The 144,179-nt window shown below is 34.4% G+C and overlaps 7 protein-coding genes and 1 long non-coding RNA gene across 8 annotated transcripts; 2 read left to right on the top strand and 6 right to left on the bottom strand.

The window, feature by feature from the left end:
- Positions 1-27,384: 27,384 nt before the first annotated feature.
- LOC145563588 (photosystem I assembly factor PSA3, chloroplastic-like) lies at positions 27,385-30,730 on the bottom strand. Its single transcript, XM_081624038.1, has 3 exons — positions 30,266-30,730; positions 29,678-29,842; positions 27,385-27,937 (listed from the first exon to the last, which is right to left on the bottom strand). The coding sequence occupies exons 1-3, from the start codon at positions 30,647-30,649 to the stop codon at positions 27,608-27,610; spliced, it is 879 nt and encodes a 292-aa protein (XP_081480164.1). The 5' UTR covers positions 30,650-30,730; the 3' UTR covers positions 27,385-27,607.
- Positions 30,731-33,624: 2,894 nt separating this feature from the next.
- LOC145564824 (uncharacterized) lies at positions 33,625-34,538 on the top strand. Its single transcript, XM_081625011.1, has 2 exons — positions 33,625-33,856; positions 33,952-34,538. Exons 1-2 carry the CDS (start codon positions 33,625-33,627, stop codon positions 34,536-34,538), a joined length of 819 nt encoding a protein of 272 aa, XP_081481137.1.
- An 18,491-nt stretch (positions 34,539-53,029) lies between these two features.
- On the bottom strand, positions 53,030-54,705 carry LOC145564825 (protein FAR-RED IMPAIRED RESPONSE 1-like). The gene is made up of 4 exons (XM_081625012.1): positions 53,820-54,705; positions 53,495-53,709; positions 53,338-53,386; positions 53,030-53,193 (listed from the first exon to the last, which is right to left on the bottom strand). Exons 1-4 carry the CDS (start codon positions 54,703-54,705, stop codon positions 53,030-53,032), a joined length of 1,314 nt encoding a protein of 437 aa, XP_081481138.1.
- Positions 54,706-61,571: 6,866 nt separating this feature from the next.
- On the bottom strand, positions 61,572-85,309 carry LOC145562261 (protein PHYLLO, chloroplastic-like). Its single transcript, XM_081622481.1, has 28 exons — positions 85,083-85,309; positions 84,807-85,010; positions 83,887-84,101; positions 79,529-79,646; positions 79,249-79,365; positions 78,081-78,182; positions 77,932-77,991; positions 77,744-77,812; positions 76,011-76,115; positions 75,751-75,945; positions 75,394-75,492; positions 73,488-74,054; positions 72,677-72,901; positions 70,677-70,967; positions 69,497-69,564; positions 67,981-68,139; positions 67,482-67,607; positions 67,267-67,395; positions 67,073-67,184; positions 66,782-66,937; positions 66,427-66,672; positions 65,985-66,152; positions 65,193-65,336; positions 64,211-64,672; positions 63,678-63,980; positions 63,443-63,600; positions 63,213-63,320; positions 61,572-62,327 (listed from the first exon to the last, which is right to left on the bottom strand). Exons 1-28 carry the CDS (start codon positions 85,305-85,307, stop codon positions 62,105-62,107), a joined length of 5,154 nt encoding a protein of 1,717 aa, XP_081478607.1. The 5' UTR covers positions 85,308-85,309; the 3' UTR covers positions 61,572-62,104.
- A 6,758-nt stretch (positions 85,310-92,067) lies between these two features.
- LOC145563589 (uncharacterized) lies at positions 92,068-93,752 on the top strand. Its single transcript, XR_014094561.1, has 3 exons — positions 92,068-92,328; positions 92,449-92,547; positions 93,488-93,752. It is a non-coding gene; the product is annotated as an uncharacterized LOC145563589 (long non-coding RNA).
- A 2,296-nt stretch (positions 93,753-96,048) lies between these two features.
- Positions 96,049-104,410, bottom strand: LOC145563590 (uncharacterized). The gene is made up of 13 exons (XM_081624039.1): positions 104,288-104,410; positions 103,621-103,950; positions 103,024-103,152; positions 101,903-101,995; positions 101,709-101,788; positions 100,821-100,934; positions 100,330-100,403; positions 97,716-97,792; positions 97,311-97,394; positions 97,140-97,232; positions 96,940-97,047; positions 96,759-96,833; positions 96,049-96,598 (listed from the first exon to the last, which is right to left on the bottom strand). Exons 2-13 carry the CDS (start codon positions 103,942-103,944, stop codon positions 96,188-96,190), a joined length of 1,662 nt encoding a protein of 553 aa, XP_081480165.1. The 5' UTR covers positions 103,945-103,950; positions 104,288-104,410; the 3' UTR covers positions 96,049-96,187.
- A 2,610-nt stretch (positions 104,411-107,020) lies between these two features.
- LOC145564826 (uncharacterized) lies at positions 107,021-110,646 on the bottom strand. Its single transcript, XM_081625013.1, has 2 exons — positions 110,278-110,646; positions 107,021-107,125 (listed from the first exon to the last, which is right to left on the bottom strand). The coding sequence occupies exons 1-2, from the start codon at positions 110,644-110,646 to the stop codon at positions 107,021-107,023; spliced, it is 474 nt and encodes a 157-aa protein (XP_081481139.1).
- A 57-nt stretch (positions 110,647-110,703) lies between these two features.
- LOC145564828 (uncharacterized) lies at positions 110,704-117,488 on the bottom strand. Its single transcript, XM_081625014.1, has 9 exons — positions 117,057-117,488; positions 115,843-116,325; positions 113,875-113,969; positions 113,574-113,764; positions 112,904-113,519; positions 112,611-112,769; positions 111,475-112,451; positions 110,899-111,216; positions 110,704-110,831 (listed from the first exon to the last, which is right to left on the bottom strand). The coding sequence occupies exons 1-9, from the start codon at positions 117,486-117,488 to the stop codon at positions 110,704-110,706; spliced, it is 3,399 nt and encodes a 1,132-aa protein (XP_081481140.1).
- Positions 117,489-144,179: the final 26,691 nt, after the last annotated feature.

Consider the following 144,179-nt stretch of genomic DNA (forward strand, 5'->3'; position numbering starts at 1 on the left):
CTCTAACTTTTGATCTTTTGTTAATATGATATGATATGCTCGTCACCTGTACTGTACTGCTTATGGCAGATATCAGAATAACAAATGAAACACTCCACGTGTGGAACAACAGAAGACAATCATATTTTCATCATAACTTCGTAAGCTATATATTGTGTCAGTAAATTGCCAATAAATTACGAGTATAAATCAAAGATCATACTTACAAAGTTACAAGTTAAAGGACTTACGTGTTGAAATATAATCTCGTGTATTATTTTTGGCTTTGTTCTCGCTATTAATAGGAGATTAGGAGCTATATATCATGCCATGAAAGAGATTGATCGTTGCTTTCTCATTCATTAGCTTGAGTATAAATATACAAAATACACAAGATAAACTCGGCAACTGAGTAGCTACAAATTAGGCTAGGATATATACAATTACTAAACTACTTATATACAAAGTCAAAGAATATATTTCCATATATTCTAACAAAGATGCAACACAATTATTCAAGGAGAAAAAGTTTTTACTCCCTCCATCCTTTAATTATATGTCTATTTTTAGAGCCGTCTCAGACATTTTTGAGGCCCAGAGCGAAAACTAATAAAAGACCCCTAAGAGAAAAATATTTTTAATTTTCATATTGTTGAATTATTTATTCAAATTCTTTGATTAATTTTATGGCCATAGGCCACCATATCGAAATTTTGTCAAGAGCCACAATATTTAAGAAGAGATAATGAGAAGAGGGCAAGATAAAAAGTACAAAATACATAGTTTTGGCAATTTGGCATGTTATGGATATAATTTGAATGAATAAGGGTTTGTTCTCTTCAGTTTAATTTTATTTTAGTTCAGTTCAGTTCCTAATTTCCTTTTCTCATAAGCTTTTCAGTTCAACTCAGTTCAGTTCATTTCAATTCACTTTAGTTTAGTTCAACTCAGTTCAGTTTAATTCAGTTCAGTTCAATTTAGTAAATGAGAATAGGCCCTAAATAGGGAAAATTGAAAACCATGGTTAAATATTTCTCATATTTAAATATTTTTAAAAAATCAAATTTATTAGTTTTTAATATTTGAAGAAAAAAAAAAACTCAAATTATATAAAGACGCGTGTTGATGATACTACTATTACACAAGTTAGAAAATCTTCTATTAACCTATACTAAAAGCGAACCTATAATGACACTTGGCATAATGTCATTCATTTTTTTCCCGCCAATTTCATTATTTCCTTAATTATTATATTATATTTTAATTTTATTATATAATTATTTCCTCATTTAATTATTATATTTTATTATATTCTTATAATATAATATTTATGTATACATAGTAAATATATACATCGTATCAACCATATCGTTCAAAACATAAATAATATGAAAAGCAGTATAAAATCTTTTCAAATTTCCAATATTATTTTTATACTCCACAATACTATCTACATATAGTTTTAATTTACCATTAAATATCAAATTTATGCATGATTGACAATATATACGAGTAAAAAAATTTAATTTTACATATTTACATAAAAAAAATTCCCCAACTTTTATCATGTGATAAAAAAATTTATTTTAATTAAAAAAGAAAATTCATTTTGGTAGCATATACTCTTTGTATAAATTTTAAAATTATACATAACGTTTATAAAAACAAAATCATTTTGTTATAGTATGCTTCGTACAAACGTACATAACAGATATTGGAAAATTAAATCTAATTATTTGATAGAGTATAAAACATAATTTTTTGGGCCTCAACCAAAACCTTAAATTGATGGTTGAGGCCAGGAATATGTTTTATACTCTATCACTATCATTATTCTAAACATTTATGTGATTATTTAAAAAATAAAAACCCCTACTCCTCACTAAAAATATATTTAAAAAGTTAAATACGGAATAATAATCAATTAATTATCCTAAACTAAAATGAACTCAACTAAATTCTCATGTTATGTCGGTCAAAGTGTGTCAACAATTTAAGGACAAATGTACATGAGTTCGTATATGGATACTAAATTAAACTAATATTTTAATTTTCATATATAAAACCTTATAGCTTCTAAGTTTCTATTACTATATTTATTTTTTTAATACAATTCAATTCAATAACCTTTACATATTTGGTATTGGTTAATTGGTTTAAACTAAAATTCAAGTTATTTTGTTACAAATATTTTTTTTGGATAAATTATTGTTGAATTAACACCACTATTTATTATTTATTTGTTCTAAAATTTAATCATGATCGTGCATGGCACGGGATTTAACCTAGTTAATACAATATTGATGAATTCTTACTGAATAGATAGTTATATACTGTACAATATTATGTTATGAACTACTTTAATGAATTACTCCCTCCGTCCCCGATTGATAGTGACTTATGCCATTTTTGGGCACCCAAAATGTTAGTCACAATTGCTTTTTTCAAGTACCATTAATATTATTTTTTTACCAAAATTCTCTAATATTTGCAAAAACATTTGTGCAAATTTAACTTTTCAATGTAAATTTTACTTTCACATGTACTTTAATTACTTTCTCTCTACTTTTTTGCATACCCAATATAAATTTATTTTTTTTCAATATACTTTCTTTAATTCTCTCTAATTCCCGTGATTTTTCTTCAAAAGTGACTATCAAGCGGGGAGGGAGGGAGTATGATACAGTAAACATATCCCACACCTTTCTATGTTTTTTTTTTTTATATTTGGTAATCTTTGGGATTGTCTTTCAATGGGCCCCGCATTGAGTTCTCAATTCTCAACTCAGTATTTTGGTGGAACAATGGGCCCCACATTTATTTTTTTTCAATTTATTTTACTTTTCTTTATTCTCTTCTTAAAAACAAGCTCCATTTTTAGCTCTAATGGAGTTCAGATCATTCGATCGCTTCAGCCTACCTCTGTTATCAACGCTGGCTCATCAAAAGGGGGGCCCTGAGCCGTCACTCACTCTGCTCCCCCTTATAGCCGACCCTGCCTATTTTTCTCTATTATGTAAGTAATAAATAAAAGAAATAGACATATAATTGAGGGACGGAGAGAGTAACTTATTTCGTATAATAGAGGTGTGAAATAATCAAATCATAATCTTACGACAATCACAGCAAAAATTGTGCAAAATACAACAATGACGCTTATTTGATCATAAATCAAAGGATCTTGAACGTTCTTGGGGCGTTGGATAAGCATTTAAAATATTGCTTAAATGGTATTAATTTGGGAAAGCATGACAAAATCACGAATCAATCGGTGTAATTAATGTTCATTTTAATTTAATCTTTCTACTTTTAACTAGTTTATCCAACGCCCTCAGGCGTTCGTTAGCTTTTGCCTAAATTAAATTGCTATACAATGTCATTTATTACAAGTGTCACACATATGGAGAGCAAAGTAACGATTAATATTGAGCATCACTTATATTTGACTAACACATGGTGTTTGGATTAAGAAACTAGTTAGTGACTCGGGCGATGGCCCGGGTTTATTTCTCTCCTTTTTTTTTGGTGTGGAAGAGTGTGGATATCACTTAAATATTTTTTTTGTTGGTATAATATTTTTTCGCATCTGAAAAATATTTTACTTTGATAGGAAAACTTTCAATAGATAAATCACATTAAATACATATCAGTTACAATGCAAATTAAATGAGTCAAAGCAATTTAAAAACATTGTAATTATTCATCGTTCTAATTGAGCCCAAAATAAAAACAATCGGTTACAAAACTTAAGTTGGGTGATGAAAATTAATTTATTAATTTTTGTAACAACTGATTTAATTGAATTATTATACAATCAATACTATAATACAATTAAATTATCATATAATTTATTGTACACATATTTAATATGTACATGCAATTTGATCGCTTATGTGGCAATTTGATGATGTGGCTAAATAAGAAGAAGAAGAAAAAAAGTGACACGTGATGATATGACACTCCTTACCTTTAAATTTTAATAACAATATATTGATGGGAAGGAAATGAAGGGGAGGAAAGGTACATTAAAGGAAGTAATGATGAGTTTTCATTCGTTCCAAATCTCTTTATTGTTAAAGAGATCAATTTTTACAATTTAATCCTCCATTTCTCTTCCTTATAATTCTCTTCTATCCAAACAAAGGGTAACAATATGTGATCAACGAGTGATCTGATTAAATTTGTTAAACATATATAAAAAGCATTATCAATTTTAAACAGGAAAAAACTAATATCAGTTTCCCCGAGACATTAAATAAGAGAACTAAGGGCATGTTCTATTCAGCTTAATTTCAGTTCAGTTCAATTCAGTTTAGTTCAGCTCAATTCAGTAAATCAGAACAGGCCCTAAAAGTGGAAATATTAAGGCTTGCATTGTTTAATTCATTTAATTTTGCTTATCTGATCTGATCTAGTCTGATTTGATTTGTTATGATCTGATTTGATATAATCTAATGTAATTGTCTAATTTGACCTTATATGTACATGTACCATTACCATCACCTATACTTTGTATTTACATTAGATACAAGCTAGTCGTTGGTAAATTTTTTTTTTTTTAAATAAAGGAAAGATACAAGTAGTTAGGCTAGTCTTCTTTCAAAACTGTAACCTAACCTATCTGAAGCAATAAAAAAAGAAAATGTACTATCTAAAAAAGGATCAATATCCTGGTGCGTTTGCATGAAGTAACCTAAATAAGTAACATAATCAGCTGCTCTATTGTCCTCTCTATAGATGTGCCTGGACTCGATAGAAGAGAAAAGACGAAGGAGCTCCCTAATATCTTCCAGTAGTAACTAAATCTTCCACGGACATTGAGCTTTACCCTGCAAAATATTAATTATAAGTAGGTTATCCCTTTCAATAAAAATATGGGAAAAACTGTGGGACCGTGCAAGTAGAAGGCTATTACAAAGGACAGTAGCCTCAACAATAAGAGGCGTACTTGTGCCAATATTATAAGACCGACTACAAATATGATTACCCAAGTGGTCTCTGATAACTACACCTGCAGCAAATGAGGCACCACCTACAGAGCCGTCAAAATTTATCTTAACAACACCGTGACGAGGAGGATACCAGGAAATCCGAATGGTCCGAGAATTAACATAAGAAGCAGAAGGAGCTAACTGATTATCCATAGAATCCAAACAAGAGCGCAACTTCCATTCATGAAAGATTTTTTGGGCACGGGATAAGATGGCCATAGAAGAGAAATTCATGTTCTGAAAGACAATTGAGTTTCTAGTTTTCCAAATACTCCACATAGAAGTAATAATCTTAATCACAGAAAAAGAAAAATTCCCACGTAAAATTCTGAAAAGATGATAAAATTTATTATGAAGAGGAACATGACCTAGCCAATTAGTAGTAGGGTTAGCAGTCCAAAAACGTTTCGTAAACAAACATGAAAGGAATAAATGATCCCGCGTTTCAACATGGAAATTGCATAAAGGACATGTACTAGGAATGTCTAACTGACGATGAGCAAGATTAGTTCTAGTAGGAAGAGCGTTATGAAGAAGCTGCCAAACAAAAATTTTCAATTTTGGAGAGATCTAATTTCCAAATCCAAGCAAATTCCCACTTAGTGTGGGAAGATATGTTATGGGCTAACCAAGTAGCAGATTTTACAGTAAAATCGCTAGTGTTAGACAATCCCCGACAAGGTTCATCTTGGATAGACGAGGAAGGAATAGGGATACCTTGAATAATTTGGACTAAATTAATAGGAACAAGAGAGACAGGGTCGTAAGATCTCACTCATTAGAGTCTGTAATAAAATGATCCACAGTAAGATCTAGATTATGAATATCTGAAATATCTAAATTTAACATAGAAATAATATTTTCAGAAGAGCACCAATTATCCAACCAGAAAAGAACACTAGCGCCATTACCAATTTTCCAACGAATTCCTTTAAGAAGAAGAGGGCGGATTTGGAGAATCTTTCTCCAAATCCAAGAGTCCTTCGGTTGAGGCTTATACTCAAAAAAGGTTTGTTTACTGAGATACTTTGCGGTCACCGAACGTACCCAGAGGTTATTTGGGTTTGAGATAATTTTCCATCCTAACTTGGCTAAAAACGCCGAATTCACAGCTTATGTCTTACGCAAGCCTAAACCACCATAACTTTTGGGTTGACAAATTTTATCCCAAGAAATCAAGGGGATTCCATTTTTTTGTGGAGACTGTTTCAAAAAAAAAATTCTATTAATTTGATCCAATGAGGTAGTAATACTTTTAGGAAGGCGGGATGTGGACATTGAAAGGAAAGTAAAGCTTCCAAATTAGTTTGTATGAGAACAGTCTTCCCAGCTTTGGAAACTGTATTAGAAGACCAGTTGTTCAATTTCTGTTCTGCTTTAGTTACTAAATGCTGGAAATTTTATTTCGTAAAAGATCGGGTTGTTAATAAAAACACCCAGATATCTACCCAAAAAAGACTTTGGAGTCATATTAAAATAACTAGCCAAATTTCTTTTTTTCGAGGAAGGGACTAATTTAGAAAAAACAATAGAGGACTTGTGGAAATTTATCAGTTGACCAGACATGGCCGAAAATTCACTAAGTATGTTTCGGATGTGAGAACAAGACGCTGGAGTAGCACGACAAAATAATAAATTGTCGTCTGCAAATAAAAGGCAAGGGATAATAGGAGTAGATGAGACAATTTTAAAACTTATACCAGATTTACGATCTAAATAATCTGAAAGAAACTTTTTTGAGAGCACTTCCATACATATAACAAATAAGACGGGTGATAAAGGATCTCCTTGACGTAATCCTCTGGAAGGGATAATCATATTTGAAGTACTATTATTTACTATTGGAGAATAGGAGACAGTGGTAACACATCCTTTTATCCAACGGATCCAAATATCGTTAAAACCAAAAGCCAATAGAGTTGCCCTAAAGCAAATCCCATTCAACTTGGTAAAATAATTTGAATGAATATCCACAACTAACAAAAATGTTGGTAGGTGAAGATAGATTATTAAGAATAACATAGGTGAAAGGTGATACTGTGGCAAAAATTAATTAGGGTATTAATTACAGTATCTTAATAATGAAAATACGGCTTGTGACTCAGTTGTGAGTAGTGAGTTTAATGAGTAATATCCGAGTTATGTGTCGCTGAAGAGAGGTGTGGGAGGAGTGAGAAATACTCATCTTCCAGCATTGAATTGAGGGCAGATTCTCAATAAAAACCAAACCGTCTTATTTATTGCTTTTCTATTTTACTCGCATTTTGTACGGTACTTGCCTCTTCCCCGTATTTCATCCACCTTCTCTATCTTGTTTACGTTATCACTTCGTTTTAGATTTTCTCGTTATTTTGTTAGTGTTACGGAGTATAAAAGTGTTATAGGGGTTATTCAGTTAGTATATATAGAGAATACTCGGTCAATATTTTAGGGGTTATTCGATTAGTGTTATATATTAAGGTTACTCGGTCAATGTAGTGTTACTAAATTCTTTTAAAAGCCAACACAAAACGCGCTTATTTTTTTTTCACAAATTAAATTACGAGTAGAAAATAAAGCTAATATTTGGAAAATTTTAGTGTATATATACTACGACAACGTTAATATTAGGTAGAAAAGAATGCATGATGAAGAACTTTAAGGATGACTACATGAGATAAAATCTTGATTCATGTTACCAAAAACCGACTATATGTCTTTGGTACATCATATTGATAAGAAGGTATGTTATACGAGTAAAAAAGATTTTTTTATTATTTTTTTTTAATCTTATTTCAATTTAATATGGTGTAATGTGTAACAAATAAAAAAAAAATTGGGAAATAGTACTTGTACTATAAATAACTTAGTGCATTTACATTCATTTATAACATAGGGGGCAACGCATTAATAAGAAATGAATTGATTGATAAGGAAGAGTACCGAAATTAGTTTTCCCATTTTTATAGATCCTTTTTACAAGGGAGCATTGCTTCAACGTAATTCTTGCCGAATTGGACACATGATTTTTTTTTTTTTAAAGAATAGTAGTACATGGTGATATTATTTGTTAAGCTGGATATATTATAGGCTACAAAACAAAAACTATTTCCAAAGGGATCAAATTTTATATACCCATGGTGGAAGACCGTTTTTTCTTTTTTTTTTTTTTTTTTTTTTTGTTACGAGTAGTAGAGGAAGACAATAAGGTTTGAGGAGAACAAGATTACACATTATATGGTTTAGATGTATATACTCGTAATAATTAATTTTTATAGTCAAAGATATAAAAAGTTAACCATTAAACTCCCGTTATATAAAGATATTATCACTTGTTGTTCTGTTCTTGGTCAACCTCAAATTTTAGGAATTATATCAAGTGGTTAGAACTTTCCTCCCAATTTCTTAAGCTTTTGAAATTGATTTTCAACACCTTTGTCCTTGTGGTTCTCTAAATACTAAAAAAGAAAAATTATTAAAGAGTTGATTTACTACAGTATTAATTATAAAATACTCCATAGTTGATTTCAATGACGAACTCTCTCCGTGATATTTTAAAATTATACACTAAGACGAATATAACAATATCCCCCACTCTTTTTTTTTTTTTTTTTTTTTTTTGGTATATGTTAATAAGAATTTTCGATTAAATAGTTTAATTAAGTATGAAAAACTAAAATAGGCATTACTCCCTCCGTGTTTTTTTTAAGTGTTACAGTTTGACCGACACATAGTTTTAGGCAATTTAATTGACTTAAATAAATAAGAGTTAAGTGGGATAGTTAGAGTATTAAAAAATTGTAAAAAAAAAATAGTGGGGTTAATAGTTTATTGAAAAGTAATGAATGTGAGAGGAGAAATATAATAAAAAAAGTACTAGTGGGTTTGGGTGGGGATCATGAGAGGAGAGATATATAATATTTCAATGTAGCTTTTTACCAAAATAGGAAGTGTAACACTTATTAAAACACGGCCGGATTTAGTAATTGTAACACTGAAAAAAACACGGAAGGAGTATATTAATGAGATAGAAGTAGGAGTAGTATCTATGGAGTATTTTTCCTCCATCACAAATGTATCGCGTACATTAGCACATACTGTATATTGTACTACCTCCGTTCCCAAAAGTTTGACCCTTTTGGCCTAATTTTAGTCCCAAAATAATCGACTTATTTGCATTAAAATATTCTCCACTTTGCAACAATACTTGTGCAAAGTTAGCTTTTCTATGTAAATTTTGTTTTTTCAGATACTTTTATTACTTCATCTCTTTACTTTTTGCAAACCCCAAGTGAATTTCACTTTCCAATGCACTTTTACTATTATCTTTTTTATTTTCTTAATACCCGCAAAATCAACCTAAAAGGATCGTTCTTTCGGAGTTGGAGGGAGTATTAATCCTAGTGGGAAAAGAGGGGTGAGGCATTATAAAAGGGGCAATAAAACATATCTTACAATTCCACACTTGTGCAGAACTTCATCAAATACAAAGCCAGCAATAACACTATGGTGGTGTCGGTGTCTTCAAACAGTTATTACACTCTCAAAACTACACTTCCAACTTCCCTCTTCTACTTCACTCTCATAATCTCAACAACATCTCTAGTTTCATGCCAAGCTAGATTATTCTTGCACCTTAACAATGAACTAGACTCATACAACAATCTTGATACGTCGTCGAATAGTCACAGTAAAATGGCTACAATTTCTTCGTTGCCGTGTGAAAATGATGATTTATTTGCTTGCGAAGCGAGGTGTGTAGCGTTATCAGATAAAGGGTGTCAATTTACTTGCATTGACGATGTTGGCTTCTATTGTCTTTGCCATTGCGACAAACAATCGGAGCGCTTCGACGAAACGCTCGTCTCATCGTTGGCGTTGCCGCTTCGATGAGACAATGACTAGTGATTAATGTGGCGGATGAGGTGCCCGGGTCCAAGGGGCAAGAGATGAGCAGAGTAGATTTGGTATTAGGAACTCGATCTCTTCTAGTCAAGTTTTTAATTGGCTTAATCGTTACGGGTTTAACAACCAAAGGTGCTCTTTTAAAATTTAGTTGGCACATTACTGATTAAAATTAAATTATTAGTGTGATAGATAATTTTAGCAAGATGAGGAGGAATTTATTGTCTTTTGTGTAGATATGTATATATAAATCTGCTTATGCTATCTAAATAAGATTATTTTCTTGTTAATTCAAATTAACACCATCAGCGTGATAAATAATTTTAGTCGCAATAATTTGTTTTCTTGTGTGTAGATATGTTTGTGTAAATCAGATTTTCATGTTTGGATTTGATTAGACAAGAATTATTTTAAGTATTGACAAATTAGAGAAGACTCTTTGGGTAATTTTAAATTATTAATAGAGTATGTTATATATAACCCTTAGAGTTAGGCTTATATATAAGCATTTAATACACTTTTGAAAATGATATAAAATTAAGAATTCATAAAAAAACACGCGTAAATCAGTGTAATTAGTGTTTATATTTTTATAATTTCCTAATTTTACACAATTTTCTAATGTGTATTTAATGTTTATATGTAGTCCTAAGTGGTATGTATAACATTTTCCTTAATAATATAGTATTATTAGTAGTAATAATTTAGTTCTACCATATTTTCTGTTGTGTTAATTACTGGTCAATAAGAAGATCTTTGGAAAATTGGAATAGGCTACGTAGTTAAGTAAAGTGGTTGAAATAATTGATTATCAGCATTTACTTTGGGACAGCATCCCAAGAGCAATGCCCCACAATAAGCGTCAGAAGATAACTCGGTTGTCTCATCAATTTATTATTGGGTTCTTTCAATATTTGTTATTTATGTTAAGAGTTAATTAATTTAGTCAAGGTGTGAATGTCCACACTCCAATTTCTTCATTACATTTAATGTAGTAGTCAACCCTAATTGCCACCCTCTAAGGTTATAGCCCACAATGTAATAGTGGTTTTTACTACTATAAATAGCCATGTAATTTCACTTGTATGATACACAAAAATATTACTAAGAGTAATACATAAAAGTAGTAATACTTCTCTTATTACCTTCTTCTCTTAATCCTCTAATTTCTATATATTTCATAACACGTTATCAGCACCATCTTCAATCAGGTATACTTATACCGATTATCCAATTTTTACAAAGATTCAATTTCTTTCACAAAATATATTTTGAGGAGTATGCTCTATAGTTGCCCATATGGGATCCTCTATACCAGAAACTCACAATATATTTCTCCACAAAATTACTCCACATAATTAGCCATGTTGATTAAAAATGAGGATATCAATACATACCTTATTTATGATATTTAGTTTGGTAACTCTCATGCATGGTTATAGAAAGTAATATATAATTACTTTTGCATGTGGAAATATTTGTTGTATGCATGTTAATAGAGTAAATTTCATGGTCACACAAATCATGTTTATACTTACTTACTTGTGCATAATTACTGAAATGAAAAAATGATGCAGCCTTTATATTTATTTAATTTTTAGATTACACACTTTTATGTTTCTTTCAGTTTTCGAACCCTTGACCTCATGAATAGATTAGGGTTCTCGGACCACTACGGCTTGCATCCCAGTGTGATACTTATTTACGTTTGTAAATATTTATAGTTTGATTACGATTATTTTACCAGTCTACTAGAACATTGTATGATATTTTTACAGTAGTGTAAAGCTGAAACGGATAATTTACCCCCCTATAAAAGGCGGATTACACCCCCTTATTTCACCATACAAACCTTATCCCCTCCTTAAACTTTACCCAAATTATCTCCTCTTCTTCTTCCTCCATCTACACCGGTCACACACCATGTTCCCCGTCGACAACCGACAACCACCACACCCCTTTACCTTTGAAGAAGATTTAAGGAAATTAAAACTATATTTAGTTTTAATTATGGCCCTAGTAGTTTTATTAATGGCAATGATGATTTTCATCATTTTACATAAGTAGCGCTCGGTTTTTCGACAAAGGGAATTCATGCATGTAATCTCCGTAGTACTTCAAGTTTTTTTGTCTTCTAGGTAGATTATAAGTGCATTTTGTTATAATAAATGTTCCTTTTGTCTTATCATTAATGTATGTCATTAATATTAATATTATTATTGTTGTTGTTGTTGTCGGTGATATAGTAATAGTAGTAGTATTTATTGTTATTGTTATTATTATCATTGTTATTGTTATATTTGTTGTTGTCGTTGTTTAACTAAAGTAATTATCATGTTTAATTTTAGCTTAACTTTATGTAAATCATAATAATAACCCAAGGGGGAGAAGCAAATATGTTTTAAATGGATTATTATTATGATTACAATTTGATTACTTTAATTATCACTTGCTTAATTGGCTTAATAATAATTACCTATTTGATTGTAGTTAAAATGGGAGACTTGATGAAAAGACAATTTGACGTATTAGACTTGTCCGGACATAATTATCTTGAATGGACAGTTGATGCCCAAATGAATTTGAAGGCTCAGGGATTGGAACATACAATCAAAGAAATTACTATCCCAGGAAACGAAAAAGATGCTCCTGCTCAAATTAAAGTTCCTACTGATCAAGAGAAAGCAAAAGCTATAGTTCTCTTAAGGCATCATTTACATAACAGTTTGAAAACTGAGTATTTAATGGTGGAAAATCCCAGAGAACTATGGGATAGCTTGAAAGGAAGATATGACCACCATAAAAGGGTACTCCTTCCTTCAGCACAATTTGAGTGGACAAACCTGAGATTTCAGGACTTTAAATCTGTCAGTGATTATAATTCATCACTATATAAAATCGTATCAATATTGAGATATTGTGATCAACCAGTCACTGAAGTGCAAATGATAGAGAAAACACTCTCTACATTCCATGCTAACAACATTGTATTGCAACAACAATACCGTGAAAGAGGCTTTGCAAAATATTCTGAGCTTATTTCTACATTATTGGTTGCTGAAAAGAATAATGATCTTCTGTTGAAGAATCACAACCTAAGACCAACTGGGTCTCAAGCATTCAATGAAACAAATGCTGTAGAAAGCTCAAATCCACCTGAGACAAATGTTGCTCATAGAGGTGGACGTGGAAAATATAATAATCGTGGCAGAGGTCGTGGAAATTTCCGCGGACGTGGCCATGGACGTGGTTATGGCCGTGGTAGAGGCCAATTTCCCCCTAGAAACAACACTCAAAGGGGGCATCAACAAGGAAACAAAAATCAAGCCACCACAAAAGGAAAAGACACATGTTATAGATGTGGCATGACTGGACATTGGGGACGTACTTGTCGTACGGCCAAACATCTGATAGAACTATACCAGGCTTCCATTAAAGGGAAAGAAAAACATGCCGAAACAAATTATGTTAATGAAGAAAATGTCCCTGGAATTAGCCTTGATGTGTCTGATTTCCACATAGACAATGGTGAAGTTGGTGGTGAATTTATCTTTGGAGAGAATAATCATGTTTAGATAATTCATCAATTACTATGATACGTATTATGTTTTCATTATGTACTTTTCTTGTATGTTTTTTTTTTTCATGTTCAAGTTATGTACTTTTAATTTTTCATCATTAATAAAGTAAGTCCAGTTTAATTATCTTAAACTAATCTTATACTTATTATTTTATGAAGATATGGATCTGCCCGAAGTTGGTTCCAAATTTCAATGCCTTTTGGACAGTGGAACAACACACACTATTCTGAAGGATAGAAAATATTTTTTAAAGTTAAGATTGTTTCAAGCAAATGTTAATACCATTTCTGGGTCAGCCAAGCTAATAGAAGGTTCTGGAAAAGCTTGCATAATACTCCCAAATGGAACAAAATTAATCATTAATGACGCTTTATATTCGAGTAAATCTCGAAGAAATCTTATAAGTTTTAAAGATGTGCGTCAAAATGGTTTTCATTTAGAAACAATGATAGTGGATCAAAAGGAATATTTATGCTTCACGGCAGAAAAACATGGCAAGAAACATGTGTATGAGAAATTGCCAGCATATTCTTCAGGGTTATATCATATAGATATACGACCAGTTGAAATAAATTCGATATCTAACCAGAAGTTAGATAATAAGAATCTGCTAAATTTATGGCATGATCGTTTGGGTCATCCTGGTACAGGAATGATGCACAAGATTATAGCAAATTCAGTAGGACATTCAATTAGGAATGTCAAAATCCCTCGATCAGATGAATTAACATGCTCTGCATGTTCACTTGGCAAATTAATAATAAGGCCATCTATGAACAAAATTGCTACTGAATCTCCAACATTTTTAGAGAGGATTCAAGGAGACATTTGTGGACCAATTAATCCTGCATGTGGACCATTCCGATATTTTATGGTATTAATTGATGCCTCAACTCGATGGTCACATGTAAGTCTCTTATCCAGTAGAAATGTTGCTTTTGCAAAACTCCTTGCTCAAATTATTAAACTAAGAGCACAATTTCCAGACCATACAATAAAAGGAATAAGGCTTGACAATGCTGGGGAATTTACATCCCAAACATTTAATGATTATTGTATGTCGATTGGAATTGTTGTAGAACATCCAGTAGCTCATGTTCATACACAAAATGGACTTGCTGAGTCATTAATTAAGAGACTACAATTGATTGCAAGGCCATTATTGATGAGATCAAAATTGCCTTCATCTGCTTGGGGTCATGCCATAATACATGCGGCAACTCTAATTAGATTGAGACCAACTGCTTATCATAAGTTCTCACCACTACAATTAGTTTTTGGTCGAGAACCTAATGTCTCACATCTAAAAATTTTTGGTTGTGCGGTGTATGTTCCTATTGCTCCACCCCAACGAACAAAGATGGGTCCACAAAGAAGGCTGGGAATTTATGTTGGATTTGAATCACCCTCCATAATTAAATATCTTGAACCAATGACCGGTGATTTATTTACGGCCAGATTTGCCGACTGCCATTTCAATGAGACAGTATTCCCAACCTTAGGGGGAGAGAAAGTGGACCCACGAAAAAAAAGAAATAGAAATCATTTGGAATGCAACACAATTGTCAATGTTTGATCCACGAACAAATATGTGTGAACAAGAAGTTCAGAAAATTGTTCATTTACAAAGCATTGCAAATCAGCTGCCTGATGCATTTATAGATGCGAAGAAAGTGACAAAATCACATATACCAGCTGAAAATGCCCCTGCACGAATTGAAATTCCATCTGGTGATAAGATCATTGAAAATGAATCTCTAGCACGCCGAAAGCGTGGAAGACCACTTGGTTCAAAAGACTCTAAACCAAGAAAATTAAAAAGACCTGATGAGATCGACAATATTCCCCTTACAGAAGGTCAAGAAAGACAAAGTACAGATAAGAATAGAGAAAAAGATGATAATCCGAAAGGGGATGAACAAGATGACCATAACATCGATAACAATGAAACTTCAATAAATTTTGTTTCTACCAGGAATTATTGGAATAGAAATGATGTTATCGTAAATGAAATATTTGCATATTCCATTGCAATTGAAATGGCATCTGACGAAAATGATAGTGAACCAAGAACAGTGGAAGAATGTCGTTGCAGGCATGATTGGCCAAAATGGAAAGAGGCAATGCAGACAGAGTTAAAGTCACTCGAAAAACGAGAAGTGTTTGGAAAAATAACCCTTCCACCAGAAGGTGTAAAGCCAGTTGGATACAAGTGGGTATTTGTGAGAAAACGAAATGAGAAAAATGAAATTGTAAGATACAAGGCAAGACTTGTAGCCCAAGGTTTTTCTCAAATTCCAGGGATTGATTATGAGGAGACATATTCTCCCGTAGTTGATGCAACTACGTTAAGATTTCTGGTAAGCTTGACAGTCTCAGAAGGACTAAAGATGCGATTGATGGATGTAGTGACCGCATATTTATATGGGTCACTCGATACAGATATTTATATGAAAGTCCCAGATGGATTAAAATTACCAGAAAACCACAAGCCTAGACATTTACTTTCCATAAAATTAAAAAGGTCACTTTATGGATTAAAACAGTCTGGGAGGATGTGGTATAATCGTCTTAGTGAATACCTTATGAAAGAAGGGTTCAAGAATAATCAAATCAGTCCTTGTGTTTTCATTAAGAGATCACAATCAGGGTTTGCAATTGTTGCAGTTTATGTTGATGACTTGAATATCATTGGAACCCCAAATGAACTTGAAAGAACTGCAAAATACTTGATGAAAGAATTTGAGATGAAAGACCTTGGACAAACTAAATTTTTCCTTGGATTGCAAATTGAGCACTTAAATAATGGTATTTTCGTCCATCAGTCCAACTACACCGAAAGAGTGTTAAAACGTTTTTTCATGGACAAAGCGACCCCAACAAACACCCCGATGATTGTTCGGTCTTTGACTATGAAATATGATCCATTTAGACCTCGAGAGGAAAACGAGGATGTCCTTGGTCCTGAAGTACCATATCTAAGTGCAATTGGGGCTCTAATGTATCTAGCTAACAATACTAGACCAGACATAGCTTTTTCTGTGAATTTGTTAGCCAGGTTTAGCAACGCACCAACGAAGAGACACTGGAAAGGAGTAAGACACTTACTACGATATCTACGAGGAACAAAAGATCTTGGTTTGTTTTATCAATCAAGGAAAGATGCCACCCTCATCGGATATGCAGATGCTGGATATCTATCAGACCCACAAAACGCCAAGTCACAAACTGGATATCTGTTCACCTATGGTGGAACTGCAATTTCTTGGAAATCAACAAAGCAAACCTTAACTGCGACATCATCAAATCATGCTGAGTTGATTGCCCTTTATGAAGCAGGACGTGAGTGTGTATGGCTAAGGTCAATGATCGGCAATATCCAAGAAGAATGTGGGATGAAAGAAGTAACTGAAAGTCCAACCATCATTTATGAAGATAATACTGCATGTATCGCACAAGTAACTGAAGGATATATTAAAGGTGATAGGACTAAACATATATCCCCAAAACTGTTCTTTACACACGATTTGCAGAAGGAAGGGAAGATAAATGTCCAACAGATCCAATCATCTGATAATCTTGCAGACTTGTTTACAAAGTCCCTACCTTCGAAGAGTGTTGAGCGGTTGGTCCACAAGATTGGGATGCGTTGTCTTCATAAACTATGTTAAAATCAGGGGGAGCATTATATGCACTGCACTCTTTTTCCCTTCGATCAGGTTTTTATCCCAATGGGTTTTTCCGGACAAGGTTTTTAATGAGGCAGTACACTAAAGCATATAGTAATATATTGTTGTACTCTTTTCCCTTAGCTATGGCTTTTATCCTAAAGGGTTTTACCTAGCAAGGTTTTAACGAGGCAACATATACCCTATTCTGTATGGACATTCAAGGGGGAGTGTTAAGAGTTAATTAATTTAGTCAAGGTGTGAATGTCCACACTCCAATTTCTTCATTACATTTAATGTAGTAGCCAACCCTAATTGCCACCCTCTAAGGTTATAGCCCACAATGTAATAGTGGTTTTTACTACTATAAATAGCCATGTAATTTCACTTGTATGATACACAAAAATATTACCAAGAGTAATACATAAAAGTAGTAATACTTCTCTTATTACCTTCTTCTCTTAATCCTCTAATTTCTATATATTTCATAACAATTTACTCGTTTTTAAGAAAGGGGTCATTTTTATTTTTCTAACTCAAAAGTGACCAACTTTACCTTTTTTTTTTTTTTGAAATTTTTATGCCCATATTGTTAACCTATCTTTGAATACCTGGCCAATAATGAAACTCGTTCCTATTCAACAAAACTCAGGACAAACGACGAACTTTTTTGGTATATAGGTAGCTCAAAAAGGAAAATAATATTGACGGAGCTTAGTGTTTGTTTGTTGGTGAAAGTGTGAAACCTATTATTGGTAGAAGAGGAGAGATCATTTCTATTTTATAATATAGAGGAGTTATTTTTATTAAAATCAGTTGATTTTAATCTGAAATTTTTTTGGGCTTATGAACAGGCTGAACTCTCTTTCTTACTATTGTTTGAGCACTTGTTTAGTTGACAAATAAATTCACGGGATGTTTAGTTTTTTAGAAAATAAATGTATCTATATTTGTTTGGTTGACATTCTTGTCAATAATGTAGGAATTGGGACTTCCTAAGAAGTTTTACTTCCTACAAAATGGAGGAATTAACTTACCTAGCTAGTCCTCCATAGATAAGGCCTTACTTAGTTCACCTTATTTTTACTTATTTCATAAAAAATAAGTTCAGATCAGGTCAGAAAAAATAAGTTCAGATCATATCAGAAAAAATAAGTTTAAATCAGATCATTGTTTTATGTGCAGTTTTTTACCACTAAATATTTTTAATTTCGTAATTAAATTTTTTTTGAAAATCACATATTAATAAAATACATATTATTACAAATCTAACAATACCCCACTTGATATATATTTTCCTTATAGATTATCGTATATTTAAGGTCAAAGTTTGGTCAAATTTGACATTCAAATCAGATCAGATCATACCAGATCAGATCATACCAGACCAGATCAGATCAGATTATACCAGACCAGATAAGTTCAGATAAGCAAATATAAGGCAAATTAAATAGGGCCTAAGTGAAACTTCTCATGAGAAGTAGAAATTTCTACATCCAACCAAACAATTTTCGGGAATTCCGATAAATTACAATTTCATAGGAATTGAGATTTCATGGAAATTTCTGCATTCGACCAAACAAAGCCTGAGTTTTGCTTTTCCTGTTTTATTTTATCTTAAAATTTAACGAGTTCATGACTAATTTATGATAAAATAAGCTTTGGTAAGGTAAAATTTTGACTAACAAACTAATTCGTCTAAGTTTAGATAATACTGCATCCGTTCCATAATATAATTATTGTTTTTGTTTTTTCACGATATTTGAGGAAAGAGGAAGAGAAAATGGATAAAGTACATCAATAAAAATGAAAAGGACAATCATAAACAAAAGTTAGAGAGAGAAAGTTGGAAAAAGTACGAAGCATGTGCAAAATTCAAGGGTAAATTAAAAAGTACAATAAATACAATTAAAAAAAGTGAGGGTATAATGATCTTTACATACTATTCAAAAGTAGAAACATGAACAATATTTTGACTCTCCAAAAAAAAAAGAAATTAGGAACTATATTATGGGAGGGAGGGAGTACTAGATAGTTCCTATTAAAAAATTACAAAATAGTTACAAATACACGGTTCTTATTTTTAGCCGTATAGGCTACACAATACACAAAATTATTTGTTGAATAATATGCTTTCCAAGCATCACTACATGTAAATGTCATACATTGTTTGAAAAAAAGAAAGGTAATAATTTTATAAGGGGCTACTCCTCCTATTGCCTTATGGTTTTGGGATGAAACCTTGTTTTATCTTGCAAAATGGACTCTCTCTTCTGATTTGCGGATGCGGCTCAGACTTGTATTTAACATTATCCTTAATTGCAAGAAATTTGATTCACCATTAAGAAATTGTTAGTGTGATCTTCACACAGGTTTTACTGTAGACTTTATAACCCCACTTCTTCAATATAATCCGTACATAAAATGATCATTAATTCACTATAGACTTTATAATCCCACTTCTTAAAGAAATGTGTTTATTAAAATAAAAAGGTAAAAACTTCAAACACCAAACTGACCAAAGCTTACAGACTCATACTACACTTAGCTTACAGACTTCCTAGAAAATGCTCTAGGAAATTGTTTGGTTCACTTCAACAAATTCATGAGAATTATTTCCTTTTTAGCTTGTCACAAAAAAATCAATAATTATTATTTGTAAGAAATCCAAAGTACTCGTACTGTTACCAAAAAATACCAATCGCATTTTCTTTTTCTAAAGGATTTTTTATAAAAAAACTTCATATCTAATAGAAATACTTTACATTAAAATTTTTGCTTGTAAGTAAATTGGCGATAATTATAGAAAGAAGCTCAATTCATAAAAGAAAGGAAAAAAAAAAAAGAAAGAAAAGAAATAACCAATGAAAAGGAAAAATACCCATTGATTAAATTCACTGGAAGTTGCACAAACTAAAAAAGGGAACACATTCCTTGCTTAGATTTATTTCAATCAATCAACCCAAAAATAAAAAATTTTGACGATCTTTGGCTTTACTATCACTTTAACAATTTATGATATGCAAACCCAAATTTCTGCAAGCCTTTGTGTCAAAAAAAAAATTGCTGCAAGCCTTGCCAATTGCAAATTTAAATAATCAAAACATCTATAATTGAATCCAAATAAAAACAGAGTTTTTTTTTTATTTTTTTTTATTTTATAAAGATTAGTAAAATTTCATACTACCTGTGTTATATATTATTTGCAACGATTAGACATTTTTCTTCTCTACTTTATGTCAAATCGTTGCAAATTATATATAACGGAGGTAGTAGTAAGGGAAAGAAGATACACTTCTGATCTTGATTGCAACTGAGGAGAGAGAGAAACGACCTTTTTCCAGCCAAAAAAAGAAGCGAGGACAATTTGGTATTTTCACCTCAAAATTCACAAGGGAAATTTGACTTCCCGAGGGGGGTTTTGGTAAGTCAATTTCTGCACTAATTTTTACGGAGTATTTCGTAGTGAATTATCATTGCCCTCGTTTTCTCCATTGTTAACCAAACAAGAGACTAAACATGCATTTCTTAGGATTTGAAACTTCCTGCACATTTTCTAGTTAAGTTGGTTTTACTATAGACTCATACACCGCTTCAGGGCTCAATCACCGCTTCAGGGCTCAATTGAACAAAAATGGAATACCGTTTCTAAGCCTTTTTGAGGTCCGACTCGAATTCACACCCAAGCTCTACTTGGGTGTCAATTCGACCAGGCCTCAAAACCGAGATCTAAGACTTAGAAATTGAAATCCCATCAACATTATCCCCACCTTTGTTTGATTGAGTCTTAATTTGAGCAACAATTTTAACTTACTACCTTGATTTGAACTCATTTTTCTTGCTTAATAAAATTGAGATTGACAAAAAAAAACAAATCTTGTAAAAAAAATTGAGATTAACGAAAAAATGAGTTCAGAAAGAGAGTAAAAATTCAAGTTTTTAACCTTGATAAGCATAGGGGCATAAACGTACTTTCAATGTATTTATTAGGGTAAAATCTTTATGGCATAGACTACTACGGGGCGTTTGGTTGGAGGGATATGAATAAGAGGGATAAGGAGGGAGGATAAAGATAGGGAATTGATAGGTGGGATAAGGATAAATAATTCTTATCTCATGTTTGGTAAGTAAGGAAAATAAATTAAAGATAAGTAGTAAAATTATAAAAATACCCTTACTAACTTCTACCATATCCCTTATGTTTTCAATTTCATTAAGGGTAATTTGGTATTTTTAGTCTATTTCTTATCCCTTCCTCTTATACCACCCCCTAGTTATAGAAATGAAGGGATAAGGAGGAGTTTTAATCCCTATCCTCAACCCTCTTTTATTCCCCATCCTCTAAAGTCTAAACAAACACTACTTTTTTTTCTATCCTCATCTTTTATCCTTGTCCCTCTCTTTGTATTCCTCCTAAACAAACACCCTCCTAGTGTTAACTTTTATATTGACGACGTTAGTGAGTGTTGACGACGTAACGCCGGTTTGATAGTGCTGCCCATTCTCTCTCTTTCCCCTTCCTCTCACCCCCTCTTACAAGATCTGATATTATTGTTGAGACAAACTAGCTATTATTAAGTAACCATTGAAGTTGTCTAATTAGGTTCTCCAGTGTCATTACCATTGAGGATTGGTGGAATAATATCATATTCATCCAATTTTGATTTATGATTTTGTTTGTTTCTTCTAGTTTCATATATATACAATTTATTTAATCCCATTTAAATTTGGGTTTGACAATTTGTTAATTTTATAGTTTGATATTTCAGTTCAAGTACATTATGGATTTATGGTGTATAACTGGATTAAGTGATGGATGTAGATGAGCACGACACAATTTATTCTCACGCTAACACCGTCAAAACTCAAAACGAAGTTATAAGTCATCCATCAATGACAGGCAGCAGAGAAGGAAATATTTTTTTTTTATTTTTTTATTTACACAACACACTATTCAAGGCCAAATATTTACTAAAATGCCATTTGATAAACATTGATCAACTTAGGTTGGCTCAAAGAAGAGTGAGATCTCCATATTTTATTATTTGTTTTGTTAGTAGTTTTTTGTACTATTTTAACTTATTCTGATTAATGTTTGTGATTTATAATAAGAAAAAATATAGTACAGTATTGTAAATACTTGTTGGAATCATCTCAATAACAGATTATTAATTTTATACTCCCTCCGTTTTTAAATACTTGCTCTATTTTTTATTTTTGACTATTTTTAAATACTTGCTCCATTTTCTTATTTGAAAAACTTTTACAACATTTAATTTATTTCTTTCAACTAGTGGATCCAACGTAAATCATAGTTTATCAATTTCATATTCTTTCTCCTCTAATTTTCTCCATTACTTTTATTTTTTTTCTTATTATAAATGAATTAATTTTTGTTAGTAAAATTGATTTAATTTTATTAAAATTAATTTAAGTTCATTAGATAGAGAGAACTGAGTAAATAAGACACGTCTTAAATTCTCATGATATTAATTTGTTAGTTGTTACATATAATTTATTTTCAGTTATATTTTCACCTATATCATTTATCATTGATGTTAGATATTTTTACTAATTCACTATTAAATTTGTCCTTCAGTTTTTTTTTTTTTTTTTTTTTTTTTTTTTTTTTTTTTTTGAAAGAATGGGTAACGAGTTAATAAATTTTAGATTTAGGACTTGTTCTCTTCGACTTATATTCAGTTCAGTTCAGTAAATCATAACAGACTCTTAGATGATACGGAATATAAAAAATTACTCCTAATCTATACTTATTATATATTAAAAAGCGTTCCTAAGTCACGTCACCACTAGGGATGTCAGTGGGGCGGGTCAAGTAGGAGACCCGCCCCATCCCCGCCCCAATGGGGCGGGGATGGGTCTTGGTTTGGCGGGTGGTGGGGCGGGGATGGGGATGAAAACGATACCCGCCATGGGTGATGGGGCGGGGGTGGATTTTAAGTTGTACCCACCCCATCCCCGCCCGCCCCACCCGCCCCACTTCGTACCCGCCCCATCCCCACCTCATACCCACATCTATATACTTTTATATTATTTTATAAAATAATTACGTGAAATAAATATTAATTATAATATTTTGTACTACACTTATATTATAAACAAAAATGTGTGTAATATTAAGAATTTTTTTTTTAATATTATAATCCGTATTAATTATGTAGGATTGTGTATTTAAGACACGGAAATTTGGTGGGTCTTAGGTGGGGATTAGGCGGGTATTTGGTGGGGATTAGGCGGGGATGGATATCCAAGTGGGGGGTGGGGCGGGGATGGTTTTGGAGTTGTACCCGCCGAGGTGGGGATGGGGATGAATATTAGACCCGCCGCGGGGATGGGGATGGGGATGGGGATAAAAATGTTAGGTGGGGATGGGGATGGGAAGGCCAACATCCGCCCCGCCCCGCCCCATTGACATCCCTAGTCACCACTAGCATTGTAGCAATGATTTCATGTCACTATTGAGAAAAAAACATCCCACAAGTTTCAAACATGTGACCTCATGTATATGAGATCACATTCTTACCATCTTAGCCAATAGTAACTCATGTCATTTATACACACATAAATTACTATATGTTTAAGTAAACACATAAAAAGGATTAAAAAAAAAAATTATATAGCATAGAGAAAAATTAATAAAAACGAATAGATTCAACAAAATTAAGACAATGTTAAGTCTTTTTTTACCAACATTATGTCATTATATATATTTAAAAGTAGTAATCCGATGTAAAATCCGGACTGCGCACTAGTTTTAATCATTAAAAATTAATTTGATCGATACATGTAATTCACCAAAAATATAAATCAATAACCACAAATACAAAAATGAATTTCTTTAATACAGTATTATGGCTTTTAAAAGCATCCCCACCCTAATAATTGACAGAAAAAGTAGGTCTACTCTCATCATTTTGCTTGAATTAATATCGCAATATCACTTACAAACTCATACTTTAACACATAATATACCCTTGTAATAGTGTTAAATTCTCATCCTTAAAATCAAATGGGATGAACGTGCAATGCTACCGAAATATTCCAAAGGGTGACGGCCCTACCCGACTACCTTATCACCAATATCCCTATCTACTTCTTGACCTTAGGAGTTAGGATATTAAGAGAGATTTTATGTAGTCCAGGTCTTTATACTATACGTATCTAAGTGGCCCTTTCTTACGCAAACAACGTGAGCCATGCTAGATTTTTGTCAATTGCAATCCCTTACATTATTTGTTGTTGTAACGTTGAATTGATTGGGAACCACAATGGACACACCAAGACTTTTGATCCCGGTTTTGAGTGTCACTAGAAAAACTTGAACCTATTATAATTAGTTTTTTCTCGACTTGTAGAATAAGATTCTATTGAAGAGAAGCAAATGCGTGAAATAAACAAAAATTCATTAAGAATATGACATTATCATCAATTGATATCTACAATCATCATCATGTGAAGGGAAATTATTAGATAAGATAGTGTTGTACACCCTCTGTTACCAAATAATCGAACCATTTCTCTTTTGAGGTCTAACCTCAAAAACTTTTGACATTTAAAATAGTATATTGGAGACCATAAAATAGCAAATGGTGCAATTATTTACTTTGAAGTATTTCCCAATAAACTTGTCATGCATATCCGATCCAAAAAATAAAATAAAATACAATGAGTGTGAAAACAACATGCACAGTTATTATTATCATAACTAGTGTTCAACCCAGGTGATGCCCCGGGTCTAACATTAAATATTCTTTAGTTTGTATTATAGTTTTCATTTTTATTTTTGAGGAATCATGTATTATAATGATCCTAAATACTTTTATATAGATTTAGTTGAAGAAAATAATTTGTAAGGAAAAAAAAAAAAAACCATGGCCTACAACCCTACATTAACTATATTTTTATAAGAATAAATAAGCAAAAGTATTAGATAGCAAAGATGGTATGACTTTTTATTCATTTACTAATGGACCCGGATTCAATTCTTGACATAAACATTTTTAATTTCACATGTACCGTTGATATATGATTCTCCTTTGTGATGTGGCATCTTCTTGGTAGAAGATGGAGATAGGTAACACGTGGTGTGTATCCTTGATTAGGAACGCCTTTTAATATATAACTAGTGTGCGGCCCGAGCATTGCACCGAGTTACCACTTTGATTAAATTGTTTCTTTATGAAATATATTATCATCTATTATGTATGTTATGCATAAATGTTAAACATAATGTTACTAATTAAAAAAAGAGTATAGAAAGCAATTTTTAATACTCTATTGTTTGAGAAATGTTGATTTTATTCCTCTTAATTTTTTTTCAAACTGCTTATCTCGTTTTCTTGTTAATTGATGCGTGTAATTTATAGTTATATTTATTTGTATAAATGACATGAATTATTATTAGCTAGGATGGTAAAGAGTTAGATATTGTATCCTCAAGGTCAAGTGTTCGAGACCCATCAAATGCTTTTTAATATTAATCTACCAATAATAGTTGGAATGATTTGTTAATTGGTAATGACATGTCATCAGTAATTTTTTTTTGACTGAAAATATAGATTAATATTAGATTGAAATTTTATTTATTCATTATTTTGGTATTTTGAGGGATTTTTTTTTTTTTTTGGTTTTTGGAATTTGAAGAAGTAGTTTGATTAAAATTTTAATAAAATTCCAAAAAATTATTTTGATTAGTACTGTTTAAAATTTTAATGGATATTATTCCATGGGTCTTCATCAGTAATCATATATGTGAAGTATATATGATTACCGATGAAGACCCATGTGCAATACTGATTCGTTTACAATCCAAGAAGCAGTCCCCTAAAACTCCAAAACATACTTACGACTCGTAGGACAGTAGGACATGATGATATCAAATTCAAGAGTTAGTTTTGTACAACCAGTACTAGTAATGTAGACAGGAAACTTCAATTCTGTGACATATAATCATATATTTGTGATATGTCCCTTTAGAAGTGTATTTTTATAGAGGAATTATTATTGCTAAATCAAAGAGCAAACAAAAAGTATAAAGAATATAACGAACTAAGGTAATTTAACCCCATCTAGACACTATTTAATTTGGAAGAATTGACTTATATGAAACCGACTATAGATAAAGTGCCGAGTTTTTATAGAGCAACACCAATTAAAACAGGTGTAGAATGAAACATCAATTATAATGTTGGGTGCATCTAATGACATAAGTGTCACATAACCACATAAATTTAGCCGAATTTTGGTGAATCTTTGTAGGTTTTGGCAGTGGCAATGCAATGGTGTGAGTATGAAGGGAAGGGAAGATTTTTTTAAGATGATTAATTGTATAAGTAGTGATATTGCAAAGTTTACAGTGATATGTGATTGTGCGCTTTCAAATTAAAGTTTATGCTTTCTTGTACACTCCTACATTATATATAGTTGGTGTTGCTATCTTGGATTGATATATACAAAGGCAATCAAATTATCGAAATCACTACATAAAGCTAAAGCAGCTTCTAGCCATTATAGTGTATGCTTTCTTGTACAATGAAGATGAATAATGCAATATTCATCTTGTAAACCTGGCAATTGCAAAAGACTAAGGGCCTGTTCATATTTACTTAATTTCAGTTCAGTTCAGCTCCAATCAGTTCAGTTCAGTTCAGTTCAGTTCAGCTCTTAATTTCCTTCTCACATAAAATATTCATTTCAGCTTAATTCAGTTCAGTTCAGTTCAGTTCCAATCAGTTCAGTTCAGTTCAGTTCAGTTCCAATCAGTTCAGTTCAGTTCAGCTCAGTTCAGTAAATATGAACAGGCCCTAATTGTTACATACTTCGTATAAATATACCTCAATATTTTATCATCAAACACTTCTTACGTCTTGACATATCCATTACATTTTTGGTTGCATAAAACCCTTCTGTATTATCCAATTCTATCTGGTGACCAAAAATAAATAATGTACACATAATATCCTTCAAATTTATCCAACATCTCAGTAATCTCATGCTTGTGAGCTCGTTTCACACTTTTTTGACAGCACCTTGCGTATAGGGGACTAATTTAAGGACTTAAGTTCTTGAACTTTAAACTATAACAGGAGTGTATATTCATCATGTGTCACACCTTTATTCTAGTAATGCAGTCGACCCTGTCCGCGAATCTATACAAGTTCCTGTCCTCCATACGTTTCTCAGCCGAGCAGTCAATACTCAACACCCTATGTTTCAACTGTGCCAAAGAATCAAACAGGCTATAGGATTCTGAATATCTGATTAAGAAATGGAAACATCAGGCCAGAAAAGGATTCAAAAGATAACGGGCTAAATATGTTTACAATTGATTTATATAGCCATTTATATCTCATTTTCAACCCTTTCCATTTAATCTGTCAACTCGTTACATAATTCTCCCCGAAAGTTTTTACAAATCAGCTCCAATTCAGACTATCATTGGCACCAAAGAGAGTAGGAGGAAAGATTACTCTCACTGTTCTGTTCAAGTGCCTTCGTTGCTGTTCTGCTTCAGGAATTGGAGATCCTTCATCTGTAATTGTATTGCTTCTTTGGACAATGGTTTAGGCTCTTCAGGAAATTCTCCCTCTTCACCACCTTCGGCTACTTTTCTGGCTTTATCTTTGACAATTCTTTCAATCTCCAGTTGTTGAACACTGGGAAAGACAGCTCTAAGAATAGTAATTAATAACCTTTGATCTTCTTCTTCTATCAAGTCCTTCCCAAAGCAACAAACATATATAGCATCAAGCGCTTTCTCAGCTCTTAATGCCATTGGGATTGTAGGAGCTGCAGCATTCAGTTTAGCTCTTCTCTGCAGTATCACTCCCACAATGTCATTGGCACGAATACATTATATGCAGCAGGTACATACTTTATCACATGGTCATATGGTCTACAAATGAAGTGAATTTTCAACTTCCTACAGGCATAGTACTTATCTTGAAGTTGGGCTAGAATCTGAAAATTTTCTACAAATTCTGCTAAGCTAATGATTTAGCTCATTCAGGTTTCCCCATGAAAGAATAGTTGAGGAAGTACATCTTAGCAAGTTCCGCTAACATTGAATGAATTACAAACTAATAATCAACAATTGGATTCTATCACCCCTCAAGTAGACTTAAAAGATGAACTGTTATATCAACATGCATGAAAATGACATGGATTGCTACTTGTTAATCACAAATGACTCAGTTTCCTCTTTTCATATTGCAATGACAATTTTTTTTGGCAAAATTGGCCGCAACACCGTGTATTATGGGTTAGGTGCACTAAGCACCTTGAACTTAGCGTAGTAGCCAAAACACCACCAACAATAATGTTAGGTGCGACGAGTGCCTTAAATGAAAATCTCCAGCCACTTATTTAACCGGAGGAGGTGAATCTTCACTCTCGAAAACAATTTAAAGTAATGGTGAACAATTCCCATCCACTTGGCGCGCGGATTCACCTCCTCCGGTGAAACAAGTGGCCGGAATTTTTCATTTAAGGCACGCGTCGCTCTTAACACCATAGGTGGTGGTGTTTTGGCTACAACGCAAAGTTCGGGGTGCTCGGTGCACCTAAGCCATATTTCAGGGTGTTGTGGCCAATTTTGCCTTTTTTTTTGGTGAAAAGAACAAAAAATTTACTTTCCATTGTTTTGTATTCATGCTTGAACACTGTGGTCTAGCATTGAAAAAGCAGGGTAACTACACAAGTTTGGTAAGTCTTTCGGGTATCATAAACAAGGCTAGACACCTATGATATGAAACGGAGAAGGAAAGTGGATCCTTCCATTTCCTTATCCTTCTCTTGCCCTATCCTATCCTAATAAGGGAAAATGTAGTTCTTGCTTTCCCTTCCCTCTCTGTCCCTCCAAATTTTCCTATTCTAAACATGAAGTGAAGCAGCTAGACAAGTTTGATGAGTTTGAGGGTATAGTTAAGCACGTATTGGCAATGGTACAAGGCTGCAAACAAGACTCATCCATACAGAGCTTGCTGGTATCCATCACCAACAATGATATGACTATAATTTACAAAACAAAGATATCAACATTCATCCGCGTACATCATCCTTCATCCATCACATGCCAAATTTCATTTATTTTATGACACGTAGATTGTATAAAAGTACAGTTCATCAACTATGAGTGACTAAAAGCAAAATTGTTGTTGGAAACCTAAAGAAATAAACTTCTCATTGTATGTCAAGAAACAAAGCCAAATGATGTTTGTGTCATAGTTAATTTAAGCACTGTTTAATTCACAAAGTCTCAACTTATCAACATTAAGGATAAGGCCGGATAATGGGTATAAATTTTTAAGGACCCTTTACTACACAGTTGAGTCCTGACTCATTTCCATCTTCACCCCATCATCTAATTCAACTTGTACAATGTTGGGAGACATAATTATAAACACTTACAATTACAATATCATGAAAGGGAACAACTTCATTATTTTTTTCGGACTTCCTAAACCAGTATATGTGAATGTGATTATTGATTACGGATAAATGGAATAGTTGATATTGAACACATAGGAAACAAAAGATAATGATATTGACTTGCCTCTTTTGCTTCAGTCATCTTAGCAATAAAAGTCTGCTCTTCAAACTCGATATCATTCGAAAGACGAAGGCGTGCAACTCCCTCCAGAATTTCTTCAGATTTAAGTAGACCTGCACCAATTGCTGCTAACCAACAGCACAGTAGAACGTATAACGGTTCCCCTGTCTATCCAAACCAAACCACAATTACCACCCAAAATTACAATATAACCACATAAATAACATCAAATGACATTGAAATGTAGAAATTAATAACCAAAATCACCAAACATTCAACAATAACAATATTTAAGTACAACTTTTATCCGGAGTTAGTGGTCACGTCATTACTAGTTCAAATTACACTATCAACACCCTATATAATCAATATGCTAGTTCAAATTACACTATCGGCACCCTGTTAATTACTAGTTTAAGTTACACTATCGTCATCCAATTATAACACTTGTTCAAATTACACTATCGACTTACTAGTTCAAATGACACAACATCCTATTGTATCCTAGTTCAAATTACACCATCAGCATTCTACTACGGAGTAAAAAAATTAATTCCGGACAAAGAGAGTATAAAAGGAAAAAGAAATTACCCGGCCGCGACGTTCTTGGAACTCATAGAAAGCTCTAGAATCATTAACAGAACACTTATTACCAACTCTTCTTCGAAATTCAGCAAAATCAATGATATCCCCAGCAAGACCACCTTCATCATTAACAATTCTAGCAATGAGACCAACAATGGGTAATGAACCAATAACTTTGTTTGCAAAGCTAGAAATTGGGTTGGTGTTTTCAATATATGCTTTAATTACTGAGAAATTATTTCTTCCATTTGAAGTTGGGTGTATTCTGAGTTTTCTGGGGTTTATAGAATTGTTGATAATTTGATGGAAAGTTCGATTATTTTGGGTGGTGATGGTGGTGGTGTAGGAGTGTTTTGCTGAGACTTGGGTAGGAGATAGAGTCACTGCCATGGTTTTTGATCTTTCGAGAGGTTCAGATTTCTCCAATTATATGGTACTAGGATAGCAAGATACTTCATAACATTAGTACTACGATTAGTGCTGGGAAAATCCTTGTTTATAATCCATATAAACAATCTACGTTTATACGGGGTTACGTTTGTCATTTCGCCAGGAGAAGTAAGGGTAAAATGGGCAAACATGATAAAGGGGTGTTAACTGGGGGAAACCGCCGTTAGTCTTTGAAATTTAACGTCAACAGTACTACAAACTTGACCCCGTTGTTATAATTTTGACCACGTTTTACAGGCCAAGAATAAAGCGTGAATGGGGGGACTTTCTGAGGGAATGTGCCCGATATCAGTGTTGAAGTTTCCGATGAAAAAGAGTTGAGCAGCTCGGGGTGGAGGCGGCGATTAAGCGTCTACAATCCGGTGAATAGTACAAGTTAAGTCGGTCTGTACAGCTAGGGTTTCGAGAAAAGGTATGTGTCGTGTCGCTACTCGCTATCCAATCCGGTGAATATAAAAATGCTGGTTATGGATAATTGCAGTTGTAATTAATAAATTGCCTAACAAAGTTTCATCTTCCTGTATAGGATGACTTGCTAAGTGTTGGTGGGGAGGTGAAAAGGAATGGTGAAGTGTTGGGGCAACATTTGAAGGCGCGATGTAGGGTAAGTGCTTAATTGCATAAGTTTTGTGATTACTAGTGTATATGTACGTGTGAATAGAAGTTTTTTTTATCTGTGTATCTTAAAAGTGATGATTATGTTTGGCTTATCAAGTGTTGGGTAATTATTACAGCCAGCTAATACAAGTTGTCGGATAGAGTCGTTTGGGAGAATATGCAACAAGTTTGATGATCAACGTAGGCGATGGGTTGGAGAGATGGGGTTTGGTCAGTTATTAAAAATTGGGGGTGGTATGAACCTGCCTAGACAGTTGGCATATTGGTTGATGACTCGAATTGATCCCTTTAAATGTACTCTAAGTAGCTTAGATGGAAGAGTTTTTAGGCAGTCGCAAAACCAGGTTCATTGGGTTTTAGGTATTCCTAATGGCGGTCTGCCTGTCCCGACAAACAATTCCACATACAAGTCCATGGATAAGGAAATGTCTGAAAAGGTTAAAAGGATAATGGAGACTTATGGTAAATCTTGGAATAATAAGTCAACAAAAACAGGTCGGGAGTACATATTTGAGGGTATTCCAGTCAATAGTAACCTTATTAGTCGTTTGGAGGGAAAATGGGAGGAAGAGCAAGCGGAAGAGTTCAAGACAATTTTCTTATTGTTGTCACTTGAGATGTTGTTATGCCCTAATCAGTCGTCGAGGTTGGCAGCTAACTTGGTGCCATCATTAACGTGTGCTTCAAGAGCTGCTGAATATGATTGGTGTTCCCTTATGTTAAAGAAACTCATGGATAACTCATGGATAGTGTAGCGATGTTTGCGCGGCGGTTTTACGCATCTGGCTATGCTAGTGGATGTGCTGGTTGCCTCATTTTTATAGTGGTAATGTGATTAATTTTAATTTGTGTATACATATATTCTATACATTTTTATATTGCACTTAGTACAAGTTTATGGTTATACACAGGTTATGTATTTAGACCGACTAAATAGACCTCCTGTACGGTGGGGCTTTTTCCCTAGGATGGAGGTTTGGAACATGGAGGAGAGACGAATGGCAATAAGAGAAGATCGTATCCCAAATGGGGGTGACTTTGGAAAGCTTGGGGTAAGAATGTATAAAATGTTGATTGATAATTTTATTATTATATATATAAAGTGTTTGTTGTGATGTTTTGCTTATTACTCCCTCTGTTCCTTTTTTATTGCCCCATCCCACAAATCTGCTTTATCAAGAATTGGTAAGGAAAGAAAAGTAAGTGTGGTCCCAAGTCAATATTAGTGGGTTTAATTAAATAAATTGGAGAGAGAGGGAAGTACTTAAAATTAGATTAACTCTTCACGTGGGAGGAGAGGTTGACAGTAAAGCAACTCATTTCCCACCAACTTTACAACTTTACAAGGTCACCCAATATTCTGAAATTTTTAAAATTTCAACACTTTTTAAATTTAGTACCCAAATTTTTGGAGGGAATATTTAAGCTCCCTTTTCACAAACACAAGGAGGCAGTATAAATACAAACACCAGTCCCCTTAAGTTGTCTTTATTTCTTCTTTGTTCTCTTTCCAATTTATAGTAACCTGAAAAATACACAAAATCAGATAAATTAGTAATTGTTCTTTTCGGGGGGGAGGGGGTCAAGAGGGGATTACTCTCAGTTTTTACATCATCGAGTAATTAGGCAACCGTTTTTTTTCCCCGTCCAGTGTAAACATGGAGACTTTTGATTTCATCAGCTTAGTTGGTTTACATGATGGTGGACCACCATTGTTAAACACGAATACAAATCATCATTCAACCAACATTCCTGAGGTAGTAGCTCAAGAATTAACAAGTCAGGCAGGAAGGCAACCATGTTCTCAGGCAACATTCTCAGAGTTCGAGGCAGGAAGGCAACCATTTTCTCAAGCAACAGACAACAATATTCAAGCTACACCTCAGGATTTTACTGAGCTTGTTTTCCAATTAGGAAATCAAGGTGTACCAGATGCAACCAACTATCCAAAGTCACACCAGGAAAGACATGACAGATTTGGAAAGGAAGGCCTGCATAGAGGGCCTCTTGCATGCAGCAAAACAATTCAAGCTACTTGTAGGGGCCATTTCTTCGTTTTCTCGCCTTTATGGTGTTAGTAGGTGGACAATCCAAAGGATTTGGAAGCATGTTAAGAAAAGTGTCACCCTGAAGCAAAGCATAAAAATCAGTAAGAATTATAAGGGTAATGTGGGCAGAAAAACAATCCAACTGATTGCTTCACAACTGATGGCAGTCCCTTTGAAAAAAAGGGGGACCATTAGGTCTGTGGCAGCATCAATGCATATAAACAAGTCAACAATTGGAAGATTCGTAAAATGGGCAAAATCAAGAGACATAGCAATGCTATCAAACCGACATTCACTGCCGTAAACAAGATTCAAGGGCTACGATGGTGCATACAACAAGTAATTCCAAGCACAATAAATACCATCCCTCGGTTCAAAGAAATGTACAATATTGTACACATTGACGAGAAATGGTTTTTTATGTCAAAAAATACACAAACCTTTTATTTAGCACCAAATGAAGCTCATCCTTACAGGAATTGTAAGTCCAAAAGGTTTGATGTAAAAGTCATGTTTGAGGCAGCACTATCACGGGCATTTCATGATCAAGATGGCAATTGTTTGTTTGATGGAAAGTTAGGAATTTTCCCACTAATGGAAGTTATTCCAGCACAACGGTCAAGCAACATAGACAAGCAGGCACTTTGGAAACAAAACCAATTAAAAGAATCACTCAATCTGTGATAAGGAAGTTATTCATTGAGCAATTGCTTCCATCAATAAAAGCAAAGTGGCCAATCGATGCATGTGGAACTATTTGGATACAACAAGACAATGCTACACCACATATGCAACTAGATGACATCGAATTCAACATGGCAGCCAACACAGAAGGTTTCAACATACATCTAAGTTCACAACCCCCAAATAGTCCAGACTTAAATGTTCTCGACTTAGGTTTCTTTCGAGCTATTCAAGCAATTCAACACCAACAATCCCCAAGATCAGTTGATGTGTTAGTAAGTGCTGTGAAGTATGCTTATGATATTTTTGAGCCTCGTAAAGTGAATTTTGTTTTCCTAAGTCTTCAATATTGCATGCTTGAGATAATGAATGTGCATGGTTCAAATAATTATGCACTACCACACCATGCAAAGGAAAAGATGGAAAGACAAGGCATTCTACCAAAATCTGTTGAAGTGCCAACTCAATTGTTACAATAGAGTATGAGTTCTTTGCTACAACAACACATGACCTTACATGGAATATCAGCAGCCACTGAGAACACAGAAGTGACAACAGATGCAGAAACTGACCACATTTCAGTGCAAAGTTACATTTCGGTTGCAGAGGATACATCTATGCAAATGGAAGACTTATAAGTAATGTTTAAGGAGATGTGCATATCTAGCAGCTACTAAACATCGGCAAGCTAAGGTATTTTGGCATGTTTATAGGTGGAAAAAAGTGCAAAATCATCACACATGTCATATGGTTTTTTTTGTGTACAAAACAGTAGTATGTTCTATGGTTAATTATTGTTATGTTGGTGTTTAGATGCTTTGCTGAAGATAGTAAGTCAGAAAAGTATCCTTTTGTCTAATTGATAGAAAGTCAGAAAAGCATGTAATTGATTAACTAACCTTTTGTGTATGGCATTTCTTGTAAGTATTAATGATATCAATTACAAAGTTTATTACCTGCTTTTGTTTATTATATCTTCACAACATTGCAAGGAGAAGAAAAAAAAAACAACCCTCAGTTAAGTTTATTAACATCATAGAGTTGAACCATCATAGGGATTATAAGAATCATTTTCAGATCATGGCATTCCATTGCCTCATCAAACATCATATAGATGGAGGGGCACTAAGAAACCAAGTAAATGAAAATGAGAAAAAGCCCTCAGGTTATAGCTTATGCGTGCCTCGTCAAACATCAAAAAGATGGAGTGGCATCACATAAGGTTTTTACCCTTCATAGTAGTTATGTAACTACTCATCACAGAACCAAATTATCGCATGACAATCTATAGGGACATCCGTCTATGGCAAAAAGAGCTCAAAAAAGGGATAGAAAGAGTACAAAGTACTTATGCAAAGCAACAACATACATCATCATAAAATTGTAATTAATCCTCCACCTTATCATGGTTTGGATGGCAAAACAATACATGCCTCACATAAAGCCACTTACAACCACCTGCAGTTATTGACATTGAATAAATCATGTCACAAAACAAAGCACTATAACTGGTAAATATGAGCACCAATTTATTCTAAGCAAATTATGTCTCAAGTATCCTCAGTAATATTTCTATATCAAATCTTCCTGACACTTAGAAAGATAAAATTGTGACAGAAGTATTTGCTACTTCAACTCAGTTGATGGATGAACACTAGTGGGTATCTTAACTATCTCACCATTAAAAGCATTAATTAAGTTAAGAACAAATTATGAACACCCACATAATTTTTTTTTACCATTAATTAAGCACATGCTAATTCATGTAGCAATTAAATCAAACTTCACATATACTCCCATTACATATGACATCATTTGTTTTTGCTAATAAACTGAAATTACATGCATTAAACATACGCTTACACCTAGTACAACAAAATTACACATAGACATACTACTCTACCTTCATTACACATACAGGTACTACTCCATCAAAATTACAAACACACCTATATTAGTCCCATACTCCTATAGAAATAAGTAGATAACCATAACACCAAAAGATTTATATAATCTGATAAGAAAGTAGTAGTCAAAGTTTCTTATCTGGATTTCTTCGGACGAGTGAAATACAGGGGACATAAGAGTAGAAGCATTTCATCTCCCATGGATGGTTCCCGGTACAGAATTTCCCTCTCTCGCCCTTGAGTAACATCATTGGCGTCCATAGGTTCCCCAATGGTAACCTTTCCAAAGTTAAGAGCCTTTGGCCGACACACATCCCTAGACCGCATCACCCCAATCCTCCTGGAACTGTTGCCTCCTTGAGCTGGTGGTCGGGTATAAATCATGCATACCGTCTCCGGCGTGTCAGGCGCCTGAAGTGGGGCTAGAGGAGGTGTCGTACACACAACAACCGAGTGGGTGTTGGGGATGAACTCCTCTTCATCATCATCGGAGTTAATTGGGGATGGGTTATGATAAAATTGAAGTTTATCCTTCAAAAATTCATAATACTCACTAGTTAGCTCTGAATCAAACCCACCCTTACCATAGATTTGTGGATCAATTTTTTTTTGAAAATTATTAAAATTAAAATTCATGGTAATCAGGTCTAGAAATAAACTATCAAAAACATACAAATACCCACACTACGAAGGAGAATTACACAAGGATAGATCTTAAGAAAGAGATTTCGAAAAATAAAAAATAAAATTATGGAATTGTAGAACCGAATTTAAGGTTCATCAACGGATGGGAGAGAAAATACCAAATGAGTAAAAAAAAAAAAGTAGAGTTTTTACTTTTAAAAGGGTGGTGAGAAAATAGAGGTAGTTGGGGGAGATAAGAGTGAAATTAATGGTGGAAGATAATTACAGAAGAAGGTAGATGGAGAGGAGTAGAGGACATTGTTTTGAATGAGGAGAGAGAAAAAGTGAAGTGAATGAGGAGAGAGAGTAATTAGTGGGTTGGAGGGGGTTCTTAGGAGAACTAATACGTGACATGGCTGGGTTATAAAAATTAAGTAGAAGTTAAGAAGATGGGGACCATGGCCCAAAATGGAATGGGGCAATTAATAAGGGACATCCATTTATGGCAAATGGGGCAATAAAAAAGGGACAGAGGGAGTACTCTTCGGCTTGCTTATTAGACTTTGGATGTGGCATACGGTGAAATGCATCCTAAGGAGGCAAGGGATACTAATGGGCCTGAGGGGACAACGAAGGTGGTGTGATTGGTGATGAAAATTAAAATATAGAATTGTTTTAATAAGGAATACTGACACAAGTACAATTGGACAGGTTGAGAGAATAGGCAGCGATAGTGTTTGTTATAGGAGTAAGGGTGCACGAAAACGGATCCCCAAACGAAATAGTGGTGGTGACAAGACAATCATAACATCTATTGACCCATCATGCTTCAAAATGGATGACTTGAAGAGGTTTGTGTAAGGAACGGGTTGTCAGGAATCAATTGGAATACTTGTTTTCTGTTTTATGTTAACATGACTTGACATATGTGGTCTATGTAGGTGGATATCGGCTGAAGCCGTGTGCAGACTACAAACAATTTTGTCATGGGTAAGTGGGCAGTTTGTAATCAGTTTGATGAATTATGGATAACATAGGCTAAATTATTATGGTATGATGTAGGTTATTAGGTCTGTCAAAGCGACGGGATTTCCTTGTGCAACAGGTCCATCATTCTTTTATACATTGACGGTTAGTTACATGTTATGTTGAATTTATTCATTGCGGAGCTTATATGTCATCAATGGTGGATGTTGAATTTATAAACAATAATGTCTCACCCCTCCTTTACCAATCCACCTGAACAGGGTGAGGTTGAAATGTTTTCGGGCCAAATAGGTGCTGAATCAAAGTCGAAAGGAACAATTAACCGATTTCTATGAAGTAACTGTTGTGCTTACTGTGTATCCGAGGTAAGTATATAGAACAACAATGTTCTAAAGGCATAGTTTTTTGTATTTAAGTAATCGGTTTGACAATATTGGGCATCTTCATTCATATGAATAGGTATTGCCTGCATCAAATATTTCATCACCAGTGTTGTCTCGCGTATGTGCTGTAGTCAAATCTGGAAGTGTGGAAGACTTGTTTGTAATACACTCCAACTCAATGCCATCAAATATAAAAGTTACAAAGAAGCGAGTAAGTTGTACGTGCAAATGGTGTGTTTTCCATATAAATGCTTATTGAAGTTAATCAATCAAATTACTTATACATTCAGGTTGGAACAGTTGATGAGATGATTACAGAAATTGACACTATCTTTCATGGCGTATCGTTCGATAATAACACCACCAATGTCATCATAAGTAAAGACATGAGGTGCAGCCAAACCTGAATACGTGATAGTGTGTCAGCTCCATTTGTTTGTAATTGGTTTTAACATGAATAAACCTGTCAATTAGTTGTTTTAGTTGGGCTTAATTTTTTTAGTTAGGCTATCTGTCACTTGATATTGTAAAGTATTGGACTGAATTGTAAAGTATTGGGCTGAATTGCAAAGTACTGTGAGCTAATTTATTTTAGTTGTTTGCTACCTGTAAAATTGTTTAAGTTGGGCTAACAATTTATTTCAGTAGTTGGGCTAATAATTTGTTTAAGATAAGATTTATTTGGGGCACCTATTTTCTATAATGCGTTGGGCCAAATGTAACTATATATGTAGGTTGGAGGCTATATTATTCGGCAAATGGAAACAACGAATATATACTGGGCCCGACCTTGTAAATTAGCAAACATACCGAACCAATAATGATATCTATTATTTGACCCATTGTCAAGTGAGTTTTGTTGTTTACATTGAAATTTATTTATAACTTTCAACTGTTAAAAAAGAACTGAAGATAAAATGTGGTACATTTGTAAAAAGCAATGGGAACAAAGTCAAAATACATAAACTTCGTATTTCATATAAATCAAAAGGTTAGAAACATATTTCACATAACTGTGTACGTGAACTAGTGGACATCTAAGGCCTAACAGTAACTACTGGACATTGCTTGGAGATCTACTAGACATCTACGGCCATCTACTGGACATCTAAGGCTCAACAGTGATCATTGGGAAAAGAACTTATCAACTTCATTTTCATATGCTTGGAGAAGGTAAGTATGGCAAAACCGTCCTCGCTTTCCGTTTGTGATATTCCATACACAGCAAAAGGTTTCAAATAAGCATAAATAAGTCGTGCCATATGAATAGAAACTCGTGTTTCAGTTAAAATTATAAAATGAGGCATATGCATCTCTATTGCCGACCTCATTGATGGTAGAAATGTTTCCCTAGCCAAATTACGGCAATTCCAAACTAGGCATCGTAAGCCTTTTTCGCCAATTCCATTCCAAAAACCTACATGTTCATTTGACAACACTTGGATATTTACCACAATTTCTCTTCCATCTAGTATGGTTAAGGAGGTGGTTGTACTCTGCGTTGATATTTTAGACACAAACATAGGAAATGGTATAGTAAAATATTTAAAATCATTCCGATAACTAGGGATTTTTAAGTGATGATCCCCAGTTGAGAAGTTACAACATTCCACAACAGCTGGTATTTCCGAAGGTGGATCTACCATGGTCATCACAAAATTTGGTAACACATGTTCGGCACCACATCCTTCCTTACCACCATGGGTAGAGATCACCCACCTTACAAAATACTTCACTGCTTTTAGTACCAAAGCCATATCATATAAGTCCGGCAAGTGTGTAGGTCTTACCTTATTACTCGGAATAATGAGTACGAGGTCTCCTTTTAGCTTCCTACTTCCTGTGATAATTTGTGCCACTGAGGCAGCTTCAAGGAAAGATATAGTGATCTTACCATCAATTGAAACCACAGGGGACTCAATAATTCCTAGCACACCCTTTCGTTTCTTTGTTTGATTGGAAGACTTGGAAGTACAAGATCGCACCATTTTCAAGCCCTTGGTTTTCACAATTTGTGAACAAGGCCGGAGTAATAAATCGTTGGAAGAGGGTTTTTGGTTGTATGGTGTAATCATACTAGCATGGATGGTTACTTTTTTCTTTGCCATTGTATATGGGATGAAGAGGGATGAAGATAAAAGTTGATTGAAGGCTTTATATACAAAGTAAAATTATCTTAACCTGATGGAGGGAAAAGAAATTTTTTGGCGGGGAACTGAGACGAAATAAGGGGGAAAATTGAGGAAATTTGGAGGGTCATGAAATCAAGTGATTTTTTTGTCAATTATCCACTTCCATGTAAAGCTGAAAATGAATTGTAAAAAGGGGGTGTTTGGAAATTGAAATCATGTCGACCAATTCAAAAAAAGGGGTGTATATCTCACAGTTTGATGAAGTACATCTCGTGAGTTATTGTTTTGTGAAACTGAATCGTAAAGGGTTGATATTCAGCAGGTTACGTGATTTCCAGGTAATTTATGAAAAATATTTAAGCAGTACCTCTGTAAATTTATAAAAACAAAAAGAAGATATTTGTAAGATGGGGAGATATGTAAGATTAAAATGGACAGAAGTTAATGGTTGATTTTTTAAACATAATCGCAAAATATCATAATCACAAAATGGACAGAAGTTAATGGTTGTACATTAAGTTACGCTAAATTTACGCAACCAAAAAGCACGACATATAATTATTGATTTTTTAAACATAATCGCAAAATATCATTTAATTTAAGTTTAAATATAATTAGTCAACCAGTGTCTTTAGTGACTTTTAAGTATAATTTTGTAGGGTCTGAATTTAACACGTACTAAATAAAGGGCAATCTGTAAAACACGAATAGAATATAAATACGTAGCATAATTCATCAACCTTCTAAGTAGAGAAACTTTGTAAACATAAATAGTCTCCATGATACCCGGACACGACCCTACTACGTTAATTACTACAGTTAAAGTTCAGAATTAATAAGGACAAACAATCACCAAATACATCATAGCATAACAAGTTCAGTTACAGAGAATAGTAGTTCAAACGGTTATCGCTTTGCTGCCAAAGATCACTTTCAGCACCACCCTTCATCATGGATTGATGGATCCATGTCAAGCCCTGAATCAGATAACCAAGCTCCTATGTAATTGTAATCATCGTCGAAATCCTCCACTTCGATACCTTCCCATATGGGGGGTTGGGGGTTAATGTCAGGCTGTGATTAATAAATATAAACAGCATTAAACTATAGATAAATATTTGCATAATGATTTAATGATTTATTTAAGGGAAAAATAAGAAATTTACGTACATAACCAATAAATCATATAATGAAGGGCAAAATTGCACAATTAAGCGTATAATTAACCAAACTTCATAAACTAAACCAACACATGAGTACAACGATTTAAAATTGTATAATAATCGTTAAGACATGTCAAACATAACAATAATCAAACCAAAATAAAATTCAAATAATTAACCAAAAACAATGTAATGAAATAAAAAATGACATAATTAATGATTTATTTATGGAAAACAATAAGAAAATTACGTACATAACCAATAAATCATATAATAAAGGGAAAAATCACATAATTAAGCGTTATGAGTTCAACGATTTAAAATTGTATAATAATCATTAAGACATGTCAAACATAACAATAATCAAACCAAAATAAAATTCAAATAATTAACCAAAAACAATGTAATGAAATAAAAAATGACATAATTAATGATTTATTTATGGAAAACAATAAGAAAATTACGTACATAACCAATAAATCATATAATAAAGGGAAAAATCACATAATTAAGCGTTATGAGTTCAACGATTTAAAATTGTATAATAATCATTAAGACATGTCAAACATAACAATAATCAAACCAAAATAAAATTCAAATAATTAACCAAAAACAATGTAATGAAATAAAAAATGACATAATTAATGATTTATTTATGGAAAACAATAAGAAAATTAAATACATAACCAATAAATCATATAATAAAGGGAAAAATCACATAATTAAGCGTTATGAGTTCAACGATTTAAAATTGTATAATAATCATTAAGACATGTCAAACATTACAATAATCAAACCAAAATAAAATTCAAATAATTAACCAAAAACAATGTAATGAAATAAAAAATGACATAATTAATGATTTATTTATGGAAAACAATAAGAAAATTACGTACATAACCAATAAATCATATAATAAAGGGAAAAATAACGTAATTAAGCGTTATGAGTTCAACGATTTAAAATTGTATAATAATCATTAAGACATTTCATTGTTTTATTGTTTATGATTATATAACATGATGTCCTATCTAAGGTTTTTGGTTTTGTGCTGGAGATAGCCATGGATGTCTGAAAGAAGAGGCAAGTAAGCTGCCTTATGGTCGCCGTTGGGTAGCTTCATCACCCTTGAAACCCTTTTTGCACCAAGCCTGTGGACATCATCCATCACTAGCTCTACGCGGATAACTTTGGGGTCAACTTTCTTGTCTTCAGTATAATCTTTCTGGCTGTCGTAGTAAGTGATGGTGTTGAAATCAAGTTCGGGCATAGAGGTTGGAATGCAAGGGGTGAAGTACATAAGGGGATGGCCAGGGTGAAGGCAGGTAGTGTCCCGAACTCGCCGTCGAGCATCCATTGCAATAGATAAAACCTCTGGACGGTCATCGCCGTGGTCCATGATACAAGGTTAGGGTTTTTCTGGTAGGTGAAACAGGGTTTTGAGAAAGACAAATGAGAGAGAAAGAGGCACATGATACACAAATGGGTGTTATATTTAATATATGGAAAGTATTCTGACAAAAGTGTTGTACTATTACAACCACTTACAACCCCTTAAGGGAAAACATTGGGATAACATATATTTTATTTAGGTTTTGCACACTTTTCTGGGAATGAGTAAATAAAAAAATAAGAATCCAAATACAAACAAGAAATGTAAAAAATAAAAAATTTGAAACAATTTAAGCATTGTCTTGAATGTTTTTCATGTTTCAAAATAAATAAATAATTTTAAAAATAAAGCGTCAAAGAAACAATTTTAACATTATAAAATTAATATATTTTAATACATTTGATTGAAATAAATTTGGATTATTTTTTGAGTAACATGAAACTTGTTAACTAAACAACTATCATACAAGGCAAAATACATATTTAATCAGCATCATAGTGTTAAGTTTATATTCAACATAACTTAATTATGAAAATTAGTAATTATTCATTCGAGTTCGGAATCATAGTGTTGTTCATTATAGTTCAGTTTTGTTTCCTATATCCCGATCCGATTACATGTATTATGTCACGATCCGATCTTTGAGGGTTGAGTTACCATGAAGGAATACCGATTATAATAATTCACTTCATCCAAACTCAATATTCAATCGAGTTCGGAATCATATTGTAGTTCATTATAGTACAGTAATTTTTCCCGATAGGATTACATTTATTGAGTTAGAGTTCTTTCATGAATTTATGTCAATGTAGTTTGGAATAAGAAGGAAACGACTTTCACCCATAACCCTCCATGAACCTAAGCCTTAAACCCTAAACCCTAAACCTATAACCCTCGATGAACGTAAACCCTAAACCCTCGATAACCTAAATCCTCGGAATAACCCTCGATAACCCTAAACCCTCAATAACCCTCGATAACCCTAACCCCTCAATAACCCTCGATAACCCTAACCCCTCAATAACCCTCGATAAACCTAAACCCTTGATAACCCTACACCGTCAATAACCTAAACCCTAAACCCTCGATAAACCTAAACCCTCGATAACCCTAAACCCTTAATAACCCTCGAAAACCCTAAACCCTCAACAACCATACACCCTCAATAACCCTCGATAACACTAACCCCTCAATAACCCTCGATAACCCTAACCCCTCAATAACCCTCGATAACCCTAAACCCTCAATAACCCTCAAAAACCTAAACCCTCGATAACCATACACTGTCAATAACCCTCGATAACCCTAACCCCTCAATAACCCTCAATAACCCTAAACCCTCGATAACTAACCATCCCTCGAGAACCAACCATTGATAACCCTAAAGCCTCAATAACCATCGATAACCTTAAACCCGAAACCCCTTTAACCCTGAACTTAACCCTAACGGCTTCAAATCCCTAAACTATACCCTAAACCCTCAGCCATCTTTCAAATAATTAAAAATAAAAAACATAAGTAATGGTGAGACCTTCATAAGGTAGGAGTTGACAAAAGACAAAATAACATTAACAGATCCTGAATAATGTAGAAGAGGAATTATGTAGTAGTTGATGACGGGCTAAAGTCGTAATCACCTAATAAAAAATAATACCTAAATCCACTAACTATGTAGATAGGGAAGAAGGGTCGAATCCACAGGGAAACGAGTCTTTCTATTCCTAATTAATTATTATAATCTAAATTATCAAGTAACCAATTTGTTATTATAAAAGGGAACTAAACTACTAAGAGTGAAAGTGGGAAGGAATAAAAGTAGGAGGAAATCAAATAATAAAAGACCTAGGGCATAGGTTCACCAATAAATAATATTCCAGGGTAAAACATAATAACCAATCACCAATGCATCAATTAATCAGATCATAAAGGGCTTTCGCTACGTATTACAATCACATAATTAATCTACCGGTATTAAATCTCATCTCTCGAATCTCGACTTAACTATTTATAAATTAACCTACCTATTGAAACTAGACCTAAACATCAATTCTCATCTCTCGAATCTCGAATCAATATTGTCAAACTCATGCATAAAAGATCAGGCCTAATCTAGTCACAGAGCATTAAATCAATCAATAGGAAATTAATCAAGCTTTGACAATCAACAACAATAAATTACCCCTTCATATTATTTATGGATCCCCATAAACCTTAGAAAGAAAACTACTCAGACATAATCGAACATAAACTAAACAAAGCAATTAAACAAGTCATGATGGAAGAAATAAAGTAAATAGCTGAGATTAAAGAAGAAGAAATCGTTACCAAAGTAATCGGAATTAAAGAGTTGAATTAAGAACAAAGTTGTAGAGAGAGAAAATAATCTAAGTAGAGAGAGAAAGTCTTAAGGAGAAGGTAAAAAAAGAGTCTAAAAAAAAGATACTAAACTTGCTTAACGGAAAAGTATTTATATTAAGCAAGAATCCTAAACTAAACAAACTTAAACGACGATTAAAAATCTACTAATGCCAACACGCGCCCGATCGGGCGAGGCACCACCCGATCGGGCCCGCCTTTTTACTCCCAATGAATGTTTCTCTTCTCGCGCCCGATCGGGCGCGGCACCGCCTGATCGGGCGCGCCATCGGGCGGAGACCCTTTGGGCTACTTGGACTCCTTGTTTAGGCTTGTACCTCGGCCCAAACCAAATATCCACCTTGGGGCTTTAATCATTCGGTCCAATGCCTCATCTTCTCATAAGTCGAGCCCTTAATCACCGGTTCGATGACTCTAACCGATCTTGGGCTATGAAAGATGGTCGTGCTCCTCCAATGCTTGTAGTCGCTCCATAAAATCCCGGGAAAATGCTCCAAGAGTGTAATTCCCTATAAAACTCAACCAAAACTACAAAAACACTAGAAAACACATATTAGTAATAAAAGTGGCTCTAAAGAGCCAAAAACACTACCAATTTTGCCCAAGGGACGGGGGTAAAATACTATATAAATTGGACACATCAGTTGACATAAGACAAAAACAAAAGTACAGAGCTAGATAATCATTTATACAACCCAATGTTGGCAAAAGTGTATAACAAAATCACATACACATATTGATGTGACAAGTCATTACAAGAGTGACAAACCACCCCATCTGAATATTTTGTTTTTACTGTTTACATATTGCGAGAATTATTTCATAATTCGGTCAACATTCAGCAAAAGTCGTGCTTCATGCTGAGGAGGTGAAATTATGATATGTATATATGAATCTAAAACTTATATATGTAGGAGCTACATAGTTAAAATCTAAATTATAATTAATTAGTGTAATTGTATGTCCTGGATCGTTAGATTGTTAGCAAATCATAGGCTGTTCACTACTCCATGGTTATTTCTAAATATTATTTCAAAAAATTATTTCTAATTCAATTCACTTATATATTTATTATTTCAAATATATAGAAAAAAAAATTTCCCAAAAAAATATATCCTACATATCGTACAGAAACAATAGTAAATTGTCCTTCTAATCTTTCCAGATAATTTATCAAAACGTAGGAAAACTAAAAATTGTTATTCACTATTATCAAATTAGAAGATAATAAATGTTAATGTGATAAACGATTATTTGGCTCACTACATCTTAAATTGATAACGACGAGAGAAGAACACATTTATGTTAAATAATTAAATTGATAACGACATATTGTTTAAGTGAAGGGAGTACATTAGAACTTGAGCAACATAATGTAAAACTATATATCTTATAAATGTCGACCCTCTCAACACCCCTAACAATACGTATGCCTAGGTATAAAAAGCTGATTTAATTTCACATATTCTCCCTACAAAAAAAGATTTTCTTCGATTTCCTAAGTGAAGGAAGGTCAGCAGAGGTAACATGTCATTGCTTTTCAATTTGTTGTTGACAACTCAATAAAGGAGTTATGCTTAAAAGGTGACCATTTAGACTGCACTTGTATCATTGATAAAATATTTTGGAAAGTACTAATACTAATTAATCGAGCAATAATATTAATCATGACAAAATAATAATAATAATAATATCACATAGTAAATAATCTTTTAAAGCAAGACAAAAATGTTGTGCCTAAAGTTACCTAATGCTATGGTGGAAGATATGAGATTTCCGGAACTACGTAATTTAAACTTGCCTACTTTTTACAAGCATTGATAAAATATTTTGAAAAGTACTAATACTAATTAATCGAGCAATTAATATTAATCATGACAAAATAATAATAATAATATCACATAGACAAAAAATAGTACTACACACATCTGCCCAAAAACCTCCGTACACCTAATGTAAAAGCGAAGCCACATGATGGTATGTTAACAAGGTTTCAATGTTAGTGATAAAATTGAAGGTATGCTGTCGTACATATAAAAGCAAGTTGCTTTCATTCACGAAAATAACAACGTTGTTTTCGCAGTCCCATCAGTCCCAGTCCGTCAGTCCTTAACCATGTTTTGAACGGGTGGACATCCTTAAAACAAGGGCACGCCTCCTCTCTGCAGCCGTGACAGACAGCTACACAGAAGAAACCTTGCTCAGTCAAGCAAAGCAACACCACCCTACAGTCTAAAGTGGACTGTATACGTTTGTTATCAAGTCACATGTTATCTTGTTCACAACAAAACAAAATATATTATTATTACAATTGATGCGTTTTTTAGTTTGAAAAATGTTATTATTTATTTTTTCATATAGATGAAACTACATAGTGGATAACAATGAAACTCAATAGTGGATAACAAAGTATCAGGGATTAGACTACAAGCCTTGTGTTGAAGTCAATATTATCAATGTTGTTAATGACATCATTATTGAAATGTAACAAAAAAAATTAGGTGAAAATTAGGTGATTAGTCCCTTTAATAACCCTAATAGTATATTTGATAATGACATAATTGGATTATTTTAATATAGTAATAGTATATTTGATCATAATGACATAATTGGAGTATTTTAATATAGTAATAGTATAATTGATCATAATAAACTACGTATTAAAAAATACACCTATTTATTTATGTAAAATTTATTATCAAGAAATGAGTAAACATGTACCCTAAACCATAACAACCCTAAATCCCTCTAAACCCTAAACCCAAAACCCTCATAAACCCTCACCGCTATAAACCCTAAACCCTATAACCCTTCTAAACCCTATAAACTAAACCCTCCAAATCCCTCCAAAACCCTAAACCCTGTAAACCCTCAACCCTATACCCTCATAAACCCGAAACACTAAACCCTCCAAATCCGTAAACACTAAAACCTCTAAATTTGTAAACTGGAAATATGAAACCCTAAACCCTAAACCCTCAACCCTATAACCATTCTAAACCCTCCAAATCACTTTAAACATTAAAACCTAGACCCTAACCCCTAAACCCTAAACCCCTAAACCCTCATAAACCCTCAACCTTATAACGCTCATAAACCCGAAACACTAAACCCCCCAAATCCGTATACACTAAACCGTAAACCCTAAACCCTACACCCTCCAAATATCTAAACCCTCCAAATATCTAAACCGTAAACCCTAAACCCTCCAAATATCTAAACCCTAAACCCTCATAAACCCTCAACCCTATAACCCTCATAAACTCGAAACACTAAACTCTCCAAATCCGTAAACACTAAAACCTCCAAATCTCTAAACTTTAGATTAGTAAAATGTCACTTAAGTTTAGTGCAGTTGCCAAATTTAGGGCCTGTTCTCAGACGTTTATTTTCAGTTCAGTTCAGTTAAGTTCAGCTCAGTTCATTTCAGTTAATTTAAGTTAAGTTAAGTTCAGATCCTAATTTCTTTCTCTTATAAAATATTCAGTTCAGTTCAGTTCAGCTCAGTGCAGTTGACAAGTTTATTTACTTGTAGTTGATTTCAATTCAGTTAACCTCAAATTGACTTCTGTATAGTTGCGTATATTCAGGTAATCTCAAATTAATGGAGGAGGTTTTGAATTTGTAACCGAAATATAAAAATTACAATTGAATTACATATTATGTAAACAACTTTAATATTTACAATACTTTAATATTTACGATAGCTTCTATATCTGCTTTACAATAAATGGGTTATTGTATTAAAAAAATTGTACATTAATTTAAAGTCCGTAATAAACATTTATCACTAATTTAGGATAATTGTTTAGCACTATTTTAGAATTAAATAATCATTATTACATTATTTGGAATTACAGCTCCACCAAAAATGGAAATTACCATTGATGTGTTACAAAAATAATTAACATCATCAAAGATATCCGCTTTTACACTACGCAAAGGAACCTCTCTTAACTGTAATTACTACATTTACCAAATTATTAAGGAAGTTGATGTGCATTAGTTGATACTATATAAGACCTCCTGACTTCACTTTACTCCAACCCTAAACCCTAAACAACAGAAAACCAAACACCCTTCAGTGATGTAAACCCATCTCAATCCTCAAAAATCCAATGCCGGAGATGGCAACGACCCACCACGCAGGGGTGGTCGTCGCCGTCAGGGTATCCCACAGCCCAAAAAAAAGGAACTTTCCATAATGAGGCGTCAAAGTGCCTTAATAGCCAAGATACTTGCGAGTATCCCCTTTCAAGTTGTCAACCCACCAGTCGCACCTGTTGAGGTGGCTTCAGTGCCCACAGTGGAGGACATGCGACCTCCACCTCCTCGCGCGCCTAAGAAGACACGTCTTGAAACTCCATCGGTCATTCCTTGTAGGATGGCTTGTATGGGGCTCCCTAAAGTGGAAGCCATTGACGCTCCAGTGCACCCACTTGTGTCGACTGTGGTGTCCACTGTGGCACCTGCTTCGACGACTGCGGCTGATACCAAGCATGCCCCAAGATATTGTTTTAAGCATTTGCGGATGTTTGCACCCTGACTTTTGCAGTTGTTAGTTTAAGATGTACCTTCCAACTGTGTGCATGAATGTGATTGCGTGAGTAAGTGTACATTATACAGTTGGTATGGGGGCTATAGTTGCTAAATTATCAAGTGTTGCAGGCTGGCGTGGTGAATACTTGCACCAGTTTCAAGAGGTTCTTCCTTAAGAACATGGGAAAACGCAAGAAGACGAAGCTCCGAGTGCAGGGAAAGTTGGACACCCCGCTGTGCCGGCTTTTCCACATATGGGGAGATAAGTTTAATCTTGACCCAACAAACTTGGTGTTCTACTACGAGGACAACATGTTGTGCACTCTGGAGACCATAAGGGAAGCTGGTATTAAGAACGGAGACAAAGTGGTCGTAGCCCCAAATGTGATCGACTGATGTTCTTTTGTTGGAAGAAAAGTTGCTTTTGGATGCAAGTATGTGGTCATAACTTTTATCAAGCTTTTCCATAATTTCCACCACCCCTTTTGATGTTATTATTATGCACTTATGCAATTAAAATTTCTCGTGGATGGACAATTAAATCGCACAAAGTTCCTGTAATATATCGTCCCTATGTACTTGCAAAAAAAAAAAACTTGGTGTTGTCTTTTGTTGGTATTTGATACCTAACCTTTGATTTTCGGGTTTGACCATGGTAGTTGCTTGAAAATGGTGTTTACTTCCGTAGTATTTTTATTTATCATCTTGCCTTTTACTTAACATAGATAATTTTTATGCTATGTACTTATCTTAAACATTCAATTACATAGAATTTTGATATAAATGGGAAACAAAACCAATTACTTGATACACCCACAGTTACCACAAAAACAAGTAAAATCCAACCGACAAAGTAAAGATACAGTCATAGCAAATCAACTCACTATTTTTTCGGTACCGTAACTTATAACATGGCTATCAGGAGAAAATGATGATGCATGGATCTATCGAGGCTCATCAAATCCAAATAAGAACCATGTCAAGCAATATTGAAAGCAAATTAGAACCATGTCAAGCAAAATTGAAAGCAAATTAGAACCATGTCAGGCATAATTCAGCCACAGAACATCAATATGCATGTACATAAAAGGGGAATTAAGTCAAAGAACATTAAGCATGTACATATAAGTGAGGTAAAATGCTAGAACTTCAAGGTCGATGTGATAAGTACCTGATCGGAGTTGATGTAGTGCGAGTTCTTAAACTTAGCAACACAGTTGGTTCGCCGGTAACTACAAAGGGAATGTGTTTGAATCTGACGACAAGTGAGGTCAATGTGGTAGGGTTTAGAAGAAAGTGAGAATTTATTTGATAAAATCCCTTATCACGTGATATACTGGGTGGATAGGGGGATATGATTGACATTTTAGTCAAACCTTACTGTAAATGAGTGATTTGCAATGCTCAAATGACCATATTATTTTACTTTAAAAATTTTCATTACAAGGGTTAATATTAATGATCATTGTACCAATTTTGATTGATATGAAATTTTATGTTAATTGTTAACATAAAAATTAAGCATAATACAGTCATGTGGTTATGGAAATTTTGTTAACAATTTTGATTAAAATTCATATGTTTATGGAAATTTTGTTAACAATTTTGATTAAATTTGGGCCATGTGAGTGGAGTATAATATTTGAGCCTAGTGTCTAGAGATAAATTGGGCTCCGAGTCCTGCACATACAAAGTCATATCACATATTCATCTCTTTAGGCCCAGTCCACAACTTACTCCAATTACAACACTAAACAAGTGATTCTTTGGTTTGTTCAAGTCATTACATGAGAAAGGAAAGTTTCCAATAGCATCCAGTAACACAAATTGCAATACAAAATGGTCTCATTCCAGAAGTTTGTCCATGCATTGACAAAAGTTGGCAACCTATCAGATATTCAAATCTTCCAAGTACTATGAGTTGTACAAGCTTGCAAAAGACCTCAGAAGGCTTTAGATGGAGCTGACCAATCCACCCCATTTCTATGCAGGATGTCATCCACCGCTCCTGCATCTGCAACGAAATCATAATAGTCCTCAATGGTGTTCTGGTTCTGCGGAACCTGTGTTTTTTTCCGCTTCGCCTAGCATGGTTTCAACAATGTATTAATAGAGATCCAAACTTAATATGAAAAATAAAACCAAAACTTAATATGAAAAATAAAAATGTGTACTTTGCAGATGATACACCAAAAAGGGTCACCACAGTCAGACTATAACCAGTAGATCAGCTGGACAAATCAAAACCAAAGGTTGAAACACAACCATATACGTGCACTTATCAAATACACTGGGAGGGGGGTTGATTGTATTAGTAAATACAATGAAGGGGGGTGATTATCAAATCCAAAGGGAAGGGGGGGGGGGAGGGGAAAGAGTAACAACAATTGAAAATAAACTTATAGGTAGCTTTGTAGTCACAGGTTGCTGTACAGCTGTCTGCTCAGGCATATCAGTTCCAGCACCATTGTCTATGTTGTTCTCCCCCTTTTTTTTCCATTCTTCTTCTTGTACCCAGTCTCTGCCAGGGATTTATGCCTACTCCCCTTGGGACGTCCTTGAGGTTTCTTCCGAGACACCGGATCCTTAACCTCCACAGGCTTGGAAATAGAGGTGGGAGTTGGGCATGCCATAGGATTGTTTGATCCTATTTCTGAGGGGGGTAATATTGTCCTTGGGAGGGTTGGAAGATCGGGTTGATTTTCAAGGAACTTCTCCCTGCTTTTTTGTACTTCCAAACGGAGAGATTTCAAAGAATTTACAACAAGATCAAATGTTACCTTGTCCTCAACTCCTGATGCTACTTCACATATGGGATCAAACTCCGCCATCAATCTGTTGTAACTCTGATATGCCGCATTGTCAGTAGGGTCGTGATAGGCAACCTTTACCCGGGTATGTTTCCAAACTACATCTTTGTGCCACCTTTGCAGCACATACTTTGATGGAATATCAAATACCAAAATTTGATCATACACTCTAATTACATGCCTGCATAGAATCCCAAAAGTTTCAAACTTGCGGCAATCACAAGACACATCCTTCGTAACGGTGTTATAAATAACACAATAGAATCGCCTCCTATCAGTAATCACTTCTTCACTCTCCTCTTCTGGGATGATCCATACCCTATCTTCAAGGAGGTATTGTATCAAGTTCCCGTCCAACACACGCTCGTCCCTCCCAGAGCAATGCATAAGTCGAGTACACTTTGTTTGAATCTCTTGGAACTTGGTGTCAGTGTAGATTTCATGGAAGAATTTCTCAATGTGAAATCCACTTACAAGACGCCTCCTATATTTGCGACACCTCGCATCAGCAACTTTTTCAGCTTTAACACGCCTCTCCATTGCCCTTTTGTACTTATCCGAGAATTCATATAGCTTTGTTTTCCTATTACAAAGCCATCGAAGAAACTATTTATGCTTTCCACTCTTTGCGTAGTCTTCATACCGGCCCAAAAGTGCTATTTCATAAAGGCTGGAACCCACATATGTCGTTCCTCAAACAATTCAGATAACCACTCATTATCATGCAAGTTATACTGCGTCATTAACTCTGACCATCTACGCTCAAACTCCCCAACTGTGAAGCTCTCATATATAAGAGTCTTAAGAGGGCTCTTAAAATCTTAATATCTGAAACATGTACATATGTAATTACATGACATAATGCTTGCTGACAATATGGAATTTATAATCACATTCAGTCATGAACATAGCATAACATAGCATAACACAATTGCATGTCAAAATTTAATATTCTGCTACTTACACAGAATTACAGAAGCACTTGCATGTACATAAGCAATTGCATGTACATACTGTAATGTACCTCATACTAATCAATTTTCATATATTGCATATTATTATTTCACTTACTACTGTACTGTACATGCAAATCTCAGATATAATATCCATTTACCTCATACAAATTGAAGTTCTATATGCCCCCTATAATGATATAATATTGACAGATATGCATATTGTGCCATGTAACAGGACAATATAGGTGCCATAGAAAGCAAGAAAGTATGCATATTGGGCCAGTATGGTGCAACAATGTATGCATATTGTGCCAGTATAGGTGCCATATAAAGAAACAAAGTATGCTTATTGTTACATATAACAGTACAGTATATGTGACCTAAAATGATATAAACTTTAAGCTGTATTAAAATTCAGTCCTAAAAACAAGTAATATGTACCATACCATAATTAACTACATAACACAAACATCTACTACTTACCCTTCACATTTTCCGAGCTTATCTGGGATTTTCTTGAGTATGTGCCAAATGCACCAACGATGACGAGCATTAGGCATCACTTGTGCCACAGGCTTCTGCATTGCAGCCGCTTGGTCAGTCAAAACAGCCCCGGGTTGTTTATTGCCCATACATGACAACCATTGCCTAAATATCCAAGCAAATGTGTCCGAATCCTCATGTGAAACAAGTGCGCAACCCAACAATATCGATTGCCCGTGATGGTTTACCCCTACGAAGTTGGCAAACGGGAGCTCGTACTCATTAGTGAGGTATGTGGCATCAAAACAAACCACATCGCCGAATTCTTCATAGGCAACCCTACTACGTGCATCAACCCACATTACATCCTTCAAAAGGCCCTCTTCATCTAGACGGTGTGCTTGATAGAAATTCTGATTATCCTCTTGCATACGGTCAAAGTACACCATCATTGCAGCCGCATCGCCCCCTTCCATTTTCAATCGCTTTACCTTGTACACTTCGTGTTCAAGGTCCTTAACACTAGGGAGGTTGTCGACCCCGGTCTCAGTACCGATACACCCATGTATTTTCCTTATAGGGACACCTTCTTCATAGTAATTCAGAAGTTTCTTCCTAACATTGGACATGTAATTCTTCATCCGATATTCCTTGACCAACTTAGCATCACTAGGTTTAGCGGCATGGTTATCATGCTCATTATTCAATTTCCTTATAACCCACAATCCATCATTGTTAACCCCAGCATATAACATGGCACCACACTCACATTTCTTAGAGGTCCTTTTTGCCCGCTTCAATATATCTTCCCCAATTTCACCATTAACCGAACCACCTGTACCACATATCTCCATTGCCTTGGCCCTTTTCTTAGCCTCCCTCCTTGCCCTCATATCGGGTGGACCCCAACACTCACACCTCCACGTTGCCCCTTCTGCTCTTCCTTATCCTTCTTAGAAAACGAGGATGCTACTCTGGTTACCCCAAAACCTTTCTGCTCGGCATACTCTTTGTAGTAGCTTTCTACACCTTCAAAGGATTTGAATACCATGCCCTAACCTAGGAGATTCCACATAACAGTACATTCTCACCTTGTTTGTGGAGACAATGGTATCAACCGTTTCAATAGTTTTAATAGGAGACATAGCAGCTAGTCTGTCAGCAGAGTTTGGAACATTCAATGGCACACAGTCAAGACATAGATCATCAGCAGGACCACCACCATCAGTTATCACTTGTCCCCCCTCCTCACCATCAATAGCAGAACCCCCAACAAGCTCCCCCATTTCCTCAAAATCACTTTCCATAGCCCAAATTGCAGCAAATCTGAGATCAGAATTTTCGGATGCCAACTACTATAACAGAACACACTGAAATCACACTTATTACAAACACCACACTTCCATCACCCCTATTTCAAATACCACACTGACTCACACAACACATTAAAATCACTTGATCTAAAATGCAGTGAACTCCGCATATCACAAATATATATACCTTCAACATAATTCAATGAAATTAATAACACACTGAAATTGACAAATACAACACCCTTTTTTCAGCAATGACAGAGAATGATTTTCATATTTTACAACTTATTAACCAGCTTTTCACTTTAGTCACTCCTATTTCAATTCAACTACACCATTGCTGTGGGGAATTGCCCCCCAACAAACAACAGTAACATTCACTTGAACAAACAACACAAACATTCACTCGACATTGAAATAACTATTACAAATGTTGAACTCAAGCAATTACACATAAATCACACCCATTTCATTCATTCCATTCCAATTCAATTTCATTTTTGCTTACTGCCGGTTCTTTGGATAATATATCAATAATTTCTACCTCAAATAACACCGAACAAGCATATAATGAAATATTGCAACATACGACATCAACAATTCACACCATTCATAATAATTAAAGCATTTGCAAAAACTAGGGTTTTCCAATTAAGAAAATTGAGAATATTTACCAATTAGCTGAGTTTCAAATCTACAACAAAGCTCACGACACCAAGTAGATCAAATTCGTATCTCGTTATCGAACAATCTGACAGCAACGGAGAGTAAAATGGAAGATGGACAGCTGGTTGAGCTTCTTCTCCCCCAGTTCTCCACTACGGGGTGACGACCATTTTCTGATTGCCAAAGAACAGATAGAACGGGATTGCAATGGATGATCGTTAACCTTGCTCTAACGTCTAAAGTTAAGCTCCATGTCATCACAAAAGCACTAAATGAATAAAATATTCAAAGTTCCTTACATAATAACAAAATTGCCATCATATAAACGTTTTTCGTTTATATGACATATTAACTGGGGGAGTCTCATTAGTGCTTAAGGTCATATTTATGTAACTTATGTTTACTTATTTCAGAAAAAATAAGTTCAGATTAGAAAAAGTAAGTTTAAATACACTTTATTATCTTATGTGCGTTTTTTATCGCTAAATATCTTTAATTTTTTAATGAACAATATTATGAAAATTACATATTAATAAAATAAACATCATTACGAATCTAACAATACCTTACTTGATATAGTAGTATTTATTTCTTTATAGATTATCGTACGCATAAAGTCAATGTTTGGTTAAATCAGATTATTAGATTAGACCAGACCATGCCAAATCAGTTTCCACCTTAGTTGTTTATCAAATATCAAATAAAACAATTTACATGAACCCGATCGACATAAAATTACAGTGGACTGAGCCCATCACAAGCCTTTCACCAAAAAAAAAAAAAATCCCATATGGTACAATCACCTTTTATTTGTTTTTAATCATCTTTAATTTGATATAATCACTTTTAGAACTCTTACCATGCTTATATTATATAATCTGCTTAATTAATAACTTGTGTTTTATTAGAGGTGGACAACGTGCCGTGCTGGGCCGCTGCGAGCCGTGCTTCGCTGTGTCTGGTGGTGGCTCGTGCCTTGCTTGCATCTTAGCGTGTCGTACCGTGTCGGGCCACCATTTAGTACACCCCAACCCACAGCACGGCCCACGTGCCTGCCGTGGCGTGTCAACACCAGGTCGCCCATAACATTTTTAATTTTTTTTGAAGAACTTTTAAAATAGATACTATTTAAATAATTTTATTAATTTATGTTTATGTTTTTTTTATTATTATATTATTTTTGTTCTTTTTATTATTATTATTTATGTTATTTTGTGGCCGTACCTGGTGGGTCAAACTATCGTCACCATGCTGCAGGGAGGCCAATCCTCGGTCACCGTGCCTCAAGCAAGCCAATCTCGTGCTAGGCCCGTGTCGCTAGCGGACCGGCACAACCCATGCCCACCTCTATATTTTATATACAACTATTTATTCTCTCCACTACCAGCAGTAGTTGTTACCTACACCCCCCTTTAGGCATCATTGCCTACACCTCCCACCCCCACCCCACCCCCACCCCCACTAAATTACCATAATATCTATAACCCTTCTCCTTTAGTTTCCTACATTTTCTCTCTCATCTTATAAATCAGTTTTCTTCATAATTTTACTAATATTTGAAATTTCTCCCTCCTCATAATTTTACCAATTTCTCTCTCCTCATAATTTTAATTACCACTTTCTCTCTCCTAAACTACCACAATCTTCTAAATATTTCTTGAAAAATAAATCGAAATACTCTTAGATCTCTACTTGTAAAAGAAAAAATCAAGAAATCAAAGAAAATTTCTACAAAAGAATGACCATCAATCAAATTGTAAGTTGACAGTGCCGGTCCTGTGATTTTATAGGCCCTAGGCAAAACATTGGATAAGGGGCCCTTATTAAAAAAAAATACTCCTAGTTAAAACTATGGAGTATTTCCGTCATCTTTTTTCATTTGCATATAATTGATCAACATTTTTGTTTTGATCAATCAATCAATTATTTTTTCATTTGCATATAATTGATCCAACATTAATATTATACTGTTAAATTAATTTACATATAGGTCATGTTTATTATCTATAAATTCTTCTCACTTATTCATTTTCAAATAAGATTATTTTAGGTGATATTATCTTATGATAGCAAAAAGCAAAATCCATGATAAAAGAGGAGAAAAATACATAATCTAATAACCAATTAACATTTTACAGGTTTCAAACATGGTTTCTTTACAAAGCAACCATAACATAATATCACCATCAAAACATTGTACTACGTAAATTATAATCCTCTAATTAGTACAATATGATAATAGAGGAGAGAGAGATTATTTGAAACCTTGAATTACTTACTACTTAGCTTCCGTTTTTGGTGTTTATCAATAACTCAAAATTGTGGAGTTAGTGCCTTAGTGGACCATGTGAGTTGTGAGACTTGTGACTATACCAAACTTGGTGAGAAAGTTTGATATGAAATAATGGAAGCAGCCGTTCAAGTTCTAATTCTTTTTTGTCAAAAAAAGGTTCTAAGTCTTAAATTGTACGGAGTACTCACTAGTAATAGTTTTGATGGGCGTGCAATTGGGTTTATTGGTTTTATTTTTGCATTGGAATTTGTTATCAGCTTTAAATCTTGTTGGAAACTAATACAAGTAAAAAACATTGAAAGCAAACCAGTATAATACGGAGTACATGATAATATTCTTGGAAATTATAAGAATTAAATGCTCTTTTAATTTGCCCTTAAACACTGGAGGATGGAGAGGTTTTTTGGGCCCCTTCAATCGATGGGCCATAGGCCGTCGCACCCCCGGCCTACCCTCGGGCCGGGCCTGTAAGTTGATAATTTTACTTATTTTTCGAAAAAAAATTCAAACCCTAACTTTTTATTTGCCTTATTCTTCAATAATATTAAATTTCAATAGTAGTAGTTCATGATTTCTTATTATTTTATTTGGTAATAATGATTTTTTAATATTATAGTATAATGATGTTTTATATACTCTATTTGAAGTTGATTTAACTTGTTGTGTGTGTTATTAGCCTATACAATTACTGGACAAAAAATTAAAAATAGAGTTCAATTGCCCTAATATATATATAATGAATAATTTGATTTATTTCGTAGAATTATAGAAATGTAAATTTAGTTTATAATTGACTTTTTTTTAATTTTTTTTTAATTTTTTATTTTGGTAAATGTTCATTTATATACTAGTATGTGGTCATTTACTTATTAATAAATAATCATTAGAATTCTTCACATATCTAATAAGAATTTCAATTAGACTTTGTAGTTTTTAATGGAAGTGATTCTTATTATAATAATTATATTATGTTACAAGAATTTTCCATAATTATATTATAATTTAATTAAAATTGTTATTCGGTGAATTTTGGCTAGCACATTTATTCTATCGTAAATGTTCATTTTAGATGGATTGTATGTTCATTTGTAAAGGATTAATGTTCATTTAGATAATATATTTGTTCATTTTCTAGCAATATGTTCAAATTTGGTTTGTGAATGATTATTGTCATATTTTGTTTAATGGAAGTGATTTAAATGTTCATTTAGAATAAAATACATGTTCATTTAGATTTTATACATTTTCATTCTCATATATTGAAAGATTTTTATATCTTTATAGTGTGTTCATTTTTGAATTCTAATTATTATTCATGCATAAATGTTCAATAATTTTGAATCCTTAGATTTCACATACTTTTGCTTGAAAAAAAAAAAAAAAAAACTTGATCGGTCTCTCATTGTATAGGATAATCAAGTAAGGAACTTGAAGCAACATATATATTGTGCTCAGTTTATATTTTTCATGGAAAACACACAAGTATATGATTAGTGTTGCAACAAGGAGGATATATATATACAAACACTTTAATATATCAAATGTAACAAATAATGTTCATTTAGCAAGACACATATGTACATTTGGTTCGGTTTCATGTTTATGGAACAATTACATGTAACAGTATAGCTGTCAAAAATGCGTTATCATTGTAATTAAATTAAATTTATATTATATTAGAAATTATTTGCTAACAACGTTTTATTTAAATAAATAGAAATTTAAGACGTATGTATTTGCATTCATCTTACTATGAAACTTATACATAACTCTTGAAATGAACATTTGATGATACAAAAATGAACATATGTTGGAACATGGATAAACAAAAATGAACATTGGATGATGCAATACTTCTTATAATAAAATGATTTGAATGTAGTAATCCTTATAAAAAATTTGCTCTCGGTTTTATTTATAGAAATTCTTAAAATTCAAATCAAAACATTTAATTTGAACAAAAAACTCCTTGTTATAAAAATGAACATCTTATGATACATAAATGAACATTTACCAATACATAAATGAACATTTTTATAAAAATTTGCAGAAAATTCGTAAATAAAAGGGGCGGGGGCTGAACACGCGCGGATGGTGGGGAGGTGCAGGCAGTGTTCCCTGCCGTGGGGTGTAGGTAAAAATTTGTACCACCTGCAGTATCACTCGGGTTGATAGAAAGCCCACTTACAAGCTACAACACATGTGGATAGCAAATTCCCTTCGAATACCATCGACGCCATCCGTAAAAATACAAAAGGCTACTCCCAGTTAACAGATTATGAGGCACATCGAACTGCTTAAGATTACCAATCTTAATTTGGAATCGAACTGTCAATTGATTAATCGAAGAAAGATTCTCAGAAACATTGTTTGGCATTCGACCTATTAATCTAACCTTAGGAAAGTTGGTATAATGAATTGTTCTCTTCACCTGAAACAAGTACATCGGGTTTGATTTTATTAAGGTCTGGTCTAGTCTAATCTGAATTTTTCTAATCTGGTCTGACCTAATCTGATTCAATAATTTGACTAAACTTTGACCGCATTTTAATACTAATCTAGAAAGAAAAACATTATTAAAATAGATCTTGTTAGATTTATCTCATTATAAACTTTTCAAATATATAATTTTCATAAATTTTTTAATACGCAATTAACGATATTTAGGAATAAGTAAATGATAATTAAAAGTTCAGTTCTGATTTGATATGAATTTATTAAGGTATAACGAATAAGTACTTGAAATAATAAGTTGATGAAGAGAACAAGTCCTTAATTTGGTAAAATCACTTTTTGTAAGGTGCTATAATCATATTCTACCTAATCAGATTTCTCGGTGTACACCAGACATTTAATTAAAAGTTGTTTTATTTACAATTTTGTAATCAACATAATAAACTTGCATTTTTTCCCCACTCTCTTTCCTTTCAAAACAATCAACCATGAGAGGAGCCAACCATTAACTCTCTCCAAGTTCCAGCTTGCTCGGCTACCCATCACCTATAGAGAATCCATTTCACAAGTTCAAGGAGGTTGCTTAGCAGTATTAGTAGTGTTTTTAACACTTTAATCTAATATCTAATTTATCACTGTGATCATGTATTGTTGCAAAGCCTATATACTACAACATATGAGGCTTTGCCGCAGATATGATTGTGGAGGCTTGGCTTTATCAATTTTCACATCCTTGTCTTATTTCGGATGAAAATGTCTTTTACCCAGTTGATCCTGATTGTACACAACCAGTCATGCAAGTATTAAATTTGTAAAACATTTGTTATAATGATCCGACTCTAGACTCTTAAATGGCTATGCGACCATGGATGGATGATATTATTGCCAATTGAGGACACTAGAGCGTATGGCGCAGCAGTGGATGGCTATTTAAGAACGGAACAATTACTGTAAATGATTTGTAGTTCTATTCATTTTTTCTGTTAATGTACTTGAGGATGACTCATATGAAATTTAAATTGCTGTTTGGTTATGTACCCGATTCGTATTCTTGTACAAGCTGCAACTGAACAAAATGTATTTTTCCATATTCTGTTCCATAGTGTCCATATCAGCCTTGTAATAATACAAGAATTCACTTGCATTTAAACATTACCAACACAAATATACTAAAAGTACAGTACTTCAGAGTACATTTCTCAGTTGGCTAAAGTGAGAACAGCCAACAAGAACTGTAGTTTCCCTCCCTATTTGGGATTGTCGAGCTAAAAACATTATGGCATACCCAGAAAAGGTCTCTGCCCAAAGTAGATTGAATTAAGGATTGCTCATCACAGTTTACTGAGACAGCTATAATCAAACTGTAGTTGTACTACACGAGTTAATTCAGATAGCAATTCCAAAATTCAACCTGTCCTTTTATTTTATTAACATGTTATCTTCGATCTTTTGAGAGATCTTTATGGAGCACCTTCACATGGATGGATTGGGATGCGGGCAAATAATTAGATGGCTAGAATGAGCTTACTTATAAATTGATAATCCAGCAGATTTCAACGTTCCTTGCTAGCTTGTTTTTGTCAAAAATTGTCTCAGCAGTCTAACAAGAGCTAGAGGATTTTCCAAGTGAACAGCATGTCCACAATCAGGAACTTCAACTGCTTCATAAATTGTTGTCTGACCCATTACACGGCTGATATTCTGACTGATACTCTTGAATTTCTCATCTTTTTCTCCAACAACAAACATAAGAGGTATTTTGCAGTGTTTCAAGTCTTCCCAGAGTGGCCTGTTAACAAATGAAGGTAAATGTTCAAGCAATGTGGTAACAATTTTATTTTTTTAGGGGTAAGGGGTGGGCCCCACCTTAATTTCCTATCACAGGAATATCAAGGGGGTATTACCCACAGGGGAGGGGGGATATGAGCCTCGAACCCGGGTCACTACCACGGGAACTGAAGCTTAGCTCCACTGAGCTATAGGCTTCTTGCTCAACAATGTGGTAACAATAGTGGTAAGAATTTGATATCATTTGAAAGTGCAGCTAACATGTATGGCTTTATGCCCACTAAATGTAGCAACTCTGGCATCTACTTTGGCAGCCATAGAAGTATGTAGTTTACAAATGAAAACATAGATGCAAAAGACAGACTATTTAATTCATACAAGATAGGTGCTATGTGCTTCTATGCAACGAAAAAGGCAAGTGCTTTTACAGACAAACACTAAAACTTCTTACATGTATACCGTATACGTCAGTGCGTATAAACTTAGCAAGTCCTTTGAAAGATCAAAGGACAGTTTTATTTATTTATTTTATTTATTTTTTTTTTTTTAAAATAAAGCGGAAAATGGATGAACTAAACTTTATATTCAACAGCAAAAGATCTAAGCAATTATACTTGCTGGCTTGTGGGTTTTTCTTACAGGACAGTTGATCATATGACAACAGTTAACTCCAAACCTTTAAGAGGTCATTATATTTTTCAATGAAACATGGTAAATTAAACAAACACGAATAGAAAGGCTCTAAAGACATCTAATATCTTAATAGGGTTTATAGTAAATAGTTTGCAAGACCATGAAACAACACAAAAAAGAAAGATGTGTATAGTGGCCATGAGAGGGGAGGAGGGGGAAGGGGAGGCAGGCTCATAGAAGAGTAAAAGCTTACATCTGCCTTCCAATACTCAAACCAGACAAAGCTTTTGCTAGACCATGAATATCATGATGCTCCAAGCGACTTGCTACAATCTTATCATAACTTGGGTGTTCCCTGAAACTGTAAAGCAAACTATGTAAGAGATTCTGGAGTTGCTAATTTGCTATTAGCAGCATCCTTTGTACAGTAGGATACAAGAACAGATCCTAAGTTCGGAATCCATAAAGAGAGCAGTAGATTACCTATTCCACAAATCACTGCTGTACCAATTTTCCAGAAAAGGCACCAAACCAAAGGAGATAATTGACTGTGCGCGAGAATCATCTTTTGCAGCACGAATCCTTCTCTCGATTTCATCTCTTAAACCAGGACTTCCAGAAATCATTACAGCTCCATCAATCTACAAAAATATTTGTTACTTGTTACCAAAAAAAATAAACATATCTATATGATTACAAATAACATCTATGGTGATACCTGGCCGCTGAATCTCAATGCCATGTACAATGCTATCCTGGCTCCCATAGAGTACCCAATAAGAGTGACTTTCCCTGTGCTAATTTTATTTATCAACTGGCTCAACACTGCAGCAACTACTTCAATTGATAAACTTTGCCCTTCAGTTGGATTGCCACTACCATCAAGTGATTGTAATTTTGACCTTCCATGGCCAGGAAGATCAACAGACAGGCATTTTGCAGATCCTGAAAGGGCTGTCATGATTGGGGTCCAGTCTTCACCAGTTCCCAGGAAACCATGAAGAAATAGAAGTGTATTTCCCTGCACGAAATCTTAATTATGTCAGAGAGAATGGTTGTACAATGAGTATGGATTTGAAAATTTGAAAACAACGGTTAGATTTCCTGAGAGGAAAATGATGAGTAGCATAATTTGCGACTACTATGCACTAAATTTGAAGATCAGAAAATCAGAATAAAAGCACAACCAGATGCAAGAAAAAGCACCAAGTACATCTCTAGAAATTAAGAGAACATAAAACCAGTACATACATCTCTCCTTTCTCCCATCTCTTGCACCTTGATCACATAAGAACAATCATCTACTTTCACGCCAAGCTGATAAGTAGATATGTTATCTTCAACAGACCTTCTTGAGATAGCATTGCAGTTAACTTGAAAATTGCGGAGGACTCGATCAGCATCGTCGATAGATGCTCCTACAAATCTACTCTTTGGCTGTCGGCAAATAACAAGTGGATCAAGCGTTAAATCTTCTTTCAGCCATTTGTATGTTCCAAGACCATGAGCTACACATATTCTCGGTTTCTTATCTACTGCTTGGGATATTTCTGAACTTCTCATCTCAAGATAATATGCAAACTGAACATAGGAAGACAATCCGAGACTAGTTTCAAAGGTTGCACTCACAACAGCCAATTTTCCCTTAATATGAGCCCACCGTGCAATTACTGCTGCATTTTCAAACCCACCAACAACACTTGGCTTAATCACCTAACAGAAGAAAAACAGCAATCTTAGTAGAGAATTGATAGTAAAGAACAATCGTATCAGTGTGTTCAGTAACATCTTTTACATGCTAAAAGCAAAAACTCATTATTGTAAACTTTAGCGCTTCTTTATTTTCAGACAAGGAGAAAGAAAACAACTAAGCTACAAGTAGAATCATACAAGTAGAATAATGCCCAAAATGTACAAAGAGCAAGGGAAAGGGAAAATTTCGGGGCCAAGATACAGCGACAAATCAAGAATCCTGTATCAATTATCAAGAACCACTGCCATTTAACCACAAACATGATATCGACAAAGATTTGAAAATTCATGTCCCTAGATCTAACAAAAAATGGTGTTCTATTGAGCTTAAAATTTGCCTATAAGAAGCTAGGTATTATAAAGATAAATATGCTGATAGCTTATTATGAACTAATTTAGTAGAGAGGAAACAACCACTAAATCACAAGCAAGTTTGTAAAGTAATGTGAACAAGAAATTAGTACAATTTGCCTGAACGTACAAGAGCCACCACTCCTGGATGCGTGAATCTGGCCAAAGAATCAGATATATTTCCTCGAATATTGTCAATTGTTTCATCTAATGCAACAGGCAAGCCAGTATCTTCACAGAACCTCACAATATCTTCTTCACACTGTACAGGTTCCTGAAAAACAATGAAGATCTAATGTTAAACAACAATAAATTCCAACCCAGGGTAGATTTAACTTTTAGTTCTATAACTACAATGTAGAAATCTATGTTCATATCATCCAACCAAAATCACAATCAAGTTAAGTGCAATAAAGTTCCTTGATCTTCAATTTTAAAACATTAGACTTCTTCCGTTCCTAAAAGTTATACACACTTACTTTTCATGTGGTCAAAATAAAATTTGACCGTAGTGTATGATTGATATACAAGGAAAAAAAATAGCATGTAGGATCTTGTTAGAGTCATGTGAATGTAATTATCAAAATTTGAACTTCTCATAGTTTCTAGTTTCTATAGATAAATAATTGAAGACATTAATGGTCAAAGAAGCGTATTGGAATTTGGAAAAGTTAGACAAGCTGAACTTTCAGAAATGGAATGCTATATTGGGGCTGGGCCAGCAAAGATATCAGTTGAGAAAGATTATAGGTTAATAAAGCAACAAAAAAAATATGTCTCTTCCACCTTTCAGCATATAAAAAATATAAAAATTTATGCTTTATGGAAGAGACACTGGAAAACACAGTGCTTAAAATAACCCATAAACAAGCATCAATTTTTTTTATAACAAGAAACAGAAGTAGAAACCTATGAGGCATACCTCAATATATTGTAAGCCACAATCCTTGACAAGAGATCCAAATATGATAGCCTTTTCATAGGTCCATTTACGGTTAGCATCCACACGAAGTTCAATCTCAGCACCAATCTTTCTTCTTATTTCCTTAATCACAGCACCATCTTCCCTCGGATCATCTCTGCGACCTACCTGTGAGAATACACAGCAGTCTTATAGCAGGATTTAGAAAATGCAGTTCAATCTGCAAGTCACAGCTTAGAGCCAACATAGGTAGGATAAAAGAAATTACGAGAAACAAAACACTTATTTTCTTTGATGTTTAACTCCTTCAAAATTATCAAAAACTCCTCCAAACAATATTTGCATCAAAATTGTCTCTCTTAAGTTTTAAGGCACCCAAATACCATCAAACTCATTTGTCACTCCAAAATTAGGAACAAAAATCTAAATTTCATTGTATTACCTTTACTTTAATAGCACGAAACCCTTCTTCAACAAGAGCAGATACAGTACTTGCAACTTCATATGGACTCCCTTCAGCATCAACAAGGGCACAGATATCAATGCTTGCTGGCTGCTGGTTTTTGACATTGATTTGAACTGGTTGAGGCCAGAGTACACTAAGCAAAGTGCACTTTTGTCTTGCAGCTATAGCATTCAAAGTTGCCATCTCTAGGCCACATCGAACACTTGGGAATAGAGATCCTGGCTGCAGAAAAAGATCACAAAGAAACAGTACAGTAAGGTATGAAGGGAAGGTTGACAGCACACAGGAATGGTGCCACTTATTCCGCAAAAATGCTTACTGGATATCTTACCGGAACTCCAGTTACTCTCCATATCCACACAGAAAAAGACTCTCTCAACAGGGGAAGCTGATAGCTAATAGTAGCTCCTTTTAGGGCATGGAGAAGGAAGCGCAGCTGTTCTTCCACATCTTGCAAATTTTCTTCATGAATTTCAAGAGGTGCAATCTGTTACTAAAATCTATTAGACTTATTTTATGATTTACCCATGGCTTGCATATTCTGAAGAACACAACTTTCAATTCTATCACTTGGAAAACAATGGATCACCATATATAAATCAAGTACAATCATATAGCTCACCTCACCAAACCCAGTACTTCCATCATCAAGAGTCAAAGCTAAAATGAAGCCTTGTCTAACATAATTTGACAGAATTCTGTCAGCTGAAGTTGGTGGAGCAGCAAGGCTGACTCTGCAACCATAGATGAGATTTACATCAACTACTGAAAATATACACGGTGTGAAAACCCTTACAATGATAAGTATAAACTCACCCATACAACGAGTACTCCAATTTGGCAACTTTAAATAAGAAATCATTTGCAGAAGATTCTGGAGGAGAAAATTGTGATAGAGTTGTGAAAGCATGAGATGCCGCTTGGGCAGCATAATTTTTCAAGAGACTATAAGAAAGAGGTGATTGTCAAATAACTTTTGCTTCAGTGAAAGGCAATCAGTTAAACACAGAATGAGATGCCATGAAAATAACCTATGAAATGCTGCATTAGTGTTGATCGCGCCTGAAACTTCTATGACACAATCAGCATCAGCCTGTTGGGATGTTAATAAAGCTTCATGAAGTTCCAGTTTTGTCTCTGCCAGCAGATGCTTTACACTGCAATTCCACCAGTCTTGTGAATCATACAGTCAAAATATAAAATAAAACCTAAAAAGAGAGGAATAGTCAAATATGAAGCAAGCAATTGTAACTCTAAAACGAAAGTACAGGTTAGCATACATCCAAATAGTCACATCACTCTAATACACACAATTAACGATCAGAATATAATGAATTCCCAGCATTCAGTTTACTTTGAACAACAAGGCTTTCAATTAGACATCTATCGTAGAAATTTCCATTATTCAAGAGATGATAAAGATGTATGAAACAAATGAGATTATTGACCTTCCACTATAGCATCATTGGGAAAAAAAAAATGGAAGTCCTAGATTGAAGGAAATTATAAAGGATATAGAACTACCATTACCCGTGTGCAGCACATAGCTCGTTGACTGAAATGCGATGATTATAATAGAAATACTTCCCCAATATTTCAGAGTCAATTTTTTCTGCAATTGGAAGGAAACTGAAGATCCCACCACCACGATTGTTGATAACAAGTATTGTCATAGGCTTCCGCCCCATCCTACAAGCACAAGTTAGCAAACAACAAATTGTTAAATTTTGGAATCCTTAAGCATGACAACATTGTCAGCAACTTGTCAGCATAAATGCCAGATATAAATTACAATATTAGCACCAATAACAATACTAAATAATTCTACAACTTAAATCCCGTCACCGGCAAGATATAAACCAAGATGAAGAGAATACTAAAAGATGCGGAATAAGAAAGGTTACTGTAGTATAATATCACGACTTTTTGGTGGGGCTGGTATAGGACCTCAGCTTGCAGGACATACATTAGCAGACTGGATTTAAAATACAACCCAAACAAAAAAGGAAAAATAAAATAATGCCCTGCATCACCTTTCTGGTCTCAACCACGCCCTATTAATAGTCAAGGCTATACCAAAGTTTATCAGGCCTTTAACAGACTAGTTTTGTGGAAATATCTTCCATATTGTTTGGACTTTGGGGTAGCTTACATTTCCCCCTATTGGCAGAACAGGCTATGCTATTCCTCTGTCGGTTCAGTCAGATAAATCACTATTTTTTAGAGACAGTGGGCATTTATAGAGGTGAAAATGATACCTTTTCTAACTTGGCATACAGTGGGTTCATTTAACAGGAAGCTGACTGAGACGAGGAGAATAATCTTGCTAATCAGCAATATAGAATCATAGTTTTCATGTGCAGTTCCCATACAGTAAGTACAGGCACTTCAACAAACGTAAGTTTTTGCATCCTTCAGACCTCCATATTCATGCAGTCTTACGAACTAAGAATAGTGAACGGGTCATGACTCATGAGCAATCTATTATGCAGAGCCCAACAATACATTTTATTTGACAAACAAGCATGAGCGTCTCAATCATGCTGTTTTCCTTCTAAACAGGATATCCTACAAGATACAAGTTTGTGACAGTCATAGAACCAAATAATAACACTCATGTAGGCATGCCACAGATTTAGGACACAAATTAGAATAATAGGAGAGCACTATGAGATTGCTTCTACATCTCGGCCATTTTGGAGCTTCAAGATCAGGGAATATTGTTCATAAGCTAAAATATTGAATGCTTAATACATAATCTCCAGCATCTATAGCAGGCAATATGTAAGATTTATGCTGTGCGTTTTGAGAACGAATTCTTTAAGGCTATAATAAGTGAGATGCCCATTCTGACTACCACCTATACATATTTCCTGATTGGCAGACAGCTAGCTAGCACAGCGAATATGTTTTCCCAACTTTTTTTCCTGACATATTGTATCCTACCAGGCATTCTAACAATTCTAAGAATAAAATTGACTGCATTGTCCATGCTAATGGCAGTATGGTACCATAGAGAAGAAATTTTAGTGTTTGAAACTAATACCTTGAACTCAATATTGCCAAACCATTTGTATCATGAAGAAAAGAAACATCTCCAATTATACACAATGCCTGACAAGAAATTGATTGTCAATAACATACTCTACAAAACCCAAAAAGTAATAAAATAAAGAAGATTTTGCACCTTGAATTATCTTAAAGAAGAAATTTAGTGGCTACAAAAAATACAGATTTTGTGCATGCAAATCAATTAATTGGATACAATGACAATGCTTCCATGAACAACCACAGGATTAAATTTGCTGGTTCTCTATTAGCTTAGCTCTATAATAAACCAGCATATTATGGGTAGTCTAATATTATTCAGTCAGTACTCAATAGTCATCAAATATAGTATGAATAACAGAATAAGGGAGAGTAGGCATAGAGAAAAGCCATCCAAAATGTTTGATTTTTTATTTTGTTAGCTTTAGAAGAGGGTCAAGTGAAAGTCTCTTGAATACTTGACATTAATCTTTATTTTCTGAAATTTCAGCTTTAAAACAAAATCACCAATTTCATCTCTTTAGAATAACCCGTATTATGCTGGTTCATACAAAATCACCATTTTCATCTCTTTAGAATAACCCGTATTATGCTGGTTCATTACAAGTACTGCAATGTCAGCAGAATAAAGTCGTAAAACTATATGAATTCACAAGTACACTTCTGGTTTAAAAGAACAAGTGATCAAAAGTAGAGAAAAATGCACCTAGCTACAAAAATCTGTCAAAATATAATGGGTGGGCGTTTTCAACCTGATCATGAAATGTTATGTGTACTTGTCAATATGTTTTTTCAAAGTCCTACTCCCTCCGTTCTTTTTTATCTTTCCATTTATTATTCATATAAAACAAAGTAGTAAGTGGAAATTAGGTCCCCGTTTTAACTTTTTAGGTAGGAAAGAGAAAGTTGTTTCGAAACATTGGTATTATTATACAGTTTTATGAGGACAATGTGATGGGGTAAAGGAGTGATATAAAAGGAAACTTTCTTTACCATATAAGGAATAAAGAAACAGTAGGAAGATAAAAGAACATATCAAAACGGAAATTAGGAAGATAAAAAAAATAAAATAAAAATTGAAATAAACACTTCAAAAAAGCTAATAATACACGAGTCTCATGTAGTAATAAAAAATAAACACTAATACATAGAAATTAGGTATAACAAAGATGTATTACCCTTTTCTTGCATCCCACAGCAAAACCAGCAGCTGTACTTAGCAAACCGTCAATACCACTAGCTCCTCTATTGCCCGCTATGTGTATCCCTTGACATAGTAATACTGACTGAGATGTTTGATTAGTGCAACTTACAAGTCCTCGAGAATACATGTCTGCATCACGTATAGCCATGCTATTTCCAATGAATAAAACAGTATCAGAGCCAACTACTTCTGAAATTATATGTGCAACATGAGGTTCAGTCAGTGAGTACTCAGAGCAGATTAGAAATGATAACTCCCATGCCACCTGAAAGAGAGCATCCAATCAGAGCATAAGAAAATACAAGGCCAAGGATAAGAAATTTAAGAAAATGTCTATCCTAGTCAGCACAGAATATAAGAAAGACACCAGTGTACATGCTTCATGCTTGTGAAGAAAAATACTTAGTATATCACAATTAGTGTTTCATTTTTATTAAAAAGTACATCACAATTAGCTTGGTAGAAATGAAGATAATCTTGCTAGCTCTGAGTGTTAACTTGTACAGTTGTACCCCAATGACAATAGAACACTATTCAAAGGACTGTTACTGCTTGTTTGGATACACTAGCAGGAAGGAAAGGAAGGGAAGGAGTAGGGATGGGAGGGAAGAGAAGGGGAGGGGAGGGAAGAAGAAATTGAACCTTCCTTGTTTGGATAAAGGAGAAAAGGGAGGAATGGGAGGGACATTCACCATTTTTTTTATTTTTCTTAATCTGTGGGTTGCTTGCATTCAACATTATACAAATTTTTTAGAAAAATATTGTAGTTATTTGTATTATAATATAAACCTGATTATAAAAAAAAATATATTGATAAACGTCATTAAAATCAAGCAAAACTCAAACAGATAACTTAATATCCTATGTTCTTCCCCACAAAAAAAAAAAAAAAAAAAAAAAAAAAAAAAAAAAAAACTTATGTAAATTAATCTAAAACATCAGATTGATTTTCAAACAAATTTTCCAAAACTGATTTTCAAACAAAAAAATCAAAGAAATACATAAAAAAAAAAGAAAAAAAAACGAATTGAAAATCAATTAAACATTAGCAATGAAGAAGAGCAGCAAATCCCTAGAAATTGGAGGATAAAATTTGCGAGAAGCATAGTAGAATAACTTGGTAAATTAATTGGCCTTACCTTGAAAAATTCAAGAGATTGAAAGAGATAAATTAAAAATGCCAAAACCCTATAATTTGGGGGAAAATAATCGTGAGAACAGTATGCTAGTATCGAGGAGGAGAGAGAAAATAATAGAAGAGAAAGATTATATAATAGGTTGAATGCAATATTCTAGTTGAATGTTAATCATATGTTTTCCTTCCAAATCTTTTCAAATTTGGAAGGATTTTATTCATTAACAATCAAACAAAGCTTTTCCCTGCTATTCAAAAAAAAAACTAAACTTTTCCCTTCATTTCCTTCCCCTCCATTTCCCTCACTCCCTTTATTTGTTATCCAAACAATGGATTTAACCCCCCTCCCTTTCCCTTCTCTTCCTTTCCCTCCATTTCTTCTTATCCAAACAAGCTGTTAAAGTAAGAGTCCGTTTAAAAGATGTTAGGGGGGAAAGGGGTTATTTCACCATTTAAATGTCTTTAGGCTGGTTGGTAATGCCTTTGTAAATGTTATCGGTAGTACTAAATTATTTGTTTGTCTTTACTTATGCTAATTCTCGTGTAATAAGAGACATCAATTCCTCCATCTTTGTCTGCTAGCATCCATAGCAGAAATAAGCCCTTTGAGAGTTCACAGATCAACACATCAACATGCCTATCCAGTCAAACAACCATATCTTTTGTATAACAAATTCACTGTCTTCCAACAAGATATTGCATATTGTCAAATAGTCATCTTAGTATACTCCTAAAAGCAGCACTCTTTGCCTTGCTAAATGCCAAACTCAATTTCAAGATTTCAAGTAGAGAGCAGAAAAGCAATTTTGTGAATGCGAATTTTAAAGACATTAAATTACCACCGAATTTGCAACTTGCAGAAAACTACTCCATTTGCTGCTTGTACATGGAAAAGTGTCTTTCAGCAGACCCCCAGTGAATTGAGAGATTGTGCTCTGAATCCGATGCGTCACTATGTGTGATGGATCATGTCGATAAGGGTGCTTGTCAACCATTATATATGAACACGGAGAGCAATGTTCCAGAAATTGAGAAATCCTTTTACTTGTTATCTTGCTTCCAACCTGCAAACAAAGAAATTTACCGTAATTAAAATGTAATGGACAGCAAGAATCATGATTGCATGAGTCATATGAATAGTGTAGTAATGTTACACCATACTAAAGGCTGCAACCAGCTTTAGTCATTTAAAGTGAAAGGTCTGTTGCAATACTCTGAAAGCTACACACAAACGCAGTCTACAATGGCACTCCAAATTATATTACTTCATAATGATTGAATTACTCATAAGAAATAACAGGTCAGCTCCAGCGTCCCATTATTTCTAATGATGACTGAATATCAGCAATAAAAAGTTTGTACCTCTATTCTACACAATTTACTCCATAGATTACCTAATGTCTCAGCCTTCATTTTTTTTGGGGAGTGGGGGGGGAGTGGGGGGGGGGGGGGGGGGGGGGGGGATGGATTCTCCAACGTGCAATTTAGAGGGAGTTTAAATGCTGGAGAGGGTCTACAGAATTGCTGCTGGGGAGAAAGGAAAGAGAGAAAAGAGGCAATTATATAAGAGGCACAGATAGGTGCAGCTCTCCACTATATAAAACAACTCTCAAAGACAGAGGACATCATATAAGCAAACAGAAGCATTACCTGAATAATTACATCTAATTCTGCCCATTGCCTGACTGCATCACAGAGCAGCACGTGATCAAAGTGGTCAACGAAAATAAAGTTCTTCTCATATTCACGGTAAGAAGTCAATAGCTTTCGTAATCGTAAACCTGACAAGATGTCCACCACAACAGGCCATGAAAGATGTTGAGCTAATGCAAGAGCTGCCCAAATTTCATCTTCTTGGTGTATAGCACCAACGACTAATAGCCCATGCTTACTATTCTTAATCATCCTTTCAACCTCAGATGTTAGGCCATAAGAGGCAGCATGTGCATAGGACGATTGCACTTTGATATATTTAGTAAAAGGTTGAGTGCTTGAGATCCAAAAATCCAGCTTGTCTAAACAGCTTCTACTCCAAATTTGGGGACTGTTATCCAATGGTTCCCTAAAAGAACAGTTGATTTGAACAGGACCACATGGTGAACAAGTAGCCCAATTGACAGCAGAATCAACAGTTGTGAGAACCATTCTTGCTTTGATATGATCAGTTGGTGCCGTAAGATTGAAGAAGAATCTCACATAAGAGCCAAAATGGTTCACCTATAACATACGCAAAGATGTGTTAGATAATTCTTGAATGTTAAAGAACTGGAAGCTGGGAGCAGCCAATCATGTCATTGGACGTGGTGTAATGACAAAGAACAACTCACCTGATATACATAAGCCAAATTGCATCTGACTTAATTCACATAAAACGAAGGCACATAGCATAGCATACATCGAAAACGAATTTCAAATTAATCATGTACATGACTCAGTGACTGGGGGTATGTAGACATAGAATACCTCAACAATGAACTTGATATAATGTAAATGGATGACAAGTGTGCTAATGCATGGTATGGAATGTAGCACAAATGTCAAGTTCAAGTGTCAACTTTCAGTCCTTACTCCTTACTCTTGTGATTACACACCAACACATCATTTTCAACTCACTCACGAAAAAAATAACTTACCTACCCTGAACCTGACATACAAAAAAATAGTTAATTACCCACCCACTGTCTTTCATGTTCTATATTTCCCCATATCTGTTACAAACTGAAAAGCACCGAAAAACCCCAAGGACTAGTCATGGACATGATTCACAGCATATGCAGCTTTGCATTGCACCAGTTGTGCATTTGTAAATAATGTTTATATATGTCAAGATTCATGCCCTTGATACACATTTGTGGTGGTTTAATGGGAATAATGAGGTCTAAAACTCTAAAAATCAATATACCCTCTACGAAAAGGACAGCAGTCATTATGAGGTGAGATTTCCACCAAAGGGAAGTAAAAGAAACAACTTGTGTCTTCTGTCACCTTGCTTTAACATCTATCAGACTATTGGGCTGCCTAGGGGATTGACCTTACCATCATGAAGGAAAAAGAAAAGATGAGGAACATCAGCTTCGGACAAACCACTCAACCATAAGGCAAGCTAGAACACAAAGAAAATCAATAACTCAAAAGAGCTAATTGGACCCTCTATCATAAATCACATCATCTTTTTTATCATTATAAGATGAAAAAAATCAACAACAATTCTGACTGAAATCAAATGCTACCAAGCATAAGTCACATGCATCTTTAGTAGGGTACCAAAATTTTGATCAAATGTTTCTGTTAAAAGTATCAGAAACCAAAACAAATAATGTCTTTGAGCTTAATAATCTATAAAAATATAACAAACACTGGTGAAGTTTGAACAAACAATCATATTCCACAGGCCGACACATCTCAAAATTGACAATATTAATTCATATAAGACTAAATCAAAGGACACATAAGAGTATTAGACATCTTTGAGCTACCATATGAAAACTTATATCAACGATATAAAACAGTTAATGCCATTTTCATGTCATTTTGCCTCATATTACTAGTTGCAGACCTGATCTATTGCTTGATTTGCTCCAGCAGCATGCAATTCTGTAGGGCGATCAGCGGTGAGCAATACTAGAGGTACAAAATCTTGACTAGCCTCCACAACCTAAAAAGACAACACCATTTGCCAATTAGAGCTTCGGAAAGGTTCAAGCCCAGCTTAATTTCGACTATGCATCCCTCATGCCCCCATAAAACTAATTGTCAAACATACTATAGGAACAAAGATCAGTACATCCTTCATATTTTAAGGTATCAACAAAGTTGTAAGTGTAAAAGTTGTGATATTACAATGTAGCAATACAGTGACTTACTGTGCATACAAAGATTCTCAAAACAAGAGACATGATTCTGAATTACTTACAGCGGGGTACAGATTTGAAACTGCAGTCCCAGACGTTGTAATAACAACAGCAGGTATCTGAGATCCTCTGGCATACCCGACGGCATGGAATGCAAGTGATCGCTCATCATAGCATGCAATACAAGTTATACGTGGATGAGCTGATGCTGCAATTGCAAGAGGAGATGACCTTGATCCTGGAGCTATACAAAAATACTAAAATAATACTAAATCAGGCAAGTGCACACCCATGCAGAAACTTTTAGATGGATACTACGCACCGTTAAGCCAAGTCGAGAACATTCCTCAACAATAAGCGATGCCCAGACAGAATTGATGTTGGCACACTCTTGCAGGATAGAACTTGTTACACTGGTATCATCCAACTGATTATTAAAAAGGCATAAAAGACTATTAAAGACTTTTAATATTCCAGTAAATTATTGCTTCAGCTAACAAAGAAAACTCTGCAACTGAAATAACTACTCTGTAGTCGAAAACAAGCATCAATTTAAAGTTATAATTTTGATTTATATTAAGAGTGGAACATTTGTAACCCAAAGATGTGACTACTTTCCTAAGCATATTCTCATGTAACCTTTAAACGCCATATTTACTAGAATCAAATAATGAATTTAATGATGGTACTAAGGTAGTTGGTTCACTGTGCTCACTTTCTTATTGTGTGCAAAAGGCTAAAATGCTTGATTAGGATCATGAGTCTATGAAAAGGTAATGACCTAACAGGCAAAAAAGACTATCTCACAAAGGAACCCAAGGGTTTCATCTCTCTTTTTTAGGTCCACAAGACAAAAACATAAGAAGTATTAGACAGCAATGTTAGGAATAGTTCATCTAAGTAGCTGACAAATAGATACTTTTCAAATTAAGGGCCTGGCAGAGATATAGTTATCCTGTAATAACAAAGGTAACCCTCTACAGGGGAGCTTCATGAAAATTGAAAACACCTGGTTTGATGATACACAGGGTATGATAACCAGAGGAAACCAAAGGATGACACTGATAATAGGTAGGAAAATATGTTATGAAGTCAGAATAATTTAACACATGCAGCTTCCAGTCAGGTCATCAAAAACATGAATTCAACCACATTAATAATAGCTAGAAGAAAATGTTATGAATGGGAACCATTAACACTTGCAGCTTACTGTTAGGTCATCTAAAATGTGAATGCAATGATGTTTGAACTGATTTACTTCAAAAATGAACTGTTGTCAAGATACACGGCTTCAAACTAGATGAGGTTTGAATGATGGAACAATCACTCACAAATCTTAGAAATTCAATTCATTATGACTTATGGTAGAATTTGCAAAATCTATAACTCAAGCAGAGAAAAGGATTCTTAAAAATCTAAAAAGGATAAGGAGACTTTAAAGCATGGGATCTTTCCTTTTCATTGGATTTTTCTTCCTTCTACAAAGGTCTTTTTATTTATATTTAGTTCCAACAAAATCAATCAGTTCATTATGCATCAAATCCTTGCAAACAACAACAATATTAGAATCTTAATTCCAATTATGGGCTTGGATACATGAACCAAGAATTTATACCAACTTTTGTCTGTTAGCTTGTTCTGGCTGTTTATGTAAATATAAAAAGGGGTAGTGAGGGATGGGCTGAGAGTAGTTTGTGGATTGTGACAGTATTGTTGAGAGGCGTGACCTAAAGTCACCATCTAGAGACTAGTGGCCTCAAGTCACCCCCTGTAAACAGAGTTCTTGCATTTAAATGAAACGGTCACTTCACTTCCCTCAATGATTCCATCTTTTTCAATTGTTTGCTTAATATTCTGCTGTAGCATTAGTAGTTTGTTACAGAAAATAGTGTTAACCATATCTATTTAGTATTATATGGCCTTCACAGAATTCATAGGATATAACGTTAACCATATCAAGTTTTCTTGCAACGTAACTGTTTCAGCAGTATAGCACATTGCATGAAAACTTTACCAAGACACATTGCATCAGTAGCTAAAATAAGGTTAATATACCATATTGTTTGAAACTGCTGTCTTCTGGGAAAGCCTGATGCAGAACTGACATGCAGATGCAATATTTTTCTGCATTATATTTGAATCATATTAATCAGATTTTAAATTAAAATCAAAAGAACAACAAAACCTTGCTTAGACTAAAACATGCAGTGTCATGATTAACATTACCAGGAAGAAGGGGATACCATTTCCACAATACTAGCAGCATTATTGTAACTTCCCAACAATGGGGCTTCCATGTAAACCTTAAAAAATAGGGGAAAAGAATGTCAGAATACTAAACCTGTCTAGCATTTCAACTTACCCCAGTTGTGCAGTTGTTTTGATATCATACCATTTTCATCTTTCTATCCTCTACCATATTAAAGATGTTGCCAGTCGACTTCATCATGTTTGCACAGCAGTTCTCCAGCATAGCTGGAAAATGATTGATTGCCTAAAATTGGCAAGAGAAGAAAAAAAATGTATTAAATAATAGAGACAACAGTGGATATGGTGAACAATAAAACATGAATATGTATTAACAAAATAAGAATACTTCGACATTCAAGAAAAAGGCCAAAATAGTACAACCCTCTTTGGCACAAGATTATTAGAGAGATGATGATAAGATCAGCATGGATCATTCCATGAGTATTACAAACCAGTTCAATAACAGGCCACAAGAAATTGAGCACTAAAGACTTTAGTGTGAAAAGAAATATGCATGACAAGCCTCAATATTTCTCGAACTTGTTACTAATAAGTATCATCATCAAGGTTGAATTTCAACGCTTAGTCCCAATATTTCACACAAAGAACACTTAGTCTCAACTTCACACATGGAACACAAGAACCCATCAACTGTACTCATCCTATTTTAATTAGTTATAACTAATACCATGAGTCCATGACAGGTTGCTTTCAAACATTTAAAACTTGAAAATTGACATTGTGATCCTATGACTATGACATTCAACCAAGGAACACAGCACACCACCAATGCAAGCATTTACTAATTCTACTGACGACACATTGCTATAGGCTTACCTATTTATAGCAGTTTGGTACCCCAAAGAGAGTTTTTAATGCAGCATTTGGTAAATATAGATTACACAAATGGATATATAGTTTATGGCCTCAAAATACCTAATAATTAAAGAATCATGGAAAATTCAACACCATGTGCATTTACACAAAATTAAATGATGGATAAACTATAAGGATTATGATTTGACAACAATACCCAAGCAATACATTCACACATGTGACATGCAATGTGAAAATCATCAATAAGAATAAAAAAAATCGGCAGATTAATGTTCATAAGAAAAATCGCCAATGCTTGAAGAAGGAACTCCAAATAAGTAAAACATAGCTATTTAATGTTGAAGCAGATGAACAAATATACTGACAGTAATTTACTCCAAAACACCTTGGATTATGTGAAATACCTGGATAATAATAATGAAAAGGCAAACGCAAAATCTGTGTAACTAGGGAGAAAATAAAAAAGGAGATACCTGTAAGAGAGAATTCTCATAAGAATGAAGAGCTTGCTTGAAATTACACCAGAAAGAGTCACTCCATACAAGTGTCCCAGCTAATATGCAGAACCCTTCATATTCATTTAGTTCTATCTAGCAAATAAAACATTTCCAAATTAATAGCAGTCCTTGAATGCCACAACATGTAAACCAGGCTATCAATAGACAACATCATACTTATAATTTCTAATTGATTACATTGGGCATTCTATGAGAATCAGTAATGATATATGATGCAAAAAGAATGCAGCGTCACCTGAGGAATTATAAAGTACAATGAACCAGTCTCATGCTTCATAAAAGAAGATTTGATGTCGTAATTGCTATCAATGAAGCCATACACTGTGATATTGAGTGAATCAACCAACAAATATCTGCAAAAGATATAAAGTTATTTTCTTCAGTGAACTCTCAGCTATTTAAAAAGGGTAAAACCCTTTTCTAGTACTAAGAAATGGACTCTTAAATAAGTTCTCCTAGAACTTTTAACACTTGGACTCTTTCTTTGTAAGATATATATCTAGATTCTAGAATATATTAGCTACGTTTAATAAAGGAAAAATTGCCCGGAATAATCCCACCTTTGGGCCGTCCGCCCAATATAATCCCACCTTTGGATTATTTTTAAATAATCCGACCTTTATAGTCAATCCGCTCCCAATGGTCCCAACCGGTCAACTAACCTGTTATAACAAGTCGCCCTAACACGTGTCGGCCTACGATTGATCAAAAAATAAAATAAAAAATTAACAAAAGTTTTTTTATTAGAAAAAAATAGAAAAAATTAATTAATTAAATTAATTAATTATTTCAAAAAGCCCCACCAGGCAAAACCACCCTCCCCGCCGCCGTTCCCGCTGACCCAGCTGCCGGACTCCCTAATCCCACAGCACCGACCACCGCCAAGAAACTCTCCCACAACGCCGACCACCCAGAAGCTCTCTCGCAGCGCCGACGCCCTCCCTCCCCCTCCCACGAACCACCAAGCTCCCTCCCCACCGCCAAGAAACCCAGTAAGAACTATCCCCCCAACCCTCGAAATCCTTTCTCAGTCCCGATCCCAACTCCTTCCCCTTCCCCAATCCCTTTTCCGGCTACCTCCCCTTCCCCACGCTCCGATTTCGACCCTTATCCCCTTCCAACGTCTCGATTCTGGCCTTTCTCCTCTTCGCACACCTTGATTTCGTTAATGGTTGTGGTGGGTAAAAGGGTAAGGGAGGGTTGGAGAACAACTCCGAGTAGGAGAACGGCGCAGTGAGGCTGGCTGCTCTGTAGGGGCGGCAAGGTGGCTGAGGTCGCGGTGGGGCTAGGGTCTAGGGTTATTTTAGTTTTTTTTTTAAGTAAAAAAATTAAAAAAAATTAATTAATGTTTATTATTAATAATCATTTCTTAAAACAAAATTTTAAAAAAAAAATTATTTTTTGACCAATCACATGATGACACGTGTATATTAAACTTCACTAAAAAAAATTACCTACCCAACTGGTTGCGATCACTTGGGAACATTAGGAGCGGATTGACTATAAAGATCGGATTATTTAAAAATAATCCAAAGGTGAGATTATTTTGGGCGGACGGCTCAAAGGTGGGATTATTGCGGGCAATTTTTCTTTTAATAAATGGCTTTCAATGGCTATTTGGTTGCCTTTTGCTTTTTTCATGTGGTTAAACACCATGCTTCCAAAAAAAATAAATAAAATAAATAAAATAAATAAATAAACTTCGTATATAATAATCATTATTAAAAAAAAATGGTTTGGTTAAAGGCTTTTTGGTTGGGTAAAAACCTAGTTTTTAAGCCAAAATGAAAAGACTTTTCCCACTAGCTTTTGCCTTTTATCGTGATAAATGACTTTTTACTTCTTCTTTTAAATAAGTAATACTCCCTCCACCTCTATAGTTTGAACATTTTACCTTTCCCAATATAGTTTGGACATTTTACCTTTCCAAGTGCCCCATATTAATTCGAACACTTCCTTGGGATAGACCCCACTATTATTTTGAGACTCCTCTCTTAACACTACCAAAATGTTAAGGCCTCATTCTATCTCACATTCAATAAAAAAGATACCTATATCCTATCGTATCTACTTGTTCAAAAAAATTATACTCAACTATCTCATAGCACACTCACTTTACTACTTCCTTCGTTTTTAATTTAATGCTTGCAACACACACTTTTCACGGTAAATAAGAAAAGTGGGTCTTACATTATTTAACACACTTAAACTGCGGTTGAGAGATTGTTAGGAGTATAATTAAGTGGGCCACAAGATTTAAATAAGGGTAATAGTACAACCTTTACTATATATATAAATAAATAAATAATCCATTTATAGTGTGTTGCAAGTATTATAAAATTTCCATTTTAGGGAAGTGTTGCAAATACTTAAAAATGGATAAAGTATAAGATTAAAATTTATAAATTAAAAATTAATAACACCTCAGCAACTTAACGCTGTGTCAGGCAAGTGATTGAACTATTCTAAGATGCATGGAGTAATTAAGAACTAATAATCAATAAGAATGATTATTTATTGATAAAATAAATACAAAGTTAAACTATTAATATCTCATTATTCATACTTTGTACTTTATAATTCACCGATCCATCAATTATTCCTTTCTAGAATCTACTTGGAAAAGATTATGGAAGAACATGTCCCTTTTTAATACAAATGCTCCTGTGCAAGAGCTATTTTGGAAGCAAAAGTCCCAAACTTCAACCCCATATGCGGCACACGTAATCATTCTGAAGAAAATCCTCTTCATTTTTCAACTATTTTTACGTCCTCATTGTTATTAAAAAAAAAAAATGTAAATTCCCACAACCATTCATTCTACAAACTAATTGGAATGAGTGAATTTCTTATAATATACAAAAAATAAACACTGTAAAACTGAGGACTAGGGCTCCTTCACAAAAAAGGATTTTTCAAGTTAAAAGCTGATGGTTTTTAACTGATAGTTAACAATGATGGAGCCCGAGACATAATCAAGTGTAAAAAAGGTCTATGGCAGATTGGTTTTTCTACTACTATAAAAGTGCCATGTTGCTATATGGTACAGAATATTGGGCTTCTAAGGAGCACATTAAAAAGATGGAAGTTACTGAAATGCACATGTTAAGATGGATGTGCGGAAACACTCAAAGAGATAGAATTAGAAATGAAGTTATTCGCAAGAAAGTAGGTATCGCAGGCATTGCAGACAAACTAAGGGAAAATCGCCTGCCAAGATTCATGCATGTAAGAAGGAGACCCCAGGGTGCATCGGTACGAAGAGTGGAAGAGTGGGATCATGGAGAGGTTAACCGAGGTAAAAGGAGACCGAAAATGACTTTGGTTGAAAGGAGTTAGGAATGGTATGAAGCATATGGATTTGCATGAGAATGAAGTATTAGATCGTAAGGGATGGAAGAGGAAGATCTTTGTGGATGACTATACGGAATAATCATTTTGGTTCATTTAGCTGAGCCCGCTTATGAAATTAAGGCTTTAATTGATTGATTGATTGATCCAACATTTACGGTCCAGCTTCTTCAGAGTTGCTAACTATCTATGAAGGAGTACTTATTGCTCGGAAAAGGAAAATTATGCATCTAGAGCTTGAAACTTATGCTAGACAATCTAATTGCTTATCAAGATTGTGAACTGGCAGTTGTAATGAAAGACGTTATTAATTTCTGTATTTGATGTGTAATATGATGTATATCTCATTCCTTCAAAACTTACAAAAGTCCAAGCATACTCAATTCAAAATCCCAATGTATTCTTTAATATTCACCTATTCTATACATGGACCTAATTGGCAGAGTACTAAAAAAAGCCAGTAAATAAATCTAAGCCAAATTACATCCTCTAAACCACATAGTATGTAGGTAACCACAAATAAAACTGCAGAATGCATAAAGTTTCTCTCCATACATGAAACTAGTGAATCTCTTCATATGCCAAATATGTTCCTCCTTAGAATCTCTGAACAAAAAAAAAAGGAACAAGAAATGGCTCACTACATTAACCCCCCCCCCCCCCCCCCCAAAAAAAAAAAAAAAAAAAAAAAAAAAAAACATGATGTCTAATGTTACATGTACTCCTACTGTCTGCCACAAAATAATTACAGTATCACAGAAACAGCTTCATCAACTACAAAGATTCAACTGGTTAGTGGCTACCAGTTGGCACTATGTAGTAGAAAGGCTATAAGGGATGCATGAAAATGGCTGCCTAACATAGAGGATTGTTGAAATAGTGGACTTAGCTGTAGAAATAAAAGACTGGGCACAATCATGAACATGTAGCATCAAGGTAATCTTATACGAGATCATCATTAATCTTGTCCTTCAATTTACACAAATCACCACATTAATACGGTAATACCAGTACTATCTATCCACACTAACTGGGAATTACCTCCAACCTTAACCATCATTCACCTCAAAATTTGTGCTCAGAGCCAATTTTTACTAGGGCTGTTTGCTGAAACTTCTCAATGCTATAAACTAGGACAGAAGAACAGTACATAGCATAAACTTAAACCAATTGTACATAAATTGTTAACTAAATACTGAAAGATTTCAAGAAACATAAATCAAAAAGATATTTGAAGTTTACCTTCTAAACGAGTTCCACTCATCAGATCTAGAAGGTGACTGTCTAAAGGAAACCGCAGCTCCAATTCCAAAAACCCCATGAGTCTTGCTAAAGAAAGCTGACTCGCAAGTTGGATTCTTTGATTGCTTGGACAGGTAAAACTGAGGAAACACTCCCGATGCCTCAGGCTGACAACAGAACAAGTCCAAAGCATTCGCACTTGGGGGCACAGCTACCTGTAACTCAGTTTATAAATTCAATAACCAAAGAAACCAAGAAAACAATGTGGCTTTCAAATTTTCCAACTAGAACCCAAATGCATCATTTACAGCTTAACAGCAGATTAACGCAGCACTCCATTTCAAAACTATATAATCTCTTCACACCCAAACAAAAGGCTCCCAAATAAAACTCATTAACTGTTCCAAATGTTGAAGCTTTATCCAAATGAACTCTATACACCACATTTTACATTACATATTCTTATAATAGATATAAAACAACAAACTTGATAACATGATAGGGTAACCTCCTTTCAAGTTTAACTCCCTTTACTTGATCAACTCACAGATATTAGGTATGTCTTACCATCCTTCCAAGCAATCCAATTCCTAGTGCAAACAACCAAATTAACTCCCCCATTTCAAGATAACTGGCAACACTCAATTTAGCGCCATTTTATTACTTTCACCGATTTTTTTTTTCCTATTGGTGTCATCAACAATATAATTACTCACAGTCCCAAATTTGTTGCCGCGTATACCTCTTGGGCAAACCTTTTCTATCTAAGGTCATTTCACTCATTAATCATAAATTGTGGCGAAAGCATATGTGACAACTAGATTGGGACGTACGACAACGGAATGCTTTACTGATGCCATCAACAATCAACAGAGTAAATTCCATGATATTAAAAGAATAGTACAAAACACTAAAAATACCTGAAATCTAATCAAACCACTAGCAGAATTCGGAGGATTAAGCTTAAATTCATGAAGTGCATCCTTCAATGCAACAACACCATGCTCCAACGTCAAAGCAGGTGGAAGAATTCTAGTAAGAGACGCTTCAATTACCAAATCATCACCACAAAATTCATCTTCCGACGCATTAACTGAGTTATTCAAACTAATTGCTCGATTCATCTGAAAAATCAAAAGAAAGACAAAATTAGGGAAGAAAAAAAGAGGAAAATCAGAGTTAAAAAAGAGGAATACCTTGAGAAAGGGGTTTTGATGGAGGAGAAGAGAGCGAAAGAGGTGGAAATTGGAGGAAATTGAAGGGAGTTTAGGAGAGAAATTAGGTTTAGGGTTTGGGAAACTGAAAATTGGGGAAGATGAAGAGAGAGAATTTGGGAGAATTATGCGAGTGTTCATGGTTGTGGGAAGAGGGAAGTGAGAGTGGAAGAAGATGAAAAAGGATTGGTCGTGGATAAGAGTCATAAGACTAGTACGGAGGAAATACAGTTGCTGGTTGAACGGTATTCTCATTAAATTCCCGCCTTTTGGATTACGGGGCAGTTACCCATTTTAAACAGACGAAAACCCGTAGATACGAAAGACAATTTGGGATTACTTCGTTAGTGTTATAAGGAAAATTCCGTCAGTGTTACAAAGGTTAGTCACTTAGTGTTGTAGAGATTACTCAATTACTATTATAGAGGAAACTCAATCAGTGTAAAAGGGTTCCTTTGTTCTTTAAAACGTGGCCACATATGGTGTGGACAACCATACACAAAGCGTGTTCAATTATAAAAAGTCTTTGATCTAACCAATTATAAAATGTTCTGAGCAGTTTGATTTGCATCCATGATCCCTAGTGCTACTCTATCTAGCAAGGATAGTTCTGAGCATATGTCGGATTGTCAATTATACAGACCCCTAAGTGAAACTATTATAAAATAAAAGGGCCCAATTTTTTAAATTTACTTAAAACAAAATAAAGAGAAAACTTGTTAATCAATAATCAAATTTTCAATGTTATCATAAAATGTATAATTTAATGAAAAAAAAAACATTGTTAATAACATTCATAGGGAGTTCTTATAACCTTAAAAAAATGAATTTAGGGACAATTTAACAACATTGCACCGGACCATTTTCAATGTTAGCATTTATAACCCCCGCCTCTACTATCTAAGAATGGTAATTTTAAAAGAAAAATGAAAAAATAGCCTCACTTTTTTCACTACAAAGTTTGGATTATTTACAATAATTGAACAATAACAATGATAAATGTCACGATATGAGCTTGACCCAAAGTCTCAACTTAAACCAAATTGACCCAATCTTAAATGACCCATTTTGAACTAATTGATCTGGAGTCTTGACCCGAAACTCAACCTAACCTAAAAATCCTGAAATGACCCGATATGAACTTGACTCTAACTACTCACTAGAAATCTGACCTTACCCAATCCATTAATTGAGCCAAATATACCCAAACCCCCTCCCCCAATCTAAACGACCCAACTATTAGGTTAACCTAGAAAGGACTCTCTAAAGCAATATTTTAAGTAGTTGTCTTAAACACTAAACTTTTCTCTCTAAGAGAGTTTCTTACTCTAGAAATAGAGCTTTAAGTTATTTTTATTTTAATTTCGGTTTAGTGGTGGCAGCCTCCAATTAGCTAATTACAATCAAAACGCCTCCTCGTTTATTGCGGTAAGCTGAGCCTACGGATTTTGCTTTCTAGCTTCCCTTGGCCCTGTGCTGCCATCTGGCATTTCCTATTGGTGCCTTCATTAAAGGCCAATCTCTTTTGCTCAGTATAATCATTACCCTTTTAACAGTGTTTACTGCAGTTTAAATTGTCTTTAGCGCCGTTATTCCCCTTCCTCTTGCCATTCTACACTTTTTGTCACGACGTCATTTTACTAAACAGAATATGGGGTTATGCCGTTTCGGTTTACGGAACAACAATTAAATTACGACGGTAATTTTCGCTTCACCCGAGGCTAATCTGCATGCTTTGGTCGCCTCCTCCGAGACACAAATTCGAATCGCCTCCTTGTCATGGTGGCTAGTATAAATATAAACTCCCTTTCACAACCACTTCACAGTCTCTCCTACCTTCTCTTTCCATCTTACCTCTTCTTTTTTTCTCTGTTTTTCTTTCCTGTTCTCACTCTACCATGAATCACCAAGCAAATGTTAACAGCAACATCAATAGGGTTGCTCCCCTGGCCGAAATTGAATCTTACAGAGTGTAGGGGAGCAGAGCTTACTGGCAGCAATGTGTGTATGGCTACTTAATGGACTACCGTAGCCTAAATGTTAACTCAATTCGGAACTTCATCAACTCTAGGTGGAGAAAAAGAGGGCACATTGAGGTGTTCAAGATGAATGACCTTTATGTCTTCAAATGCTCAAACGATGAAGACAGAAGAGAAATGCTCGCAATGACCAAGGCGTGCTTCGATGGGGCGCTGATGGTTTTCTCCCCATGGTGGCCAAATCAAGTACCACAAACGGTGAGGTTTAGAAGAGAAAAATTCTAGGTAAGGATATGCGGTTTGCCATGTGAGTACCTCAACTCACACATGGCTGAAACGATAGGGGAAATGCTCGGAATGCCCTTCGAAATTGACTTCGAACCAAACTTTGTGCCATGGCATGACTATCTTAGAATCAATGTCTTGCTTAATCTTGGGGAACTACTTATCCCGGGCTTTTTTTCTTAAATTAGATGATGATGCTATCATTTGGATACAATTGAGGTATGAAAACCTTTTTAAGTACTGCACAAGGTGTGGTAGAATTGGCCACAAGTACACCAGATGTACGAGGCACGAAGATCTCATCAAGATCGATATAGATCACAAGATGATGGAATATCTAACTAGGGGGATCCTGACCATGGAAACCGAGGAGGGGTTTTCAATGTTCACTCTAGATTTGAGAGCTACTCCCTCGTCGGAGCGAACCATTACTACAAGGGTCAGGCTAATTGACGAACCAGAATGGCCACTGTCGCCAAATTTTAGGGCGTCGGATGTTATGGTGGATTTTAATTTAGGAATCCAGAATGGTGGAAGAACAGTCCAACCAGGACAGCAATTCAACTGCAGGGGGCGCCGTTCAGGGGACCGGTGGTGGGTCAGGTGGTCGGACATGCAGATGCTGGTGGGGCGCCGTCGCCGCCACCGCAACCACCACAAAATATAACACAAAACACAGCGGCCGCCATGGAAGTTGAACAAGACGAAGGTGCTTCCAATTTAGGGGCGAATGCGGAAGGTGCGCAAGGAGTAGATGGAACAACTGCTGGTACCACCCAGATTAATTTGGGGGGGGGGAGGATCCCTACCAAATCGCTACTGTTGGGGACCAGGTGCAGGACGCCGCGGCACAACAAGGAACAAACCCTGAGATGGTCGATTTGGTGCCTCAATGTGGGCCAAAAATCGAAAGAATTCGATATGATGTGCTTTATGGGCTCGGTGATACAATCGAGAGTGGAACTTAATGATGAGATTGCAGGTAGGAGGGTGGATAACTCAGGCTATAATCAACGTTTCTTTGTCGAATTCGATGCTCAGAACAACCCAAGGGCGGTTGAGATCAGGGAGCCGGAATCGCCGGTGTATGAGCTGATGGACTTCCAGGGTGAAGATGAAGATGATGCTTACCCAAATGGACAAATACCGGAGGACCCCCTTAATCCATGGGCAGGGGAGTTTGAAATTGGTGTGAATGAAGAAGACCAACTAGAAGAGAACATTTTAGAAGCCTAAACTGATCTGCAACAACAAGCACGACCTCGAATTGAGAAATTAGACTTTGATATCACTGGTATCAAGGAAGCTGCCTCGCCTTCTCCGACCGAGACTATGTCTGATAGTGCCGTTATTTTTACTAGGTGGGGTGAAAAGGACAGAAGGGGGAAGAAGATGAGGAACAAGCGTTTCAAGAAAGGGAAGGATAAGAGGAGGTTCAAGCCGGAACACTGCCCTCTCAAAAGGAAAGCAATCTCAGATTTGGACCTTGTCTCAATTCAATTTATAGAAGAAATTGAGGATGATGCTGATTCTCTCTTGACTAGGAAAAAGAAGAAAGGAAAGGGCCTTGACTACGGTGGTCCTTCAGATGATGGGCCGTCAACATCCAAGAATGGGTTTGGCCCTACTTTGTCTTTTGATTTTGATGCTTGTATTACTCTTACTTACACAAGGGATGGGCTTGCGGTGGTTGACCCAATTCAACCACCTCCTCCTCAGTGATTGGGCTATTATGGAATTGTCGGGGTATTAAAAGCCCAACAACACCGATAATTCCAAAACTTAGAAGGCTTGTTGGGTCTTTTGGTCCGGACTTCATCTTTTTAGCGGAAACGAAAAGTAGTTCGGATTTAGTTTTTAATCGCTTAAGAAGTTTAGGTTTTAATTTCTTTAAAGGTGTAGACTTTAGGGGTCTTAGTGGTGGTCTTTGGTTGGGATGGAAAGATAAATCCCTTTTTGAAGTAGTTTTTACTTGTGTCAATTTCCTTGTAGTAGACGTCAATGATGTTATTAATGGAAAATGGAGATTGATTTTGGTGTACGGCGAACCTGGCACTTCTCAATGGGGTGGGGTTTGGGATTGTCTCAATCAATGGACAAGTCCCACTCTCAATTTACCAATTGTAATAGTGGGGGACTTTAATCAAGTGGATCACATTTGGATAAAACAGGGCACAACTCAACTAATATTAGAGGTTCAAGCATCTTCAATGAATGGAAGGAACAAAATAATTTTCACGATTTGATCTTCCAAGGGCCTAGATACACTTGGTCAAACGGAAGGGAGGGTGATGACCTAGTCCTTGAAAGACTAGACAAAGGTTACGCCAATGCTACATGGCTATATCTCTTCCCTCACTCAATCATAACACACCAACCGATCCAAATATCTGACCACGCCCCAATTTTCTTTCACACAAAACAACCACCAATTAAAAGAAAGAGTGTGTACAAATTAGAAAGATGGAGCCTAAATTACTCGGATTGCCTAGAGGTGGCGCGTGAAAACTGGGAAAAGAATCAAAGGGGGTCCTCGATGTTTAAATTAGCAAGGAAAATTCATCAAGCAAAACTGGGAATCAAACGTTGGACTCTCGACAAGTGGTGCGAATGGAATGGCGAGTGGGATAGGTTTGAAAATGACCTCCTTGAGGCACAATTACTCCTGGAAAACGAAGGCAACTCGGAGGATTTTCTTCGAATAAGCAGAAAATTGAGGGAGTACTCGGAAAATATGGCGATCTACTGGAAGCAACGCGCAAAACTCAATTGGAATTATGCGGGTGACACCTGCTCTAGGTACTTCTTCAATTTCGTAAATGGGAGGAAGGCTAGGAACAAATTGGAAGCGATCAAAGATAACAATGGTGATTGGATAACAGATGAAGAAAAAATTGCAGAAATTGCGGTTTCTTACTTCCCGGTGCTTTACGACAGGGACAATCAATCTCCTTCTACAGTTAAAGATGATGAAATTAATCAAGGAATTAGGGACATTACTACTAAGCTCTCCGAAGACCAGAAGGATATGCTTGCTAGACCATACATAAGAAGGGAAATCAAGAACGCTCTATTTACAATGAAGCCATGGAAAGCGCCGGGTCCGGATGGGGTTCCAGCAGGGTTTTATCAAAAAAATTGGAATTGGATACAGGATGATGTTATTGAAGCGGTTCAATCAGCTTTATCCTCAGGTAACATCCTGAGAGAATTCAATTTTACTAATATTGCACTTATACCAAAATGTGAGAACCCTGATTCAATGGATAAACTAAGACCTATTGGGTTATGCAATGTTATTTATAAGATTATCTCTAAATGCATTACTAATAGACTTAGGAAGGTGATCAATGATTTGGTTAGTCAATTTCAGAACGCTTTCATCCCGGGTAGGGTTATCTCGGATAATATCCTGCTGGCTCATGAACTTTTAGAAAATATTAGGAAGTCAAAGAAAGGAAAAAGAGGCAAAATTGCAATCAAAACTGATATGAGTAAGGCGTATGACAGAATCAAGTGGGACTTTTTAGAAAGAGTCTTGTGTAAATTTGATTTGCCAAGTCTGATGGTTAAAACCATTATGAACTGTGTGAAGTCTGTCTCCTTCTCTGTGATTATTAATGGTTGTGCACAAAAATCTTTTAGACCAGAGTGTGGGCTACGACAGGGGGATCCTCTGTCTCCATATCTGTTCATTTTATGTATGGAAGGGTTGTCTGGTTTAATTAGGAGTGAAGAGGATGCAGGGAGGATTGTAGGCCTCAGAGTGGCTCAAAGAGCACCAAAGATTAGTCACTTATTTTTTGCAGATGACTCGGCTTTCTTCTTGCAAGGTAAAGAAAGTAATGTATTGGCTCTAAAGAATATCCTTGACACTTATTGTAAGGCATCTGGCCAGGTGATAAGTCAGAGCAAGTCGGTGCTCCTGGCTAGCCCAAACTCAAAGGAGGAGGATGTAGATAATTTTAGTGAAATTTTGGGCATTAGCAGGAGCAGTAAGTTTGGTGTCTATTTGGGTATCCCAGCCGATTTTGGCACCACAAAAAAAGAAATTTTTGGGTTCATGAAAGACAGAGTAAAAGAAAGATTGAATGCTTGGAACTTCCTGTTCCTTTCTCATGCTGGAAGGCTTACTCTCATCAAATCTGTACTATCTAGTTTAGGGACCTATTTCCTCTCTGTCTTTAAATGTCCTATGGGAATACTCAAAAGAATCAATAGTATAATTGCAAAATTCTGGTGGCTTGGTAATAAGGATTGTAAAGGGGTGTATTGGAGGAATTGGAAGCATCTCACAGCTGCAAAGGAGAATGGGGGCCAAGGTATCCTCGATGCAAGGTTCTTTAATCAAGCTTTACTGGCAAAGCAAGGATGGCGCATAATCATGAACACTGAGTCCCTTATTAGCAAAGTTTTTCGTGCTAAATACACTAGTGGAAAAAATCTCATTCGTAACAAGCTATTTGTAACGGGCAAAGCTTTGCCCGTTACAATTAAGATACTCGTAACGGGCAAAATAGTGTCCGTTACGAATACTTATGTATTTGTAACGGACAAATTAGTGCCCGTTACAAATAAATAAGTATTCGTAACGGACACTATTTTGCCCGTTACGAATACTATATTACACGTAACAGGCGTATTGTGTCCGATACAAATGCCCAAACTTGGCCCAACTGATGAGAGAGCCCAATACTTGGCTTTTTAGGGTTTAACCTAATAGCCGTCATTCACCTCTTTCTCTCTCATCAGTCCCTCACTCCCTCTCTCTCCTCTCCTCCCCGTCATTCACCTCTTTCTTTCATTTCAAACTCAGGCCCTCTCTCCTCTCCTCCATCAATCTTTCCCTTCCATTGGAGAAAAACAGCGAGATGGAACGACAAGAGGAAAAAATGGTTAAATGTTGTTTGATACAGTATACCACCGTCCACTGGCTCAATTTCTAACAGTTTTTCTTCATTGAAGTCTCATTCTCTCTTTCTTCATCATTTTCATCAATTCACTTCATTTCCTAAGAATTAATTTTGAAAAAATTTCTTCTGAATTTTGTAATTAATTCGAATTTGTTTTATATATATTTGTAGAAATCATCAATGGCGGTTCCTAAACTCGACAAGAAGACAGTGGAGAAGCGGGTGAAGCAATTTAAGAGGCCGCAAATTGATCGTAAGAATTGCGTCAAGGTATAATTTCAGTATGAATTTTGCAAAATATTATGCGAATTTATTTATTAGATTCTCCATATTTTGCTTGATGTTTAATTATTTACAAAATGTGATAGTAAGCGAAGATTTTGCTTGAATTTGATGTTGTTAGTGGTCAATTTTTATATGAATAGTGTAGTTTTCATGTATAAAGGGCAATTTTTTCGATAAATTTTCATATGAACTGGAAATTCAAGGGTTTATTGATGGAAGTTGCGCCGGATCTCCTTCTATCCGCCCTTCCACCGCCTTCCGCCGCCCTCCTTCGCTGCTTCTCCCTAATCTCGCTGGGTTTGTTTGATCTAATTTGTGTGACTTGATTTGGATGATTGATGGGTTTGTGTTAATTTTGCTGGATATTTTGTTGTATAAATTAATTGAATCGAAATTATGTGTTTATTTTTTTTTTTTTTTTTTTTTTGGTGGAATGTGTCAAAGATTAATTCATTTTTGGTTTAGTATAATTTTTGTGGGGTTATTTGATTAGGATTTTTATTTCATACATTAATTCAATTAAAAAAAGTAATCAAATGTAGGAGCTCTATTTATCTGTAATTCTAGATTTTGAGTTTAACATTTTTTTTTTTCTTATTTGTATAGTGATTTAAATGCTTGGAAATAAAAATGGTACTTTTCTCCTTATGTGTGCGGTACCCCTTTTGCTTGATTAAATTGAAGATCTTTACATTTGACATTGTTTCCAATTTATTCATAAATTTCTTATATGTATTGACTGTATATATCTGATTTTGACTTTCATTTTGTTATTTTATGACAATTCTATGATATTAAGTGAAGTTTGATATTAAGTCGAATACAAATTAAGTTTATTTTTTTATGATTCAATGATCTTGTGGATTTTGATATTATTTTTTTTTCAATTATGTTAATTTTGGTTTGTTGAAATTATTGAATGTAGGTGGAGCATATAATATCTACACAAGGGAGCTTAAGACTCAACGTCTCATACCACAAATGTCGGGATAAAACTTGTTTTTATTATAATTATGATTTGTTTTTGCTCTTTTATTAGTCTTAGTCTTATTATATGAGCAAGTTGATGTATTTTGCAGTGATAATGAATATATTTTTGCTTATAGTATATTAAATGTGTATTATACTTGTGTAATAAAAAAATTATTTGTGTTTTATACTTGTGTAATAAATAAATAATCTGTGTATTATACTTGTGTAAAAAAAAAAGAAATTATCTCATTATTTGATAAAATGATCCAGCATGTGCTAGCACGTGCTGGATTTTTTTTAAGTTGCATCAAACACTATTCGTAACGGGCAGATGTAATGCCCGTTACGAATAACCCGTTATTCGTAACGGGCAAATTAAAAGCCCGTTACGAATAACCCGTTATTCGTAACGGGAAAAATAAAAGCCCGTTACGAATAACGGGTTAATCGTAACGGGCACCTGAAACGCCCGTTACGAATAACCCATTATTCGTAACGGGCACTTTAAACGCCCGTTACGAATAAGTAGTTATTCGTAACGGACGGTGCCCGTTACGAATAATAATGGCCATCCGTAACGGCCGCATACGTAACGTACGCTGCCCGTTACGGATGGGCCCTTTTTGCCCGTTACGGATGGCCTTTTTTCCACTAGTGATATGGTATTGAGAAGATGACTCTTTTTGGAAGTAGCTGGCTTGGCAACACCACAGGCTGTTGGGGATGGAAAGGTATTGAATGGGGTCTACAGGTGCTGAAGAAGGGCTGCTCATGGTCCATAGGGGATGGGTGCACTGCTAAAATTCACCACCCCTGGAGTCATGGGAAGGTGCTGGGATGGAATGGTTATCATGTCCCCAATAATGCTAATGTGGCTTCTTTGCTTACTAATAGTGGTTGCTGGAATATGGAAGCATGTAACATGATTTTTGATGGAGATACAGTTGACAAAATCATGACTATCACCCCTATGGAGGCTGGTTTCGAGGACCTTATAATCTGGGGGGGGGGGGGGGGGGGATAGGAATGGCAATTAATCTCTGAAGAGTGTTATAAAATTCTTTTTGCTAAGATGCAAAGGGCGAATGGAACTCAGAACCATCAGGGTATTACTAATAGCATCAACTGGAAGAATTTCTGGAAATTTCCAGGAAGTCCGAGGCAGAAAATTTTACTTTGGAAGATTCTCCAAGGTGCCTTACCGGTGGGTAGTGAGAGGAAAAAGAGAGCACTATGCACTTCTCACCACTGTGTTCTATGCTATATGGGAAATGAGAATGAGCGAGGCCATCTGGAAACCCTGGAACATCTATTTCGGGACTGTACTTTTGCTAGTCATGTTTGGAAGGGCTGCAGTTTGGTCATCAATGTAGCTTACCAGATCAACATTCCTATAGCCACTTGGATCCACAATTGGCAAAGAATTTTGTGTGACAAGGCAAGGGGGTTGGAGGAGAGTTACTCCATTTTCCTTGCTAGATTAGAAAGCATCTGGGGTGCGAGGAGCAACTTGGTCTTCAAGGGTAACAAACAAAACGCTTGGGCAACGGGTAAACTCATGGAACATAAGACAAGATCACATAGGAACAGCAGCAGCAGGGATGTGGGAGATGTTATTGCAAGTGCAGAAGATGACTTTTCACCAGGTTTTGAGGCAGTGATTAATAGCATGAAGTCACATCAGCTAGAGGACAGAATAATTCTAATTGAAGGGAGTAGTGAGTGTGTCACTGCTACCCTTGATATTCAGCATTTTAAGTACAGGAGCAGGACACAATGGACCTGGAAGCTCACAAGTCCTGGTGAGGGCAATATCAATGTTGAGGGGCACGTGCAGCAAGGCTTTTCAAGCAGTATGATGGATGCTGTGTTAGGTGGAGTTACTACAGCCCTGAGACAGCAACTGTGGCATATAGAGACAAATGCTCCAAGCAGCAATCTTGCCAAATGGTTACAGGGAGACTCTGTAGGAGCCTTTCATTTTCGTGACAAAATTCACAGATTTAAAAATCTGCTTCCAAATTTACATTGCTCTAGTTTTAATAACTATAAGCATACCTGTAAGCTTAATGGGGTCTAATCCCTTTTTTATCGACTGTCAAAAAAAAAACAACAAAAAAAAAAAAAAGAAAGGACTCTCTTTTGCTTTTTAATTAGGCTTGTGATTACTTAAACTCTAAACTCTAAAGCTGCACATCTACACCTTTGGAATTCTATTCCCCCCCCCCCCCCAACCCCCTTAATTTGATATCTAGGTTTCCTCTTAGTTTTCCTTCAAACATGTTTGATCTTTTTATTTATCTGATGCCATCAATTATGTTCAGTTGTTCACCCTATTATGAAATTTTTAAAGAGCTCTACACTACGAAATGTTAGATTTTGATGTACTCCTTAATTCAAAGTTACAAGTTCGCCCAAATTCAATTAACATTCAAACCTAGCAAGTTTTGCCAATCAAATACGAAATACTTAATCACGTAATAGCAGCAGAATCATACAATAAGCAAACACAAATTTCAGCTCAAATATGTTAACCAAAATTGAAAATTAATAATAATAGTAACTGGTATATTCCATCTCAGGTTTAGTTCTTTTTCCTTCAGAGCGACTAATTCTACAAAACTTGCTCTATGTTCATGTATCTAGAATGTAACTACCTTGTTTTGTGAGATTTGGAAAGCTTCTTTTTTCTCTTCTTAACAGCTTTTGGGGTTTTGTTCTTCCTAGCTTCTCTCTTCTCCTCTTTAACTTTCTTCTTGTTCTCCTTCCTGGAAGCTTTTATATCTTCTGGGGACAGCTTGCTTTCCTTCCCTTCCAATTCACCAGAACTTCCACCCTCATCTTCGCTTTCATCTTCAGAATCTGATTCGCTGACACTCACATCAGAATGGGTAGCTGCTACTTGATTCTCATTCTTTTGGTCTTTCTGTGCAGTTGTACTAAGTGCCGACTTGAGTCCAGTGATGGTTTTGTAGTACATATCACCTGTATCCTTCCCGCTAGTTAATCGAAATGCATCTTCCTCAGCATCTTTGACTTGTTCTAATGTTTTTGGGATGAATGACTGCAAATAAAACAGAACATAATATGATGAGAATAACAGAGAGAAAGTGATCTTCCATTTCAAACACCAAGGAAATGCATGCAAAAAGCATGTGCCTGCATTATGGGATAGATTGTGGGTAAACGAACGTCATATGATGATCATTAACAAATAAGGTTACCTGAACAAATACAGAGTCTGCAATTTGCTCCTCAGCAGACATCACATCCCCTCTAGCTAAAATCTTTTGTTGTGCCTGAGAAATATTGCGACATTTATTTAGTTTGTTTACCAACAAAAGTTAAAATGCATTAGGATATAGATATTAAAACAATGACAGTGGCAACAGACGCTTTGTATACCTCTTCCAAATAAGTATCAACTGCTTCATCGGCAATGGTTGGATCCACAATGAAATCAAAAAGTTCTCGGATATTCATCACAGCCACACCATTTTTCCTAAAGAAATCCTGCATTTCAACAAAAAGTTTTACTTAAGAGTGAAAAAAAGGGGGTAAAAACTACAAGTTTTACAAAAAGGAATCACAGCTATATTACTTACAGAAACATGAAGACAATCTTCACGTAAGAAATCAAGTGCATGAGGATGATCAAGGTCAACAGATTGCGAGACATCAATAATATACAAGTGACCCTGCAATCCATGTACATTTGATATAATTTTGTTTCACAGAGGTGTAGACATTCAAAGTTAAGCATGATTTAAGCGCACCTCATAATATAGTATATTATACTCGCTGAGATCCCCATGTACCAGTTTACACTTCTGATACAGTGTCCGCATTGCTGTAATAATCTTGAAACAGAACAGGCACATTAAAAGTAAAGTGTCATACATTCAATGTCAATATAAAAGATAATAAATTATTGATTAATATAACAGAACCCATAAATGAAGTGGTCAATGCTGTACTAGAAAAAATAATTGAGCAAGGAACATTTGTAATTTTTAATAATCATAGCTATATATCCTTTATGACCAGTAACAGAAAGCAAAAATGATACAGTACACTACTACAGGATTAGAAAGATCATTATCAGCTTTTGGTTCATTTCGTGGAGGGAGGGAGGAAGGGAGGGAGGGAGAGGGGGTAGATAAGAGAGAGTCAAGCTTTACCTCCACATAACTTTCTCGCAACTTGTCAAGAGATAAAGATGCGTCTTTGAGTCGAGGTGCTGCCCAACCTGCCTTGCCTGAAAAGCAAATGGTTCAAAGGCATTGTAAGCATTATGGATCAGAATATATGTACAACTTTTGGAGTGCAAATACAAAGATATGCCTTCACTTCCCATATACAAAAATGTATAATCCTGCATTAATTTTGGCTGCATATCTATACTCGTATTAAAAAGTGTTCCTAATAAAGCATTTATGCCATGTATAACCCCTCTCATTCATCAAATTCATCCCTTGTCATACACTTGGCAAAAAACATACACTACAATTTGACAAAATGCAATTATCATAGGGTTTGAGCCTGGGACCAGCAAAATTTATACTTTGTATTAGAATTTTACCAACTGGTTGCTTACTGCACACAAGTACTAAGTACATAGTAACAGGTGAGTTTTTATTTTGTAATTTTAAAAAAATGGTTCTTATGTTACTTGCTAAATTCCACTATGTATTGATTGCAAGACAAATTAAATTTTGTTCCCCAATAACTTTGACAGCTAAAGTTTCTAATACTTGTTTCGAAAAATTACTCAAAATAAAAACACACCAGCCAAGCTAAATCAAATATACGATTTCTAAATAATATTTCCTGCACATAAAAAGCTAAACTCAACAAATCCAGGGCATTGGGCCACATGCTAAATTTTTATGAAAACTCATTACAGATTTGACCCTCTTCCTAACACTGTTGTGATTTCTCAACAAATACAAAGGTTAGAAAGCATACACTTGAGCCTGCAGCCCTGCAGTGACCTTTGCACACAGAAAGTGTAGTTTGTTACATTTAATCTAAATTACTGACACACTAAACTCATTTCTATTCGTGATATTTCCCAACCAGAGAACAAATTTTTAAAGTCGCTAAACTATAAAGCTAGTAGATCTCAACAAGAGAAGAAGCATAAAACTAGCAACCCAATTATCTTGAGTGGGTTTATACCCATCTGAGTTTTCCCCTTGGACAGTAAGTTGTGCAAAATTTCAGCAAAAAGTACTGGAGAAGGCAACAAAGAGCTACAACAGGAGGAACTGAGAAAGGGTGATTTCTTGTCTTTGGCAGTCCAAATCACTTCAATTCCATCCAGGCTCTCTTCCATTTTTCGCATTTCAAGCTCATTTTCAGGACGAATACAATATTGCTAAGAAATTGAAAACAGTTTCACCTGATTAAAACCTATCGAGTATGTTTGAACTTAAGCAGTGACCACTCAGCAAGCTAATGGCTTAACAACCCAACAAAAATAGCCAATGCCTCATTAATTCCATAATCCATAAATAGAAAATATTTGTAAATTTATAGGGCTGGTGCCAACAGTTCATCACACTAATACCTAAAATTCAGGTAATCCATACACAGGTCTTTGGGTTGACATGATACAAACCTAGCAGGAATAATTAAGCAGAATACGCCGTATCAAGTATGTAAGGATTCCTACTCTGAGCTGAACCAGATTATCTTCATGCAAGGTCCATATCAAATTATCAACCCAATCAATTACAAGGTTGAAAATCTCAAACCAAACCCACTGGCCTCTTGTTGGGTTCCAGACTTCCAGTTGAGTTGTCTTTTACATATCATAAGCCTTAATGTCAGTAGAGGAGTCCAACCAAGTTCATCTCAGATACTAGGGCCTGTTCACATTTACTGAACTGAGCTGAATTGAACTGAACTGAATTGATTGGAGCTGAGCTGAGCTGAACTGATTGGAGCTGAACTGAATTGAACTGAGTTGAAATGAATATTTATGAGAGAGGGAAATTAAGAGCTGAACTGAACTGAACTAATTGGAACTGAATTGATTGGAGCTGAATTGAACTGAACTGAAATTAAGTAAATGTGAACAGGCCCGAGGTCTCTCCCTTTGTTAGTGAAGATTTCAAGCGTTGTTTGGAGAAAGGAGATGAAAGCATCATTTTCTAGTTCTAATCAGTGTTTGAAAAGGTGCACCTCTAAGCGCTGAGGTGCAAGGCGTTAGGGGGTCATGTGGTCTAGGCGAGGCGATTTTGATGAGACACAACTAAGGCACACAAAGATAATTTTTTCAGAATTTTTTTACTGTTTATGTGTGCAAATTTTAACAATTCCTAGGAGGTTCCAGTCACAGGATGTTTCAAAATTGCGACAAATACACAAAATAATACGTACTCCCTCCGTCCTCAAAAGTTCAACCCTTTTGGCCTAATTTTAGTCCCAAAATGATCGACCTATTAGCATTAAAATACCCACCAATTTACAACAATATTTGTGTAAAATTAGCTTCCCACATAAATTTTGTTTTTTATGTACTTTAATACTTTCCCTCTCTAATTTTTTACAAACCCCATGTAAATTTATCTTTCCAATATATTTTTACTTCTTTTTATTTAACTTTCTTAATACCCACGAAATCAACCCAAAAGGGTCGTTCTTTCTGGGACGAAGGGAGTACAATTTTTGGCCTCATAAAAGTCATACTTGGAAGCAAAGACAATCAGTCCCAAGGGAGAGCAAACTGACAATTTCTGGAATTAAATGTAATTATGTATAAATAAAAAGGGAAATTTAATGAAATACCTATAAATTCCATGACTAAAACATGGAGTCTCAAAAGAATAGGTGTAGGGCAGCGTAATCCTGCTGCTTTCAGCCTGCATTGAGTTAACAAATTTTAAAAATTAGCACGAATCAGACACAATGAGCTTTCAATTATTTCATGAATTTTCCCATGTGTTAACAATTATGAGTTGCAACAATCTATAATTCTATACAATATTGACCAAGCCTGTTTTAGCAGTCAGCAAAATAGCAAATTGGCAATTTTTCAACTCTTAAAATTTTGGTGGGGATAACATAGAAACAAATTGGATGGAATGCTTTGACTAGCATACGGAACCTACAGATTCACATAGCCACAGATATACACAGATTTTTTACCATCCAGAAGAGCTATGAATTTGTAATCAAGCCATACAGCATCAATCAAAATGTTTTGGCCAGAATTGTATCATACTAAGCACTCAAACATAATGAAGACTATCTCCAGTTGAATATGATTAACAAAGTACCTTATAAGATTTCTCATTTCTTTCTCTGCCCATGTCTTGACCATTTTCCGAGGATTGTGCTTGCAATACCCATATCTGAAACGATAGTCACCTTGTACATATCTATCTCTATCCCTGATTTAGAAAAGGGGGAAAATGCAATGAGCTGAAATCAGCAAACAAATAGAAGAATAGTATCTTTGTATTCTTTCAAGATTGTAAATTTGTGACCTCTTTGTTTTTTTCCTCTTTGTGATAGTTATTGATACTTTCTTAAAAATCAATAGTTATATAATTTGCTTCAGTTATTAAAACAATACAAATATATTAAGAATTCAACTATTCAAGGTTTGGTAACTCAAAAATAAAAATGACAGGTTTATGAAGCAGAGTTTGATGAAAAGCAAGGCCTTTAATATATATACACCCTCCATATTCTTTATGTATTTATGTGTTTTGCTTTTTACTAAATAATTTTACTTTATTTCTTGTCCATCTTATCCCTCTAACCCCACAACTTATCCATCATTCTACATTCACTTACTTTATCCATTTTTTCTTATACTTGCTGACTTTTTTTCTTAAAAAAAAAGTAGAGTATAGATGTGAAACTGCTTCTAATCAGCTCATTATGCAGTTAACTTTGATAGGAATATGAAAAGCAAAAAAAGCTCCATACTCAATCAAAATTTATTTGTTTGAATATGCCCAAGTAGTTGGTTCAGCATGAATTGTCCCTAATGCATATTATGCAATTAAGTCATCACCATCTACATACAGACTACACCTAAGAGCCCAAGAATCTTTCTAGAATCTAGAAACCCCAAATAAATAGTCACTGACATTTCTCAGCATTCACATGTCAGATCAATCACAAATGAAAAAAAGTCAAAATATCATTTTACTTACTTAAACACCAAAACTGAAGTTTTATAAACTTTAACAGCTAATTCATCACCATCAGATTTTGTTGCATGGTAAACATTAGCCTGCAAAAATAAAAAGCATAATCATATAATCAACTGTTACATTACACATAAAAAAAAGGTTAAATCTAGATATAAATGATATCCTACATTTAAGATTATGAAAAAATATTTTACCTCCTTCCCAGTTGATATACATCCATTTATATCATTAAAAACCCCACGATTCAACATCTTGAAGAGAACCATCCGAGTCCTAGGGTCAATAGCCTGGTATACAATAATATTGTTGTAGAATGTAGATATTAAGAATACAGAATAACAAGATCAGCAAAGCACAAGAATCAGAAAATGCACTCATAAAACAGTTTGGAGCAGGGGCGACTGTTTGTAGACTTGCATTATTTTCTATATTTATGAAGAGCAGCAGTTCTTATTTTTGTGGATTGCGGTTACATAAAACAGGGCAACAGCGTTTTTGCAAGTATAACCCAACAATATTAATAGTAGGAGCTTATCATTCTAAAAACAAAAAAAAACAAAGTAACATGATGGCTGATTTGCTGAGTAATGAGAAGAAAACGAACCTTCAACTAGTGTAACAGCTATATTTGATTCAACAGGATCATCCTCAGAAATTCTTGTAATGTAAACACATATATAAAATGTAAGTGAACTACTGAAAGCAGGGTGGCCAGGGTCTGTTCTGCCAGTTCAGCTGGAAAGATACAACCTAAAGCTCTAAGAATTGGTATTGTCTACAATATAAAATGTGTTTCATAACAAAATCCCTAGTACCTGACTACCAGCACTATCTAAGTATCTAGCATAACATCATAACATATAAACCAGTTTTTATTTCCTGTCATACCGAGGCTGTACTCCTGGGAAAACATACACACCATGAAAAAATAGCCAATAAATTGCGTATGGAGGCTTGATCCTATGAGTCAATATATTAATTGTTTTATCATTCCATGTATTCACCATAAATGTCAGCAAACCAGACAATAAAACTAATTCAAATTTATTGCAGGCTATAACGTATCAATGAAGCATATAGGTTGTTTTTCAAGGCTCTAAATCAGAGATAGTAAATCTATCAGTTGACCAATGTGATACCTCAACACCAAATAACATGTTAAACAGAAGTTACATCACTGGTACCACAAAAAAAACAGCACCTGATATGAAGGAAAGGGACTATATTTAAATGTTAAAAAAAAATTCCAAAAAGAGGTAAACTTGGACAAATCACTTCAAGAAATAAAAAACAAGTAGTACCATAATATACCCACCTGTTCAACAGTTGCACGGTCAGCTTTCTCCGTGTTCTTTGTTTTACCAATAGCCATCCCCCGTACACTCTCACGAATTGCAGTAGTGACTGAGTTGGACATGCCAACATTTGTCCTGCCCTCCCATTCCTGTAAAAACAAAAAAACATAAATCAAACACTCAATCGTCTCTGAAGCAACGAACTAAGGATGACCACAAAAGTCCACAATTATAAATCCCCCTTTTCATTCTCCACCACCCCCCCCCCCCCCACACACACACACACACAAAGAAATTCACAAACAAAAGAGTTGAATTGTAGAATTAACGATAACCCAAATTAATAGGGAGTTTAAGTGCCATTTTGAAAATGAAATTACGAAGTATAGACAACATTTGAATAAATTCTTCTTATCAAATCCTCCACAATTTTGAGCACAACTAAGCATTTGAGAAAGAGCCCATTTGGCAGGTTATTCGATAAATCATAATCATATCATCAAGAAAGAACTCGCATGTACACCAACAATTTCAAAAATAAATAACTAAAGAAGCGTAAATAAAACATGGTACAAGAAGATGAAGCTATGGATACAACTACATGGATAATTATATACCTCTAGAGGACAAGGACGGATGTGATGAGTAAACTTCTGGGTACGATTCGAGAGAGGCTGAAGTGTTGAAGAACTTGGCCTAGACAATGCCCCTCCATGAGCATTAGGCCGTCGAGCATTAAGGGTAATTGAGCCGCCTTCATAACCGCCCTCATCAATGTCCTTTAAATCCAACCAATCCAAAGCCTCCCCAATATCAGAATCTGAAGACCAACCCTCCTCTTCTTCCCCTTCTACTTCTACCTCTGCTTCCCAGCTCGGTTCATCATTGAGCTTCGCCACCATTCTTTCTTCTTCCTTAAACTCTACGACATCGTCTAACATGTCTCACTGTTTCAAATATAGATTTTGTCACTCACTAGCCTCCAATCGTATAAATTCGGTGATTTGACAGAATGTTTTTACTTTCAAATAGTTAAACAGAATTCCAAAATCAAAAAAGCTGATAAATTCATCCCCTATAATTCACATAAATCCATATGATGACACCCAGGCCCGTCCCTGAGGCAGGGCAGGAGGGAAAAGAGCTCTGATTTCATAGTTAAATCCTAACATTAAAGTGTTGTGCAATACATTAGCAACCAAATTTTAGGGATATTTGATTCAATTATCGATCTCATAATTTCAGAGATATTTGATATGATGATAACAAATACAAACAACTTACCTCAGAAGTTGCTTCAATGGGGGATACAAGAACTAGATTCAACGGAGAACGCCAACTGCGCTTCAATGGATATCTGACTAATCTGAGAGAGCAATTCTATGGATCCCTTATGACCCGTCAGGGCCGTCACAGTTATTAAAGGGATAGATCCGTCTAATAATAATAAATAAATAGTCCGTCTTGCATGGACCCGGTCCACGTTAACTTAACGTGGACCGAAGCCCAATAACTCCATCAGTGACATATCCCCAGCCAAAAATCAGTTGTTCTTCTTTACTTCTTCGACTTCTTCCCTCTCGCTCGGCTCTTTATCAATTTTAGGATAAAATTCTCTTTCTTCTCAAACAATTTTGGGGATTTTTTCTCTCTCCTCTCACTATTTTTCTGTAAAAACATGTCAAATTCTGTATTACAATTTACGAGAGATCTAAATCAGTATATATAGGAAGACAATGTACAATTACAATTATTATTCAACTTCAATTTGATGCAATCGGAAGCAATTACGAAGGTAAACATCCATATATTTGTTAAAATTCGTTCTAATTATAGAAAATTTGTTGATTATTGTTATTATTTGTAATGTAGAAAACTTAAATAATCATCCAATTGAATATGAAATTCAACAAGAAGATGAAATTGTAGAAGATGCAGAACAAGGTGTAATAATGATGTACTTAATTGTAAATCAGGTTGAGAAGGAAAATCAACCTATAATACAAGCTCATGCAGAGATTTGTTATAATTAGTTTTGATTTGGCATAATCAGTTTTGTTTCATTACAATAAGTTTTGTATCACTACAATCAGTTTGAAATGATATAATCACTTTTTATTTCTTATAATCACATTTATTTTGATATAATCACTTTTCATTTTTTTATAATCACATTTAGTTTATTATAATCAATTTTTAATTTTTTATGATCACATTTAGTTTAATATAATCACTTTTTATTTCCAATAATCACTTTTAGGTTGATATAATCACATTTAGCTTGATATAATCACGTTTTATTTCTTATAATGACATTTGGTTTGATATATTCAGTTTTCATTTAGTTTACTCCAATTGATGATCGTAATCCTCTTCATTTACTCCAATTTGATGAAATTCCACTTATAGTTTTGATCGCCATTGTTGATTTTGATGAATTTCCTCCTGTCGTCTTCACCATTGTTGAAGTGTAATACAGAAAACATCAAAGGAGGAGAGAGAAAAAAAAAGGTAAGAAGGGAGAAAAAATTAATAATTTGTCAAAGAGGAGGGAGATCGAAAATGAAGAGGAAAATACAGAAGAAAGAATGAGCGTGTGATTAAACCTTCCAAAAAAAAAAAAGCGTGTGATAAATCATGTGATATTTACTCGGTCCACATTAATATTAATGTGGACCGGGTTTATTATAGTCTTTATCATAAATAAATGGGTTGAGTCTTTATATGATCGTCCAATTATGGGATAGCGTAGACCTTTTTAAGGGTTTAGAGTAAACCTGTTTTAAAAAGTACGGAATATGGAGTATTAGTTTAAATTTACACTTCCTTTTCCCAAATACTAGGGTAGCTAACGCGCGCGATGCGCGTGCCATAACTAGTCATATTCGGAATCTCTTTCGGTTTAACCTTACATCACAAATTTAATGATTGGCAACATAATGAAATAAAATATATAAATAAATATATTTAGGGGTATCAATGTCCACACATTAATCTTAAGAGTTAAAAATGAAGAGGTAATAATCATAATGAGGGTAAATAAGTAAATAAACATTTTAAATGGTATAATTGTCCAAACACTATTCATTAAAAAAACTTGTACATATTAATGAGGGTATATATGTAAATACACATTTTGAAGGGTATAACAGGCATAACACTATTCATAAGAATAATCTTGTACTTTTTATAAGGTAGGGATTATCATCACACACCAAAGCTTGTATAATTTGTCTTAAAAAAAAAAAAAAAAAAAAAAAAAAAAAAAAAAAAAAAAAAAAAACCTTGTATAAATTGTTTGTAAGTTTAATTTTTTTTTTTTTTTTAAATTTGAAAACTACTAAAATTACATTAATTAAACTGATTTTACAACAAACAAAAGGAAAGTATGGTAACATAAGTCAATCACAATTTATCATGTGTTTAGGATGAGTTTTCCTCAAAGAAGGTTAGGATGATTGTTTTGTCATGGCCATTATGGCAAACTAATAGTGTCGTGTGAAGTGTGAACTATGCAATTGTATAGGTAGTGTTACCTTTGTGGTTTTAACATCAGTTGACGGTCACCTACATTTTATTATAAATGCAGTTGTAGACTAGCAAGTGTAGAATTCACTTAGTTAATTGTATGAGTTGGTTAGTGTTTTGTGTAAAACGAAAATTGTTAGTGAATAACTTTGGAAGTGACAACTTTAATATTTTTTTTTAAAAAAAAAAAAAAAAAAAACCATCTAGATCAACTAAATTTCCAAAATGCGAGGAGAGATTACATCCCTCCACACCCATTGGCCAAACTCCCATGGTTGAAAGTGAGTTAATTTGTGTATTACATTATTACCCCCTCGCTTTACAATAGACCATGAACACTAGTAAAATTAGAAGAAAAAAAAATTCTAGAATATCCTTTATAATCAGATGATAGGAACCAGGGCCATGCAAACGCTTCCTCATTGCCTCAATCACCACCAGATTATCACTCTCGATCTCAATGCAACTCATACCTTTGTCTCGCAATCTTCATGCCCTAAAATACCGCTTTAACCTCTGCAAACTTAGTCTCTCATTTTTCACTCCACTACACCGTAGCTCCCCAAAGCACCACCCCTTCACTATACCTGCAAACTGCACCCAGGCCCATATCCCCCAAAACATCAGCATCAACATAATTTTAACCACATCAGATGCCGAAGGAGACCCGCCCACAAAGACACTCTTTCCACCCATCAATTCCCATTGTTATTCAACTTTCCCACCTCACGCCCCTTCGAATTAATCTTCAAAGCATAGGCAGCAATTTGTTCAACATTCGAATTTTCATCCTCAATCATTCATTTGTTCCTTGCACCCCACATAGTCCAACACATGGTAATTAAACTCACCATTTCCTACCCAAAATTACCAAAACAGTGCTCCCACCAGTCACTCATACTACAAAGAGAGTGAGACAAAACCACAGAATAATTGCACTTTCTCCAAATTGTTTGGGCTGAACTGCAATCTTGACGCATGCATGACAAATTCTTCTTCTCTCTAGCAAACACCACAAGCTAGTAGCCAGGGCACAAACTAGCTACAAAAGAAATTAGCTTTAAAATCTTATGTAGCCTAAAAAAGCTAATTTGCTAATTAGCTTACTATTGGAGTTACTCTAATACTACATCGATTCCTTTAATTGGATACATTTTAACTTTACACCCTAGAGTCCCAACCAGTCCAGCGAACACCCACCCAAATCATAACTCTAACTCTCGAACCCCACTTATGTGGCGAACTCCCAACCAAAGCCCAACCCTTACTCTCAAATCACACTTATGCGGCGAACTCCCACCTAGCCCCAACCTAGCTGATTCATCGAACCCACACAACTCTCACCCACCCTAGTCGGCACGAACCTATGACCACCCAGCCCTCCACACCAAACCCGACACCCTAGTCTTTTTAAAAATTATTTATTATAATTAAAATTAATTTTTTGTATAAGTGTAACACCCCAATAATTCTCTCTTCAAACCTGTGAGTACCCTGAAAAATATTCAAGAGAATTACTGGCGTGCTACCGCCACGTGTTCAAACGTTAAGGCTATATCAGAAATTAGCAGCGGAAAAACTAAATCAGTTATAAATAAGTTTCAAAACCAACAAACAAAACCAAATTAAGTCTTACAACTTGGAACCATTAAGGCCCTTATTCAAAACTCAAACCAATAGAAGTAGTATAAAAATGAAAACGAGTTTAAGTAACTTCAAAAGTAAATAGCAATTAAAATGAGAAAAACAACCAACACTCCACTCAAGATCCCACCACCTAAATAAGAATGTTGCATGTGTAAGAACCTGTGGTTAATCATCTCCCCAATATTACAAGTGTAAAAATTGGATCGTCACAGGGTCATTGAAAGGCGAAAGCCATGACCAAAGAAAGACACGCAATCAGCAAAGCTGAGTACATACAAGTTGCGAAACATAATAAGAAATCCCTAGCATGCTACTAATAATCAATCATCACACATTACCGAACTATAGATTCAACATACGACTGAACTATCAGTTTACTAAGACTTCACTATTTCAAAGTAGTTACTTCATCATTTTTATTCATTAGATTAAGTAATAGACAAGATTGTTCAACCCATGCTCCATTTAAAACATCAATAAAAGAAAAACCCCATGCCTCCTTTCGCAAACATCAATAAAACATCCAACGACCACAGGCGCGACTTCGTGACCGTAGCTAGTATGAGATCTCATCTAACTCCTAGTTTTTGAAAAGTATTTGCAATAAAAGACTCGTAGATCAGACAGCCTCAAGAAAAGTGCACATCTAATACCCCGTGTACCCCAACCCCTGATTGTCATTACTCCAGATGTGCACAAATCCAGAGTTTTGTTGCTCATCCGTCTTGCACTTTACGTGATTTACAAGTTTAGACTTGGTGAAGACTCATTTGCAAAACAATACAATCAATCCAATATAAATTCAATCAAGTAAAGCAGACTTCCAGTTCAATTATTGATTTATTAGTGACAAGCAACATTTATTATTTATTCCTTTAACTACCTCGGTGTATAAACACCTTCAGTGCATAAAGCACCCCACAATCTTAACCTCGTCATATAAGACTTAAATTTCCTCCTTTACTCATTCTATCTCCATGATCATGAACGAGTAATAAATGAATCATTTCACCAAATCACATACCTTTGCCTCTAAGCGCATCTTGCATAATTAGAGCATAAATAATGCTTGCAATATAGAATAGTGCACAATATATGGAAATCACAATGTATAACCAAATAATTTAGCCCAGTCTTCTCTACACATGATACTAAGTTCTCGATCCGTCCCTAAACCTGCATCTAAAAGCAAGGTTTCGTGACTCATACGTACCTTGAGTAAACGAATTGGTATGCCACTTTACTCACTAGAAATCACCTTCTATAAACTCCTCTCGGTGGCTGGGCGATGGTTGACAGCGAGCAGAAGGTGGCCGGAGTGGTGGTGCGTTGGGCTGGGCAACGACAGCAGTTCAAGCTTCAAGTTTTTTTTTTCCTCTTGTGAATTACGTGAAGAGGAGGAAGAGAAGTGAGGGGGAAATAAGGGTTTTTGGGTTTTATATTTTTGTGGGCTTCACTTTCCTAATCCAAGTAGGATTAGGATTGGTTTGGGCTTGAGTAAGATTTAAGTAGTGGGCTAGTAAACTTAAAAGGGATTATGATTTAAATTAAACACTTAATAGTTTTAGCTTGAAAATCTTATTGTTTTTACATCAAAATAATTCATATTATAAAATTAAAATAAAAAATATCTGTACAAATAATAAATAAGTATAATTTAATTAGGTTGAAAATATGGGGGATTACAATCTACCCCTCTTAAAAGAAGTTTCGCCCTCGAAACTTAACCCAAAACCATAATTATCCAAAATCATTCAAACTTTTGTGTTTTGTATTGCTGTAAATTATTTGATCCTCAACATTTATACTCAACAAACGGGACTTTATGCTTAGTGAACTCGTACTTGGCCAAAGTTTACATACTTCTATTGCATGTAAACACAATAATAATGCATATTAATAAGTAAAATCATGCAACTCAAGCAATAAATAGCATAATTGAGGTAAAAGCACGAAATTACATCGCATTCTACTCCCCCTTAAAAGAAAAGAGTTACGCCCTCGTAACTCACCTCATCAAATAACTCGGGATACTTGTTTCTCATCTCTTCCTCGGCCTCCCAAGTAGCCTCTTCATACTCTTGGTTCGACCAAAGGACCTTCACTATCTTCACATCTTTGGTTCTAGTACTACGCACCTTGTGATCTAGGATTTGGACAGGTCTTTCTTCAAAAGTTAGAGGCTCATCTAGTTGAATAGTCTCTGGTTGTAACACATGAGTTTCACTAGGCACATACTTCTTTAGTTGGGAAATGTGGAACACATCATGCATCTTCTCGAACTCCATTGGCAAAGCCAACTTGTAAGCCACTTTCCCCACACGTTGGAAAATTTCATACGGTCCCACATACTTAGCACTAAGCTTCCCTTTCTTGCCAAATCGCATCACGCCTTTTGTTGGAGAAACCTTTAGGAAGACCTTGTCCCCAACACTAAACTCATCATCCCTTCTCTTCAAGTCAAGCATAGCTCTTTTGCCTATCTTGTGCTGCCTTTATTCGGGACTGAATCTGTCTCACTTTGCTCACCATATCCTTAATAAATTCTGTCCCCAAAGTAATACGTTCACTATAATCATTCCAGCACATTGGGCTTCTGCACTTCCTTCCATACAATGCTTCAAAAGGTGCCATCTTAATGCTTGTATGGTAACTGTTATTGTAGGAGAATTCGATCAAAGGTAGGTGATCCTCCCAATTCGCTTGGAAATCTAAAGCACAAGCTCGTAGCATATCTTCCATGGTTTGGTTTGTTCTCTCAATTTGGCCATTTGTTGCAGGATGAAAGGCAATACTCATCTTCAAAGCTGTTCCAAGGTTTTCTTGCACTTTTTGCCAAAACTTTGATAGAAATCTCGAATCTCTATCCGACACTATGTCCTTGGGGACTCCATGCAAACGAACTACATTCTTCACATAAATACTTGCCAGCTGCTTCTTTTTCCAGGTCTCCTTGATAGGAATGAACATCGCCGACTTAGTTAGTCTGTCCACAATCACCCAAATTGTGTCATTCCTACTACGAATTTTTGGTAACCCTGTCATAAAGTCCACAGATATAGAATCCCATTTCCATCCTGGTATTTCCAATGGTTGCACCTTTCCCATGGGTCTTTTGTGGTCTATCTTCACCTTCTGGCACGTCAGACACTTGGATACAAACTCAGCGACCTCTCTCTTCATATTCGGCCACCAATATAACTCCTTTAAGTCTTTATACAGCTTATCTCCTCCAGGGTGAACTGAATATGGTGTGTTATGGCACTCCTCCATGATTTTTCTTTTTATATCCTTACACTTCTGTGGTCTGCACCATCTCTCCTTGTATCTCAGACTCCCATCTTCGTGAATCTTGAATTCAGTCTCCGCACCACTAATTACTCGATCTTTGATCTTCTGAAACGACTCATCTTCCAACTGCTTCTCTTTAATCTCCTCAAATATGGATGGTTGGATTGTCAAGGCACTCAACAATCCCTCTAACTCTCCTTGGTTAACTACCTCAAGGTTTAATCTTCTCATATCCTCACACAACTCATTGGCCACAATCAAAGCATTGACATTATGACTCGACTTTCTGCTAAGGGCATCTGCAACAACATTCGCCTTTCCCTCATGATACTGGATGTGGACATGGTAGTCTGTGAGAAACTCTAGCCATCTACGTTGCCGCATATTCAAGTGATCTTGGGTGAAGATGTACTTCAGACTTTTATGGTATGTGAAGATCTTACAAGAGACACCATGAAGGTAGTGTGTCCAAATCTTCAAGGCGAACACAACAGCTGCAAGTTCCAATTCGTGCGTAGGGTAATTGACCTCATGTGACTTCAGTTGTCTCGATGCATACACGAACACCCTTCCATTTTGTTGCAGGACACATCCCAAACCATGCTTCGAGGCATCACTATATACTTCGAATCCGTCTCTCCCATCCGGTAATACTAACACTGGTGCAGTGGTCAATCGCTCTTTGAGGGTTTGAAAAGCCGATTCACAACTTTTGTTCCACTCAAATTTGCTTTGCTTCTTCATAAGGGTAGTCATGGGTCTGGCTATCCTCGAAAAGTCTTTCACAAACCTCCTATAATACCCAGCTAATCCCAAGAAACTACAAACATCAATCACATTCTTAGGTGTAGGCCACTCACTAACCGCTTTGATCTTCGCAGGATCCACAGATACACCCTCTTTCGAAATGTAATGCCCCAAAAATGCAACTTTCTCCAACCAGAACTCACACTTAGAAAACTTAGCATATAGCTTGTTCTTCCTAAGAGTTTCAAGGATAGTTCTCAAGTGCTAAGCGTGTTCTTCCTCATTCCTCGAATACACCAATATGTCATCAATGAACATAACTACAAATTTATCCAAGTACTCATGAAACACTCGGTTCATCAAGTCCATGAATATGGCAGGTGCATTGGTTAACCCAAAAGGCATGACTGTAAAATCGTAATGCCCATAACGAGTCCTAAAGGTTGTCTTTGGGATGTAATTGTCTGCATCTTTCAACTGATGGTACCCCGACCTCAAATCGATCTTTGAAAACACACTTGCTCCTTTCAGCTGATCAAGCAAGTCATCTATCCTAGGTAAAGGGTACTTATTCTTCACAGTCACATTATTCAACTCTCTGTAATCAATACATAGCCTCAAACTCCCATCTTCTTTTTCACAAATAAAACAGGTGCTCCCCAAGGTGATGCACTAGGCTTAATGAACCCCTTGTCCAACAACTCCTGCAATTGAGCCTTTAGCTCGCTCATCTCGGCTGGTGCCATTCTATAAGGTGCTTTCGAGATAGGTGCAACTCCTGGAACTAAGTCAATGTTAAACTCAACTTCACTTTTGGGTGGCATTCCTGAGATCTCTTCTGGAAAGACATCTAAGAACTCATTCACAATGGGTACATTCTCTATCCGCCTACTCTCACTCATATTCAAATCTTGAACACAACAAAAGTACAACCGACACCCCTTATTCACTAGCTTCTTGACCTTCAAAGTAGAAATAATCCCAAAACTCTTAGGCTTCCCTAAACTTCTATAGGACACTGACTTACCCAAAGGATCACTCAGGTGCACCCTCTGCATCTCACAGTCTATCTTGGCCTTGTATAAACTTAGCCAATCCATCCCCAAAATTACATCTAAGTCCCCTAGATTAAACTCAATAAGATTCGATGGAAAGATAGCTTTCCCTATTTTTAAAGGCAAGCCCTTGAATATTTTATTACAATGGACAAGTTTGCCCGTAGGTAGACTGGCCGACACATCAACATGACTCGATTCAGTTAAGTTTAACTTGCGCACAACAGAAGTAGAAATGAAAGAGTAAGCTGCTCCAGAGTCAAACAAAGTGTTGACAGAGATAGAATGAATAGAAAAAGTACCAGTGACTATATCTGAGGACCTCTCAGCTTTTCCCTTGCTCATCACAGACAAGCGCCCGGGAGTGTTGCTCCTTCCTTGGTAACCATTGTTGTTGTTGCCTGAGTTGTTGTTGCCGTTGCCAAATCTGCTGTTGTTGTCGTTACCATTACCAAACTTCCCATTCTGACCGTTTCCCTTATTCCCCTGGTTGCTGAAATTGTTAGGCCTCTGTTGGGTATTCCCACCATTTCTTTATTGTTTCTGTTTGGTGTAACACTCATACTCCCTATGCCCCTTTTTATTGCAGAACCGGCAAGTCACCAAATTCCCATCACAGTCTCTCCCAGGGTGGTTTCTCTTACATCTCTTACAGTGGTAGTTCCTTTCTCCATTGTTAGCATTAGAAGAATTGCTAACTGTAGGGAATATTTCAAGCCATTAACCCCAAGATTGAACCCCACTGTGATCATACACTTAAGCATGGTGGTGTCCAAAGGGAAAGAAAAGAGAGCAAAAGAGTCGCTAACAAGTTTAAAGAACTTGTAAACCGTTCACGAGGTGAAGATTACACCCTTAACGATCCAGGAGATCGTCAACTCCGAAAGGTCTTGAACAAAATAGGGTTCGGGGATGAAGGTACAAATCCAACCTAAAAGAGATTGAACCTGCCCTAATAATAGACCTCTACTTCATTCTTCTCGTATTCATGTGCGCTTTCTGACTAGCATGCAATCATCAGATTAACCCTAAACCTGTTTACATATGTTGGTTAATTATTAATGCACAAGCAAAACTATTATTGGCGATCACTTGAATTATAATCATATTAACCTAAACAAGATTATTAATTATCTTATTAAGCGTGATTACAAGTACAAATTCCCTTTAAACATGCGTAAAAGGCGTGATCAAGCAATAACAATAAATAATCATCAAGCAACATAACAATCATTATAATTATAATCATAAAAACAATCATAATTAAAATAATCATGTTAAAGCATAATATTAATAGCAAGATCCTAGGCATGATGCTAACGAGGTTAATAACAAATCCTAGCATGTCACTAAACAATAAAGATCAAAGCTTTAGCCCTAACATGATACTAACATGATATTAGAAAAGAGTAAAAGGCACCCTAAACATGATACTAGAAAGCAATAATAACATCCTAACATGATACTAGGAATTAAACAAATTTAAACATGCTTTCTACAAGAATAGAGCAACAAGATTACATACTTTGATGCCTCGTACCTCTTTCTAATAACAAAATACATGCTTTAGTAACTTCAAGGAAAATATAAATCAAAACAATTAAATTAAATAATTGAAATAAAGATTAGGGACCAAACCCTCAGAAATTATAACCTTTCACGTTTAGGGCGAAGGCAACTTCGAACTTGGCTAGGTGTGTCTAGATCTCGTGAATGCGGAATTTTGTAAGAGGGAAGGTTTAGAAAAAGAATAGAGAGAGAAAGCTTCTAACTTTAGAGAGAGATGATTGTTGATTGTAGATTATTGATGATTCATGAAGAAAAACGGAGGTTCAGGACCCTATTTATAAGAAAACAGTCCGGAAATAGGTAGAATTTGATAAGGAATAAAACTCCACTCTGTCGCTGCAAAACCGACCTTGTCGCCAGGCGACAAGGTCTGTCGCGTGGCGACAGGCCTGTCGTTTGGCGACAGCCTGGATTCCTACGCGCTTTCAAACACGGAGTCAACATATGAATCAAAATTGATTTGTAAAGTCCGTATCGAAATCGTATTTTTCATAAAATAATATTTTATTCCAAATAAAACTTTATCAAAATATAATTATTAATTCTAATCTTATTAGGACTTAAAAGAACCCTCTAGAGAATTCTAGAAGACTACAATTAATTCTAATAATTTTAGGAATAATAATTAACATTGGGCCCTCCCCTAGATCATCGGGCCGCATGTAAAGATCAAACCGGGCCCAGTTTAGTATTTTGGCCATAACTTCCTCATTATTCATCGGAATTGGGATTATAATATATCGTTTGAAAGATCTTTGTAAGCCCCATCCTACTACACTATTATTGGACCCTTGTCGTGGACCAAACTAAACTCGATTGGCTGTTTTCACAAAATAGAGTTGTTTTCGAAAACAGAAAGAAAGAATTTAATAAAAACCAGCCGCAACACTTGACCTTTCACACTTTCACCTTGTTCGATTATGATTCGACGCAAAAGGTATTCATCACTGGGTTTGGTTTTGGGGAGAAACATTTGGGTGTCTACACTAACATTTTGGTTACCCCTATGAAACGAGTTCCCATTCCTAGGCCTCTTAAAGTTACTCTGGTTCTCAGATTTCCAAAGTCTTTCCTTTTCTCCCCATCCTTAGCACTCTCACCTGCGCTTTTAGAATTCAGATGGTACATGTGTGCAACTCTCTCATATACGTTGTCGAGGGTTTTAAAAACCTTCCCAGTTAGGTCTTTCTGTAACTGGTCGGTCAATCCATGCTCAAACCTCTGAGCCTTCAGTTCTTCAATCGGTACAACCTCAGGAGCAAACCTAGCAAGGGTCATGAACTTATTATAATACTCAGAGATTGACATTTCTCCCATTTCCAGGCTTATAAACTCCTGAGCCTTCTGTTTCTTCAGAAATAGAGGGTAAAACTTGTCCCTTAAAAAGGTCTTAAACACTTCCCATCCAAAGTTGGGTTTGGCTCTAATGGTCACAGCATTGTCCCTCCACCAGATATCGGCCTCCTCCTTAAGGTATATAGCGGCCTAGTCCACTTTCATACCTTCAGTTTGTCGAACTCTCGAATCTAGTTTTCTAGGAAGGTAGGGTCAGCACCTCCCTTAAAAACTGGTGGCTTAACTTGGGCCAGCTTCTTAAACATCTCTGCTTGGGGGTCGACTTGATCTCCCCGGTTTTGGTTTATATTTTCAGCCAACAAATGAATAGCATCAGCTAAGGCAGCGTTTTAAGCCATTCTAGTTCTACGCCTGAAAGAGAATAAATATGCACTCCATTTTAAATGAAATTCAAATACCATTCGCATATATTCATTCAATCACAATATTGCATTTTGTCACACAAATTGGTTCAAAAGGATGCCTTGGGTTTGCACCCTCTTGTCCCAAGCAAAATCATATTATACAAGCATGATTCATACGCAGGATTAAATAAAGTTAAGAAAATAATTCCCACTCGCGCCACTCTTACTAAACTTAATCATAGACAAAGAAATTATCCCAACATTATACGTTCATGGAAATTTAACTTGTTCTTACTTACGAATAAAACTAGAATGAAGCTCTTAAAATAAAATAACAACTCTTATTATAACTTAAATAAAGGTATTAATCCCAAATAATAACTCTATAGCTCTGGCTACTTATTAAAATTCAATAATCTAAATCAAACTATAATGAGGTTCTAATAACCATTATTAATGGCAAATGCCTTATTCATACTAACTCCACCCTAACAAATATAATCCTCAAGGAATCACATTGCAGTTTTTGTCTTTCTTCTCACTATAAGTATTAACATCAAAATCAGGATCATTTTCATCATCCGAGTCCTCAATAATTATTGCCTTATAAAACGGATTCGGGTTTCTAGTAGCTCTCCTCCCAGCATTTGGATCTTCAAGTGGTGGTTGTAGCCATTCAAGATCATTTTCATCTGGAAATTCAATAAGAGTATACTCATGGAAAATTCTATTATAGGTTTTTATCTTATGCTTTTTATTCTTTGCTGTCTTAAACTCATATAAGCTCTGGTAATCTTCCTCATCAGGTTGAGGTATTGCTGGTGTAAGAATCATTTCCATAGTTTCCAGAGTATCTTCACTTTGAGTATCATTCTCGTCCTCAGACACGACTATGGGGTCACTCATAGTACCATTCTTGCTCTTAGACGTGATTACTGAGTCGCTCATCTCCTTTCTACATCAACCCAACGCAACGAACATTCAAAAAATCATAACACAAGCACATCACAAAAATAAATCAATTAGAACACCAATTGCAACATGTTAAATAATAATAAAGATTAAAACTTTATGTGATAATTAAATGGAAAGAAATGTATGAAATATGCATGCCTTCCCTTCTTAAGTTTACCCAAATCTCACCAAGCAAGTAGACAAAACAACTTCGAAATTATTTTAAATAAAAGGTTTTAAAACATACTAAGTTTCGAAAAATTTAAAAAAATATTTTAGCCTTTGAATTCGAAATCTTCAACCATTAATTAGGCGCCTAAGACATACTAAGCTAATTGGCTTTAGTGGTAATTAAATCTAACCTAAGCTCCCAGATACCACTTTGTAACACACCAATAATTCTCTCTTCAAACCTGTGAGTACCCTGAACAATATTCAAGAGAATTACTGGCGTGCTACCGCCATGTGTTCAAACGTTAAGACTATATCAAAAATTAGCAGCGGAAAAACTAAATTAGTTATAAATAAGTTTCAAAACTAACAAATAAAACCAAATTAAGTCTTACAACTTGGAACCAGTATAGCCCTTATTCAAAACTCAAACCAATAGAAGTAGTATAAAAATGAAAATGAGTTTAAGTAACTTCAAAAGTAAATAGCAATTAAAATGAGAAAAGCAACCAACACTCCACTCAAGATCCCACCACCTAGATACGAATGCTGCATGTGTAAGAACCTGTGGTTAATCTGCTCCCCAATATTACAAGTGTAAAAATTCGATCGTCACAGGGTCATTGAAAGGCGAAGGCTATGACTAAAGAAAGACGCACAAAACACGCAATCAGCAAAGCTGAGTACATACAAGCTGCAAAACATAATAAGAAATCCCTAGCATGCTACTAATAATCAATCATCACACATTACCGAACTATAGACTCAACATACGACTCAACTATCAGTTTACTAAGACTTCACTATTTCAATGTAGTTCAAGCTTCAAGTTTTTTTTTTCCTCTTGTGAATTACGTGAAGAGGAGGAAGAGAAGTGAGGGGGAAATAAGGGTTTTTGGGTTTTATATTTTTGTGGGCTTCACTTTCCTAATCCAAGTAGGAGTAGGATTGGTTTGGGCTTGAGTAAGATTTAAGTAGTGGGCTAGTAAACTTTAAAGGGATTATGATTTAAATTAAACACTTAATAGTTTTAGCTTGAAAATCTTATTGTTTTTACATCAAAATAATTCATATTATAAAATTAAAATAAAAAATATCTGTACAAGTAATAAATAAGTATAATTTAATTAGGTTGAAAATATGGGGGATTACAATCTACCCCTCTTAAAAGAATTTTTGCCGAGCACAGGGCTAAGTTTTTCATTTTACAAGGTTAAGTTGGTATTATTACTGTACTAGCATTTTTTTTTTTTTGAAATCTTGTTACTGTACTAGCATAGTGTCCGTGTGAGCACAATTTATAAATTAAATTACTAATGTCGTAGGAAAAAAAAAATCAATTAGTAATAAAGGGCTTATAAACTAATGGTAGATAAAAAAAATAAAGGAATGTAATTTAAATAGTATTTTAAGTTATTTATATTTTTTTATATAAATTCTTTTTATTAATTGAAAAATAAATTGAAAATTTATCCACAAAATATGTAAGAGAAGTTTTTTTTTTTTTTTTTATTTGAAAGAAATATGTAAGAGAAGTTAACTCATTCATTTCCTATCTCCTGTAGAGAAAAAACAGCACCAGGATGTGACATGTGTCATTTCTGGTATGTTTTAGTATTAACTTATTGATTATTGATTGATTGATTTTGAAAGTTAAATGTTAGAAGCTTCCACATCAATCAATAAATATCAATCAATAATCAATAACTATATACTAAAAGACACACCAGCAATGACATGTGTCATTTTCTGGTGTGTCCTTAGTATATTTAAAAAAAAAAATTTGAAAAATTGATAGAGAATGTATGCAAATATTTCCTTCTAAAATTAAGAAAAAATAATCATAAAATATTATATTTACCAACTTAGATATCTAACCATATCTTTATATAAATTCCTTTATAAATAATTACTTTTAAATGTATAGTGATTATTTATAAAAAAAAATCATGAATATATATCTTTCAAGCTAAAATAATTAGTAAATGACAAATTTTCAAACATAGAATAAAAATAATATGCCATTAGGGCACAAAATATAAGAAAGCTTGAATATAAAATAAAATATGCAATCGTAAAGGATAAAAAAAATATTTTAAGTTGCTTGATTATAAAATAAGAAATTTATTTTGGACCAAATTGTTTATTATATTTAAATATAATTTTAAATTAATACTCCGTAATAAAGAGTGAAAAACCTTGCATGGCATAATAAGTTCATACGTATGATTTACTTATAAAACTAATTAAGTAAAAATCAAAAGCTATGCTCTAACATATGTACCTCAGAAATATCATAGCATGATTTAACGCTAGTATTTAGATAATTATTCTACTATTATTTTACCTATTAAATTATTTATAGATTTAAAATTAAGGATGGGGAGTGGGTATAAAAATGCGAGTCTCGCACCGCACCCGCCCCAGTTGGACCAATCGGTGGATTGGATGTCATATTCGTCTATTACCCGTCTACCCGTTAGTTACCTACAATTTTTTACCTACACCCTAGTGTAGGTAAAGTTGCCTACACCCCCTTCCCTTTTCCCTCCCTCACTCCTCCTCCTTCACCTCTTTCAGTGTTCTCCAACCCAATAACGTATGTATCTTCAGTTTTTAAAAAGCATAAATTAATAAAATTCATATCTTTTAAGTTTTATACTTCATATTTTGGTAATTTTCATTTTTGTAATTTTTTTTAAATTTCAATTTCTCTCTCATACTATATTTTTTACTCTATTTTTAATGAAATTATCTCCCTCTGTTTTTTCATGGATTCTTCTCAAATTTGTAATTATCAAGTATGAGATAAAAGTGAAACTCGTCGGAAAATCATTATGGCATCAAGTGACAAAGAGATGATAGCAAAATGTTTGTCGATGACGATGAAAAGATTTGTATCATTTCGTTGTCTGGCCATGAATATGTTTTTTCATTCAACTTTTCTACTCATCTTACTACATAATCTCGTTGTTTGACAACCCAAAGTATGAAGGTCGACTGTCAAAAAGTTAACATGTCGTGTGACGTTTAAGAAGTGCACATATATCTATCTATTAACCTATACTAAAAGCAAACCTATAATGACACTTGGCACAATGTCATTAATTATTTTCCCTCCAATTTCATTATTTTCATATTTAATTATTATTATATTTTATTACATTATTATTTCCTTATTATATTTTATTATATACTTATATTCTTATACATTATTATAATATAATATTTTTGTATGATTCTATTACATAATATTATTATTAAACTAATATAAGAAAATATATACATAGTAAATATATCAACCATAACATTCACAAAATAGAAATAATGTGAAAAGGCAGTATAAAATCTTTTCAAACTTCCAATATTATTTTTATACTCCACAAATACATACTATCTAAATATAGTTTAAATTTACCATTAAATATTACTTTTATGCATGATTGACAATGGATACAAAATTTTAATTTTACACTTTTACATAAGAACTATTCTTTATATATAAACCATATATAATCATTGATCACGATTGATTTGGGTTTCAATCTATTAACCTATACTAAAAGCGAACCTATAATGACACTTGGCACAATGTCATTAATTATTTTCCCGCCAATTTCATTATTTTCATATTTAATTATTATTATATTTTATTATATTATTATTTCCTTATTTCCTTATTATATTTTATTATATACTTATATTATTATACATTATTATAATATAATATTTTTGTATGATTCTATTACATAATATTATTATTAAACTAATATAAGAAAATATATACATAGTAAATATATCAACCATATCAGTCACAAAATAGAAATAATGTGAAAAGACAGTATAAAATCTTTTCAAACTTCCAATATTATTTTTATACTCCACAATACATACTATTTAAATATAGTTTAAATTTACCATTAAATATTACTTTTATGCATGATTGACAATGGATACAAAATTTTAATTTTACACTTTTACATAAGAACTATTCTCTATATATAAACCATATATAATCATTGATCACGATTGATTTGGGTTTTAAATCTTAATTTAACCATAATTTTCATTTATTCATGGCTGAAAATTTAGTAATCATCAAGGACATAAATTCTATTACTAAAAATGTAACCTTGCGAGTTAGAGTCATCTGTTTATGGGCACAATTATTCCCCAATCCCACTGATATCTATTCTATTGAGATGGTGTTATTAGATGAAAAGATATTGTTGTTCTAACAAATTTTTAAAAATATGTTCTTTGTATAATATAATAGATGTCATTCGCTATATTTCTAGAATTTTAAGTAGTGATGATTATTCAAACAATGAAAAAAGAACATAGGTGATCACTATTCAATTAGAAGACTTGCAGTAAGTACATTTAACCATTAAAATATTACATAATTAATAAAGTAAGTATATTTTACCATTAAAATATTACATAATTAATAAAGAATGGAAATATTGAATTAATGATATTTCTCTTTATTGAATTAAGAAATATCATGCATTATTGTTAAAGGATTATATCATTCATAACAGTACCTTGAAATTGATATCCTTTACATCATGCATTATTACTAAAAGCAAGAATACATTTTTTTTTTTTTAAAAAAAAAAAAAAAAAACTACAGATTATATAGTAATATTTAGATGGTTACATGAAACAAAGGATGGTGATGAAACTAATCATAATGTTAATGAGATAAAGTAATATTTGGTAATTACTTTTTTTTTTTTTTTTTTTATTGAAGGGAAGTATCACTCATTTCCTTGCTATTATTTGATTTTTCTATGTTAAGTGTTATTATACCCTCTTTCTCCTCAATAACACTAAAAAAAAATATTTAAGATAATGCGTATACTCCACAATACTATTAAAAATGTGTGTATTATACAACAATTAACAATTTAAATTCTTAAGCAATGGTAACAGATTTAAGAAATGGTCAGATTTAGGTCCGTACAAATTATTATTCATTTACAAAATGTTATTGTCTAAATTATTTTGCCGTTATAATTAAAATATATTCCCTTTGTCCCTTACTGATAGTCCCCTATGGGCAATTTTTACGGGAATTAATAAATATAAATAAAAGTAGTAAAAGTACATTGAAAAGGTAAATTTTATTGGGTATGCAAAAAAGTAGAGAGAGAAAGTAATAAAAGAACATGAAAAAGACAAATTTACATGGGAAAGTTAAAGTTGCACAAATATTGTTGCAAATTGGAGGAAATTTTGGTAAAAAAAAAATGATATTAATGGTACTTGAAAAAAAGCAAATGGGACTATCATTTTGGAATTTAAAATTGGTCATATGTGACTATCGATAAGGGACGGAGGGAGTATGTACCTGCCACGACTTTATATATGAATCTAAAAGTTTAACTACAAAAATGTTGTAAAAACCTATCTCTTATAGATGGATATAGCCATATAACAATTCTTCGTAAAAAAAAAAATCCATTACAAAAAGGTCTTATATAATGACCATGATTTATAATAATAATAATAATAATAATAATAATAATAATAATAATAATAATAATAATAATAATAATAATAATAATAATAATAATAAGGGTTGTCTGACTTTGTTCCTGGTCGTGTTGTATCGGTTGCTGCACACTGGAAACGGGACAAGTATGAGGCGCGTTGCAGGGCTATTGGTTACGATTTTCTTCCTTTCTCCTTTTCTTCTTTAGGGGAATTAGTAAAGGATGTTGTTTCGTTGCTGAAACAGGTTCAGGCGTTCGCAAGGACTCAGGATATAGGTGCTCTTGCTGCTGCTAACATCTTCAGCAGGATCAGGTTCGCTATAGCTAGAGGAGTGGGGCCCATATTGTATATCGGCTCCCCATTAATTTCTTGTAAATTATTGACTTTGTAGGTTTTTGTTAATAATAATAATAATAATAATAATAATAATAATAATAATAATAATTATAATAATAATAATTCAATTGTATCCATGCATGGCACGGGTCTTACACTAGTGTATTCTATATATGATAATCTGCAATTCATATATGAGCATCCAATAATATACATGTTGACACCGAAATTTTGTTAATTATTAGGTGTCAGATATTTGTAAATAAGGAGATAATATCAAAAAATATAAGATATTATCTTCAAGATCTCGTAGAATATTTGATAGATATCTTGTTTACTACTCTATGACACTCTATATAAAGAGGATTGTTTCTAAGGTTTAATTAGCCTCGGATGGAATAAGTCACAAAGACTCCATCTCCTCCCTATTATCAAACATTGTAGGTACATAGTATGGATTAAGCCGGCAAGGCCCCGTACTATAAACAAATATCAAAACCTTAGCCCTTTAGAGAGAGGAATCAAGAGATCTACGAGAGTTGTAACCTATAAATTATCAATAAAATAATTGTTTCAGTATATTTTCTACCTCTTTATTTGTATATTGTAGGTTTAACTTTTTATGGTTTACAAATTGGCACGCTCGGTGGGACAATTTTTGCTCTTCATCTCCACTCTTCAAGTATCAAAATTCGTAGAAATGATAGGGGCATGTCAAATTTGCTTTCGAATTCTACAAGAAAATTTTGAGACCAAGTTGCATCCAATATCAAATCTCCACAACAGGTCTCGAGGGGGCATTTGTTGACACCGAAATTTTGTTAATTATTAGGTGTCTAATATATGTAAATTAGGAGATAATATCAAGATATTTATCTTTAAGATCTCGTAGAATATTTGATTATTATCTTGTTAACTACTATACGACTCTCTATATAAAGAGAGTCGTTTCTAGGTTTTAATTAGGTTCAGATGGAACAAGTCACAACGACCCTATCTCTTCCCTACTACCAAACATTGTAGGTACATAGTATGGATTAAGCCGACAAGGCCCCGTACTATAAACAAATATTAAAACCCTAGCCCCTTGGAAAGAGGAATCAAGAGATCTAAGAGAGTTGTAACCTCACAAATTATCAATGAAATAATTGTTCTCGTATATTTTTCTACCTCTTTATTTAAATATTGCAGTTTTGAATTTTTCATATTTAAATAATTCTTCAGGTGCAACTACCCAACTTCATATTTTTATGATTTACACAAATTTCGAGTTTAAATAAATAAAGAGGGGAAATAAAGTAACAAATGAGTTTATATTAATATATGAATTTTGGGTACAATCTCTGTCTAAAAGTTTATAATAAAATAAACTAAATCCTCTGATTCTGTTCCGCAGCTTAACAATGACACGTGTGTGACACCTGTAGGGAGACGTTTGATGACGTCGTCTTGAGTTTGAATGCAGGGTGACATTTAATGATGTCAACCTGTATTCAAGGGTTTTTTTTTAATACACCTGAACGAGGGCTTATAAAGCTTAATCCCGTTTAAATGTGTTTGAGTGTATCTGAACAAGTCGGCACGAGTTTGATGTGCTTATTGACTTACTTCAGAGAGAATTCCGTTTGAGTTTTATGAGCTCTTGGAATGATTTCTGGATCCCCTCAACTGATGGAGGAATAGTGTATTTATAGGAGATGAGAACCCCTTGAGTGGACTTAGTAGGTTTGGGTCTGGCCCATTTTATGACTTGGAAGTCTTTTAACCTGGTCCATTTGATTTATTTTATAACCCGAATTGTATTTGATTAATTCAGATTATATATTTGGGTGGGTGTAGGGAATATTTCAAGCCATCCTACACTTGAGCCCCACTGTGATCATACACTTAAGCATGGTGGCGTTCAAAGGGAAGGAAGCTAGAGCAAAACAGTCGCCAACAAGTTTTAGGAACTTGTAAACCGTTCACAGGGTGAAGGTTACACCCCTTAACGATCCATGAGATCGTCAACTCCAATAGGTCTGGAACCAAGACTGGTGTTCGGGGATGAAAGTACAAATCCAATCTAAAAGAGAAAGAACCTGCCCTAATAATAGACCTCTACTTTATTCTTCTCGTATTCATGTGCGCTTTCTGACTAACATGCAATCAATAGATTAACCCTAAACATGTTTATCTATGTTGGTTGAATATTAATGCACAAACAAAACTATTATTGGTGATCACTTGAATTATAATCATATTAACCCTAAACAAGATTATTGATTATCTTATTAAGTGTGATTACAAAACATGCATAAAAGGTGTGATCAAGCATCAAGCAACATGATAATCATAAATCATAATAATTATAAAAATAATCATGTTAAATCATACTAATAGCAAGATCCTAGGCATGATACTAACAAGATTAATAACAAACCCTAGCATGTCACTAAACATGAAAATCAAAGCTTTAGCCCTAGCATGATACTAACATGATATTGATATGATATTAGAAAGCATAGGAAGCACCCTAAACATGATACTAGAAAGCAATAATAATATCCTAACATGATGCTAGGAATTAATAAATAACAAACATGCTTTCTACAAGAATAGAGCAATAAGACTACATACTTTGATGTCTCGTATCTCTTTCTAATAACAAAATACACGTGTTAGTAACTTCAAGGAAAATATATAAGCAAAAAATCAAATTAAATAATTTAAATAGAGATTTGGGACCAAACCCTCAGAAATTATCAAACCTTTCACGTCTAGGGCGAAGGCAACTTCGAACTTGGCTAGGTGTGTCTAGTGCTAATGTATGAGGAATTGTGTTTGAGGGAAGGTTTAGAAAGAGAGAGAGAATAAGCTTCTAGCTTTAGAGAGAGAAAGAAAGAGATGATGATTGTTGATTGTAGATGATTGAAAAAAGGGGAGATATGACCTCTATTTATAGGAAAAAAGAGAGTTGAAGAATAAGAAAAGAATCCGAATTCGAATCGAAATAAAACTCGTCGGTCAGTAGTTTTTGCGAATTTTGTTTTTATCATAACTTTTGATCTAGAAGTCCAAATAAGTCATATAATATATCGTTGGAAAGCTCTTGAAGTCTACTTTCCAACCCTATTGAAATCAGATTAAAATATTTTGTAGATAAAAAGATATGGCCGAAATAGTGGAACAGTGTTAGTTTTGGATAGAGTTTCGTATTCCATTCATATCTTTTTCGTTATAGCTCGGAATTAATATTATAATATATCATTGGAAAGATAATTTCAAGATCTATCCAACCATATAAGATTTGGATGAAAATTATGATTCAAGAAAATAATATCTGACTGTCTGAATATCTTTAAATTCGAATAGAATTAGGACTTAAAAAAGGAAAGTTTTATTCAATTTAAAATTCTTTGATTTTACCTTTTCAAAAAAGGATAATTAAGATATTTTAGAAACTTATAAAAGCTTCTAATTAATCCTAATTAGTTTAGGAATAGGATTAAACCTTTGCACCCTCCACATGATCATTGGGTCATAGGTAAAATCCCGTTTGGGCCCGGTTTAGTATTTTGGCCATAACTTCTTCATTATTCATCGGAATTGGGCTTATAATATATCGTTGAAAAGGTCTTTTCATGGTCCATCCAACTACACCATTATTGGACCCTTATCATGGATCAAACTAAACTGGACTGGACATTTTCATAAATAGAGTATAAGAAGAAATATTTTTGAAAACAGAAAGAGAGATATTTTAATAAAAACATCCTCATCACTAGACTTTTCACACTTTCACTTTGTTCAATAATCAAATGACGTGAAAGGTATTCATCACTGGGTTTGGTTTTGGGGAGACACATTTGGGTGTCTACAGTGGGCCAAAAATAATTAAAATGGATCATTCATATGATTTTAACCCAAATTAATTTATTTAATTTAATGTATGACACTCATAAAATTTTCATGTCTACAAATTGCCCCCTCGAGACTGTGTCACATACACAATTTGAAGTGTTTGGCGTGACAAGATCTCGATTCTTTTAGTTGACTTGGGAGCCACTAGTACTTTTTTTTTTTTTTTTTTTTTTTTTTTTTTTTTAATTTTATAAGTATTGGGTTTGATTTATGGAAATTCTTGAGCTTCAAGATTAGACTCCGGATTGCACTAGGTTTTAATCCCCCACAAGATTGTTGTACACCGTAACTTATGAATAAGGAATTTTGCCCTTTTATTTCTTCATCCAAGCAGACGAACAAATCTTGTATCTTCCTTGCTTTTTCTCTTCATAGGTTAGCAGCATTACTAAAACTCCCTTGACATATGCATGCTTAATCCACCATTAATGATTTTTTTTTCAATTGCTTTGTTTTCTTGTGAACTTTAACAATTAACTTGAATTCCTTACATCACCAATAGCAAAGGTAATTAGTACTTGACTTGCGCCTCCTTTTCTCATACATAAGTAATTAAATTTTTATAAAAAAAAATAAGTTACGAACATTGATTAATTACTCTACCCAATTTGCAGTCTTTAAGAAATCTTCACTGACATTCTCGTAATTGAATATCAATCGAATTTGGAGTATTGTCGCCGCAAAAGGAATTCGATAATTTGGAGTATTGTTGCAGCAAATCCATCGTCAACAACAATAGGTAATTAATACCTAACTTCTGCTTTTCTTATTGTAATTAATCAATTCTCATGCATCATGATGTTGGACGTTCTTGATGTTAAACAAAGAAAGTCACATTAATGATTAATTGTGTGTGGCTGTTGAGATTGCTCTTAATAGCCGGTAATTATGCTCCCTTGAATTATCCTTTTATTCGCTCTTTTAATGGCTAGTTAACGTTGATTAAGTATGGCATTTATGCCTTTAATGGCTGATGGTTTTACCCATTATTGCTTGCTTCCGTTTCACACCTTCCTATGCTTTATAAGCTATGCTCCAACCTCTTAAAACATACATACATATATTCATGTTTCTTTGCTTCCATAAGACACACAAAAATCAGCTATCTTTTACCCTCTCTAAATTTATCCCTTCGGTTTTGGGGCAAGTATTCTGGTTCCAGTCGGGTTTGTGAGTGCACACAAATTCCGGCACTGTGCTTATCCTGGAGGGTGACCGCTTGATGTCTACTGCACCGGGATAGCGCGGAATCGTCTTTTAGGTCAGTGGTTTACCACGACGCGGCAATTGTCAATTGGTCTACACAACATTGAGATAAGTTTTTCCGTTTAATTTGCTTATATACTAACAATCTAAAAGACGATGCTTATTGATTCTAAATAATGTCTAATTATTAACATGTTGAATTTAGAATGTTTTCTTATATTTGGAGCAAATTTTATGTTGTGTATGTTATTGGTCTTGTTACCAATTTAATGAATGATTAATTTCATGGAACTGATGATAGTATCGTACTGTTAGTGCTCATAGACCACTTCGTTTGCGTTCTTAGCGAGAGTTGTTTCTTAAGCCTTTATCAAATGTATTTTTTTCCTCCTTATATCATGCAATTTATTGAGTGGTCTTTTAATTTATTGTTGATTGCATGTGATAGTATGCAAATATGGATTTTGTATTGTTTGTTGAGTGCTCTAGCTTTCTTTATGTTTTTTTATGAATGTATAACCTTATTGATTTAAGAAACGGTTATTTGACCTACAGTTTTTTAATTTCGATATGTCAAAGTTAGATAATGTTGTGATTCTTTTTAGTCAGACCACTTTCTTTTATTATGTATAGAGTATATCATTCTTGTAGTTATCATGATTTACTATGTATTAAGCAATTACGGATTGTGAGCTTGTGATAGTATTGCTTATACTCATTAGTTATTTTCATGCTATATATGATTATTTATATTAATGCAGTTATGTTGATTATTATACATGTCTGCATGTAATAACTAATATAGATATATGCTACAAGCCTACAATACTAAGCTTCTTTGGCTAGTTGTGACTTTGTGAGTATATTAAGTTACGTTATCTAGCTAGTACTTGATTGGACAGTTATTTCTTAATACTCTGGTTGATTGAATTTAAGGAATTATTTTTGCTAAAGTTTTGACGATTGTGAGAATTAATTGAGGAATTAATTCTGTATATAGTGTATGCTTGATGGATGATGAATATTACTTTTGGTCAATCATTTTCTAAATTATAGCCTTGGTTATTGTGACTAAGTAAATGTTGTATGGGGAGTTTTAATTTGGAGAGTTAGCTTGAATCATGGGAGCACATTAATAACCTTTTAAGTGGTAATTGATTTTATTTCTTGAATGGTTGAGTTACTGCTTTATGTTATGTATAAAATTGTACTTAGCATTTTGCAATATTTTGAAATGAATCGTTTGGTACATATTACTAATATAGTAATATGGGTTACTTTATTTTAAATTGGCCAATGATATTATGTTGTTGAATATATGCTTTTGTAGTTTTTGACAAAGAATCTTGAGTGTTGAATTTGTCAATTAAATATTTGTTGAAATGGGTATGACATTCCATATGTTTAGTTACCTCTAATTTCTTGGTTTTACGTTTTATGGATTGAAATTGGCCTTAGAGATAGCTTTATTTATTTTAATACCTATATGGTGGGATAGTTTGAGCTATGACTTTGTTATGTTTTGAGGTGTATGTACGAACTTCGAGTACTACTTTGCCACTATTCATATGTTAGATATGGAGTTTAATTAGAGTTATTGCATCAATTATTCATTTGTTGATATGCAAGTCTTATTTGAGAAGCTCTATTCATTCTAACGTGATCTCATTACATAATTATTGTATTTCATTAACATATGTAGAATTATATTTCTAATGTGGTGAGTTTGTGAAGGGAAATTATGTGATAATTTTTTCTTAAGGTGATTATATGACTTTCTCTTTGGAGAATTTTCGAGTAAAGTATTTTGGGAATTAGACTATGGTTTTTCCAATATTTTATGATGGTTTAGTGTTACCACCTATGACTCTTTTATTGTGTTATAATTCTTTATGAATAAAGCATGAGTAATTTGTAAATGCCCTGAATTTCATATGTTGGCATGAGAATTAATATTTTGAAGTGTTGTTGATAATCTTTGATTAATTCAATGTTTCAAAGATCTATTTTTACTCTTGTCCACCTTATATGTTGTTACACCCAAATTCTATGACATAGTTGTGAATTTTTGGGATTTGGACCTTATGCTTTCATGTGGGGGTTCAGGTTTTTATAAACTTATGCGATCTCTTTATAAGTAATTTATGTTATTAAAGACCCCATATGAATTTTGGAGGGAGTCATTCATTGAGAATGTAGGTTTTAGGCGTACTGCTAAGGGCTTTGATGTGAATCAGACTTTGTTGTCCAATGTGGGGGAAGTAATAAAGTATTAGTGTTGGACTCAAAGTCCTGGCTTAGTTTTTGATTAGTAATTGCATTAGTTTATGACTTTGTAGGCGAGTCTTAGGATAACTTTATCCTGAGCCTGATTGATCCTTTCTATGGATAAATTGTCTTTGAGCATATTTGTGTGTCACTACTATGTATAAGTGGTTGGATATTCTCATTGGGAAACTAAGTCTTTCTTTCTTCTTTTGTTAGTGGTGGATATTTGAATATAGTAGAATGAGAGGCATTAATGTTAGAGTTTTCTATTGTTTAATGCAAAGCCTGAAAATGATTAATTGTGCTAAAGACGGTTTTTGATGGTGTTTGCCTTACAAGTTTGTTTTGGTATCTCTATGTCTTTAGAGTATCTACTTTAAATCAGTGGAATATCATGAGTGATTGTTTTCGTGGAAGAAGTCATTGAATATTAGTTAGATTATGTCTAACTATGTGTAGAATTTTACAATCTTTTTCTTGGGATTGTGATGCTTAATATCTCTTCTATGGATTGTGTTGCTAATTCACTGAGTTCTCGTTGGAAGTCTTTAAGGATAAACATTTGATTTGGATGAGTCATTGCTATCAGATAATTTTTTTTGAATTTATTGATTATATGGGAGCAATTTGTGTCTATTTGGTAGTGTTATATTTTTGGGAACTATGCTTAATCTAACATTGTTTATTATGTAAGTAGATTAAGAAGGTATACTCTTAACTCGAGTAATGATCATTATATCGTTTTGAGGAGGTTGCATAGGTACTTGAAAAGTACACAAGATTAGAGTTTGCACAAATGCAAGTTTCCATGAGTTCTTGGAGTTTGACGATGAGTTCAAACTCAAACGGTTATGTCTGCACCACTAAGTGGTGGAGCTATGTTTTGGAAATTGTGCAAAGCAACCTTGTTTTGCTATGTTTGTTTTAAAATAATCTAAATTTATTGCTCTTGAATTGATAGGTTATGAGGCAAGATGGTCAAGAGTATATGGCTCTTATGAGCAAATGTGCTTGCAAATATCCCATCGTAGGGGAATTCGTTGTGATTTGCAAGTTGTGGTTACTTTTGATTTAACCATGCCTATAATGGTTTATGTCAAAGATAATTTGTCGAATTGGGTGATATCACTAGACTAAATAAAAGTCTAAAAGGAATGTTACAGATCCGTTAACTAATAAAAGTCTGTGTATAAAACTAGTTTTGGTAACATAGGAAGGGATAGGACTAAAAGCCCAAGTATAAATTATGAGTAATCAACTCCTACTCATCATGAGTTCAAAGGGGAACATTATGAAATAATTCGGAAGCACAAAATTTGATTTTTGTCCATCCCTAGATGTTTGATATGTGCTTGCTACAAACGGAAAGAGGATGAGCAAATGGCTCTTAATGAACCCATATCCATATTTTTGGTGGTGTGATGTAGCTCACACTTGATGGGATTCACCTACTTAGGTGTGGAAGTGTGGCCGCTTCCTATGAGTATTGGGTGGGCTAATACTCTAGAGCACCTATGAGCATCCAGGCTGGACATATGGCCGGTATAATGCGTCACCTTTATTCGCGGAATTTCAGAATATTATACATGTTCAATTGTGTGGCTCAATGTGACGGGTCCCTAACTCCCTATTAAGTTCAAGACGAAGGTCACTTGATAGGTGAGGGATCATAGCTTGATGTCCACTATGTGTTAATTCAAGTCGCGAGACATTGACACTTATGCAATTGGTATGTTTTTCCCAAAACCAATTTTCTTTCTTTCTTTTCACATCTTCGAACCTGTGGGGGATTGTTGGAAGTTCTTGATGTTAAACAAACAAAGTCACATTAATGATTAATTGTGTGTGGCTGTTGAGATTGCTCTTAAAAGCCGGTAATTATGCTCCCTTGAATTACCCTTTTATTAGCTCTTTTAATGGCTAGTTAATGTTGATTAAGTATGGCATTTATGCCTTTAATGGCTGATGGTTTTACCCATTATTGCTTGCTTCCGTTTCACACCTTCTTATGCTTTATAAGCTATGCTCCAACCTCTTAAAACATACATACATATATTCATGTTTCTTTGCTTCCATAAGACACACAAAAATCAGCTATCTTTTACCCTCTCTAAATTTATCCCTTCGGTTTTGGGCAAGTATTCTGGTTCCAGTCGGGTTTGTGAGTGCACACAATTTCCGGCGCTGTGCTTATCCTGGAAGGCGACCGCTTGATGTCTATTGCACCGGGGTAGCGCGGAATCGTCTTTTAGTCAGTGGTTTACCACGACGCGACAATTGTCAATTGGTCTACACAACATTGAGATAAGTTTTTCCGTTTAATTTGCTTATATACTAACACATGATTCAACCATGATTAATACTCCATGAACTTGCAGCAATAAAAGCACAAGGATTTGAAGTTTCCGGACTTCGGAGTAATTGGGTTTTTAAGATTTTTTCAAGAAACCAATCATACTCACGTAAGTTTGTTTTCTTACCTCTTTATTTTATTTTATTTTATTTTATTTTTTTTATTTTTATAATTGCAGTTTTGTCTCTTATTGCGATGCTGCTGAAACTCCAAGCAATATTTCTGGTCATGTTGATGTGCTTTTTTGTGTGTTGAGATCAAAGATCATCAATTTTGATATACTCCATTGAATATTTACTACGGAGTAGTAATTGCTCATAAACCTAGTTGCAATTTGAACCTTTAGTGTAGCAATTGTCACTTCAATAATCAATACCCAATATTTGGATTATGTACTTTGAGGTTCTTTGTGTGATATTTTGCTATTTGCACGTATACATCATACATAAATACACTTTTTTTGTGTGCGTATTTTTATATGTTTGTTCTTTGTAATGTTGTGCATATGACAGATTCACAAGGTAGCCATACGTTGTCGCCCATGTCGCGATGGGTTAGGACTCTTTGTTATGAACCCATCGGGGATGTCAAGTCATGTATGCCAGTCGTTATGAACTTGACATCTTAATACTGGCCTGATAACTTGAAGATTTGAAGTCGCCCTTGTCACGATGAGTCAGGACCCTTTGTTATGAACTCATCGGAGACGTCAAGTCATGTATGCCAGTCGTTATGAACTTGGCGTCTTTAATACAGGTCTGATAACTTGAAGATTTGAGTCGCCCATGTCGAGATGGGTCAGGACTCTTTGTTATGAACCCATCAGAGATGTCAAGTCATGTATGCCAGTCGTTATGAACTTGACATCTTAAGACTAGCCTACTCAAAATTCCAATACGAGATTGACTTCATGACATACTCATTATACATGTGCCATGTCAAACACTCTAACGATTTTATTTTATTTTTATTTATTTTTTTAAGTCTTTGATCATGGACAAGGTGCACATAGTGGAATTCAATAAAGGTTCTCGATCCTATCTTTCTCTCGTCGACCAAAAGAGTGACAACCCCAAGACTGGCACACGTTTAGAAATTCGATAATCATTGCGACGGCCTAATTGCATACAAACAAATATTTGTGAGCAAAATTTCTGCAGTGACATGTCTGTTGAGATCGCTAATGTCTCTGACAACACAAAGGTTTACAAGCTCCAAGACACCCTTTAGAGTAGACCATGATAAATGCTTCCCAGGACAGGAACTGCCAAGCTGAACGGTTTACCACAAGCCATCAAGGTTGCGATCTCAAACGTCGCGGGTCTACTAAACCTTCTTATTCTGGTTCATTCTTCCCGGCCCATTACTTATATAGTTGGCTCGCATACTATTTCGGAACTCATCACAATTTGGATCTAGCTCTCCCAGGCCCTTTAATGATTGTATTCTCGGGTTCTCAGAGTTCAAAGCATTTTAAGGATAAAGAAGCACAAGATCTGATACATGAAGGGACCACATCGAAGGTTGGGTGTACCGTGCCAAACAAGAACAAGAACATCGCTTTGTTTGATGATGGGAAACTTGAGATTCCAAAATTTGGCTACCTCATCTCCCTTCGCTCTAGCTACATTCCTGTACGCTCCGGTGACAAATTTTTCATAGAGCCTTACAATCCTCATCGATTTGGTAGACAATTTGGGTTTTGTCAAGATGTTCCCGGTATGCTTACGCGTGCCGTAGATGATTGTCAGAAGCTCTTCCGTATTGGGACTTGATTTTGTTTTGTGGCAGTCAATCCCGGGTGTTGACTCCTTGCCTTTCCTTGAATTGGTGTGACCTTGTAACTCGGGCTTTCCGGTCTTGGTGGTCTAAAGTGACAGTTAATGACCTTAGAGACAAGGTTGACATCCTTTGCGCAAGTATTGAAGCTGATCCCAACAAGTCTAAGAAGCGCCAGGAACATGCTAGTGACACAAGTGCTCCTCGACCGAAGACCAATGCTGGTGGTAACAAGAGTCATGAGCCTCTATCCAAGCAAGGCAACTCTAAATTGATGATAGCTAGAGATGTCAGCCAAGGAGGAAGCTCTAGTGACGGAGAATCTGACGTCAACTACAAGCATAAACGTAGGAGTAAGAGGTCATTAGATGTTGTTGATGAAGAGGACATCACTTTAAACGATGCGGACTCCTTTGGCGATCTTCAAGATTTTCCTATCATTCCTACTGACATACCACTTGTAAGTATTCGACAACCCTTATTTATTTATTTATTATTATTATTTTTTTTTTGAATTGATTTTTTTTTAAGGATGATCAAGACTTCGAGAGTGTCGCAGCTGACTTCTTAGAGGATGAGGCTATTTTACCTGTACCGAGACCAACTGCTGGCAAGGGGAAGGGAATAAGGATCGCCACGAATAAAGTTCGTGATAATACTCCCAATTTACCAAGGAAGGAAATACAGTTTCCCACTCAAAGCTTAAAGTCAGTAGATGGTCCTCATTCTTTTGAGCTTGCCTCCAAGGCTTTAGAAGTTCGACAGTCAGTTGCTGATGACCGTACAGCTTCATCTCAGCGTGTTTATGCTCCTACTATGTTTGCAAACACGTTTTGACCAAGCCCCTTTTCTTGTACTATTTTTGCAGATGCAATAAAACAGATAGGCGCTCAATACTTGGCAATGTTGCAAGCGTCACCTTATTCGGAGGTACCCAAAAGGTTTGAAGAGGCTTCCATGGTGTATCGAGGTGTAGAAAACCTCAAGGGTGATTCGGCTCCACTGAAGCGTAAAGTTGAGTCTTATGTTTGTTCAGTCAAATCCTACCTTCCTTTGGAGGAGGCTGCAGCGAAACGACAAAGATCTAAACAAGTAACAAGAGACATAGGTTCTCAAGCAGGCGGAGTCCAACCTTGCTAATGAGCAGAAAAGGCAAGAGCAATTGAAGGAACAAGATGCCTTAGTCACAAAAAGAGTAGAAGACCTTAAAGCTGAATTGACGAAAGCTTGTGAAGAGAAGAATTGTCTGACTGATGACTTAGTGGCTAGCAAAAGATCTATCACATCAATTGAAGAATAAATGAAGGCTGTGAAGCAGATTTTGGATGACTTACATGCAACTCCTGTTCTGAGTGCTGATGAGATAGTCCAATTGGAGCAACAGAAAGTTCAACTTCAAGAGCTTCAGTCAATGCTCAAACCTTTTGAGTGGATGGATTGAGAATAGACTACCCTTTTTATTTATTTATTTATTTTTTATGGTTTAGCAGTTGAACAACACATTTTTTGACATTCTTTTCATTTTGATCTTGACATTTTATTTTATTCATCTCTATCATATGAATTTATTTCATTATTATTTTGCCGTACACAGTTTATACTCTTGCGGGCCAGGAGTAATACAATGATGATGATTTTTTTGATGTGGCTGCACTTGTTTTTTTTTTTGTCAAGCTACCTACGTACTTGCTAAATAAACAGGTTATCTTGCAAGATCAAGCCAACGTAGTTCAAACAATGCATTTATTTATTTTTTTTACTTTTTTGGTAAGTAGTTTATTCTCTTACTTAGGAGTGTACAAGGCTTTCACTTCATGAATAGTAGCGCTTTAAAAACTTGTCATTAATTGGACTTACGCGCAATCCCTCAGCATCAACAATTTTGTATGCTCCATTAGTGTAGACTTCCCATACCACATAAGGGCCATCCCATTTTGATGTGAACTTATTTCCAGTTTTGCGCGAAGTAATGATAGGCCTTCTCACTGCCAAGACCATGTCTCCCACTTGAAAAGAACGAGGTCGAACCTTTTTGTCGAATGCGTGTGACATGCGAGCTTGATAGTATTGCAATTTTTGTTGAGCTTGTAATCTTTTCTCATCCAGCGCTTCAAGCTTAGCCAATTGAAGCTTGTCATTTTCATCACTAGTTAAACCCTCTTGAATGACAATTCTTAGTGATGGAATTTGAACTTCTAAGGGTAGGACAGCCTCAACACCATACACGAACGAGTATGGGGTATATTGTGTTGCATTCTTGTATATCGTCCTATATGCACAAAGTGCTTCCCTTATCTTTTCATGCCAGTCACGCTTAGACTTTGCAATGACCTTGCTTAGCAAACTACAAAGCGTTTTGTTAAATGCTTCAGCTAGACCATTTGCAGGAGCATTGTACATGGATGACTTATGTTGCGTGAACTTGAACTTTTGGCAAAGGCTATCCATCAAGTTGTTGACGAATGTCTTTCCTTTATTAGTGACGATTCTTTGAGGTATTCCATACCTGTAAATGATATGGGTGCGAATGAAATCGACAACATTTTCTTTTTTTCACCTCACGAAGGGGAATAGCTTCAGCCCACTTAGAAAAGTAATCAGTGGCAGCCAGTATATAAGCGTGACCACCAGATGACTTTGGTGTGATCAGACCAACCACGTCAAGACCCCATCCTTCGAATGGCCATGATGTCACAGTTGGATGTAGTGGTTTTGGAGGTTGGTGAATGAAGTTTGCATGAAATTGACATACTTCGCACTTTTTAACGAACTCCATGCAATCTTGAACCATTGAGGGCCAATAATACCCCGCCCTTTTGATACGATCATGAAGCTTAGGACCAGATTGATGAGCTCCACAAATCCCTGAATGAAATTCCTCTATTGTTTTGGATGCCTCTTCATCTTCTAGACATTTCGACCATAGCTTGTCAAAAGACCGTCTATAAAGAGTCCCTTTGAAGAGAGTAAAACGAGAGGCTCGACGGCGGATTTCTGTTCGATGTCGTGGATCATTAGGCAGCTTTTGGTGATCTAAATAATCGATGATTGGTTGACGCCAGTCTTCTTTGTCAATTTGGCAGACAGTGATCATGTCAACCTCCTCGACCCTGTCATCTTCAACTTCATATTCTTCAGGTGCAACTACCCAATGAACATTTTAGCCTTTCTTGTTATGGAATCAATGTTATGGAAATAAAAAATAAAGATCGATGAAGATAAAATATATATGGAAATAAACTTTTCAAGCTTCCTACTTATGGTTTTAAGTCTTTTGTTGCTTACATGCAACAATATGTTATTAGTTATAACATATAAGTTTATACTTTTACTAAATAAAATTATTTTATTAAAACCACATACGTACAACTATGAATAAGTGATTGACCTTATACCCATATAACCTTATACCCATATAAAAATGAACATATATTGAAACTCAAATTAAAATGAACAATTGTTAATTCGTGATTGAACATGTATAAAAATGAAAATGAACATGTCACAAAATTAAAATGAACATTATTTTAGGATACAAAAGTGAGACAGTAGTAACAATAACCAAGTGTACATATATAAATGTGTGAATCACCATACATCAATGTTAAAAAATGAACATTTTCATTTAATACAGTTGGAATAAATAAAAAGTATAAAGAATCATCCTCCTATATGCTTATATCCTTTATATATAGTTTTGTGATGTTTTTGTGCTTTTATTGATACACTTTTTTCTCAATAAATATATACATCGTCGTCTTCACCTTTCTTATTTGATTATCCTGTGCAATAAGAGATCAATTTTCTTTATTAAAGACAATGTTAGTAAAACTGAATACTATAAACAAAATTGGATTATTAAATGAATATTTACAATTACAAAAATGAATACATATTGTTAGAAAATGAGCATAGTTCAATATGAGAATGAATAAGGATTTAAATACAATGAACATCTTTCAATATGAAAATGAACAAGTATTAATTAGAAGTTAAATAAATATCTTTCAATACAAGAATAAACAAAGATTAAATTTAAGTTGAACAATTTTGGATATGGAAATGAACAAGCACTAAAATTAAAACAAACATCTTTTAATGTGATAAAATACATACAAGTATTTAAAAAAATGAACATCTTCAAATATAGGAATGTATTTATTATAAGTTTGCAAATGAACACCTTTCAATAGGAAAATGAACATCTATCAAATTTCAAATGAACATCTTTTAAAATGAGAATGAACATGTAATTTAACATAAAGAGAATAATAAGGATATAATAAATTTAAGTGAACATATATTAATATGAAAATGTAAATGCAATAATATTTTAAGATCATAATTACTATAATTATGTCAAAAGTTTATTTGTCTTCATTTTAAGTAATTATAATTCAAATATTTATCCTTCTACAGTTGAACATGAAGTCAAAATAAAATGAACATTTATGATAAATTAAATTACTAGCCTAATTGAAATTCACTGGATAATATTTTAAATTGACAAAATAATAATATTAATTGATGATTTATGTTTAAATCAAATTGATAATTTGTCTGTAATTTATTAGTAATTATTATTTATATGATTTTCCTTCTACAAATAAGCATTATTTATATCTAAAATGTGTATTTACGATATGATAGATTAAATTTACTTGTCAAAATTTACTGAAGTATAGTTTTAATTAATTAAATAAGTAATATTAATTGGTAATTGATGCTTCAATTCCATAGTTGAAATTGATAATATGTCTTCAAAATTAGTAATTACAATTTGAATATTAATCCTTTTACAAATGAACATGAAGTTCATAAAAAATGAACATTTACAACAAATTAAATTTATTAGTCGAAAATTAACCGAATAACAGACTAATAGTAATCTTAAATTGATAATTGATGTTTCAGTTCCTGCTATCCAATATTCAAACATAATAATGTAATCGCATTTAAGACTCTAGTTGTTAGTTTGAATATGAAAAATGATTTTTATACAAAAAAGACACAAATTACCTCCTAATAACTAATCAATTTGTTTGACTAGTGTAGCAACACGAATCACAATTTCTATATCAAAAAAAAATAAAATCAATCATATAACCTCAAAAAATCTAAATCATAAAAGCACCTAGTTTATAATAAATTTCATCAAATTCATCACAAATCATCAAAGAAGAGTAAACCAAATGCAGATAAAAAATTTAACCGCAACAAAAAAAAAAACAAAAAATAAAGAAATAAATAACAGAAAAAACTTAGGATTTGTACTTTTTTCTTCCGAAAAGTGAATAAATCAACTTATAATTCGATTTTATGTCGCTCTTTTGGAGAAATTTCTTATAATTGTGCGATTTCATCTCTTATATTGGACAATTGTGCTTGATTTTTGTAGAGAATTTTGAGCTTTTTTTGAATGTTTTTGGAGGTTTTGATGAGAGAGAAAATAGAGAGAGAAAATTAAAAGAGTAATATGGTTTGAGGAGAGAGAAAATATTTCTAATTTTATTTTTTGGGTAGCTTAGGATGTTACTATACCCGTTTTCTTTTGTGTTTTAGTGGGAAAGTGAGTAATGGGGGTGTAGGTACTAGGTAGTACTACATGCACTAGGGTGTAGGTATATATAACTATTAGCTACCCACCTACTCGCCTAATTACCTGTCAACTTAATTATTACTATCACTACTTTTTTATGTAATTCATTTTGTATTTGTAATGATGAAGGACTACTTTTAAATAATTTGACTACTTATTACTTACATTACATATTATCTATAATCATGTATTTACTATAATTTAAATAGCATAAATAATGACATATTTTATAATTATCAAACAAATGTTATTAGGTTAGTGAATGACCGGTGGCCGGGTAGTGGATATCCACATGTATGGGTGGTGGCTCGGGTGTGGGTTTCCTATTTAGGTAGGTGTGGGTGTTAAAATTTTACCATCGCGGGTGACAGGTAGGTCGAAGGTATGAAAAATTTTGGCAGACACGGATATGGGGGAGGGGGTACCCCCACCTGCACCGCCCAATTGTCATCCCTACTTAAAATTATGAATCAGCTAGTAATTGGGTAAAATTCTTAGTATTTGTTTTGTAGTATCTTTGAACCTTTTTGTTATATTCACTTACGTTTGTGATGAGGGCTCCAACGTCTATATGAATATATGTAAATGATGTGAATTTGATATTTTAATAATATTGAGTATACATTAAAATAATTATAGTAATTAAGCTCGTACATGAAATTTTTATTTGTATATAATAGCAAACTATGGCCTTTTTTTTTTAGTTTGACCCCATAAATACAACGATGTACTCCATGAGTGAGTAGGAAAAAAAACCACAGTAGTATTGTACATTTAATATATTTGATTTGCTTGTGTGTGAGTGAGTAATGTGCATATATTTTTAGGTATTTGATATTGCCTCCATTTCATAATATTGAACAAAGTCAAAATTAGCAGACTTGTTAATGTTTGACCCTAAATATGAATAGTTAAACATTAATACATAAAAATGTAATATTATACAATTTCATATGCATGATCTTTCATAATAATACTCATAGTAATTCTAGAATTTTCAAAGTATATATGGAGAATACATTAGTCCAAATATATATGTATGATTTATTCTAAATATATGGTCAGTTAGTATATGTAAGGCACCGTTCATTTCACCTTATTTTTGCTGAATTGAAATTATTTTTACTTAATTGAAATTATTTTTACTGAACTTATTTAGATTGTAGCATTAATAGTAAAATGTAGATATTGTGTGAACAAAAAATCCTATACTACTCCCCGTACTATAATCGGATATTGCATTTTGTAAGAAAGGTTAGAATCACAAGAAACTTACCACATACGAAAGTATCTTTTTTATATAAAATATAATCATATCTACCAAAATGAGTCAAACAATATGAAAGATATTATGCTAATATATAAATCAACAATAAAATGAAATAAATGATGTCAAATATATTTGCAATAATAATTAAAAGATATTATAAAATTTCTTTATTTAGGAGTTTGTAAATAGGCGGAAAAATATTAAATAACAAAGTGACATGTGTCATTTATTCATATAGGTGCCCTTTGTTTTAGTATAATTACTAGATAAGCCTCGTGTGATGCACGACATAAAAAATTTCTTTGAAATAAATATTTATTTTACATATGTCCCTCGTATGAGATACAGTAGATTATAAAAACATAACCATTAATTACAATGCTATTTAGATCTAACTAATTTTAAAGAAGAGTATAAATTTAAGTAAATTATGCAATACGAAGTACTCTTTAACTGGGAGTAATTATATTTTGAAGCCAAATAGCAACTCATAAATTCATCATAATATAATATATGGAATATAATATAATATAATAATTGTTTTTAAAAAAAACTATTATAATATTTAAGGTAAAAAATAAAAATATATTGTCAGAAATTAATAACAAAGTGACACGTGTCATTTATTCATCTAGGCGCCCTTTGTTTTAGTATAGTTATTATAGATTCCCATTTATGGAATATATCATGTCTTTTGTAAATTGTAACTAGGATTTTTTGTGAATAACCGATTCAGTTTTTGTTAAAGACTACCTTATTTAAAAAATATTGTAAGAAACTATCTTATAAGCATTAGAATTTGTAAGAAATTACCTTATAAAACACTTAATGTTGTAAGAAACTACCTTTTGCCGGATTATTGCATTAATAAGGGATGTTTAATGACCCATTTTCAATCATTTTTTTTCTCCTTTTCCCACCCAATTTCTCCATAGCCCCCTTATAACCCCTATTTCTCCTTCTCTTTCATTGTTAAATTAAGCACATAGTAGCAACTTACAATATTTAGTTTTTATAAGGTAGTTTCTTACAACAATTTTTTTATACGGTAATTTTTCACAAAATTTCGAATAGTTAAACAGAATTCCAAAATTAAAAAAGCTGATAAATTCATCCCCTATAATTCAAATAAATCACATATGATGACACCCAAAATCGTAGAGTATGAATTTTTGAGACTTCCCTCCACCTCCTTTCGAAAACAATTATAAGCTTTTTATATAAGATAGCTTTACACAAAAAAATCCTTGTAACTATCAAATGAGCAAAGCCCTCTTTAAGCTAATGGGGGTGATTTTTATTTTTTAATAAAGTTCAAAGAAAACTATAAGGTCAAGGAATCATGAAATTTATTTTGGGGTGATACTTAGGCCCTGTGACATAAATTTATATCCATGACATCCAATTTTCCGTGGCAAATTTCTAGCCATGGCCTCCTATGCCACAGGAGAAATTTTTGAATTTTCCTTGGCTAAGTTATGTACATAGCCACAGAAATTTAAAACTTGTGCTACGATTTTACTCGTAGCTTAAGGTCAATTTGTTGTAGTGAGGTCTAATAAGTTTAATAAGGTTAGTTAAGTTTAGACCAAATAAGTTCAGTTTAGATAATTTTAGGTTCAAGTGGAAAAGAACAAACTCTATGTAGGTTCTTATATATAAAGAGAAATTTAGAAGATTTTGTGTCATTTTAAATAGTCTAAAGATTCTAAATAAGGAGATCATTATGAAACGAAGGGAGAATTATATAATTGCAAACTAGGTCTACAATTTTTTTTTTCCCCAAATATTTGTAATATTTTTCTATCAATAATTATGACCATGATGATGATAATTATAAAATTCAAATATTAATAATGTATTCTTCAAAACGAATTAAACTATATTTCATATGATTATGTTGGTTATTATACATAGAAGACATCCCAGAGGAAAAATTATAAAATTGCAAACCAAGTCTGTACAAGTTTTTTTTTTTTTTTTTTTTTTTTTTTTTTTTTTTTTTGTCGTAAGTAATACATACCCTATGAATAATGATGACCATGATAATGATAATCTCTTCATTATTTTAACTATATCTCTAAGTCCTAACTGTCTAACTTATACGAAATGTTCAAAAATGCATTACAGTACGCTTTTCTTTTTATTTTTTATTTTTTTTTTATTTTTAAAATATGCATTATGTATTCTAGTCAAACTAAATTTCTTATCGTGTAATAAGACTTAATAGCAATATCCCTACCTTATAAAAAGTTTGAGAAAACTCTTATGAATAGTGCATGGACTCTTATATCCCTA

Source organism: Chenopodium album, chromosome 10 (assembly GCF_948465745.1).
Source record: "Chenopodium album chromosome 10, dcCheAlbu1.1, whole genome shotgun sequence".
Lineage (NCBI taxonomy): Eukaryota > Viridiplantae > Streptophyta > Magnoliopsida > Caryophyllales > Amaranthaceae > Chenopodium > Chenopodium album.

Coding starts and splice junctions, on each gene's coding strand:
- LOC145562261 (XM_081622481.1), bottom strand. CDS start 85,307: ATGACTCTTATCCACGACCAATCCTTTTTCATCTTCTTCCACTCTCAC. Junction 77,813..77,931: donor CTGCTAGTATTGTGGAAATG/GTATCCCCTTCT, acceptor AATATAATGCAG/AAAAATATTGCATCTGCATG. Junction 75,493..75,750: donor TTTCAAATCTGTACCCCGCT/GTAAGTAATTCA, acceptor TTGTCTTTTTAG/GTTGTGGAGGCTAGTCAAGA.
- LOC145564826 (XM_081625013.1), bottom strand. CDS start 110,646: ATGCTTGACTTGAAGAGAAGGGATGATGAGTTTAGTGTTGGGGACAAG. Junction 107,126..110,277: donor AAGATGTGAAGATAGTGAAG/GTCCTTTGGTCG, acceptor GCCTGGGTGCAG/TTTGCAGGTATAGTGAAGGG.
- LOC145564828 (XM_081625014.1), bottom strand. CDS start 117,488: ATGAGCGACTCAGTAATCACGTCTAAGAGCAAGAATGGTACTATGAGT. Junction 113,970..115,842: donor TGGGAACTCGTTTCATAGGG/GTAACCAAAATG, acceptor TATTCCCTACAG/TTAGCAATTCTTCTAATGCT. Junction 112,770..112,903: donor CAGGAGTTGTTGGACAAGGG/GTTCATTAAGCC, acceptor CCCTTTACCTAG/GATAGATGACTTGCTTGATC.
- LOC145563588 (XM_081624038.1), bottom strand. CDS start 30,649: ATGGCAGTGACTCTATCTCCTACCCAAGTCTCAGCAAAACACTCCTAC. Junction 29,843..30,265: donor TCCAAGAACGTCGCGGCCGG/GTAATTTCTTTT, acceptor TGGTTTGGATAG/ACAGGGGAACCGTTATACGT. Junction 27,938..29,677: donor AGATGACTGAAGCAAAAGAG/GCAAGTCAATAT, acceptor GTGATACTGCAG/AGAAGAGCTAAACTGAATGC.
- LOC145564825 (XM_081625012.1), bottom strand. CDS start 54,705: ATGAGGGCAAGGAGGGAGGCTAAGAAAAGGGCCAAGGCAATGGAGATA. Junction 53,387..53,494: donor GGCATATAGAACTTCAATTT/GTATGAGGTAAA, acceptor GGTACATTACAG/TATGTACATGCAATTGCTTA. Junction 53,194..53,337: donor AAGTGCTTCTGTAATTCTGT/GTAAGTAGCAGA, acceptor TCAGATATTAAG/ATTTTAAGAGCCCTCTTAAG.
- LOC145564824 (XM_081625011.1), top strand. CDS start 33,625: ATGGGCAAAATCAAGAGACATAGCAATGCTATCAAACCGACATTCACT. Junction 33,857..33,951: donor AGCTCATCCTTACAGGAATT/GTAAGTCCAAAA, acceptor TTTGATGGAAAG/TTAGGAATTTTCCCACTAAT.
- LOC145563590 (XM_081624039.1), bottom strand. CDS start 103,944: ATGTTAGACGATGTCGTAGAGTTTAAGGAAGAAGAAAGAATGGTGGCG. Junction 97,048..97,139: donor AAGATTGTCTTCATGTTTCT/GTAAGTAATATA, acceptor GTTGAAATGCAG/GATTTCTTTAGGAAAAATGG. Junction 96,834..96,939: donor TTGATACTTATTTGGAAGAG/GTATACAAAGCG, acceptor AATATTTCTCAG/GCACAACAAAAGATTTTAGC.